The sequence below is a fragment of the Natator depressus genome, chromosome 5 (genome assembly GCF_965152275.1).
Source record: "Natator depressus isolate rNatDep1 chromosome 5, rNatDep2.hap1, whole genome shotgun sequence".
Taxonomy (NCBI): Eukaryota; Metazoa; Chordata; order Testudines; family Cheloniidae; genus Natator; species Natator depressus.
This window is the reverse complement of record NC_134238.1, coordinates 118,479,578-118,623,756: the sequence shown is the minus strand read 5'-3', so window position 1 is coordinate 118,623,756 and position 144,179 is coordinate 118,479,578. Positions and strand designations below refer to the sequence as shown.

At 41.6% G+C, this 144,179-nt stretch overlaps 1 protein-coding gene across 1 annotated transcript; it reads left to right on the top strand.

Moving 5' to 3' along the window:
- Positions 1 to 73,607: 73,607 nt before the first annotated feature.
- On the top strand, positions 73,608 to 137,561 carry SHOC1 (shortage in chiasmata 1). The gene is made up of 29 exons (XM_074953515.1): positions 73,608 to 73,752; positions 77,938 to 78,045; positions 79,137 to 79,266; positions 80,099 to 80,193; positions 81,257 to 81,499; positions 85,234 to 85,686; positions 87,888 to 88,013; positions 90,481 to 90,657; positions 95,305 to 95,412; positions 97,817 to 98,004; positions 101,091 to 101,163; positions 103,051 to 103,117; positions 103,723 to 103,907; positions 104,422 to 104,566; positions 112,395 to 112,506; positions 113,578 to 113,699; positions 115,268 to 115,361; positions 116,535 to 116,666; positions 118,021 to 118,170; positions 119,369 to 119,867; positions 121,299 to 122,137; positions 124,800 to 125,030; positions 125,117 to 125,335; positions 127,038 to 127,113; positions 129,627 to 130,001; positions 133,407 to 133,558; positions 134,473 to 134,739; position 135,823; positions 137,467 to 137,561. Exons 1-29 carry the CDS (start codon positions 73,608 to 73,610, stop codon positions 137,559 to 137,561), a joined length of 5,607 nt encoding a protein of 1,868 aa, XP_074809616.1.
- The last annotated feature ends 6,618 nt before the right edge of the window (positions 137,562 to 144,179 follow it).

Genomic DNA, 144,179 nt, shown 5'->3' with positions numbered 1-144,179 from the left:
GGATCCACAGGGGACAGATTTCATTCTGGGATTAACAGAGCTAAAACAAGGAGCTTCCCCGATGCTGATACTGGAAGTGATCACGACCTTGTGATGCAAAAAATTTTTGGCTGCGGCTAAGGAAAATTGTCAGGCCAAAGTTCACCAGAACCAAGTTTGACTTAGAAAGACTCAGAGACCAAAACACTGCAGTCATTCCAAGCAATGATCGGCGTAAAAATCTGCCCTGCTGCTTGCTCTAGAGGAAGACATCGAAACAATGACCAACAATTTCAACGCTGTAATGAATGAGGCAGCAATGCACATCTTTGGGAAACATCATAAGACAACCATGGGTCACAAATGAAATACTACAAATGTGTGACATTAGAAGAGACCTTAAGAGAGATAAGAACAGCACTGAGGGAGCTGATAAATACAGATCAAGAAAGGAATGAAGGTGGCCAAGGAGATATGGATTGAAAAACAATGCTTTAAAATTGAAGAGTGTATCAATAATAAAAATAGCAAATAAGCCTTCCAGGTTGTAAAAGATCTGACGACGGAAAGATGGACCAAAGCTAAAGCAATTCAAGACAAAGGAGGGAACTGTCTTACAAAAGAAAGGGACATCATCAATAGGTGGACAAACTACTGCTCTGATCTATACAACCACCAGACAAATGGAGATCCTAGTTTCTTAGACAGCCCAGATTCAACAGAGGAGAATGACAACTTTGCAATACTACATGAAGTGGAGACAGCTGTGAAATCACTCAAGAAGGGAAAGGCTACACATAGTGACAACATCCCAGCTGAAATGATGAAATTCGGAGGAGAAATAGTAATAGATGTAATCACCAAGATCTGCAACAAGATCTGGCAGACTGGTGAGTGACCCTCCACATGGACACAATCACTAATCATCACTCTCCCAAAGAAAGGCAACCTTCACTTGTGTCAATTACCGGACCATAAGCTTAATTAGCCATCCCAGCAAAGTGATGTTGAAAGTCTTATTGAACACATTGAAGCCACAAGCAGAGAATATCATTGCTGAAGAACAGGATGGCTTTCGTGCTGGAAAAAGTACCACAGAACAGATTTTCAACCTTTGTGTTCTATGTCAGAAGTACTTACAACACCAGCAGGACATCTACCACGCCTTTGTGGACTTCAAGAAGGCGTTTGACAGCGTATGGCATGAAGCTCCCTGGGCAACCATGAAGTATAACGTTGGTTGTAAGCTTATTCTTACCATTAAACAACTGTATGCCAAGGCCAGCAGTGCAGTTCTCGTCAATGGCACAATAGGAAAGTGGTTTTGCACCACTGTTGGAGTCCAGCAAGGCTGCCGCCTTTTGCCCACACTGTTCAACATCTACTTGGAGCACATAATGACTGATGCCCCAGAAGATCACATATGCACAGTCTGTATTCGGGGGCAAACAATCTCAAATCTTCGGTTTGCTGATGACATTGATGGCCTGGCAGGCAGCAAAGATGAACATGCCAACTTTGTGAAACAACTGGATGAAACCTCTGCAAAATATGGCATGGAAATCAGTGCAGAGAAAACCAAGCTGATGACAAACATGATGGGATCAGCTCACATATCACTGTCAGTGGACAAGAGCTGGAGACAGGGAAACAGTTCAAGTATTTGGGGGCAATCATCACTGATGAAGGATCCAAGGCAGAAATTCGGGCAAGAACTGTGGAAACAGCAGCAGTGGCAAAGCTAAAGCCAATTTGGAGGAATAAGAACATCTCCCTGGAATCCAAACTGAAACTGTTGCATGCATTGGTGTAGCCAGACAGCCAGCCCCCCCCACTCAGACCAGCATTGCTGGAAACACACGGGAGCCAAAACACCAGGGCACTCCAGCACAGCCTTTGAAGCTGTGAGAAGCACAGGTGTGCTGCGACAATGTGCCTCTGGGAACGTATACAACAATTGGGCTCACAGCAGGCAGAGGCGCTGTGACAGACATGGCTCTTAGCCCCTACTAAAACAGCATGATGCACACACACCAACATCCTAGGTGGGAAAATATTTACCCTGATAAAAGAAGTGTCCAGTAGTCGAAACTTATTGTTTCTCCCCTGCAAGTGTGAACTACTCTTGCGAGAGCTGGCGTCACCCCGACAGACCAGCCCCAATTTAGCATAGAAAGGAGAAAGAGAATAAAGGAGTACAGAGGTATAAGTAGGGGACCTACAGCACCATGATTTTTGAGTGCTTTTCACTATCTATCTGCTGGTCAGATAAGTGACAGCCTCCCAAGGCTTCTGCAGCTAAGAGGGTCCCTAAGCCTTGTCCCTTATTCGTCTTTCTGCGGAATTGAGTGACCGATCCTGGCTTGGCACCGCTGGAATCGAGAGATGCAAGGAGGGTAAGAAGCACCCACACCTGATCTCCTATCTTTAGTGTACACATATTTTGAAATAGAGCTCTATACTTTGTTTTCTTTCTTTGGGATTGTAGCTTCAGTTTTGTAACTCGTTTGTGTGTGTAACATCTCTACACTTAAATAAGTAGGCACTAGCAATTTTGTAACCACATGATCAGAATCTAGTTTAATAAATTTTGGTAACCATTTATGCATAAGCCTGACTTGTTTCTCTGGTTTACTGTAAAGCAGCCAACACAATTAAAAGAACCTCAGCCGTTTTGGCTATAAAGCCTGGCCATTAGGTGAGAGTACTAAGAGCCTAGCGTTGAGTTGTGCCGCCTCCACGGGGCAAACTCTTGGGGCACCTGTCAGTCAATCCTGACTGCCCGCTGCGAAGGAGCTCTGAGCTCTAGCAGTTAAAGTCACGGGTGTGGAGAGGCTCTTAGTGCTGCCATTGGGGCACCTGTCAGTCAGTGTTGACTGCCCGCTGCGAAGGAGCTCTGAGCTCTAGCAGGTAAAGTCACGGGTGGTTAGGACCTTGGGGCATCCGTCAGCCTAGCCCGGGCTGCCCGCCGCGAAGGGACAGTGCGTCCTAGCGGTTAAAGTCACGGATGGTATAAACGGGCATAGCTGGCACCTCACCAAACATCCCTGGCCATCGGCGAATCCAAACTGAAACTGTTGCATGCATTGGTCATCTCCATTTTTCTGTATGTGTGCGAGACATGGGCCCTTATGGCAGAACTTGAACAGAAAATACAGGTAGTAGAAATGAGATACTTATGTAAAATCCTGAGCATCTTCTACTTTGACCACATCACTAATGAAGAGGTCCACAACATCACCACCCAATGCGCTGGGTCATATGAAGATCTCCTGACGACCATGAAGAAGCGCAAGCTGAAGTGATACGGCCATGTAACAAGATCTGGCCTATCCAAGATCATCCTCCAAGGGACAGTACAGGGGAAGAGAAGAGGCAGACAGAAGAAGAGATGGATTGACAACATAAAAGAGTGGACAGAAATGGACTTCGGAGACTCAAGCACTGACACACAATCGTCAGGGGTGGAGACAATTGGTTGGTTGCTCATCAGTGATAGTGCCCCAACGACCAATGCGGTTTTGGGAGTGATGATGATGACAATGAAGCTACTGTTACTGACTCTAAAATCAACACATGAATATGTTCTAGCTATTTACTATACCCTATCTAGTATAAGACAATCATTTGCCACAACAACATTACTTGGTCTTGCTATGGGTATCTGAGACACAGAGTGCATGGAACATGTTACTTTTTAAGTTAAAAAGAAACAATACCAGTTGTCTAATAAGCTCAGCATGTACTTCCCAGGCCCACGTGCATATTTTATAACTGTTTTGGTTTGATAAAATAGATTTCCCCCCCACATACACACTTCTTCTTGCCCTAGTTTTATTTTTCAAAGTAAACACAACGAAGTTAACAGTTGGCAGCTGGGATCTTCCTTGCCACAAAGTAACAAGAAGAAAAAAGCTGCAGATGTGGGTTTGCAGTGAGAAGAGAAGCTACGGCTGTGAAGTGAAGCTGGAGAGTTACTAACTTTTTTTCTTAAATAAATTTCTTTATAGACATTCACAAAGAAAGCAAGAGACGCAATCAAAAATCAAGTCTGTTGTACAGGTCCTGACTCACAAAGCATGCCTGTGGAAGGTAAGGGGATGAGGGAAAAATGTCATTCAAATCAGTATGAGTAAGGTGGCAGTGGGGGCTGCCCTCTGTGGTAATCAGTTCCAGACTCCGACCCCGTTGTTGCCTTGATGATGCAGGAATTCACCCAGAAATCATTCCAACCCCTTCCTCACTATCAGCAAACAGTGTCGCCTGGAATCCAACAGTCACTGATCAGGGGCCGCCTCCTCTTTAGGCTTTGCTGATTCCCATATGTGGGGCAGACTCACAGGGACACACGCTCTGACTGCTCTCTGGATCTGTCTTACTGCCTGAGCACAGACCCCAAGCCCGCAGTGCCTCTGTAGCAACACATGCCCTGTCCTAAAGCCTGCAGTCCCTTTTCCAAAATGGCAATCCCATTCTCCCTAATTGGAGTGAGCAGAGCTGGCAACATGTAGTAGGGGCAAGATTTAAAGCCAGTTCCCCATCTGCTCATGCCCCAGCCAAAGCAGATCTCTGGGGGCCTGGCCAGTCTTCCTCGAGCTGCTGATCTGTGGAAGGTACACTCCACACACTTCACAACAGTAGCTACAAAAATATTATTGGCCAGTTTGGCACAGCTATTGTCCATAGTCCTAATCCTGCAAACACTTCTGCATGCTCAGTGACAGTGCTCCCTTTGCACACGTCACACCAGCCCCACACTAACCCTGGACCATTCTTATCAATCCGCTAGTGCTTTCCAGACATGAAACTGTCATTTCATAAGAAGGTCAAGTCATCCCACATACTACAGGCTTTTTGTGTGCCATTTCCCTGCAGGAATATAACAGTTGAGGTTACTACTCTTAAATGTGGTGGCATGCTAATATAACAATGTCTGTCAGTCTTCAATTGCAACTCTGGGCCCACTTAATTAAAATTAGCTGTGACGCTCTGTACCTCAGTGGAACACCCAGCACCTCCATGTTCACCCTTGTAAGTTTGTCATGACAGGTGTCTTCGGAAGGCTCATGATGCACTGAGCATTGTTGTTACATGAAATTATAACCTTACTATAACATTACTGTATGTAGTTATGAGGCTGAAAATGTATCCTCACGGCTTAAAATAAGCCCAGGCAAAAACTCTCCAAGAACAGAGGCAGTTCACACCTCATTAGGTCATGTATGGGACAAACCCAGCCCAGCCTCACAGGAACAACGGATGCTGGCCTCAACAGCAACAAAAGAATCTGTTGGACTTTCCAGGGAGTCACCCCCCTTCCTTTGGTCAGTTTGGAACTGCGATGAGGTAATGCTCACCTGACTCTGAATGCGGTGGGGGGCAAAGCCAAGAGGGAAGAAAGAACATGATAAAAGAACATGATTTGCCCTGCTCTTCCTCTCTCTTCCACCTACATCTACAGACACCACACCAAGCGACTGAAGCGCTGATCAAAGGGGAGAGCCTGGCTGAAGAGCAACCAGCCAGCCTGTGGTGAGAAGCATCTACGTTTGTAAGGGCATTGAAAGTGTTAAGATCAGCTTCGAATGCATTTTGCTTTTATTTCATTTGAACAAATCTGACTTGTTATGCTTTGACTTACAATCACTTAAAATTTATCTTCGTAGTTAATAAATCTGTCTGTTCTACCTGAAGCAGTGCGTTTGGTTTTAAGTGTGTATGAGTCTCCCCTTGGGATAACAAACCTGGTACATATCGATTTCTTAAACTGACAAACTCATATAAGCTTGCAGCATCCAGCGGGCATAATTGGACACTGCAAGACGGAGGTTCCTAGTGTTGTGTCTGGGACCGGAGATATTGGCTAGTGTTATTCAGTTGCACAATCCAAGGAGCAGCTTACATGCTAGAGGCTGTGCAAGAACAGCCCAGGAGTAGGGGTTCTCACAGCGGAGCAGGGTAAGGGTGGCTTCCAGAGTCAAGGATTGGAGTGACCTAGCAGATCACCGGTCCAGATAACACCAGAGGGGAACATCACAGTAGCCCAATGAGAGTTTTGCCCAAGAAAAGACTGCAGGACCAGAAAATTTATTCACCTTCAGAGAAACATGCAGAAATTGAAGTAAATGAAGTAGAAGGAAGAAAGGATGACGAAGTTACAAACAAGTTACAGTATGGGGACCCAGCTTCATGACCCAGATGTGATGACAGTGAGCAGCAAATTCTCGTGGAACATGGACCCGAACAAGTTCATGAATTTCCCTTCCCTAAGGATGGAAATTAAAGAAAATTCTCTGCTCAGCATTACAAGAGGAAACTCATTAATGGGGAAGAAATTCATCGAAACTGGCTACAATATTCAGTGTCGAAGGACTCTGTGTTTTGCTTTTGCTGCAAGTTGTTTAGAAATCAAGCAATTTGTACATCGCTTACTGAAAATGATTCGAAGGACTGCAAAAACATATCTTCAATTCTCTCTTCACAGGAAAGAAGTGCAGAACATTTGGAATGTTTTCAAAATTTGAAAACTTGAATTATGATTGAAAAAAGGAAAAACGATTGAAGAAAATTTACATGTGATCAAGGAAAAAAGAATATTGGCAAGAAATATTAGAGCGTCTGATTGCTTTAGTGAGAGTTCTCAGTGGGCAAAATTTAGCATTCCGCAGCCACGGTAGAAATGAAATTATACACTCCAGGTAATGGAAACTTTTTAAAATTTGTTGAATACCTCGCTTTGTTTGATCCAGTCATGAAGGAGCACCTACATAAAATTACTGATCATGAAACACAGGTTCATTACTTAGGAAAAAATATGCAGAATGAACTGATTCAAATCCTAGCAAATGCCATGAAAAAGAAAACTGTAGAAGCTGCCCATTCTGAAAAATAGTTTTCAATAATACTGGACTGTACACCAGATGTTCGTCATTGAACAAATGACGAACATTCGTTTTGTGGATATGGAAGTCCACAGATGAAGATAATGTTGAAGTGCTCATAAAAGGAACATTTTTGGGTTTTGTACCACTGAAGGAGACGACTGGAGAATTTATGACTGAAACTATTCTACAAGAGTTTGAAACAATGTCATTATCTGTTGAAATAAGGCTATGATAATGGGAGTAATATGAAGGGTAAAGACAATGGTGTGCAAAGGAGAATGATGGAATCAGTCCTAGGGCCTTTTTTGTTCCTTGAAGTGCGCATTCTCTGAATTTGGTTGTCAATGATGCTGTTTGGAGGCAAGCAGTTTCTTTGACCTGGTGCAACTTGTTTATGTGTTTTTTCTCAGGCTCAACATGCCATTGGGAGATTGACTCACCATGTGAATTCTCTAACTGTGAAACCACTTAGTCAGACAAGATGGGAGAGTCGCATTGATGCTTTGAAGCCTCTTCACTATGAACTTGGAAACATTTATGATGCCCTAATTGAAATTCCTGATGATACGACCTTTACTGGATCATCTGGCAATATGGCACATTCAGATGCAGAAGCTCTTGCAAATGGCCTTTCCAAGTTCAAATTTGTGACTTCACTCATTTTGTGGTATAATATCCTTTTCGAGATTAACCTCACTAGAAAGCAGCTTCAGGAAAAGAACTTTAACATACATTCTGCTATTCAAAAACTGCAGCAAACTAAAAATATTCTGGAGGAATTCAGAAGTGATGAAGGGTTCGAAAGAACACTGGTAGATTCTCTCGAGCTTGCTGAAGAAATAGACTTTCCGACAGAATTTGAATCAGAGCCAGTTCACATTTGGCAAAAGAAACAGCAGTTTTCGTATGAAGGACGAGACACACCCATTCAGAACCCAAAACAAAGGTTCAAAGTGAATTTCTACTTCGCAGTCCTTGATACTGCTATTCACTTGGTTGACAAAAGATTTCAACAGATGCAGCAGCTAGAGTCAGTATTTGGCTTTCTATATTATATCCACAGCTTGCAAAAGAAAACAGCAAAACAGATAAGAGGATTTTGTATAAAACTGGAGGTGGCACTGACTCATGAAAATTCAAAAAAACATTGATGCTACAGATTTGTGTAGTGAGCTTCAGGTTTTCTCAAGACGACTTAAGAAACATTCCACTCCTGAAGAAGTACTGAAGTTTGTTTGTGAAAATAAACTCAGACAGTTTTCCAAACATTTTTATAGCTCTATGCATTCTTTTAACTTTGCCAGTTTCTGTAGCGAGTGGGGAACGTAGCTTCTCAAAGTTAAAATTGATAAAAACATATCTGCGTTCAACAATGGTCCAAGAGAGACTTGTTCAACTTGCCACAATGTCAATAGAGCATGAAATAGCTGGAAAACTGGATCTAGAAGAACTAGTGACTGAATTTTCAAAACTTAAAGCAAGAAAAGTCATATTTTAAGAGTACAGAGTGTTTTTTTTAATTCGGAGTGTTTTGTAAATACAGGTTAAAGTTCATTGAAGAGTTTTCTTATTTCTTTCTATATTGGATGTGGCGGTAATGACACTTAAAGCAGGATAGCATAATGGATGATTTTGGATTTGTAATAATAAAAATTAACATTTTTAATGCATTTTTATTTGAAATCGGACTGAAATATCATCTAGCTGTCGTGTACAAATCTATTCTGAAAATGTTGTCTATTTTATCTGATCTCAGAAACATTGGTTGGACAGACAGGTGTACGGACAAACTGAATATTAAGCCTGTTTAAAAACAAAACAAAACCCCACTTAAAAAACATTAAAAGGAAAAAAGGGGCAAAATGTTTCCCAGTTTACCAAAAACCTCAGCCTAGATTTGCCCTTGGGGCTTGGGGGTGCCGATTGCATGGTTCGGCTAGGGCACCAGTTGCTGGCAGCTAGTCTAGGGCCGCCCCTGTGAGTTGGGCATTCAGCAGCTGTTTTGGTAAACTTACATCAGGCATGCGCACACGATTCCCGCTCCACCTCAGCTGTTCCTGGATAATCAGGGCCTCAGCACCAAAAATGTTGGCCTCTGTGAGGACACTAACATCAGTGCGATGATCCTCCCACTTTATGTTGAGGATCTTCTGAAGAAAGTGCTGGTGCTGGCATTTTAGGTGTTTTCTATAGGTCACTCAAGTCTCACAGCCATAGAGGAGAGTTGGGATTACGCCTGCTTTATAAACTAAAAGTCTAGTGCGTGTTCTGATGTTGTGATTGTTGAACACACACCTGGCAAGACAGTCTGCCAAAGGCAAGGCTGGAACAGCGGATTCTGTGCTGAATCTCAACGTCCATGTCTGCCCTCTGTGAGAGATGGCTGCCAAGATAGGCAAAGTATTCTACACTTTCCAGTTCTTTGTTGTCAATTGTAGATCTTCCTTGCTGGGTCTGACGATTGACTGGGGACTGGCTGGTGGAGAGATTTTGTTTTGATGACGTTCAGAGTTAGCTCTAGGCTTTTGTAAGCTTCAGAGAAGCAGTTAAGGGCTGTTCATAGATCCTCCTTTGAGTGTGCCCACTACAGCACAATCATCCGCATACTGGAGTTCAGTTATTGTTGCCGATATTACTTTAGTTATGGCACGGAGACGGGAAAGGTTGAAGAGGTTGCTGTCAATTTGATATTAGATGCCAATGTCCTGTGGTAGATGGTCTTGGGTTAATATTTTCATAGTTGCTGAGATGGAGGAAAGGGTGGGTGCCAGTACACAGCCTTGTTTTACACCAGTTCGGATGACAAAGGGCTCAGAGGTAGACCCACTGCACAGGATAGAGGCAGTCATCTGGTCGTGGAGGAGTCTTACATTGGTGATAAATTTGCTTGAGCAGCCAAACTTTGGCATGATTTTCCACAGAGCCTCATGGTTGACAAAGTCAAAGGCTTTGGTCAGATCAATAAAGGCCATATACAGCTCCTGTGGTGTTCTTGACATTTTTCCTGGATCTGGCTGGCTGTGAAAATCATGTCGGTAGTGCCTCGTGATGGTCTGAAGCCACACTGTGGCCATGGAATTACTTCCTCTGCAAGAGGCAGCAGGCAATTCAGTAAGATTCTAGCAAGAATCTTCCCAGTGATGGAGAGGAGGGCAATGCCTCAATAGTTGTCAGTCAGCCCTGTCTCCCTTTTTGAAAATGGTGATGTTACGTAATGCTAAGTCAGCAGGGATTTCTTTGGTGCACCAGGTTTGGAGGAGCTACAAGTGAAGCTTGTTAGTCAGTGTTTCTCCCCCCAATTTCAGTACTTCAGCTGGTATACCATCAGGACCTGGTGCTTTATTGTTCTTTGTTTGTTTAATTGTTTTGCAGACCTCCTCAGGTTTTGATGGGTTGGCAAGAGTTTCCCAGATTTGGTGCTGAGGGATGGAGACACTGGTGTCGTCAGTGACAGTCGATTCTCAATTTAGAAGCTTTTGGTAGTGTTCCTTCCAGCGCTCTTTGATGGATTCATTATCTTTAAGATGGGTACTACCACCTTCAGATCTCAGAGGTGTGAGGCCACACGAGCTTGGTCCATACAGTGTCTTTTTCTCTCCAAATAAACAATTTTTTTTCTTCTTATAGAGTATGAGAAGAGCAACCAATACTTAAAAGGGGCAACAGAGTATATATGTAGTGTGACAATGTTCCTCCTCTACCTTGGTGGGTCTTGCGCTTATTGGCGGATTTGCTCACCTTGGAGCTTCACAACAGCCTTCAGTTTGGCCACAGTCCAGGTCAACTCCTCCTGTGTCTGACCAGGAGTTGGGAGGTTTCGGGGGAACCCGGGCCTGCCCTCTACTCCAGGTTCCAGCCCAGCGCCCTGTGGAATGCAGCTGTTTAGAGTGCCTCCTGGAACAGCTGTGCGACAGCTACAACTCCCTGGGCTACTTCCCCATGGCCTCCTCCCAACACCTTCTTTATCCTCACCATAGGACCTTCCTCCTGGTGTCTGATAATGCTTATACTCCTCAGTCCTCCAACGGTATGTGTTCTCACTCTCAGCTCCTAGTGCCTCTTGCTCCCAGCTCCTTACACGCACACCACAAACTGAAGTGAGCTCCTTTTTAAACCCAGGTGCCCTGATTAGCCTGCCTTAATTGATTCTAGCAGCTTCTTGATTGGCTGCAGGTGTTCTAACCAGCTTGTCTGTCTTAATTGTCTCCAGAAGGTTCCTGATTGTTCTGGAACCTTCCCTGTTACCTTACCCAGGGAAAAGGGACCTACTTAACCTGGGGCTAATATATCTGCCTTCTATTACTCTTCTGTAGCCATCTGGCCCGACCCTGTCACAGTAGATTATGCCCACAATATTTGGGGTGAGGAGGGGGTAGAAGCACAGGTTGCATGCACACACACCTTTCATGAACAGGAGTGTTTTCAGGATTTTATTAAAAGCATGATTTTCAAAATTAAGTTGAATATTTGTAAGTCCCTCCTGAAAACCCACCTGATCTGCTGCCTTCAGTGAATCTACATGACCTCTTCAAGGCATTACCAAGTATTATGCTGACCATTCTACTTATATGTTCTTCTTCTGCTTAACCTGTGTCTGTCAGTCCTTCGATTTTGAGCTCCTTGGGGGAGCGACCATGCTTTCTTGTCAGCCTAGAAGACACTTAACTACTGTGAACAAATAAATGTAAGCATTTAAATGCTCCTCTGCGGAGTCCAAGGACATAACACTGTAAGTGGACCCCATGCATAAGTTCTTAGAGTCCCTTCGGACAGCTTAGAAGAGCAGCTTTTCCCATGCTCCGTTCCCCTCACATAAGCCACTCCAACTCACTGCTTTCTCTGGCGGCTGCCATCTTTCCCTTTCTCACCATGGCTCTCTTTTTCCACGCTTCTTCCACTTGAGGCTGTCCCCCTCACTCCCATGTCCTGGCACATTAAGCTAAATATGAGCCTCCCTGCTTATCCAGCTCATTGATAGCTCTGTAGAGCACAAGACAACCCCAAACAGTCCCCCAGCACAGCACACGTGAGGCAGGAGACGGTTAGCAGCTCTCTCCCCAAATGTAGGTCATAGAGCTGGCTGCATCAGGGGCCACCATGGGAGCTAGCTGGGGAGCGGATCAGAGAGCCATGCAGGGGAGCAGCAAGCCTTTAAGGAACTGCCAGCTGCTTCCCCACATCCCTAAAAGTAACAGGAATGAAATAGCATTAGAGCCTGGGATGGGCAGGACATCCTGTCCCCTCATCAACATCCCATCTTTCTATCAGTCTAGGACAGGGGTTGGCAACCTTTCAGAAGTGGTGTGCCGAGCCTTCCTTTATTCACTCTAATTTAAGATTTCGCGTGCCCGTAATACGTTAAAGTTTTTAGAAGGTCTTTCTATAAGTCTGTAATATATAACTAAACTATTTTTGTATGTAAAGTAAATAAGGTTTTTAAAAACCTGGAAAAAGGCTAATGTAGTGCCCATCTTTAAAAAAGGGAAGAAGGAGGATCCTGGAAACTACAGGCCAGTCAGCCTCACCTCAGTCCCTGGAAAAATCATGGAGCAGGTCCTCAAGAAATCAATTCTGAAGCACTTAGAGGAGAGGAAAGTGATCAGGAACAGTCAGCATGGATTCACTAAGGGCAAGTCATGCCTGACTAATCTAATTGCCTTCTATGACGAGATAACTGGTTCTGTGGATGAAGGGAAAGCAGTGGACGTGTTGTTCCTCGACTTTAGCAAAGCTTTTGACACTGTCTCCCACAGTATTCTTGCCAGCAAGTTAAAGAAGTATGGGCTGGATGAATGCACTATAAGGTGCATAGAAAGTTGGCTAGATTGTCGGGATCAACGGATAGTGATCAATGGCTTCAGGTCTAGTTGGCGGCCAGTATCAAGCGGAGTGCCCCAAGGGTCGGTCCTGGGGCCAATTTTGTTCAATATCTTCATAAATGATCTGGAAGATGGTGTGGATTGCACCCTCAGCAAGTTTGCAGACGACACTAAACTGGGAGGAGTGGTAGATACGCTGGAGGGCAGGGATAGGATACAGAGGGACCTAGACAAATTGGAGGATTGGGCAAAAAGAAATCTAATGAGGTTCAACAAGGACAAGTGCAGAGTCCTGCACTTAGGACAGAAGAATCCAATGCACCGCTACAGACTAGGGACCGAATGGCTAGGCAGCAGTTCTGCAGAAAAGGACCTATGGGTTACAGTGGACGAGAAGCTAGATATGAGTCAACAGTGTGCCCTTGTTGCCAAGAAGGCCAATGGCATTTTGGGATGTATAAGTAGGGGCATTTCCAGCAGATCGAAGGAGGTGATCGTTCCCCTCTATTCGACATTGGTGAGGTCTCATCTGGAGTACTGTGTCCAGTTTTGGGCCCCACGCTACAAGAAGGATGTGGAAAAATTGGAAAACATCCAGCGGAGGGCAACAAAAATGATTAGGGGACTGGAACACATGACTTATGAGGAGAGGCTGAGGGAACTGGGATTGTTTAGTCTACAGAAGAGAAGAATGAGGGGGATTTGATAGCTGCTTTCAACTACCTGAAAGGTGGTTCCAAAGAGGATGGATCTAGACTATTCTCAGTGGTAGTGGATGACAGGACAAGGAGTAATGGTCTCAAGTTGCAGTGAGGGAGATTTAGGTTGGATATCAGGAAAAACTTTACTAGGAGGATGGTGAAACACTGGAATGCGTTACCTAGGGAGGTGGTGGAATCTCCTTCCTTAGAAGTTTTTAAGGGCAGGCTTGACGAAGCCCTGGCTGGGATGATTTAATTGAGGATCGGTCCTGCTTTGAGCAGGGGGTTGGACTAGATGATCTCCTGAGGTCCCTTCCAACCCTGATATTCTATGATTCTAAAATGTTTAAAAAGCTTCATTTAAAATTAAATTAAAATGCAGATCTTATCAGTTTAGTGTGATCCTTGCCCTTGCTTTTCCTTGCTGAGTTTTCCAATATCTGGCACGTATTTGGATACTTTAAGCTGCACACAGGCTTCCGAGTGATCAGTTGTTAACCGGCTCCGAGAGGGACAGAAGACAGATTTCATGTGTGAAAATACCTGTTCACACAGGTATGTGGATCCAAATGCTGAAAGCACTGCAAATCCAATTTTCTTCAAACAGTTAAATGTCACTGGCAGGGACGTCCAGCAAGTCAGAATAGAGGCCCCATGATCTCTCTCAGTAGCTTCAAGTGCACTCCGCAGATCTCCAAACTTTGATGCCCACAATTCTGAGCTTTTTAACTGAATGAGCTGCATTTCGAAATCTTCCACACCCATCCACTGAAATACAGACAAATCCAAGTCGCTTTCATTGAACCTTTCAGGTTTAATTAGAAAAGAAAGCATTGGGCCAAATAGGTAGAAATCTTGAAATCTGTCAGAAAACTCTGATTCCAGTTCTTGCATGTACATTCTAATCTCAAAGTCAAATGCAGTGCGCTGTTCCATGTGGTGTGATAGTGATGTAAGCAGCAAATCAGGACTTAAAAATATCCCACTACCGTGGCGCTGGAACAACTTTTACGGTGGGGGTGCTGAGCAGCACCCCCTCTTGCCCCTGTCTGCACCCCTCACTGCCCCAGGCTGGGGCCAGTGGGCCACAGCTGGGGGCGGCTGCAGAGCCCTCGGCTGGCGGCTGGGACCCCAGGCCAGCAGCAGAGCCCCCCGGACTGGTGGCCGGGACCCAGGACCGGCAGCGGGCTGAGCGGGGCTGGCAGACAGAATCCCGGCTGGCAGGCAGCCGGTACCCCAGGCCAGCAGCGAAGCCCCCGGGACCAGTGGCTGGGACCAGCAGCGGGCTGAGCGGGGCCGGAGGACAGTACCCCAGGCCAGCAGTGGAGCCCCCGGGACTGGTGGCCAGGACCCAGGCAGTGTGAGTGCCACTAAAAATCAGCTTGCATGCTGCCTTTGGCATGAGTGCCATAGGTTGCCTACCCCTGGTCTAGGATTTCATAGGTTGCCTATCACTCTAATAGTAGCTGGGTACTTCCTGCTTCTGTCCCAACAGATCAGATAGGAGGAGTGGCAGTCTAGGATCTCATTTTGGCTCCTGTCCCCAAGTGCTGATGGTAGATCCTCAGTCTCTGGGTCCCTCAGAACGGGGCGGGGGGGGGGTGTTATATGGGGGCAATTACTCCCGTGGATCAGTGCAATGTAAAATGCAAAAAGTAAACAGCATAGATTCTAGGAAAGTACATTAGATTCTTGCAGTTTTTAATCATTTCAGTGATCTAGCAACAAGGAATAAAAAAAGATACATGGACTAGATCCTCAGGTGTATCTGTGCTCTGTCTGCTTTCTCTCTCAGTAGTAATTCCAACTTCTCCATTGTGACTACCTTCCATACTTCAATAATCTATTCCAGGATTGGTAAAGCAAAAAGGTGCATCCCCTTTTCCAGCATCCATTTCTTTTCTAAACTTAATTACAAGTTAAGCTGGAGAGTTTTATCTTCGTCTACTGATGTAAAACAGCAGTTTGCTGATTAAAAGTCACCATAGGAAGCTGTACCCACGAATTGGTGGATATAATACAGTTTGTTATTTATAAAGCATATTGGGTAGCTATTATTTTTGTTCCACTTGTCTTGCTTTTCTGCATGGCTTGGTTCAGCCTCTGCAAAGCTGTCTTAAAATTCTAGTCTACTGTATATTCAGTTTGTTCATTTAGGCTTGTTTATACATGTGCATAATGAACAACAAAATATTTACATTGCTTTATGCTTCTATGGAGATTTTGAAGAACTTGCATTAGAAAAGTACAGATTGAGTGAACAGATAACTCCATTATGTGTTGTCTAAGGAGGTAAATCCTATTCTGCTACAAAATTAATTGAAACCTCCGACAAACAAAACAACCCCTGGACTCCACAAAAGGAGAGTCTTCTTTCAACTCTAAAAGCCAATATTTGAAACAAAATATTTTGTCTTCTCACAGTGATGTGTTTGCATACATGAATGTTTGTTTTTAACTGGCCTGAAGGGTGTTTTTGAGTCAATATTTTTTGAGACACAAAACAATAATACACAGGGCCAAATCCTCAGCTGGTGTCAACTGGTATAGCTCTACTGACTTCAATAGTTATGTTGATTTACACCAGCTGAAAATCCAGTCTACAGTCAAGCCTGTTCTAGAGGATAGTCTTTGAAGACACATGACTCACTGACTGCATGCTCCCATGTGGCTAGATCTGGAAGGCTCTCCAGCTTTCAGTCTCCATGCCAACACATACTCCAGGTCAGTGGTGTTCTGTTTCCTCCCACATCAGCTGTCTGCAGACAATTCCCACAGCTCCTTCCTGGGCTCACTGTGCACCTGTGTTTTTTCCTTGGAACCCACAACCTCTCTATTGTCCCTTGCTCCACAACCTCTCAAGGTTCAAGGTTTTTTTTTTTCCAGGGTAGGGACTTGCAGCTGGGCCCTAGCATCCCCCAACAAATCCCACATGAAAATAGAAACTTAAATCACTACTGCCCTACTCCTTGAACTTTCACCTCTCTTAAGTTTCCCCTTTGCTCTCTTCCTCAGCTGAACACCCCCCAGGAGATCTAAATTATGCCCATTTATCAAGGCTCACCAGCAGACCTTGCTCCACCTCAGTGGCTTCTCTGCTGTGCTCTTGCCGGTATCCTCTGTTCAGGGCAGGGCAGGACAGGAAACCACCACAGCCCACCTCACCGCCTCCTTTAGCCCTGAAGCTCTTCCTTTATAGTAGCTGGGTCTCATCCTTAATTGGGCTTGCCATGCCCTGTAGTTGCCATCAGGTGTCCTAATTGAGTCTCTAGCTCCCCTTAACACTTTCAGGGCCAGTGCAGGATACACACTCCTTTACAATCTTGTATCATTGAATTAAATGGGAGTTTTGCTTCATTAAAAGCTGAGTAAAGTCTACAGCAATGGGCCCCATAGCACAGATATTAAGTAAAGATTAATATTTTTCTTTTCAGAATATTTAAGGCCATCAAAAAATAGCATCTCATCTTATATTTTACTACTCCTTGGGAAAAAAATGTGAATTTAGTTATTTAGTTAGTCACCAGAGTGAGAGCTCTGAATAATGGCATAATCTGTTTATCCACAGAACAGACACTGTTGCAGTGGTAGGGGGAGTACAAACTCTACCCTATCCATGTATTTCAAGCCTCACCTAAAAGGACAAGCTCTTAGAGACAGAACAGTACAGTTCCATGCTGTTAAAAATATTTAGCCTCTTTGCTGAAAATGCCAACAAAGATGCTACAGGTGGTGGATATGGGGAATGTTGGCAGTTGTCCAATGAGGAATGAAGTCTACCAATTTAATTTCACATAGTTCCCAAACAACCATTAGCGAGGAAGGATTTTCAATTGAATTTCCTCTGAAAATGCCACAGTGACTCTGGATGTCTGAGTTTTAGGAGGTTACATTAGTTTTCTCTTACAACTGGGATTAGTTTTTCAAGTATTTCAGTAATGGGGGAAGATCTGCTAATGGGGGAAATACTTCTTATGGGGGAAGATCTGCTAATGTTGCCAAATGTCTTCCAACCTATACAAGATTGAAAACACCAATATTTGTTAATGTACATAAACAAGAGATACTTACACATAGGCTGAATCTTCCCTCATGTTTTCTAGCAAATGATGGGTGAGATTTCAAGGGAAGACCTGTTTTCTTTGAGGCGATCAGCTGTCAGTATTTATTAAAGGGGCTGGAAGGTCAAGCCAGGAGCAGCACAAGTCCTCGGTGACTTCTGCTGAAATCGAAATGGACCATTTATTGAAATGCAACAATATGGAAGACAGTCATAGTCTTTCACAGACCACGGGAACCACAACACGGACTGAATCGGGGCAATTCACCTAGTGTCAGTGAATAGTTTTCTTTGTTTAATGAGTTAATACTTTTACTCAAATTAGGCTGGTATAATTTTATTTTATTCTCAGGACCAATTGGCCTTATTGGCCTAGTGACAAGAAGAGGCATTTGTCTTAGGGCTCATCCATCTATTGTTCCACTCTGGAAGACACAGATAATTTTATTTTATTCATTAGGTCTGCTACTATCGTGATTTCCTTTTTGCTGATCAAAATGGTAGCATCTGCACAACCTTTTGGGGCATGACATGATAAAGCCAAGTGCTAACAAATACTCAGAAATCTGTAGATTATACAGATAAAGGCCTTAAATAGGAAGATGCAGCTGGCTGATAAAACATGTCAAAGACACACCTTGTATTTGGCACATATACTTCATTTTAAAAAAAAATTTCTTTCAGTAACAGTTGCACACGAATGAGAAGTGGATGTTTAGCTTCATGGTGAAGTAAAAACTGTATTACGGACTACGGCTAGTCTTACTGGCCTTGGCTCCTTCTCTCATGGGTGATTCCACTGTAAAAATATTATACTTCTGTATAAGTTGTACATACTGTGATAGAGTGGGATATGTCTGCACCAAATTGTGAACTCCCTTTAGTTTTCTGATCACCATTTTGTTTCAAGACCTCCAGCAAAACATTTTATAGAATCACTTGGTTGCGTTTAAGAGATGCTGGAAGTGCATAAGTCTGATGGAAGCTAGTATGTGTCTGGCTGAAGGAAAAAAGCACTGAAGAGTGCTTACCCACTGGCTGGAGAGTAGATACCTCAAGCTGGCAAGTCAAAGAAAGGGAGACTTCAAATAAATCAAAGTGTGAATGTAAGCAATTACTGACGTGTTTTATCTTTATTTCTAGTTTAATAACTTCTGTTGAACGTGGCTCATGCCAAGTGGCAGAGTATTGCATCAGGCCCGTCCTGTGAAATGAGTTTGACACCCCTGGATTAGAGTTTCTCTGCCTAGACACATGGCAACAAGGATCAGAGACTGTTTTTAAGGAAGGGTGCACTCTGTGGAAGGGGTGGTGAGTCTAGTACTATATGCCAGAAGAAAAGGCTGGAGGGAAAGACTCTGCCTAGCCTGAACCAGACCTTGGACTCACCAAAGGAGCGAGATCAGACTAAGTGATGGCAAAGGGGGTGCATCTTAGGCCTTTTGCTGTTTTCAAAAATTTGTAACTCTCTTGTGCTTTGAAGAATAAAGTGTCTGATGGTTAAGAAATTCCTTTGCTAATCCTGTCTTGGATTGCTTTCATGGCATGTTGTCTTCAAAGGAGATAAACTAGGAAAGAGAGTACCCACATCCAGATGGAACATTAGGAAAGTGTATATATGTAACTAGGGGCTCAGGAGGTCTGAGACACTGGTTTCAGAACCTAAGCAGCCGGGCGGCAGAACCACACAACCCAAGGAAGAACTTGGACAAGAGATCTGTGCCTGGGAATGTGCCCTTGAGAGTGGACTCAGTCAGACCCAGAGGATTTAGAAGCACATAGCACCCCAGATTGGGCACACTTACAACAGACTGCTGACTATCCAAAAGAGAGGACTTGGCCAGCTTGTAACACAGACATTTATTATTTGCAGGGTATTTTGACTTTTATGTTTATTGAATGTAAAAATTAAAAACTGATCATTATAACATAGCCAAGTAAGTGCCATGGTTTGGAGAAACATTCTATGAAAATTATTTAAATAAAATATAGTGACCCCTTTCATGCCATCAATTTTTTAAGTAGAATTTCCTATTCAGGCCAATAAAGAGTTCCACTTAAAAATCAGTGGCACAGTAGGGATCAGTATGCTGATCATGGATTTATTAAAAAACAAAACAAAACCCACATACAAAAATTCCCGTGTGAATTTCTGAATGAAGACATGTTTGAGTCTATTAGTATTTTCAAAGGCAAGAAACATTTAATTTTGCTCTTCAAGGATTTGAGTTTTTCTTTTTATTTCTCTTTTTCTTAAACTGACTAAAAACCCTCCAGGGCTTTAACTTATATAATTGAATAAAATTTACATAAAATTGCTGTAATTATACTGTTATAGGAAAAAGATCCACTATCACCAGCCTTTGGTCCTGGGTCAGGCTGTAACAGCATTTGAAAACTAGCTCCACTTCTAATAGTTTCCTTATCTGAACTAACAACGGTGTCCAAAGAACACACAATATCATGACCCTGCTCTGAACTGTAATATGATGGCCCTGGAGTTTCATAAATAAAAGGTGCCTCATTAATACTTGATGTGGAGGCACTGCAATATGCTTATTCTGAATCCGCTTCATTTGGAGTTACTGTAATACCTGAGTACAGATGGCTTCTGTTTTCACTTGAAGGAAAGGCATAATCATAAGCAGCAAATCGATCATGTGATTGACCATTACAGGGAGATTGGATGACAGTGATGAATTCAGATAAAAAAACTGTCAGTGTAATGGAGCAAGGAAGATTGTGACTCTTCAGCAAAGATGTGACACTCCACGTTCTCTTCAGTCACAACACTGAAGTGTCTGTTTGGCTAATCATTGGCTCTTAGCCAATCAGCACCAGATGAGACTGTCAATTTATACTTTCACGGTGTTTCACAATTCAGGGAAGAAGTGCAGTGCTTCTGCTGAAAAATTCAGCTAAAATATCTCCATAGCTGCCAACATTTTGAACATTTCTTGCATGTGCTGCAGGGTGATTCAGAGTTTTTAGGGAGGTCATGTTGTTGATTTTGCTCCTCAGACATTTTCTGAGCATTAGGCTTTCTCCTTATCATAAGCTCTCTCGCATTGTCTCACAAATTCTTCACATTCTCAGCTGTGCTGGCTGACCTGAAAATCTGCTGTCAGACAATATCTTATTGTCTGTTGGTGAAATGGCCTTTCCAAAGGATGTATGACTCACCCAAACTCCCAGTTCTTTAAGAGTGGCAAAAAAAAAAAGTCATTCTGCGAAGGTGTAAAGAAATACTCCTTTAAAACCACAATCAGCACTTATAGTGGGAAGGGAAGAGTGAAAAGGCTGCTTGCAGAGTGCGCACTTATTTTTGTTTTCTGATCACTTCTGTACATAGGCAACATAGAATTTATGCAAACAGGGAGTTAAGACAGACATATTGTCAACATACATTTACCAGCCTCTTCTCCTGTGAATTTCTAGTGCTAGCTCTCAGTGAAGAACGTCTACCCATTGAAGACTTTTCAGCCATTGATGCCATAACCTACAAAGAGAAAAGAGAGAGAGATCAGTACTCCACAGGAATATGTGGACTTGTTTTAATAAGCTTTTCCTGATCAAAGAAATGGTGTTAATTAGTTTGGTGACAAAAAGAGGGGAAAAAAGGATAGATTTGGTTTAGAAACCTAATATAAATCTCAAAGTTGAAAATAGCCAGTTGATCAAGAGTGGTTAGAAAAGGAAACATTTTGCAAATATCAGCTTGCCAATCCTTCTGGCTAGAAGGTAGAGAAATAATTAACTCTTTCAATAAAAGACTTTCTTCTGTAACATCAACACTTCTGTACTCAAATTTTATTTCCAGGTACACGCATTTGTAAAATGTATTGAGAAATAATCATCCTTATGTTGTAAAGCCCTGATCCTGCAAAGATTAGTTATAGCGGTACAAAACCTGTGTAGAGGTAAGATGAAAGACTTATGGATTTAGAGTAGAAAAGAAACTTAAAAAAATCTAAACTGTTAGTGGAATGAAAAGATTAAAATGCTGCTGCTCCCTCGGTGAAGTATTTTCAAAAATAAAAGCAACAAACCAAAAAATACAAATAAAAATGGAACGAGCAAAATGTGTCAAAACCATAAACATTTAAATATTTCATCCTTCCCTATATCATAGAATCATAGAATATCATGGTTGGAAGGGACCTCCGGAGGTCATCTAGTCCAACCTCCTGCTCAAAGCAGGACCAATCCCCATATACATTACATACACTTTTTACATTAAATCATCCCAGCCAGGGCTTTCTCAAGCCTGACCTTAAAAACCTCTAAGGAAGGAGATTCCACCACCTCCGTAGGTAACCCATTCCAGTGCTTCACCACCCTCCTAGTGAAAAAGTTTTTCCTAATATCCAACTTAAACCTCCCCCACTGCAACTTGAGACCATTACTCCTTGTTCTGTCATCTGGTACCACTGAGAACAGACTAGATCAGTGGTTCTCAAAGCCAGTCCGCCGCTTGTTCAGGGAAAGCCCCTGCCGGGCCAGACCGGTTTGTTTACCTGCCGCGTCCACAGGTTCGGCCAATCGTGGCTTCCACTGGCCGCGGTTTGCTGCTCCAGGCCAATGGGGGCTGGAGGAAGTGGCGTGGGCCAAGGGATGTGCTGGCTGCCCTTCCCGCAGCCCCCATTGGCCTGGAGCGGCGAACCACGGCCAGTGGGAGCCATGATCGGCCGAACCTGCGGACGCGGCAGGTAAATAAACCGGTCCAGCCTGGCAGGGTCTTTCCCTGAACAAACGGCAGACCAGCTTTGAAAACCACTGGTCTAGATCCATCCTCTTTGGAAGCCCCTTTCAGGTAGTTGAAAGCAGCTATCAAATCCTCCCTCATTCTTCTTTTCTGCAGACTAAATAAACCCAGATCCCTCAGCCTCTCCTCATAAGTCATGTGCTCCAGTCCCCTAATCATTTTTGTTGCCCTCCTCTGGACTCTTTCCAATTTTTCCACACCCTTCTTGTACTGTGGGGCCCAAAACTGGACACAGTACTCCAGATGAGGCCTCAGCAATGCCGAATAGAGAGGGATGATCATGTCCTTCAGTCTGCTGGCAATGCTCCTACTTATACAGCCCAAAATGCCGTTAGCCTTCTTGACAACAAGGGCACACTGTTGACTCATATCTAGCTTCTCCTCCACTGTAACCCCCAGGTCCTTTTCTGCAGAACTGCTGCCTAGCCATTTGGTCCCTAATCTGTAGCGGTGCATGAGATTCTTCCGTCCTAAGTCCAGGACTCTGCACTTGTCCTTGTTGAACCTCATCAGATTTCTTTTGGCCCAATCCTCCAATTTATCTAGGTCCCTCTGTATCCTATCCCTGCCCTCCAGCGTATCTACCACTCCCCCCAGTTTAGTGTCATCTCAAATTTGCTGAGGGTGCAATCCACACCATCCTCCAGATCATTTATGAAGATATTGAACAAAACCGGCCCCAGGACTGACTCTTGGGGCACTCCACTTGATACCGGCTGCCAACTAGGCATTGAGCCATTGATCACTACCCGTTGAGCCTGATGATCTAGCCAGCTTCTATCCACCTGATAGTCCATTAATCCAGCCCATACTTCTTTAACTTCTTGGCAAGAATACTGTGGGAGACCGTATCAAAAGCTTTGCTAAAGTCAAGATATATCACCTCCCCATATCCACAGAGCCAGTCACCTCATCATAGAAGGCAAACAGGTTGGTCAGGCATGACTTGCCCTTGGTGAATCCATGTTGACTGTTCCTGATCACCTTCCACTTTGTTGCTGCCTAGGCCAGTGTCCTTTGTTCCTGTGAGGCTGGGCTGGGTTTGTCCCATACATGCCCTGATGAGGTGTGAACTGCCCCTCTGCTTCTGGGAGAGTTTTTGCCTGGGCTTCTTTAAGCCAGGAGGACATATTTTCAGCCTCATAACTATATACATGAAATTACAACCTATAACTATATCTTTTATTCAATATCCCCTCCCTCTCCCTGTAAAATCTGTTCTTGCAAGAGACTCACTTGTAGCTTTTATTCACTGGTTCCAACTGGAGCTGCACCACCCCAAAGTTTTGTGAGGAAGGGTGTCTCTTGGAGCTCCAGTGTACAGGGGGAACATACTTGCTGCTCCATCATCTCCTAGGCTGTTGCAGTGGGTGAATGCTTCCCTCTGCAGCTCTCCAAATCTGAAGGCCAATGAAGAAGTGGGGTTTGGTCATGCCCTTGACTCCTTTCCCTCTTGTGGTGACTTAGAATTCACTGTCTTTCTCTCCTTAGGAATCCAGTACCACTCCTTACCATAAGACAGTTACGCATATGCACAGTTAATAATTTCAAATTCCTTTTTATGACTAACACTCCAAAACAAAGTGTTACAGCACAGCAGTTACAATGCACCCTAACTAGACTAGCATCACTAATTAGAAATTTGTTGTTATCCTTTAAAATGAAGAACACAGAGTTTACCCCCCACACACCCAATATATAATCAGAGATCATCTACTATCCCGTACGCTCACCCTAGGTATTACATTGACAATTAAATAAAAACATTTAAGTGTACTACTGCCACCTTGTCTGGGAACAAGTAGAAACAGCAGCTGCAGTTACAGCAATAAGGTTTTTTCGGCTGAACACCATGAAATAAGAAAAAAGAAATGGGGGTGAAATAGCACCAACAATAAAACCAAGAGGATATTTGCAGTCTTAGATATAGATGAGTTGTGGATAAAAAGTCTTTTTATTCATGACAGGTAGCAAATCCTTCACTTTCTTCTAGGTAGTTTTAAAATATAAGAAGATAGGACAAAATGTCAGATGGATGTGTCTTGTGATGTAGGGGGGAGGGATAGCTCAGTGGTTTAAGCTTTGGCCTGCTAAACCCAGGGTTGTGAGCTCAATCCTTGAGGGGGCCATTCAGGGATATGGGGCAAAAATTGGGGATTGGTCCTGCTTTGAGCAGGGGGTTGGACTAGATGACCTCCTGAGGTCCCTTCCAACCCTGATATTCTGTGATTCATTTAATTAAATGAAAATGTCTACATACAAAAAGAAAAGGAGTACTTGTGGCACCTTAGAGACTAACCAATTTATTTGAGCATAAGCTTTCGTGAGCTACAGCTCACTTCATCGGATGCAAGTGAGCTGTAGCTCACAAAAGCTTATGCTCAAATAAATTGGTTAGTCTCTAAGGTGCCACAAGTACTCCTTTTCTTTTTGCGAATACAGACTAACACGGCTGTTACTCTGAAACCTGTCTACATACAGACACATATTATCATTATTTGTGAATGTATTTTATCATATAAAATACTTCCAGCAAACTTCCAATAAAAGAGTAAATTAACAGAATTGCCTGCCATATTTTGCTCATCTTTCCCTCTTCTTTCCTTGTCTCTTGTCTCTTTTAAACTCCAAAGGTCAGATTCTGGTTGGATGTGTACTGGCGTAAATTAGACATAACTCCATTGATTTCATTCGAGTTATTTCAGATTTACAGTTGATCTTAATCTGGCCCCAACTCTCTTGAATGTATTTTCTTTAGACTCATTTTCCTGTCATGTTTAATACTTCATAAAATGTTCCATTTATTTTTAACTTGTCTCACGTTGTGCAATCTTTGCTGCCCACTATCTTTAAGGGATTTCTTTTTTTAATTTGTCTCTTTTCTCTTTAGTTTTGAATTCTCATCCCTCTTCGCCTTCTACTCTTCCATTTATTATTTTTTTCCTAATATTTAGTATTATTTTATACAATTTTTTCCATTTATTCTAGTTTTTTCTCTGCTGCCTTTGGTTAAACCTCCTTCTCCTGATCTGTTCCTCTTACCCCCTCTCAGCCTCCTTGTCCCTGCATACAAATCTAACCCTCATTCACCTATTTCTCACTCTCTTTTAGTTCAATTTCTCCATCCTTCATTCTCCTGCTTCTTTTTCTCCCTTTTCAATCCCTGCATAGACAAGGGAGCTCACAGTGAAATAAAGATACTCTTCTTCCTTCAACGTAAGGTCACAGTGGCCTGAGAAGTCTTTCTGTTTGCCTGCATGTAATATCTAGATTTGTTATGCCTTTTCTTTGTTGTTTTTCATAGACTCATAGACATTAAGGTCAGAAGGGACCATTATGATCACCTAGTCCGACCTCCTGCACATGACACTGTCTGATTGAGAACAACCTATGGGCGTACAGGAGAAACTGGTGCTTTCTATCTGTACCTTTGAATTCCTGGGGGAGGTTGGAGAATTAATCCCCTTTCCCCCTTGCTCATGAGATTCAGATTTTAGTACCTGAATTACAAAAGAAGCCTCAAGTAGCCCAGAACAAATAACAAATACCTCCTACTGGAAATCCAGCAAGTCAAACCCTACCAATCAAGTAGAGATCCAAAGTTGCTGTCAAGATTCATGATTGCTCTCCTATTCAAGTTCCATTGATGGAGGGTACCGGAATAATTCTGGCTTCCTCCTGCCTTATGCCTGGTGTGGGTGTGTGGATGAGTTTTGTGCGGTGATGAGCTCTGTGTGCATGTGATGGTGCGTGTCTGTGGGAGGTATTTATTTGTGTGGTGATGAGTTTTTTGTGCGTGCGCATGTGGCTGTTGATGTGTGCATGTGTGATGATGTTTTTTGTGTGTGTACATATGTGATGATGAGCTGCATGTGCAATGAATTTTGTGTGCATGGGTATGAGCAATTATGAGTTTTGTGCATGCAAGCACACACGTGGGGGGGGGGCTGCAGTGACACTGACACAGGGAAGAAGAGGGGGCTGCTGACAGGGAGTTTTGTGTAAGTGTATGGGTGATTATGCGGTCGGTGTGAGTTGTGTGGTGATGAGCTGGGTAAATGTGAATGCATGCAAGTGTGTGTCGATAAGTTTCATGCTTCTTCCAGAAAAATCTGGGAAATGGAGCTGCTCTTGTCCAGTGGTGCAGTTTGCTCTGAAGGCCCAGGCACCAGCAGCTGCTTGCACGACTTGTGTGGAAAGCTAGCCACCAGGAATGGGATGGCTCCCCATTTTCTGTGTTACTCATCCAGCCACCTCACCACTATTGTGTATTTGTTAAGAGCCGCCAGTTTCCCTGGGGCAACCTGGGAAGTAGGGGTACAGATGTACAAGCAGAGGCCTGGGAGCGGGAGGGGAACGTGTGTCCCCACCATTCACCCCTCCCAGTGCTGTGCTGGTGGAGGGGGAGCTCCTGCCCTGAGTACCCCCCGCCCGGAGAGGGCAGACTGGGCACACAGTGCTGGGGGGGAGGGTGTCCCCGGCTGGCCCTTCTTAGCAGCTGCACTGCGCCAAGCTAACATGGCGGCAGGGGGGGTGGGCACCCAGCAGGTGGCCTGGTCTGAGCAGACAGGGGGCGCTGTGGCAAGGGATCAAACACCCCGCGATGGGGAGGGGTTTGTGGCAGCTCCGTGGGGCGGGGGCCCCTCCCCATTCTAGCCCGTTAGGCGGGTCTCGCGCTCATCACTTCGTCCCGTCCCGCCACTCCCCTGATCAGTTCCCCTCAACGTCACGGGCTTCGCCTGCCTCCGCGTGATCGCGAAAGGGGGTCCCACGTGACTCCGGCCAACGGCGGGCGCTGCTACCGCGAGGCTCCAAGGGACCAATCAGGGCCCAGCTCAGCTTCCCGCTCTGGGATGCGGGGGAGCGCGTGAGACCAGCAGTGGCGGGAGGAAGAGCTTGAAGGAGGCGGTGCGTGGAGAGGCAGTGACACTGACAGGGAAGGGGGGCCTGCAGTGGTAGTGACACTGACACAGGGAGTGAGGGCTGCAGTGTTGTTGAGACGGGGAAGGTGAGTGGGAGCTGCAGTGTCACTGACGGGGGGGCTGCAGTGACACTCACACAGGGAAGAATAGGGGGCTGCTGACAGGGAAGGGGGGCTGCAGTGACACTGACACAGGGAAGGGGGACTGCAGTGTTGTTGAGAAGGGGAAGGTGAGTGGGAGCTGCAGTGTCACTGACAGGGAGGGGGGCTGCCATGACACACAGAGGGGGCTGTAGTGACACTGACACAGGGAAGGAGAGGGGTGCTGCAGTGATGCTGACATGGAGCAGGGGCTACAGGGACATTGACACAGGGAGGGGACTGCAGTGAAGTTGAGAAGGGGAAGGTGAGTGGGAGTTGCAGTGACACCATCACAGGGAGAGGAGAGCTACAGTGGCACAAATAGGAGAGGAGAAAAATGAACTGCGTGACCCCTGCTGAATGTCTGTTCTGGCAGGAAGGGAAGTTGTGGGAGAGGTGGTTGGTTTTAGGGTTCCTGTTTGTATGAAAGGACACAGTAAAATTAAGACCCACACAAAAACTCTTATGCTTGGCAGACTTAAGGCAGCATTTTTCTCAGTGTATAGTTGTTTAAATTTACAATCAGATTTATTTAAAAGTGCAAACCTTTTAAGGTCAGGTTTTGATACACGCATTCCTCTTATTCATAATTACAGCATTATTTGTTTGGGGTTGAGAAAGGATGATTTGGAAATGGCATTTTAGGTAACTATATAAGATATTTAACCAAAAAGGTACACAAGTTTACAAAATGTGTATACTATCCTGCAAACACTTATTGCTTTGTGTAGTACCTAGTAGTGTTCAAAGTCACGGTGGCGTGCCCTTGTTTGGTATATTCCAAAAGGTACATTAATGCAGTATTATAGTTGTGCAGTCAGTCAAAATAAAAACTCGTGTTTAGCTTACATTTTCTTTACACCAATGGAACTTCATGAAGTCAGTCCTGGTTTCCTTGCACTAATGTAAATGAGATCAGAATCAGGCTCACTGATTCCATACAGCATTTACCTGGCTGTGTTGCTAATGTATAGTATTTAATACTTATTTTTCTTGTTAAGCATGTAATTTATTTCTGTTTAGTGTATGCCATAAAATATGCAGGATAAGGATTGTTGCCAAGTTAATCTTGATATAGACAAAACCTAAAAATCTACTTTTTTGCTTTTCCTGAAAAATTAGTTATGGCTGAAAACTAGGGCTGTCAATTAATCGCAGTTAACTCACGCCATTAACTAAAAAAAAATTGATCGCAATTAAAAAAAATATATTGCGATTAATCACACTTAACAATAGAATACCAATTGAAATTTATTAAATATTTTTGGATGTTTTTCTACATTTTCAATATTGATTTCAATTACAACACAGAATACAAAGTGCACAGTGCTCACTTTATATTATTATTTTTGATTACAAATATATGCACTGTAAAAATGATAAATAGTATTTTTCAATTCACCTCATACAAGTACTGAAGTGAAATCTCTTTATCGTGAAAGTGTAACTTACAAATGCAGATTTATTTATTTTTTTGGTTACATAACTGCATTCAAACACAAAACAATGTAAAACTTTAGAGCCTACAAGTCAACTCAGTGCCACTTCTTATTCTGCCAATCACTAAGACAAACAAAGTTTGTTTACATTGACAGGAGATTTTGCCTCCTGCTTCTTATTTACAATGTCACCTGAAAGTGAGAATAGGTGTTCGCATGGCACTTTTGTAGCTGGCATTGCAAGGTACTTCATACCAGATATGCTAAACATTCCTATGCCCCTTCATGCTTCAGCCACCATTCCAGAAGACATGCTTCCATGATGCTAGTTAAAAAAATAATACGTCAATTACATTTGTGACTGTACTCCTTGGGGGGAGAATTGTATGTCTCTTACTCTGTTTTACCCACATTCTGCCATATGTTTCATGTTATAGCAGTCTCGGATGATGACCCAGCATATGTTCGTTTTAAGAACACTTTCACAGCAGATTTGACAAAACACAAAGAAGGTACCAATGTGAGATTTCTAAAAATAGCTACAGCACTGGACCCAAGCTTTAAGAATCTGAAGTGCCGTTCAAAATCTGAGAGGGACGAGGTGTGGAACATACTTTCAGAAGTCTTAAAAGAGGAACACTCTGATGCAGAAACTACAGAATCCAAGCCACCAAAAAAGAAAATCAACCTTCTGCTGGTGGCATCTGACTCAGATGATGAAAATTAACATGTCAGTCCGCATTGCTTTGGATCGTTATCAGACAGAACCCATCATCAGCATGGAAGCATGTCCTCTGGAATGGTGGTTGAAGCATCAAGGAAAATATGAATCTTTAGCACATCTGGCACGTAAATATCTTGCAACGCCAGCTACAACTGTGCCACACAAATGCCTGTTCTCACTTTCAGGTGACGTAAACAAGAAGCAGGCAGCATTATCTCCTGCACATTGTAACCAACCTTGTTTGTCTGAGTGATTGACTGACCAAAAAGTAGGATTGAGTGGACTTGTAGACTCTTAAAGTTTTACATTTTTTTTTATTTTTGAATGCAGGTTTTTTGGACATAATACTACATTTCTAAGTTCAACTTTCATGATAAAGAGATTGCACTACAGTACCTGTATGAGGTGAACTGAAAAATACAATTTTTTTATTTTTACAGTGCAAATATTTGTAATAAAAAATAAATATAAAGTGAGCACTGTATACTTTGTATTCTGTGTTGTAACTGAAATTAATATATTTGAAAATGTGGTAAACCTCCAAAAATATTTAAAATAAATGGTATTCTATTGTTGTTTAACAGTTATTAATTGTGATTAATTTTTTAATCGTGCGATTAATCACGACTAATTTTTTTAATCACTTGACAGCCCTACTGCAAACATATTCTTGTGTTGTTGGACACAGTTGGTACTGTATATATTGATGTTTCATTCACTTGAAAGGACATTCTAAAGCAGAGTTTCCCAAACTTTTGAAACCTGATTCCCCTGCAGGTAAAACTAAACCAATCATACTCCCCTGCAATCCCATCATGTATTGTTAAAGGCCTACACATCTTAATTTCTGCACCTTCTGCTTCCTCCTCCACTCCTCTTCCCCCCACCTTGAGAAATACTATAATTGCATTTGTATTCCGCCTCTGGGATCCACTCCAGCAGTGCCCAGTCAGGTCTTAGGTCTCCAGCTGTCATCTGTTTCTGGGCAGTGACCCTTCTCCCACTTCATTCTGATTGGGGAGTTTTAAGGCTGCATAGCCTCTTACCTTACACTGTGATAACCCCAGCTTTCTCTCTGAGAGCTGTGAATAGTATATTGCCAGCAGTTACAAGTATCCACACAGCTCTTTCTAACAAAGCACATTTACTCTTAAGGTAAAAGCATTCTAGAGAAAACATAATAAAACAATAAATGGATTTAAACACACATTGAATATCCCAGGAGTCACCCATCTGTCTTATGGGGCCCTGTAGGCCAACGTTTTTCCAACTCTTCTGCAGTTTGCAGCTGCCTTTGGAGAGGAGTTATGTTAATTTGCTGGATCAGAAAGAAGGCCCTTTTTATATCAGGTTTCAGAGTAACAGCCGTGTTAGTCTGTATTCGCAAAAAGAAAAGGAGTACTTGTGGCACCTTGGAGACTAACCAATTTATTTGAGTATAAGCTTTCGTGAGCTACAGCTCACTTCATCGGATGCATACTGTGGAAAGTATAGAAGATCTTATTATATACACACAAAAAGCATGAAAAAATACCTCCACCCACCCCATTCTCCTGCTGGTAATAGCTTATCTAAAGTGTCACTCTCCTTACAATGTGTTTGATAATTAAGTTGGGCCATTTCCAGCACAAATCCAGGTTTTCTCACACTCCCCCCCCCCACACACACACACAAACTCACTCTCCTGCTGGTAATAGCTTATCTAAAGTGACCACTCTCCTTACAATGTGTATGATAATCAAGGTGGGCCATTTCCAGCACAAATCCAGGGTTTAACAAGAACGTCGGGGGGGGGGGGTAGGAAAAAACAAGGGGAAATAGGCTACCTTGCATAATGACTAAGCCACTCCCAGTCTCTATTCAAGCCTAAGTTAATTGTATCCAATTTGCAAATGAATTCCAATTCAGCAGTTTCTCGCTGGAGTCTGGATTTGAAGTTTTTTTGTTGTAAAATAGTGACTTTCATGTCTGTAATCGCGTGACCAGAGAGATTGAAGTGTTCTCCGACTGGTTTATGAATGTTATAATTCTTGACATCTGATTTGTGTCCATTTACTCTTCTACGTAGAGACTGTCCAGTTTGACCAATGTACATGGCAGAGGGGCATTGCTGGCACATGATGGCATATATCACATTGGTGGATGTGCAGGTGAACGAGCCTCTGATAGTGTGGCTGATGTTATTAGGCCCTGTGATGGTGTCCCCTGAATAGATATGTGGGCACAGTTGGCAACGGACTTTGTTGCAAGGATAGGTTCCTGGGTTAGTGGTTCTGTTGTGTGGTATGTGGTTGCTGGTGAGTATTTGCTTCAGGTTGGGGGGCTGTCTGTAGGCAAGGACTGGCCTGTCTCCCAAGATTTGTGAGAGTGTTGGGTCATCCTTCAGGATAGGTTGTAGATCCTTAATAATGCGTTGGAGGGGTTTTAGTTGGGGGCTGAAGGTGACGGCTAGTGGCGTTCTGTTATTTTCTTTGTTAGGCCTGTCCTGTAGTAGGTGACTTCTGGGAACTCTTCTGGCTCTATCAATCTGTTTCTTCACTTCCGCAGGTGGGTATTGTAGTTGTAAGAATGCTTGATAGAGATCTTGTAGGTGTCTGTCTCTGTCTGAAGGGTTGGAGCAAATGCGGTTGTATCGCAGAGCTTGGCTGTAGACGATGGATCGTGTGGTGTGGTCAGGGTGAAAGCTGGAGGCATGTAGGTAGGAATAGCGGTCAGTAGGTTTCCGGTATAAGGTGGTGTTTATGTGACCATCGTTTATTAGCACTGTAGTGTCCAGGAAGTGGATCTCTTGTGTGGACTGGACCAGGCTGAGGTTGATGGTGGGATGGAAATTGTTGAAATCATGGTGGAATTCCTCAAGGGCTTCTTTTCCATGGGTCCAGATGATGAAGATGTCATCAATATAGCGCAAGTAGAGTAGGGGCGTTAGGGAACGAGAGCTGAGGAAGCGTTGTTCTAAATCAGCCATAAAAATGTGGGGGGAGGGGGTGAGAAAACCTGGATTTGTGCTGGAAACGGCCCACCTTGATTATCAAACACATTGTAAGGAGAGTGATCACTTTAGATAAGCTATTACCAGCAGGAGAGTGGGGTGGGAGGAGGTATTTTTTCATGCTTTTTGTGTGTATATAATAAGATCTTCTATACTTTCCACAGTATGCATCCGATGAAGTGAGCTGTAGCTCACGAAAGCTTATGCTCAAATAAATTGGTTAGTCTCTAAGGTGCCACAAGTACTCCTTTTCTTTTTATATCAAAAGCCCATTCTTTGTCTGCTAGTCTTGGGAAAACCCAGCCTCAACCAGTATATGCAAGTGTCACTAAGGGGTGGTACTTAAATGATTCACCATAACTACCCCCTACTGTTTTTGGCTTCTGGAAGAGCTGGGGTAATCCTCCCTGTTCAGAGTTTCATACAATCCCTGGCCCACAGTGATTCATAAACTCTTCATGTGGTCCTCAAAGATATTGCATGGGGTTGCAGTATCTGTCACAGAGCTTCAGAATATGATAACTAGCTGTCCTTCCTTGTATGCTTTGATGATCAATGAAATATTTAACAATGTAGACATTTAAAGTATCATCATTGATAACAGAGTTAGCATCTTTTGAAATTAATGAGGCAGTTTAAACCTCAGACTTATTGTTCAGGCTCTCTATAAAGACAGGAAGACACCTCTACATTGATTACACTTGCTTCATGTTTGAAAGGTAATCTTTGAAACCATAACAGCTAGAGCTTTACTTAAAAACAAACAAACAAAAAAATGAGACTAAAAGAATTGAGTTTCCATGCCCCACCAGACTCCTTGGAACCCCCCACGGTGACTTACCCCACAGTTTGGGAAACACTAATCTAATAAAAACTTCTCTACAGCATATACATGTTTATGCAGAAGTTAAGAGGTTAATCTACTGAATCAGAGTAACAGCATTTCTGTTTTAAGATTTTGTGTTCTGCAAAAGGTTTTTGAGTAATTTATATTTTATGTATCTTTCAGACAAGTGAAGTTTTGAATACATTGCCAAACGAGGAAGATAATGTTTGCAGCTCTTAAATATCATGCAGTAGACTATTTATACGAGGTACAGTTTACTGTTGCACTTCCCTTGCTCTATAGGAAATGTGATGGGAATAATTACACACAGCCTTCGATGCATTTTTGAAACCATATAAAGCAACTAATTACTTAAGGATTCAGTTTAAATGAGCTCTTTTTACTGCACTGCTGCTGCACACAAGACCTTAATTCTCTCTCTGGCATATTATGGTGAAGTGATTGCTGGTATTTTACAATAGAGTCCAAATATAATCCTGCCAAAACTGAAGAGCATCCACCTTTTGGTGGTCTGCTGCACTTATGATATTGTTTTAGAGCTTGTTTCCTGCTCATAAATCATTTTGGAGAGCATCCTGAGTCTTTTAAAGCATAAAACTCTTAATTACTTTTTTCCTAGAAGGAAAAAAGTTTTCTAGTTTTTTTTCAACTTCAATATGCAGTAGAATAGCATTTCCACAATATATTATTCTCCCTTGATGCTTTAATAACAGGAAAGGTGTTTATTTCTGTATAATGTTTTCAGTAAAATTCAGGCTCATGGAATGTACACATTTGTTGACATAACTTTATCTACAAGGAGCATTTTAGTTTTGTAGTTGTTTATCAGAACATAGAAACATTATGAAGTCTTGAAAAAAGAAAAGGAGGACGGCTGCTACTCTGAAACCTGTCATTATGAAGTCTTGTTTTCCTTCATCTCTTCAGTTGTGCATTGTTATTGAATGTGTCAGTTGCTCATTGCTGAAGCATGTTGTCCCACTGTAATTTAGTTTTCTCTCTTTTTTGACTTTCTAAAAACTGTGGGCCAAATCACAAACCTGTCCACCCATTGAGTGCTGTATCTAAAGAGGGAGCAGTTCTAGTGTGTGAGTGGTAGGGAGAGGCCCTCAGACATAATGTCTCTAAGGGTATGTCTTCACTACCCACTGGATTGGCGAGCAGCGATCGATCCAGTGGGGATTGATGTATCGTGTCTAGCCTAGACGCGATAAATCGACCCCCGAGCGCTCTCCCGTCAACTCCTGTACTCCAGCGCCACGAGAGACACAGGCAGAATCGACAGGAGAGCTGCAGCAGTTGACTCACCGTGGTGAAGACATCACGGTAAGTCCATCTAAGTACGTCGACTTCAGCTACATTATTCACGTAGCTGAAGTTGTGTAGCTTAGATCGATTCCCCCACCCCTCGCCCGTGTAGTCTAGGGCTAAGAGTTCAGGGGGAGTACAGTATGCAGCAGCTCTTGCGACTCCTTTAAGAAGATGTAGCTTGCATTGCATCCAGTATAGTCCTGCTAGTGCTTGAAAGTACACAAAGGGCCACATTCCATGAATACTCCACCCATATTCCTTTCCCCATAGGCAGGAGTATTCCTTAGCATACCCATGCAGCAGGATACCTTCCTAGTAGTCTCTTGAGTACTAGCAGCTAACTTCTATTGCCACTCCAGAGCTCCAGCTGGCCTAGAATGTGGTTAGGTTGCTGGCCGTGCAAAACACATGCTAAAATGAAACTTATCCTGTTTCTTCTTGGAGCAGCAGTCAGGTGTGTCCACCATGTATTTCTCTCCCACCTGCCCTAAGCTGTCCTGTTGTGTGCTGTCATCACTGCAGTTTCCTCCCTATGTCAGGCAAGAAAGAACAGGATTTAGTTCTATATTTTCTTTTCCAAAATAGTCTCTTTTCTCTTTGTTTTTCTCACAGATAGCACAATCTTTCACAGGCTCCAGAGTAGTAGCAACAGAAGGTCAAACTGTCTGGGACTGTTGTAAGAATGTTTGCATGTTAGTGCTGAATATCAGCTTGTGCCTCCCAGCACCAGTTCTGGTCTGACAATACGGTGATGTTCTGCTTCAAAACTGAAATTCCATTCCTTGTTCCATTGCTGCTCTTCATTTCCATCATCCTGAAAAAGTCTGATGCACATAGACTTAAACTGATCTTTCAGGATCTCTTGATCTAATGCACTATTGAATCAAACACTGTTGCCAAAAGCATAAAGATCTCAAGAGAGGCCAAAGACAAGTTCTTGGTAAGCTTTCTCTGATTCCTATACCCTCCAGTGGTTCAATTTCAGTGAGGGTTATAGTCTTAATTTACTTATTTCTTGTTCCTTTCACTCCCTGCTATTATTTCTCAACCTATCTAGTTTGGCTGAGTTATTGGAGAAGGCTGGGTGTTCAGAACACTAGAGCTTTATATATTAGCCAGATTCCCCACATGAGCGTTAGTGTGGGGGTGGGCAAACTTTTTAGCCCGAGGGCCACATCTGGGTATAGAAATTGTAAGGCAGGCCATGAATGCTTCCAAAATTGGGGTTGGGGTGTGGGAGGTGCGGGTTCTGGGATGGGGCCAGAAATGAGGAGTTCACGGTGCAGGAGGGGGCTCAGGGCAGGGCAGGGTGGGGGACTAAAAATCTGGCTCAGTAAAATTAAGATCCTCTGTTAGGGCCAGATTGCTCCACCATTACTCACAGTAAGTATCACCTTAATCCTTGAATAGCTCATTAAAACCAATAGGACTGTTTGAGAAAGAAGGTACTATTCAGCCAGGGTAAAGGTAAAACAATCTAGCTGATAATTATATATAACTATTTTTCTTGTGCAGAATGTGGCAAGACAGAAGTTTTCTATTGATCGGTTATCATTTCGTGTTCCTCCCTGTTTACATCAAGATGAGAATTACCATCATACTGGAGTCTTTGCTGATGATAAGTACAGGAGGCCATGGACAAGAGGTGTTCTATTTATTTTTAATTTTCAATTCAGATTCATTTTGAACCTAGTGAAAAACTGGTAGCTGGGATACAAGAACTGATGATCTTGGTTGCAACAATTACTTCCAGTGTATTAACTCACACCAGCTGTGAAGATAATATGCATACACTGCTGAAGTAACAAGTAAATGAATATGTCTTATTAAATGTGTGTGTATGTGAAATATATATATAGAGAGAGAGAGAGAGCACCAAAGGTGAGCACATTGTTTTACAAACTTCTAAGAAGCTCTGAGGAACTTAAAATTTAATTAGGCAGATACAGCATAACAGAAAAGGATCAGGTACAAGTGGGACACAGACATTTCTGTAAAGGAGAGTAGTGATAGAAGATAAAGTGAAGAAAAAGTTTTGTGGAGAGATTTGAAGGGTGGTACAGAGGTTTGGTGCACAGAAAGAAGGAGAATGTTCCAAGCACAGAGTAGCGTTACAATTAATGCTGTAAGTTGATCTAAGGGTATGTCTACACTACGAAATTAGGTTGATCTTATAGAAGTCGATTTTTAGAAATCGATTTTACACAGTCAATTGCGTATGTCCACACTAAGCGCATTAAGTCGGCGGAGTGCATCCACAGTACCGTGGCTAGCGTCGACTTTTGGAGTGTTGCACTGTGGGTAGCTATCCCACAGTTCTCGCAGTCTCCACTGCCCATTGGAATTCTGGGTTGAGCTCCCAATGCCTGATGGGGCAAAAACATTGTCGCGGGTGGTTTTGGGTACACGTCGTCAGTCGTCAGTCGCCCCTCCCTCTGTGAAAGCAATGGCAGACAATCGTTTTGCAGCTTTTTTCCGTGCAGACGTCATACTGCTGTCAGCAGACGGTGCAGTAGAACTGCTAACCATCGTCGTCATCCACCGCTTCCACTGCAACTCTGCTCTGCTGCTCTTGTCTCAGTAGCAAATTTCTCCATGTTGTCTGTCATGTGTTCCCGGGTACTTGTGTTCTTCCTCAGGATATGTGCGCATTGCTAACAGTCGTCCTCCACCGCTTCCGCTGCAACTCTGCTCTCCTGGTGCTATGAATCCACCTCGCAGGTCCTCTTGTCGTTCTGTATAAACATCTATTCTCTTGGTATCATCCACCGCTTCCACTACAACTCTGCTTTCCTGCAGATGCCATACCACGGCGAGCATGGAGCCCGCTCAGCTCACCGCTGCTGTTGTGAGCATTGCAAACACCTCGCGTATTATCCTGCAGTATGTGCAGAACCTACAAAAGCAGGCAAGGAGGCGACGACAGGGCAATCACGATAATGATGAGGACATGGACACAGACTTCTCTCAAATCACGGGCCCTGGCCAACGAAATCACTGAGCTGCTGCTATCAAGGGTAGTGACTTTGGGAAATGTGCAGGTCATAGTGGATGGCTTTGCTGCAATGGGGTTCCCTCACTGTGGTGGGGTGATAGACAGAACGCATATCCCTATCTTGGGACCAGACCACCTTGGCAGCCAGTACGTAAACCGCAAGGGGTACTTTTCAATGGTGCTGCAAGCACTGGTGGATCACAAGGGACGTTTCACTGACATCAGTGTGGGATGGCCGGGAAAGGTGCATGATGCTCGCATCTTCAGGAACTCTGGTCTGTTTAAACAGCTGCAGGAAGGAACTTACTTCCCAGACCAGAAAATTACCGTTGGGGATGTTGAAATGCCTATTGTTATCTTTGGGAACCCAGCCTACCCCTTAATGTCATGGCTCATGAAGCCATACACAGGCACCCTGGACAGTAGTCAGGAGCAGTTCAACTATAGGCTGAGCAAGTGCAGAATAGAATGTGCATTTGGATGTTTAAAAGCTTGCGTTCTTGGGTGTCTGGGTGAGGAGGATATGGAACTTGGGGAGGAGGGCAGGCGGTTATACAAGGGCTGCAGCAGCAGTCTGTGCTCTTGCTGCCTTTCCTGCAGCTCCACCAGATGCCCGAGCATGTCAGTTTGCTCCCCCATTAGAATCAGCATTGCATCCTGCCTCCTCTCATCGTGCTCCTGCCTCCTTTCATTGCACTCCTCCCTCCTCGCGTTCATTTAACGCTTTCCTGGTCTCTGCCATTGTTTGCCTCCACACATTCTGCTGAGCTCTTTCAGTGCGGGAGGACTACATAAGCTCTGAGAACATTTTATCGCGAGTGCGTTTTTTTCGCCCTCTAATGCCTTCTTCTGCGTTAGCCTCTGGGACAGAGATGATAGGGGGAGTGTAGAAACAATTGCAGCTGCAGGACGAAAAAAAAAGGGAGAGTTGTATTTAAAAAGATATATTTTAGAGAACAAAGGGAAGACTATTTCACACTGAATCAAGCGTTTCACAATACATAGCACTTGTGCTTTTGGTACAAGGTCACATTTTGCCTCTTATATTGAGTGCCTGCTGGTTTGGTGTGAGACATCACATACGCTTGGCTGAGCAACAGAATTCGGCTTGCAGGCAGCCATGATAAGGCAAAGGGTTTTGGCTTCTTCAACCTTCATAACATGTGGGAGTGGTTTCAAACAGCAGCGCCCTCCTTTCCCGTACCAAGCAAAGCCCATTGGGTTGGCCATTTAAAAGGAGGGGCTGCTGTTTTAGGGTAAACGTGCAGCACAACCCAAACCCCTCCCCCCATCCAATTCTCTGGGATGAGCGCTTCACCTCTCCCCCCCACCATGTGGCTAGTATCAGGGAAGATCCCGGTCAGCCAAATGTGAACAGCTCAGCATAAACGGGCCTCCCCCCACCACGTGGCTAACAGCAGGGATGATTTCTTTTCAGCCGAAGGCAAGCAGCCCAGCAGGAATGGAAACCTCTGAATGTCCCCTTAAACAAATTTCCCGTATTTGAACCACGTGACCATGAAGGATATCACTCTCCTGAGGCTAACACAAAAAGATAAAGAACAGATGTTGCTTGAATGCCACCAAAGCCCAGGCCCATTCACTGCAATGCTTTGTTCTGCAATGATTCCAGACTACTTGCTACTGGCTTGGTGTGGTAAAAGTGTCCTACCATGGAGGATGGAATAAGGCTGACCTCCCCAGAAACCGTCTGCAAAGGCTTTTAGAGTACCTCCAGGAGAGCTTCATGGAGATGTCCCTGGAGAATTTCCGCTCCGTCCCCAGACACGTTAACAGACTTTTCCAGTAGCTATACTGGCTGCGAATACATCCCAAGTCTTCAGGGCAAATTATCATCAAACACACTTGCTTTTAAACCCTGTATTATATTTACAAAGATACACTCACCAGAGGTGCCTTCTCCGGCTTCATGGTCTGGGAGCCCGCCTTGGGATGGTTGGGAGGGTATTGGCTCCAGGGTGATGAACAATTCATGGCTGCCGGGGAGAAGGGATTCTCCGCTTGCCTGCTATGCGCTATCCTCAACTTCCTCATCATCATCCTCATCCACAAAATCCTCATCCCTGTTGCGTGAGACTCCCCCCTTGCAGGTGTCCACGGACAGTGGTGAGGTAGTGGTAGGGACGCTCCCTAGAATTGCATGCAGCTCATCATAGAAGCGGCATGTATGGGGCTCTGATCCGGAGCGACCGTTTGCATCCTTTGTTTTTTGGTAGGCTTGCCTCAGCTCCTTAACTTTCACACGGCACTGCTGTGTGTCCCTGTTGTAGCTTCTGTCCATCATGCCCTTGGAGATTTTGGCAAATATATTGGCATTTTGTCTTTTGAAACAGAGTTCTGCCTGCACAGATTCTTCTCCCCATACAGCGATCAGATCCAGTACCTCCCGTTCGGTCCATGCTGGAGCTCTTTGTGATTCTGGGACTCCATGGTCACCTGTGCTGATGAGTTTTACATGGTCACCTGTGCTGATCAGCTCGCCACGCTGGCCAAACTGGAAATTAAATTCAAAAGTTCCCGGGGCTTTTTCTGTCTACCTGGCCAGTGCATCTGAGTTGAGAGTGCTGTCCAGAGCGGTCACAATGGAGCACTCTGGGATAGCTCATGGAGGCCAATACTGTCGAATTGCATCCACACTACCCCAGATTTGACCCAGCAAGGTCCATTTTAGCGCTATTCCCCTTGCCAGGGAGTACAGAAATCGATTTTAAGAGCCCTTTAAGTCAACAAAACAGGCTTGGTCATGTGGACGGGTGCAGGGTTAAATCGACCTAATGCTGCTAAATTCGACCTAAACTCGTAATGTAGACCAGGGCTAAGTTACGATAGTTAGGTTACATAAGTAACGTAACTTAAGTTGAGGTATCTTAGATCGACTTACAGGGGTGTCCATGCTATGCTATGTTGATGGGAGACGCTCTCCTGGCGACATAGCTTCTGCCTCTCATTGAGGTGGATTACAGATATTGACAGGAGAGTGCTCTCCCATTGACTTAGCATGTCTTCACCAGGCCCGATAAATCGATGCCATGCATCGATCACAGCAGTGCCAATTTAGCTGTGTAGTGTAGACATGGCCTGAGAGCATTGTTTCTTCATTGCCTACTAGCTACAATATTGCTGGGCTCTGAAGGGGCTTGGCTTACTTGTAAAAATTAAACTAATTTTAACATGACTTTTCTCTGAACTTTTTGTATTTGTTTCTCTGTTCTAGTTTCAGTTGTTTCCACACAAAAAATGATGGATATTTCAGTCCTGGATCAATGGAAGCAAAGTTTATATGTAGAGGATTTCCTGGAGAAGTCTGTACCCTTTATTTACAATCAAAATTAATTTCTTGATGTTCATCTGAATAATGCCTGAATCATAAATTAATAATTATAATAATCGAATAGAAAGGTTTTGTTGTTAATAGTACAGAGTATGTGTGGCTTAATTAACAAACATCTTGCAGTTTACTTTTATTTACCTGAGACTTTTGGTCAACATTGCACTGCATTTACATGGAGCATTTTCTGCTTCCTACTTAACTTGAAAAAATAGTGGAATAACGAGCTCTAAAGTATACCTTCTGCCATTCAGCTAAGCCCTTGAAATCTGTTTATGACCATAAAAGGGAAGAGTCAAGGTTTGGAGTTGTTTTTTTTAAAGTCAGTTACAGCTCAGAAAACTGCCTATTCAGAAAAAGGCTTTTTGTAAATCTTTAAAAATATGTCAGGGGGTAGTGATGGAGCTCAACTTGCATTTTAGAGATATGTACAAAAATTATTCTACTAGTCAAGAAATAGCAATAAAAATGTCTGGCATAGCAAATGAGATACGAAAAACATGTTCTTTGAAAAAAAGAGTTCCTTTTTTTAGTAACGTGGCCTTTTTAGTTTGCATAGGATTTGAAAGGGAAAGTATGTTTTGTAATAAACAGATAAATGGTGTCTGGTTCTGCTCTCACAGCATTGTAAATTTGCAATAACTCCATTGAAGCCAGTGGAATTACACCAATGTAAAATGGTTTAAGGAAGAGCAGAATCAACCTGAATAGTTGAAGTGTGGCAAAGATATAAGCAACTGATAATAGGGGCATGTAATGGGAAGTGTCAAGCAACCTTAACTTTAGGTGCCACTACCCGTACCACCTGTAATAAAGGGTCCTGGTAAACTTAAAATCACAGTTCTTAGAATCATAGAATATGAGGGTTGGAAGAGACCTCAGGAGGTCATCTAGTCCAATCCCCTGCTCAAATCAGGACCAACACCAACTAAATCATCCCAGCCAAGGCTTTGTCAAGCTGGGCCTTAAAAACCTCTGAGGATGGAGATTCCACCACCTCCCTAGGTAACCCATTCCAGTGCTTCACCACCCTCCTAGTCAAATAGTGTTTCCTAATATCCAGCCTAGACCTCCCCCACTGCAACTTGAGACCATTGCTCCTTGTTCTGTCATCTGCCATCACTGAGAAGAGCCAAGCTCCATTCTCTTTGGAACCCCCCATTCAGGTAGTTGAAGGCTGCTATCAAATCCCCCCTCACTCTTCTCTTCTGCAGACTAAATAACCCCATTTCCCTCAGCTGATCCTCATAACTCATGTGCCCCAGCCCCCTAATAATTTCCGTTGACCTCTGCTGGACTCTCTCCAATTTGTCCACATCCCTTCTGTAGGTGGGGAACCAAAACTGGACACAGTACTCCAGGTGTGGCCTCACTAGTGCTGAATAGAGGGGAATAATCACTTCCCTCGATCTGCTGGAAATACTCCTACTAATACAGCCTAATATGCCATTGGCTTTCTTGGAAACGAGGGCACACTGCTGACTCATATCCAGCTTCTTGTCCACTGTAATCCTCAGGTCATTTTCTGCAGAACAGCTGCTTAGCCAGTCGGTCCCCAGCCTGTAGTGGTGCATGGGATTTCTCCTTCCTAAGTGAAAGACACTGCACTTGTCTCCTCTGTATAGCTAGTTAATCAATTTACAGTACTTTGTGCATTGTGTGCGGTCTTTTGCACAGTAACAGGAGACAGAAAAACAATTTAAAAACATAGGAAAATGTGCTTGTAAAATTGGTAGAGGAACACAGGAGCAGATGTAATACTTGAATTTACTTTAAATTAAGTCACTGGGAATTTTCCTATGTGTTGATTTCAGAGCTGGTATATAATTAGTTAGCCAGACTGTTGTTTTCAGTTGATACTTCGCATATATATGAAGGAACAAATATGGACACTGTGTAGAATCAAGCACGTGGGTTTATTACGTACAGCGCTGACGGTGTGTCACCTCGCTTATTAGGCTCAGAGACACTGCCAAACAATTGATTACAATGGATTATTTGGATTTTCCATGGGGCAGAGGGAAATGACGGGGTAGGCAGTCCCAAACCCTTGGATAGGTCTAGCAGCAAGACAGGATAAGCACAGTAGCCAATGGTCAAAAGGTTACATAATGTCTCCGCCCATGGCTTCAGGTTAACACATGACACTTAATTAGTACAAATATATGTTGAATTCAATTTGGGGTCCATAGGAATGAAGTAGCTCCTTTGATTGTCCAACAGATACATATCTAGGGGTAAAATCAAAGAAACAGTGAAAGTATGTGGCAATAAAGATTGTCTTCCAAGTTGCTTATTTGTGTTTTAAGGCAGGTGTTGGGCCCTGGGAAAGGGAGGAGGCCATATCTTATACTGACATGTTCCAACCTTTTCATAAACTCAAGGTTGGATATGTGGGAAGAACATCTCCCTACAGAAGAAACTAACACAACAGAAACAGGGCTTCTTTGTTCTATTTGCAACTTTGAATAAGACACAATTATTGCCCCCAACATTTGGCGTTTTGCTGACCAGGCATATATTTGGTTATTCTGCTTTCTCTTAGCTATCGCTAGGCCTCTGACCTCTTGACCAAACTCTGGACTTTGGGCCTGTACACAAATCCATATACCAGGTTACTACATCAGCAATGGATTTTAACCCTTCATATATATTTTAGTTAGTGTGTTTATTATTTAATAAGGACTTGATATTGCTTTTTGCAACATTTAGTGCATTTGTAGCAGTGTCTGACAGTACTTTAAAAAGGCTTATTGAATCACCTACTGTATGAATAGAGGTGGAATAAGAATGTACGCTGCTCTATAGGGTACATTCAATTAAAATGCCTTGGGGACAACAGGCATATTTTGAAGATCTGGTTGCATATGTTAATTCAGTTTCTAAATCATAATACAGGTACCTTGGACAACTGTAGGTAACTGTATTATGACAAACTGGAGAAACGGTCTGAAGAAAATAGGATGAAATTCAGTAAGAACAAATGCAAAGTACTCCCCTTAAAAAGGAACAGTTGACACATACAAAATGGGCAATGACTGTATAGGAAGGAGTACTGCAGAAAGGGATCCCCAGATCATCGTGGGTCATAAGTTATATGAGTGAACAGTGTAACATTGTTGCAAAAAAACTCAAACATCCTTCTGGGATATATTAGCAGGAGTGTGGTAAACAAGACACGAGAAGTAATTTTTCTGCTCTACTCCGCACTGATTAGGCCTCAACTGAAGTATTGTGACCAGTTCCTGGCACAACATTTCAGGAAAGATGTGGAAAAATTGGAGAAAGTCCAGAGAAGAGCAACAGAAATGATTAACTGTCTAGAAAACACGACCTATGAGGGAGGATTGAAAAAATTGGGTTTGTTTAGTTTGGAGAAGAAAAGATTGAGGGGGGATGCGATAACAGTTTCAAGTGCATAAAAGGTTGTTACAAAGAGGAGGGAGAAAAATTGGTCTCTTTAACCTCTGAGGATAGGACAAGAAGCAATGGACTTAAATTGCAGCCACAGCGATTTAGGTTGGGCATTAGGAATATAATTCCTAACTCTCAGGGGTGGTTAAGCACTGGAATAACTTGCCGAGGGAGGTTGTGGAATCTCCAGCATTGGGGATTTTTAAGAGCAGGTTAGAAAAACACCTGTCAGGGATGGCCTAGACCAGAGGTGGGCAAACTACGGCCCACGGACCACATCTAGCCCACGGGACCGTCCTGCCCAGCCCTTGAGCTCCCGGCCGGGGAGGCTAGCCTCCGGCCCCTGCCCTGCTGTCCTCCCTCCTCTGCAGCCTCAGCTCTCTGCACTGCCAGCGCTCTGGCCCGCCGCTCCTGCCGGGCAGCGCAGTGGCATGGCTATCTCCAGCCAGGCAGCAGGGCTGCGAGCTCCTGCTGCTCTGAGCTGCATGGTAAGGGGGCAGGAAGAAGGGGGGGGGGTTTGGATAAGGGGCAGTGGTTTCCTGGGGGGCAGTTGGGACAGGGAGCAAGGGGCGGTTGGATGGGGCAGAGGTTTGGGGGTGGAGGGCAGTCAGGGGACGGGGAGCAGGGGGGGTTGGATAGGGTTGGAGTCTCGGGGGGCAGTTAGGGGTGGGGGTCCCGGGAGGGGGTGGTCAGGGGACAAGGAGCAGGGAGGGTTGGATGGGTCGGGGGTTCACAGGGGGGCAGTCGGGGTGGGAAGTGGGAGGGGGCAGATAGGGGGCAGGGGCCAGGCTGTTTGGGGAGGCACGGCCTTTCCTACCCCAGCCCTCCATACAGTTTCGCAACCCCGATGTGGCCCTTGGGCCAAAAAGTTTGCCCACCCCTGGTCTAGATAATACTTAGTCCTGCCAAATGTGCAGGGGACTAGACTAGATGACCTCTCAAGGTCCCTTCCAGTCCTACTATTCTGTGTTTCTGTGATTCAGATACACCCCTTGAGAAGCCTTCTTAATCATAACCAAACAGTTAAAAATTGTTTGTAAGATCCTAGAACAATCTGTATATATTATCAGTTGTTTATTGCTATGGCATTCTCCATGGAATTGGGTGACAAGTTGATTGAGGATAACTGCATTCCTGCCTAAACTTCTGCAGTTTGATAGGTGGTTCATGTCTGCTCAAAAGTGAGCTAGGTGCAAACATAAATTAGGGAATGAATTTATTTATTGATATCCCATTTATCAGAAAGAAAATATGCCTAATCGGTATTGTTAAGATAGCTTATTGTCACCTGATTAAGAATTTTTATATAATTTTAACATCTGCATGAAGCAATGATAAAAGCTTCTCTGAGTCAACAGGTTTAAACTCTTTATCTTTTGACAGGTATATATAATGTTAGGCATCAGGATAGATACAATTGCTTTGTAGAGGTTGACCTTATTTCCTTTGCCTCCTAGTTAATTTGAGAGTGTGCTGGCTTGCTGCTGACACCACTACTGATAAGCCAACAATTTATTTAGAGATGCAAGTAAATTTAAGTTGAGACATACAATATCAAAAATGGGAAAGGGCCAGCTGAGGGCAACAAAAATAAGAGGTAGGGTGTGGGAGGAAGCTCCCTTTTAGCTAAAAAGACTAACACCCAGATTTTTAAAGATATTTGGGCATTGCTGTGCTCATCTTTACAATGCCTAACTGATTTAGGAGCCTATGTTTCATTTTCAAAAGAGATTTAGGCACTCAGGTGTCTAAATCCCATTGATTGTCAATGGCTTAGACATACTAAGACATACTAAGTGTCTAAGTCATCTTTGAAAGTGGGACTTAGCCATCTAAGTCACTTAGGTCTTGCAATGCTCAGCAGAGAAACATCTAAATATCTTCAGAAATCCAGATCTAAGGGCCTGGATCTCCCCTCACACTAGGGTAAATCAGCTGTAACTAGCCTGAAGTCAGTGGAGTTAGTCTAGTGCAGGGGTAGGCAACCTATGGCACGCGTGCCAAAGACGGCACGCGAGCTAATTTTCGGTGACACTCACACTGCCTGGGTCTGCATTTTAATTTAATTTTAAATGAAGCTTCTTAAACAATTTTTAAAACCTTATTTACTGTACATACAACAATAGCTTAGTTATAAATTATAGACTTATAGAAAGAGACCTTCTAAAAACGTTAAAATGTATTACTGGCACGCAAAACCTTAAATTAGACTGAATAAATGAAGACTCGGCACACCACTTCTGAAAGGTTGCCAACCCCTGGTCTAGTGTATAACAACTGTAAATGACATGAAAATCAGGCCCTAGAACTGTTTTGTTTGGAAAAAAAAGTAAAGCGAGAGGAGAGATGATAAATATAAGTGCTATAGAGAAGCCCAGCTGTGCACTCCTATTTACCTTTCACTGTAATATTAGAACAAGTAAAAGTCCAGCGTCCAGTCAGCAGCTACTGGATCAGGCATTTGGTACACAAAGTGAAAAAGGTACGAGGAGATATAGCTGCTGTGCTCCCACTGCGTGAGAGTTTTTGAAGTATTGTGCCTTTCTATAGGACCATGTGACTTTTAAGTCACAAACAACTCAGCCTGCAACTTCTGGTAGCAACTGACTGACATATCAAGTTACCCCAGTCTAGATAGAGTTGTCGAAAATGGACCAGTCTCAGCAGAAGCTTGAGAACCATGTGATAGAGCAAACCTTTTTGGTGATTAAGCAAACCTCTAGTCTCATGAAAGCTGAAGAGATGAAAGCCATCTTTCATGGCTTCTGGTCTGCCATATACCTTCCACCTCCTTCCCCCATAGAGGAAGCAAGTGAATAACACCTGCAAAGTATCCAGCTTTTACAGCTCAGACAATTCAGAGATCATGAGCACCACAGAGAGCAGACTATTAAAAAAAATAAGGATGGTATAGCTTGGGGAAATTGGGGAGACCCAAACTCTTCCTGGGGTGATGTGACTGTACTGCTCTCTAATCAGGGCTGCAGCTATGCAGTTACAAGGAAAGTATGGTGTTGAAGTGTCAATGCTACTAAGGTGCTGAGAACTTGCAATTCCCACTGAAGTCAATGGGAACTGCTACTGTCCAGCAGCTCTGAAAATTTGGTAGTTTAGTTAGGTTCCAAAATACAGATTTAGGTGCCTAATTTTAGACACTCCGATTTGAAAAGTTTAACCTGAAGTATTCAGTTATCCTTTTCAGTTTGGATTGTTGTATGTATTTCTAAAGAAAGTTGTATAGCATTTGAGAATGTACAGAGAAGAAAGGTAATTCTGGAATGAATAGTGATTAAAAGGTTCTGCTTTAGAAGGAATACTTTCAGTTATAAGGCTAGTTGAACACAAAAAAGCAATGCAAACTGTATCCTGCCTCTTACCAAGACAAGAGAATCAGCTATAACCCATTGCTCATCTCTACTTGCTCAGTGAGTGATAATTCTTATGAGGTTTTAGTGACCCCATGCCCCTCACTTGGTAACATGTGCTGTTACCAGCCAAACCATTGTACAGACCAATAAACACAAATTGGAAAAGAAATAATCAGAAAAGAAACCCTCAAAGCACTTTTTATACAGAGGCAGGGCAGTTGAGGTAACAGCAGTGAGTGATTTAAGAATCAATTAGATGACGTCTCAGGGGAAATTAAATACTAAGTAGGGAGATGCCTTATTAGACAAAATGGCCTTTACTTTTCACCAAAAATATTATGCATGCTTGCTGTTTATACTTTTGCATTAATTAATTATTTGTGCAGCCCTGATAAAGTTGAGGAAATCAGTCCCTGTATTGGTCTTCAATTTTGAAGTGTTTCTGACAGTTTCACTTCCTCAGATTTTTAATAAATCTTGATTTGGCCTGTATACCAATGGAAAGATTAATTGGCATCACAATGGTGAGTTATAATTAAGAACAGAGGATCAACTTGTGATATATGTGCTTTGCAATGTTGTTTAATGTAAATAACAAACAACGGTGACCTAAATCATTTTGGTATTTTAAGAGAGCACCCTGTACAGAGCAAAAGATTGCATGCAGCAGTAACACCGAACATACCCCACAGGAGGCTATTTAGGAAATTAAGTAGTCATGGTATGAGAGGTAAAGTGCTGTCGTGGATTAGAAACTGGCTAAGAGACAGAAAACAAGGACCAGGAATACATGGTGAATTTTCAACATGGCAAAGGTTAACGCTGAGTGCCTAAAGGCTGTCCTAGAATTGGTGGTGTTTAGTATGTTTGCTAATGATGTGGAGGAGTGAGTGAATAATGAGGTGAGTAGACTGGCAGATAACATCAAATTATTTCAGATTGTCAAACCTAAAGAATACTGTGAGGAAATTCCAGGGACCTCAGGAAAACTAGATGAATGGGCAGCACAATGTCAGATACAATTTAATGTTGACAAATGCAAAATAATGCACATTATAAAAAATAACTGAAAATACCCATTCACATTACTGGGGTTCTTACCTGTAGCTACTCAGGAGAGAGACTTGGGCATCAGTGTGAACAGCTCAGTGAAAATCTGTGCTCAGTGTGCTGCAGGAAGCAAATATTAGGATTAGTAAGGATTGGGATGAAAGCTAATACTCAGAAGTTCTGATGCCTTTATGTAAAATAAGTGGTAGACCTGCTCCTTCAATACAGTGTTTGATTCTGGGCTAAGCTAACATTAAAGAAGCGTAGCTCAGGGATTTAAGCAACAATATGCTTGTTTTACTGGACAGTTGTACTTGGTTTTTTTATCATAGTTCAGAACAGTAAATTGTCAAAAGTATACCACAGTATAATTATACCACAGTATAAAATACACAGTAGATATTGATATGTTCCCACCCACTCTAACCTAGAGAACAGTGACTAGATATTCAGCATCTTTACTTATAGTTGGATCACTGCCTATTATTAAGGTTGCCCATAAGGTTTCCATTATAAGACCCTGCTATCAGTTGCTTATAACTTTGCCAAACTTTGGCCACTGGAGTTGAAATTTTCCTTGCTGGAAATCTGCCTCGGGAATCTTTTTATAAAGTTTCAGTTAAAATGGTTCAGCCATTTCTGAGGACAAGGTTGGAAAAAGAAGTTGTTTTGCAGTGTTAAAAACATTCAGGTGCCCTTTTCTTTGAGAAGCTATAGTGCTTTGGCATGTGGTGGGGATATGCCTTTTACTGTTCCCAGGAATGTCTGCTTAAATTTGGAAAAGTTATAAGCATTTGAAAAAATCTGTTTGCACATGTTCAATAGTTTGAGACGACTTTTAATTTAGTAGCTAAAATCTCTGAAGAGTCCATCCTCACTGAGCATGTTCCAGTCCCTCACAGCTCCTATCTGTGACTAAGCCATGTCTACACTAGCGAGCTTACAACAGCACAGTTGCACTGGTGCAGCTGTGCTGTTGTAAGATTGTATGTGTAGCTGCTCTATGCCAATGGAAGAAAGCTCTCCTGTTGTCATACTAAAACCACCTCCACAAGCGGTGGTAGCTATGTTGGCAGGAGAAGCTCTCTCCCCAGCATAATGCTGTGCATACCATCACTTATGTGGCAAAAGTTATGTCACTCAGGGGTTTGGGGGTTTTTTTCACAGCCCTAAGCGACATAAATTTTGCCAACATAAGTGGTAGTGTAGACATGGCCTGAATCACATGCACCATTCTCACAGAATGACTGAGCATGCTACAGCCCAGCACTGCAGGGATGAAGATGGACACTCTCTATAACTGCTGCCCTCACCTGCTCTGGGCCAAGGAGGGGTTGGGCACCAGAACAGAGAGCAGGGAGTCTCTCTCGTGCAAACAGTGGGCAAGAGGAAGATACCTGATGCAAATGCAGAGGGGACAAGAAATGGACTGGGAGGGGAGGGAAATGTGTAGATTGCGTCAAGGGGGGGAAGACTGGGATTGGCTGGACAAGGATACTGGGACTGGGAAATAGTGGTGGGCAGAAGAGACAGATCTTACGAGGAACCAGAATGTGGGAGAAGAAGAGGGACTGGGTGGGCAAAGAAACTGGGACAAGGAGCCAGGGAGGGGATGGGAAAGTGACGGGTATTGGATAAGGGGCCTAGAGAGAGAGACTAGATTGAGATTGAGAACTGGTGAGGGGAGGGAAGTAACAGATCAGACAAGAAGACAAGAGGGAAGAAATGGGGCTGACTGAGCAGGGAACGGGGACTGAGAATTTGTGGGGATAGACTGGGTGGAAGGTCTGGAGGAGGAAACTAGGACTGACTGGGCTAGGGGATTGGGACGTGAAGCCTGAGAAGTAGATACTGGGACTGGATCAGCAAGGAAAATGGGACTGGGAGGAGGAACCAAGGCTGGGGAAGAGACTACTTTGACAGGGACAGATTTCAGTGGGGCAGGAGTCAAGCTTGGGGAAAACAGGCAGAAGGTCTGTGTCCACAAGAGAACAGTCCCCTCCAGAGCATGGAATGGAACTCAGGATTTCTTTTCCTCACCATTCCTTTGTTGCCAGTAAATATCTGCGAAACCCACTGTCAAACTCTATATCTCTTCATCCTCTAGTGCTGGTCTACAGAAGGATGGCAACCCACTACTGCTATGAGTTACTTTATTAGTTCAAGTGGCAGTGGTCTGTGCAGTGAATCTAAAAGTTCCAACCCTGCTGATGAACTGCAAGGGTGTCACTAGGGTGCTACATGATGGAATTTCTGTTTTTTCAGTTTGATTTTTAAAAAACCCTTGGAAATTACACACAAAACCTATATTTAAACATTAAGTTTGCAAAGTCAAGCACTCAAAAGTTAGGAAATACCAGGTTTAAGGTTGCCTATACAATCTTAATTTGGCCCCCTTGTGCAGGTGTATTGTCTTTAATTACATAATCCCATCCTATTTTTCCTCAGAACCCCTACCCCACTGAGTGCACAGGATGGATCTATTCTGGGAAGGAATCAGGATTATGTAGTGCAGGAGGATGTTGTCTATATAACCCTTGCCTAACTTGTTGCTGAAGTTGGAAGGTGTGAGTGAATGAGGGATGGGATTTCAGGAAGAGAAAGGACAGTGTCATGATTAAGGTAGTTGAATGATATCCTGAGGAAATGGATTCTATTTCTGCCTCTGGCACCGAGTTCCTGTTTGATGCTAGGCAAGTCATTAAACTACACTTTTCATAGGTAGTTAACACTTCTGTTCCTTGTTTTCTGGGTGCCCAATTTGAGACCCTTAATCTCATTTGAATTCTTTTTAATTTAAAATAAAAGATCTTAAATTACTACATCCAGAGGCGAGGTTGCAATAGTGTAAATGAAATTGAATTATTGTTTGCAATTTCAAATAGATAGTAAAATATTAAATTGTTAAGATACTTCTCTATCTTAGGAATTTCAAAGGCACCATATTTAATTGCTGCATGAATTAAAATGTATTATGGATTCTGCTGATACTATTTGGGGAAATTTGTAATTAATGATTAGTAAAGACATGCTGGAATGGGTTTAGAAGTATCAACAAATGAGACCAAAACACTTGAGTAAATATTTTTCATTTGTGACTAATTAAAAATTCTTTTTTGGGTAAAATTTTCAAAAATATCTGAGTTACTGTGGTGCCTAAGTCCCATTGATTTCCAGTGAGACTTAGGCTCCTAATATAATTTAAGGTTTCCAATTTGTTTCATATAGGATTTAATCTTGGCAAAAGCCCCTAATCATATTTGCATGTAAATTTAAGGTGAAATTGAGCACTTGGTGCAACTGTGCTGAGGTCCACGGTATTGCACCTGTTTATATTATGTCTGAACTTGGCCCTAGCATCATTGCATTGCCATTACTTGGGACACCAAATTGCCTGGTAGTGTGTTAGTAATATGTGTTATTTTCTGTAGTATAGAAAATTCAAAGATATAAAAGTATATAGTAAAGAGGTCTTCTTTCTAGCTTCTTTCTTATATTTCTAGCTAAATCTGAGGTACCATGCACTGAAATTCAGTGATATTGAGGTCTCGTGAACATTTCCATTCTTGAACCAAATTCAGACCTGTTGTAAGTACAGATAGATGTAACTCAGTTCAATGCACCGATTTATGGAATCATAGAAAATGTAGGACTGGAAGGAACCTCAAGAGGTCATCCCCTTCACTGAAGCAGGGCCAAGTAAACCTAGACTATCCCTAATGGGTATTCCTTTAACCTATTCTTAAAATCCTCCAGTGATGGGAATTTCACAACCTTCCTATTCCAGTATTTAACTACCCTTATAGTTAGAAAGCTTTTTCTACTATCTAACCTAAATCTCCCTTGCTGTTGACTAAGCTGATTATTCCTTGTTCTACTTTCAGTGGACATGGAGAACAATTGATCACCGTCCTCTTTATAACAGCCCTTAAAGTATTGGAAGACTGTTATCAGGTCCCCCCTCAGTCTGCTTTTTTCAAGACTACACATGCTCATTATTTTAATCTCACAAGTCAGGTTTTCTAATCTTATCATTTTTGTTGATGTCTTCTGGAATCCCTCGAGTTTGTCCACACCTTTCTTAAAACATGGCACTCAGAACTGGACACAGTCACCAAATCTGAATTTAGCCTTCCTGTATATTTTTGGTCACAGACCAGGCATAATTAGATTGTGTCTAATCATAATATAAGGGCACTGTATCATTGCCAGTCTTTGTCAGACAATCATTTTCAATGTTAAAAGGGGTAGGGTTATAAAAAGATAAGTTATTGATAAATGGGTTTAATAGATTGAGGAATCATGACAATATGCAATAACTTTATATTACATAGAGTGTTTTTGCAAAGAGCATCAGAATGCATTGAAAAAAACTCACTTTCTGGATTTTAGGAAACCAATTTCATGCACGGAATTCCATATTAATAATGAACTAATAGAAGTTGTTCCAAGTTCAAATCCCTACTCACAGACTGACACAGAAGAAGCCTATTTACTTACAAAGAATGACTACAAAGAAGAATTCACCCAAGTTATTTGTGTTAAGCCTGACTATGTCCCAGTACTTAAAGCACAAGATCAAGGTAACTATCAAGTTTACTATTTCCCTTACTTATAGTGATTCATTCATTCATAGTTTTTAATCTGTATGTCACTGGTTTGAAAACAGATCAAGGCCCCAATTCTGCAAACACATATGCATTTACTTAACCTTACACAAGTAGTTCCTTTCACTCAACTTTAACTCCAATATGCTTGCAGGATTAGAACCATCGTCTGCCATGACTGAAAGATAATACCACTGTTTATTGACCTGGATGGAAGGAGTTGGTAGTCACATTCTCAGCTCAATTCTTAATGAACTGGTATCCACTTAACAGAAACCACTGTAAAGTTCACATGAATTGGCAGCCTCAGCAACCCAAGAACTGAATGGCCAATGGATAACAAACTATATTACAATCTTAAGTGGTGGTCCCCAAATCAGGCAGAGACTCATGTTGGAATCAGGAAGCATGCACTGACATTGTCTATGTTGTACTTGCTTGTTGCGGGTTTGATGGTGTGCTCTGGGATAGCAGTACTCCAAAGTGTAACACCTCATGGCAAGATTCCAAGGGGCAATTTCCCTGGCAGCTACAGTTTAGGACCACTGGCGAGAGTCCAAAGGTTGCCTTGCCTATTAGCTATAATTTGGGGTAGTGTCACCCTCTGGTGGGAGTGATGGGGAGGTAGGAAACCCAGGTCCACACTAGCCCACCAGGTTCTGATCCAGGGCCCTTCAAAGCAGTAGTCCTTGTACATGGACTATGGCCTGATATGCATAAGTGTGCTCCCTGGGTCACTTCCTACCCCTTGTTCCAGTCCCTCTAATGTCCCTACTGTGTTCACCTCTGATCCATGTCTTGAATCTCCTCTGGTGGCAATGGTGAGTCCTCACCTTCAGCTACCATAGTCAACAGGCTTCCAGTGGCTTGGCTATGATGCTCAGTCCCGGTAGTAGCTTGGAGGCCAGGTGGCTTCCTGGTGGGAGGCTGCTGCACCCAACTGCTGTCCTCCACAGTCAGCTCAAACTGAGTTGCACTGCTCTCTTTTGAATGCTCCAGCCATTGGGAGCATGCCCAGCAGAGGCAATGGGGGTGGCTTCCTGTATCCAGAGAAGCTCCTTAACCCTCGCCTTGCTGAAGCGGGGTTGCCAGCCCTCCAAGATTGTCCTGGAGCCTCCAGGAATTAAAGATCAATCTTTAATTAAAAATTATGTCTCATGATGAAACCTCCAGGAATACATCCAACCAAAATTGGCAACCCTAGATTGACACGCCATGTTGCAGTGCTCTTTGAATAAAAAGAAGACTGCTATTATGGCCCTAATCCAGCAAAGCATTTAAACACATGAGTAGCCCTTTTGAGTTCAGGGACTACTCATGTGGTTAAAATTTCTCATGTAATTCAGTGCTTTGCTGATTTGGGACTCCAGGCTGTCACCTTATTATCTGCATTAAAGTTACTTTTTAAAAAATAAACAATTTAGTCCAACCAGTCATTTAAAACATATTTATAGAGCACTCAAATGCAGTATTAAAATATAACCTGCATACTAATATAATACTGTGTACACACACCTCAAACTAAGGACTATGATGTGTTTCAAGAATATGATCACTCTGTTAATACAGGAACTCATTGTGCTAGGCCAGGGGCGGGCAAACTTTTTTGCCTGAGGCCCACATTGGGTTTCCAAAATTGTATGGAGGGCTGGGTAGGGGAGGCTGTGCCTCCCCAAACAGCCAGGTGTGGCCCGGCCCCCACCCCCATCTGACCCCTCCCCCGCTTCTTGCCCCCTGATGGCCCCACTGGGACTCCTGCCCCATCCACACACCTGCCCCCTGTTCCCTGTCCTCTAAAAGCCCCCTGGGAACCCCTGCCCCATCGACCTGTCCCTGTCCCCTGACTGCCACCGGCCCCCCGCCCCTGATTGCTCCCCGCCGCTCCATCCAACTCCTCCTCTCATTCCTGACTTCCCCCCCGGGACCCCTGCCCCATTCAACCCCCCTGTTCCCCGCCCTCTGACCACCCCAACCCCTATCCGCACTCCTGTCCCCTGACCACCACCCCAAACTCCCCTGCCCTCTATCCAACCCCGCCCCACTCCCTGCCCCCTTACCGCGCTGCCTGGAGCACCGGTGGCTGGCGGTGCTACAGCCACGCCACCCAGAGCACTGAGACAGCCATGCCACTGTGCACCACAGAGCACTGGGCAGCTGCGCTGCCCAGCAAGAGCTCGCAGCCCCGTCGCCCAGAGCATTGCGCCGGCGGCACAATGAGCTGAGGCTGCGGGGGAAGGGAGAACAGCACAGGGGGGGTGTGTTGGGGGCTAGCCTCCTGGGCCAGGAGCTCAGGGACCGGCCAAGGGGGTCCCGTGGACCAGATGTGGCCCATGGGCCGTAGTTTGCCCACCTCTGTGCTAGGCATTTTACAAACTGGGCAGTTCATTTTAGAGCAAGAGAAGCTTCTCACACAGCTGCTCAGCTGTTCTAGTCTGCCACAAGTAACTTCTGCTTTGGCAGAAGATATTCTTCTGTCCCTTCAAGGTGGTCATTGACTGGGTCAGTAGTGACTAGCTGTAGAAATGGTGACCTCTTCCAACCGCCTAACAGGACCCAAAGGATTATCATCAGCTTTCATCTGCAAACTCTTCCATCAATGGGCAAAACAAGTAGGAGTTTCTCCCAATTATCTCATGCCTCTGTTTTCCTCTCTTCTCAGTAGTAATCTCCTCTTTTTACCCTGGTCCACCATCAGCCCCAAATTATCTTAACGTATGAAGCAGGAGCTCCCAATTTCTTCGGAAAAAATATTAAGATATATTTAACTACTATTGTATTCCTTCAATAAAAACAAAAAACAGCAAAAAAAATTCTTTATTCCATGGCCAAATTGGACTCAGACAACATAACTTTGACTGATACTATGCAGGCCATTACTACTTGTAGCCAAAGAGACCACCAAGAACAAAAATCTGAAATATAAGATCCTGAACTGTCACAATATCTTGATGATGGTAGTATCATGCCCTTTTTAGTCAGATTAAGTTATCTGGACAATCCCTTGAAAAAAGCTCTTAAGGATTGATTCAAATGGAACAACCTGCCTTCTCAGTCCAGTTCTTTCATAGGGGATGAAAAAAACCCTTATACCAAAAGTATAGATGGGTTCTCAGTCCAGCAATCCAATTCTTCAGGCATTTTGATGTCCTGCAGTCAGTATGTGTTTTTCTAACATTGCAGAACAGAGGACAACACATTTCCTCCTTCAACAACTTAAGCAACAGATAAAGAAAATTTGCCATTAAGCATTTCCCTTTCTCCTGCTGTATCAGACCGAAGCATTTTAAGTGTTATACAAAAAAGTGGTATCTAACAGAAAAAACAAAGATTTTCTCTTTTTTTCCTATCTTCCATGCCAGGGAATGTATATTAAAAATAAAGAAATAAATGTATTCAGACATAGGATCATAATTCCGGTATGACACTCAAAACATCATCCAGGTATTTTATTCATGTACTGCCTGCAGTGATAGGTGGTTTCAGACCTTTTTGAGTTTATATAATATAAACAAGATTATGTACAGAATATATTCCTTGACTTATTCAAGAAATGTCTCAACAGATCAAGAATACTACATTTCCTTTCCCAGCTATGTCAAATTGTTCCCATAGCTTGCAATTAAAGGGAAAACTGTATCTATTCATGTCCATGTCATTTGACATATTATCTTTTGCTACAGTGTTGTCCAAATTGATGAGGTCTTGTTAGCTCAAATGAAGAAAGAGAGCATTTAAATCTGCAATATTTGGATGACCTACTGTTGAAAATTTACTTAAAGGAACTTTCTCTCCACATAGTCCAGTAAATGTGCTAATGGGAATTCATAAACAGAAAAACCTCCTTGATATCATTTCCAGGTCTTGTCTAGCAGGGAGCTTACAGTTAAAGACATCTCAAATGATAATTCTCTAATTATTTTAATTCCTAAAAATCCAGGGCTTGATTCTCCACTCCACTTCCCCAGTTTTACACAAGTGTAACTCCACCAAAACGAATCATGTTTCAGCAATGTAAAACTGCTGTAACTGAATGGAGAATGAGGCCCTCAATTTTTAATCCCTCTAATGTTCTGTTCAGGCAGCTGCCTCCCGGTGTCTGCAGTTCAATTCTCATTGGTATTGTGCACACAGATATCCAGACAGAAATGTGGCATCCCTAAATACTTCAATTTTCTTCCTGAAATAATTGGGACTAATTTACTTAATTCTCTCATAGTGCCTGCTCCATAGCAATCAGCAATGCCATCGCAGTCCTGATTCACAAAATTCCCAGGCACGTCTCCACATTTCACAGTGTGAGCAACAGCTGGGAAATGGTGGCATATATAAAACTGCCAAAGAGGAACAAAGAGCACAAATATGAACAATAAAGCTACGAGAATCCCTTATTTCTGGAGAAGCAGAGCCTGTCTACCAGATGCATATCAAGATAAACCTGAAGGCTGACTGGCCCAGTTGTACATTGTGGAAAAAGGAATGGCAATTGATAGGTCTTGTTAGGGCCCCTTCAAAGAGCTTAGGTTCTTTTGGAGTACAGGACGAAGGGGATTCCTACTGTACATTCTTCCTCCTCCCCCACCGCCCTTCCACATTTTCTCCCTAAAGGAAGAGAAGGACCAAGCTGTTTATTTTTCTGCTTCCCTACTGGAGAGAAAGGTGGTTCACACAGTGCAATTCCTTCCCTGATAATACTGTGTCTTCTGATAAGCTTTCAGATTAGTGAGGCCTCAACATGTACAGTACAATGTGCCTAGAACACCCCAAATATTATGTATAAGGGCTTCATTAATTAATCTGAAATTATGATTCACATTATAATCATTGCTCCAGATTGCATCACAGGTTTTTGCATATGAACTCAATCCAAAGCAGTTGCTAGAAGTTTACCACTTAGGGAAAGTGAAACAATCCAATCACTTAAACAGAGTTATGTCCCAGAGCCACATAGAGGAGCCGGGTGGCTCTTGGTACAGCATTGTACAAGATATCCAGATAATGCTTACTAGTAAAGATACCATTCTTATCAATAATGCAGGCATACTGTGGTTAATAGTTGAAAGTACACTAATCTTAATTCACCTGATAACGTTAAAAGCACTTTTAAAAAAGTCCACATTAAAACAAAAAATCAGATGCCTAAAGTTATATTACATACATCAGAAAACTTTGTCAAGGATATTTATTCCCGTTAAAGGTCTAATTTACTCTTGAATATTTGTATATATTATACACATTATAGGAGTTCAAAGAGAGGCTAACTGCTTGCTCTGTAGTTTGGTCAATCTTACAAGTTTTATATTACCTAGTTGTTACTTTGACACTTTAAACAACTTTAGTAGAGCTAGATGTCCATAGATAACTGTCTCTGAAAGAGAAAAAGAAGAGTATGAAATTTGGACAATAAAAATGTTTAATGATATTTAACTGCAAATTAAAAATAATAATTTCCAATTATACTTATACAAAAATGAATTGACAAGCCAAAGAGATTAAATTGTATTTTGATATGAGAGAGAATTGTAAATTATTCTGTATGTTGTTGAATCTTATACTGAATTAACAGTTCAACATTGATTAATGTATACAAAGTAATTAAGACATGATTATGTCCAATAGCAAAACATATTGCTCAATTATTGCTGTTTGAGAAAGAAACTTAAAAAGAAAACAATTTAATTATTAAGGAAAACTTTTTTTCAGACTCATTTTAATAAACTACCTTCCTGTACCCTTTTGAAGTATTTGAAAGGCATACGAACTAATTCATCAGTGGCTTACTAGAGAGATTGCTAATGTTGGGAAGTAGTGTGCAGCGCTCAGTGTTCAGTGCAATCAATACCAGCTTGCATTCTCTGAGGCTTTAGATCTGTACAGAGAGAGCCAAAAAAAAAAAAAATAGAAAATTATGGATAAGTAGAAGTAATTAGGAATTAATATTATGCTTCTAATGACATAGTTATCCTACTCTTGGTTTTAAAAGATGCATAGTGTCAAATTAATGAAAACCTGAGATGGAATTCTGAATGGCCTCTTTGAATTTGTAATTCAGACAGAGTAAGGCCAAGATTTATTCCTCAAGAACTTGTTTTATTAATGCAGTATTCCTTCCAGGCCTGTTTGTGCATGTTAAATATTTATTATGGTTATCCTTCTGATTCTAATACTACACTTAATTTCACAGACCCACATAGGTTTTTATTAATCATTTTTTATTTTGACAAGTATAAAAAATGTAGCAATTTGCATCTGTTGAAGATACTTGTTTAAAACAAACTTTTTCAGCGTGAAGAATATAAAGCTTAGCATAGCAATGCTGAAAACCAAATTTGGGTCCGGTATTCCATTTTAGCATAACAGAATTGGCCCAATTCACCTTTCAGGACTTGTCTACACTTGCTGCGCCACTGCAGCACTTAATGAATACTACCTCTGTTCGATGGCGAGCTTATCCTATTGGTGTAGGTAATGCACCGCCCCGAGAGGGGAGAAGTCCTCCCATCAACATAGCACTGTCTACACTGAGAGTTAGGTCAGTATAACTGCGATCTTCCACACCCCTGAACGATGTAGTTATACCGACATAAGTTTGTAGAGTAAACCAGGGCTCACATATCATCTTTATGTGTAGAAAGCCAATGATTTCAGTAAAAAGAAAAGGAGGACTTGTGGCACCTTAGAGACTAACAGATTTATTTGAGCATAAGCTTTCGTGAGCTACAGTGAGCTTATGCTTATGCTCACGAAAGCTTATGCTCAAATAAATCTGTTAGTCTCTAAGGTGCCACAAGTCCTCCTTTTCTTTTTGAGGATACAGACTAACATGGCTGCTACTCTGAAACCAATGATTTCAGTGGAATTTTTCCAAATTTATCTCTGTGTGAGATTAGAATCAGGTCCTGTTCGTTTAAAATGTTCATAGCCATTCTGTTGTGTTTATAATGTCTGTTCTCGGCAAGAAGTCACGTTGGGATGACTATAAATTGTTTTGCACCCAACTCCAGCTGTGTCCAGTTCAGTGCGAATTGTACTAGCATAAAGGCTCCAGTTCAACAAAGCATTTAAATTAGGGCTGCCAAGCGATTAAAAAAATTAATTGCGCTTAATCATGCCATTAAAAAAAGTAATTGCATGATTAATCGCACTGTTAAACAATAATAGAATACCATTTATTAAATATTTTTGGACATTTTCCACATTTGCAAATATACTGATTTCAATTACAACACAATACAAAGTGTACAGTGCTCACTCTATTTTTGATTACAAATATTTGCACTGTAAAAAACAAAAGAAATAGTATTTTCAATTCACCTAAGTACTGTAGTGTTTTCTCTTTATCATGAAAATTGAACTTACAGATGTAGAATTATGTACAAAAATAACCTGCATTCAAAAATAAAACAGTGTAAACCTTTAGAGCCTACAAGTCCAATCAGTCCTACTTCTTGTTCAGCCAATTGCTCAGACAAACAAGTTGGTTTACACTTGCAAAAGATAATGCTGCCTGCTTCTTGTTTACAAGGTCACCTGAAAATGAGAACAAGCATTCGCATGCCACTGTTGTAGCTAGTGTCACAAGATATTTACATGCCAGATGCACTAAAGATTCATATGTCCCTTCATGCTTCAACCACTATTCCAGGGGACATGCTGATGACAGATTCTGCTTGATAACCGTCCAAAGCAGTGTAGACCAACACATGTTCATTTTCATCATGAGTCAGATGCCAACAGCAGAAGGTTGATTTTCTTTTTTGGTCGTTTGGGTTCTGTAGTTTCCACATCAGAGTGTTGCTCTTTTAAGACTTCTGAAAGCATGCTCCACACCTCATCACACTCAGATTTTGGAAGGCACTTCAGATTCTTAAATCTTGGGTCGAGTGCTGTAGCGATCTTTTTAGAAATTTTACATTGGTATCTTCTTTGCATTTTGTCAAATTTGCAGTGAACGTGTTCTTAAAACAAACAGCATGTGCTGGATCATCATCCGACACTGCTATAACATGAAATATGTGGCAGAATGTGGGTAAAAGAGAGCAGGAGACATACAATTCTCCCCCAAGGAGTTCAGTCACAAATTTAATTAACACATTATTTTTTTAACAAGTGTCGTCAGCATAGAAGCATGTCCTCTGGAACGATGGCCGAAGCATGAAGAGACATATGAATCTTCAGGGCATCTGGCACATAAATATCTTGCGACTCCAGCTACAGCAATGCCATGCGAATGCTTGTTCTCACTTTCAGGTGACATTGTAATTAAGAAGTGGGCAGCATTATCTCCCATAAATGTAAACAAACTTATTTCTCTTAGCAGTTGGCTGAACTAGAAGTAGGACTAAGTGGACTTGTAGCGCTAAAGTTTTACATTGTTTTGTTTTTGAGTGCAGTTATGTAACAAAAAAACCTACATTTGTAAGTTGCACTTTCATGAGAAAGAGATTGCACTACAATACTCGTATGAGGTGAATTGAAAAATACTGTTTCTTTTGTTTATCATTTTTACAGTGCAAATATTTGTAATAAAAAATAACGCTTTGTATTCTGTGTTGTAATTGAAATAGATATATTGAAAATGTAGACAAACATCCAAAATATTTAATAAATTTCAGTTGGCATTCTATTGTTTAACAGTGCGATTAATCATGATTAATTTTTTTTAATCGTCATAATTTTTTGGGTTAGTCGCGTGAGTTAACTGCAATGAATTGACAGCCCTAATTTAAATATGTGCTTAAATCTATAACTAATCAGCGAAGCATTTGAGCCCATGCTTATGTCCCAATGAAGTTAGTGGATTTACCCACACATTTTAGTATTTTGATCAATAGGAATGGAATGCTGAATCGAGACCAAAGTGTGTATGATAACACAGCAGATATATTACAGAATTACAATTCAACTACAATTAAGATTGCACAGTTACACTTTACGATTATTCATGCCATTTTTTGAAAGTTCCATGGGTAACCTTAACCATGTTCTCTTGTGCATATGCGTTATGATACAGTTTTTAGTTATACTATGTCTCAAAGAATGCAATATAAGTTGATTGCAATAATATTTTTTTTAAATGGCAAATGTATGTTTTTCCCCCCACTCTCCTAGTACTCAAAGATGGATGAAACAAATGAACTCACTAAACCGTTCTCAAAATATTCATCTTTGGTAGAGAGTAAAGCCTGAAAATTTCAACTCCCAAGATAAAAATTGAGTAGTTGTAAGCTACAATAGGAGTTTTTAACAGACATTTATGTGTCCTTAACTACAGGTTGCTCCAGCTATAAGGCCCCATCTCAATAAAGCAATTTAGAATGTGCTTATATCCACCCCTGTTCAGTAAAGTAGCTGAGCACATGCTTAATTGTTAAATGATAACAAGGTTATTGAAGCTAACAAGCAAATATGCTAATTAAAATGATTAAAATGCATTAAAGTAATTAAATATTAAGACTAATTGGAAACTAAGCCATTTCTCATACCTTTAAAGCTCTTTAGAACCATTTGATGAAAACAGACCATTGAAGAATTACTACATCAGGATTATAAATGCAGCATTGCTATGCAAATTGAGGGCTCAATTATGCCTTATTTTAGCCTTGTTTTAGGGTATGTGGTATTGAACTCATATCCTACTTGTATATTAAGCAAGGAAAAGAGTAATAGAAAATATTGCATTGGTGCAGTATAGTCACAAGGGGAACAAACAACTTTCTGAATGACTTTTGTTGTCATTGGGGAACAAACAGTTGTTGGGGAACAAACAACTTTCTGAATGACTTTTGAGTGCTTAATTTCTCAGCCTTAATTTGCATTAATGTTTGGGGGATTTTTTGAATTTAAATGCTTTGTTTGATAAATAAATAAATAAATATAGAGCCATTTGGTTGGGGATCTTACAAGCTTTACAGCAGAGATTGTAAGCTCCATGGTTGGGAGATATTGTAAACTTTGTAGGCAGCCCTAGCAGCTTTCATAGCCATTTTTAAATGAGCCATCTTTCAATGAGGTGTCTCTTAGTAAGGCATTACTTGTTGAATGGGTGGTTTCTTTATATGAAATTATTTGTTTTGTATAGCTTTCAAACTCTGCACAGTTTTGGCAACTCTCTATGGTACCCCAAAATGGAGTATCCTTGAAAGGCCTTAGGAAAAGTAGAATGTCTAGGAAAGTTCTAATGTGAAAGTGCAAAATTGATATTTTTAAATGTTCAAAACTTTAAAGTTACTGAAAGTGGCTTCCTTTTTATGTTCCACAGAGATCTAAATTTGGAGTTAAATGTTCCCCTTGTGAGTCATGCTCCAGCTGCTTTGTGCCTCTCAGCAAGTGGAAAGCAGCCCTGGACTTGTCAGATCTTTCTTTAGAAGTAGTGTTGTTATGTTGGAGGTTGTTGGCTGCCTCCCAGTGAGCTTGTCTTTGATCTGTGGGCAATCACAAATCTAATTCAAACTGTTGGACATCCTGGCCCCCTTCCTTCCATTCAGGCTATGAGGAAACAAATTAAGTGCCCCTTTGTTTAGTAATAGATGAAACAATGGAAGCCACTGCCCAAAGACTAGACAGAATGCAAAGACAGGGACTGCGGACTGATTTGATTCCAGCTATGTGTATGTGTGTGGGTATGTCTACACTATAATAAAACACCCACGGCTGGCTCAAGTCAGCTGACTGAGGCTCGTGGGGCTTGAGCTGTGGAGATATAAAATTGCAGTGTAGATACTGGGGTTGGGGCCCAAGCTCTGGGACCCTCCTCCATAGTGGGATCTCAGAGGCTGGAGCCCAAACATCTACAGTGAAGTTTTATAGCCCCACAGCCTGGCTGCGGTTATTTTATTGCAATGTAGACAAACCCTGTGTGAGTTGAAGCAGTCAGAAAGAGGCAGACAGCCAAGACTGGACACAACACTAAGAGAAAGCTGAGAGAGAGAGAGAGAGAGCTTTCTGGACAGCATGCTGGCTGGAAAGAGACTTAGAATTCTAAGCAAGGAAATTGTGTCCAATTCTTTGATTCATACTGTGGTCAGGATACAGGTAGGGTGACCAGATGTCCCTATTTTATAGAGACAGTCCTGATATTGGGGCATTTTCTTCTATAGGCGCCTATTACTCCCCACCCCCGTCCCGATTTTTCACACTTGCTGTCTGGTCACCCTAGATACAGGACTTTGTGTACATTATTTGTAAATAAACAGGATTGCATCAAAGAAATACCTGACTTCATCACCATTTTCTCCTCCTAACAGAAACAACTCATAGTGCTGAATATTGGCTAACTTCTCAGGATAAAAAGTGTAAAAGTATGAATGAAAAGGGACCTTATCCAATAGCTAAGGCCCATAATTTGAAGTATCTTAAAACGGCTATATTCTGATGTTCTGTACTTCAGCATTTTAAATGTTTTCTTGATTTTTAAATAAATCCACTGCTGTTGCCAAATTTTAAGAGTGGGAAGGGTAAATTTTATGTTGTATCTATATATACACATTATACTGTAGAGATGAAGGACATAAGAGTACTTCATTCCCAGCAAAGGGAATACAGTACCCAGACACTGGTCTCATTTATATGTGTAAATTACCCAACAAAACCCTATTTGTAAAGTTTTATCTGACAGATGCTAGTACACAAACAAGGAAGTGAATAGAAAGAAATCTTGTTAGTATATGCTTTTTTTAAAATAAGCCAGGGGGCTGGGAAATCAGTGCTTGCCAAATGAAACATAAAAAGGGTCGCTTTAAGATTCTAAAGGCTTTACAAACAATGAACATTTAAAATAAATTTAAAAATTGCAAATACTTAGCTGTCCTTTTACACAATTTTAACTGTTTAGATTTTTCTTATCCCTTTTAAATTTCTTGCTATTGTATTATTATTTTTCTTATCTCGTTCAAGATTTATATATTGCAGATGAACTTGTTTTTGTTGATAATTTGGAAGAATATCGTAAACAACTACCTACTCTGCATACCCTCTTGGCTAGACTAAAAAATTTCTTAGTGAAGGATCCCCTCTTAAATTCTAAAGGACAGATTTTGACTGAAGAAAACCTTTTCAGGTACTTGCAAAGTTGTTTTATAATTTTGAACATAAAACCTCTTCCTCTTGTATGTATGTGGATCATAAGTGTGCTTAATATTGCCACTTTAGCATCTTAACTCATGTTATTTCATTATGGATTTTGTTCAGCTGTGATTTCTTTATAATTGCAATGAAATAAGATATGTAATTGGTTTAAAAAACTTAATCTCTTTGTAATGGAAAGAAGAATGTGTAGGATGGAGGTTAAATACATTGTTAAAGAAAATAGAATAAGAGAGGTGGTATGATTTTAGGGCCCTACATGTCTGATTGTTTCTGTGGGGTTTTTTTAAATACAGCTTGCAGTGCTGAAACAATGTTCAGCTTTAAAAGAACCCAATCCTCCTTAGTCAGTCAAAACTCCCACTGAGTTAAATGGGCAGGATTTGGATTTATGCCTGCATAAAGTTCATTGCAGAATCAAGATCTTAACTTGCTGTTTAAATTAAACAAAAGAAAAAAGAAAAGTAGGGCACTATGCAAAACTTATCCGGTTGACTATTAAATATTCTTCATTTGCCCACCAAGTTATCTGAAATTGTTCATTAGCTATTTTAATGTTTTGACCTTTTTATATAATAATTTTATTTATAAAATACTCAACTTTCCTCAGAAAAAGCACAGAACAAATAATTAAAATACTCCATGATTAAGAAAATATTATAGGCCTATTATTAAGGTTTTCCAATACTCCTCATTATAAGACCTTGTTTTCAGTTGCTTGTATCTTTGTCAAACTTTAACCATTTGGGTTGAAACATTCCATACCAAGTTTCTACCTCAGGCTGTTTATTTTTGCAAATGTTTCAGCCAAAATGGTTCACCTGTTTCTGAGAACAAGGCTAGTGAAAAATATGTTTGTTTTTTTCTTTTGTTCACATTGAAAAATTCAGGGATATGAAATTTGGCAGGGGGGTTGCCTTTCTGCCAGGCATGTGTCTTTTGTCATCCCCATGAATATCTGCACAAATTTGGCCAAGTTATAAGCCTTTGAAAAATCTCAGTTCACTCATGCTAAGTAGAGCTTTGCGGCTAAATCATGCTGATATGGAAGACATCTGAGGGGTGGATCTAAAGGCTCCAACTGTGCTGATGAAACATGTGGGTGTCAATATGATATCACATGATGGATTTCCATTTTTTTCAGTTAGATTTTTTTTTTAAGCAATCAAATTACACACTCAAACAACTACAATAAAATCATTAAGATTACAAAGGCAAGCACTCAAAGGTTAGGAAATGCCAGAATTATGGTAGCCTGTGCAACTGTAATTCAACCCCCCTTTGCAGATGCATTGTCGTACAATCTTTTTCTGTAGGACCCCTGCCTCATTCAGTACACATGCTCTGGCAATAAATCAGGGTTGTGTAATGAAGGAGAATGTTGTCTGCAGGAACCCGGCCTTTTGTTGCAGAAGTTGGAAGGTATGTAGTGAATGAGGCAGGAGACTACAGGAGGAAAAAGGATGGTCTTGTGGTTAAGTCAGTTGAATGCTGCCCTAGAGACCTTGATTCTGTCCCGGTCTCTGCCAAAGAGTTCCTATGTAATGCTAGGCAAGTCTTTTAAGCCAAACTTTTCAGAAATAGTCACTAGCTGTATGTTCCTCATTTTCTTTGTGCTCAACTTGAGACCCAGGGGTCTGATTTACAGAAGTGCTGAGCATTTACAGCTGGAACTGAAGTCAATGGGAACTGTGCTTTGAGCATATAAAGTGCTATATAATGCTAAGTAATCTGAAAAGTCGCGTCCTAGGTATCTCAGATTGGGCATCCAATGTAGTAGATTCTTTTGACCTTAATCCTCTTTGGGACAGATTTTTAAGTGTATTTGTGTGCCTAAAGATGCAGACAGGTACCTATTGGGATTTCAAAAGCACCTAGGCACCGTATTCCCATTGGCCCTCGATGCCTCAGTTCTCCATTTGTAAAATGGGGATGATAATAATAATATCCCCTTATCTGACAGGGTGTTATGAAAATTAAGTCATTATTCTGATGAACAGTACAGGAAGATAAGAATGGCTATAGTGGGTCAGACCAAAAGTCCATCTAGCCCAGTATCCTGTCTTCCGACAGTAGCCAATGCCAGATGCCCCAGTGGGAATGAACAGAACAGGAAGTGATCAAGTGATTCATCCTCTGTTGCCCATTCCCAGCTTCTGGCAAACAGAGGCTAGGTACCCATGAGATGAATAGTTCTGCCTTCAGAGCAAGGTTTGAACAGGGTGCAGTAAATAAGGCCGGGGGCCACCCATTAAACAATAAGAAAACAAAATATTTAATAGCTATTAAGTGAGGACTATCCATTCCGTGCACTGAATAAGGTCGGGGGTACTGTGGAAAAAATGAGTAAAAATAGTCATTAAAGACTGTGAATGGATATGCACAAAGGGACTTAATTAAGTTTGCACATTTCTAACTTTTGAATGCTTGACTTTGCAAACTAAATAATGCAGTGTAGTTGTAGCCATGATGGTCCCAGGATATTACAGAGACAAGGTGGGTAAGGTAATATCTTTTATTGGACCAACTTCTGTTGGTGGGAGAGACAGTGTTTTGAGTCACACACAGCTCTTCAGGTCTGGGAAAGGTACTCTGACTGTCACACCTAAATGCAAGATGGAACAGATTGTTTAGCATAAGTAGTTAGCACATACAAGGATTTAGCTGTGACACTTGGAGTACCTTTCCCAGACCGAAGGACCGCTCTGTGTGGCTCAAAGCTTGTCTCCCTCACCAACAGAAGTTGGTCCATCCTAAATGTTCTTTTAACAGGTTGTGTGTATGTATAGAAGAATATAAAGTACTAAAAAGCAAAACCAACAGAATAGAGGAATTAAAAATGTAGGGGAGGTGAGTTACACAAGTTCTGACAATGTTCAAGAGAAAAAATATCTGTGGAAAAAATACTTGAGCCAATTTTTTTTAAGAAGTGAGGAGGAAGATGAAGGAACTATTTCCAGACTCTAGCAATTGCTGACACAAAAGCTAGAATGCTCTCTGACTTTAGGTGCAATGGGGAAACCCCTAAAAGGCAGGTAGTGTTATGACATAGATTTCCACCAAGCTAATGCTTAAGAAAAAGGCCTCTCAAGCAGGTGGTGTCAAGAAACATCACTCTCTCCTTTCAGTGGTATGGTAGTTGTTCTGGAATTTATACCAGTGGAGCTTAAGAATACAGTTTCAAGAAAGCAACTGCATGGATATTGGGAAAAAATAATGGCATCAGTATTTCCTGTTGCCATACTAGGCATTATGATTATGCATAACAGTTAAGAAAAAATCTTTGTTACCATGAATAAATGAAACCAGCTAGAGATGAATCAAATGGCTGTCACCAACCAGGATTCAAATCTGCCCTCCGATATGGGTACTTTGGGATACATCATTACATACCTTGTTTTTTCTTTTAATTCAGTGAAACTTTCTCAAAGGGGTCTAAGTCTGGCTTACATTTGTGCACACACAGATTTGTGCATGCACTTTTTAAATGCTAACTGTATGTGCACGTATATAGACTTACATGCACAAACTGTTTGTTGAAATTGGAGTTGCATAGGCAAATCGAATCACCTGTGTGCGCAAGTGATAGAATTTATTATTTGCATGCACAGCTGATAGTACTTGAAAAATGCACTTAAATGTGTTAGCACTTGAAAATGGTGCAAGCAGAAGTTTGTGCATACAGAATTGCTTGTACACAAATGGAGATAAAGTTTTAAAATTTGTCCCTAATTTTTTTTAATTAGGTATTCATGACTAAGGCTAAGATTTTGTCACAGATATTTTCAGTGTAAGCCATCTGCCCATCAGAGTTGGCAGCAACAAGGACCGGGTTCAGTATCTAGGGGTTCCATTTCACTAATACAATGCAAAACCGGCTTGAGTCCCCACCCAGTGACCTGGGACAATTACATACCACCCCCCGGGCACCTCTAAGAGGCAATACTTCCCCTCTCACAAGTACAGAGTCTGAGTGTAGCAAAATCCTTTTAATAAAGGAAGGAAACAATGCGGCATTACATTGCGGAAACACCACAAACAGGATTCATGACGCAAACCATGAGCAAAAGACCCACCCCCAAGTAAGTTTGGCAGTGTCCTTTTCCCCTCAGGGTCTTAAGTCCAGCAACCCAACAGTCATCCCATCCACAGTTTCTGACCTTGGTCAGTGCAGCCCCCAGAGTTCAGACATTCATCTGCAGAGTTTACCTCCCAGCCTGGGTGGAAGTGAGGGGAGGCATGGGGGGGCCTCTTATGTGCTCCGCTGCTCAGGTTGACGGCCGATTGCCACACCTCTCTGTGGGGTTCTGCTGCAGGGTTCACCGCCAGCTCCGCCTCTCCACCAGCCATCCTGCTGGCCGCTGCTCTCCGCCAGCCACCCTGCCATCTTCTCCACGCGCCTCTCCGCTAGCTGTCCTGCTAGCCACTCACCAACTTGTCTTCAGCCCCCCCCTAACTCTCAGTGAGCTCAGCTCTTAGTAACTTCAGCTCTCAGTGATTTTAGCTGGTAGTAGGGGAGCCTCAGTGCTGGTGCACCACTAGCTCAAAGTAGGTCTAATACTTAGACCTAGGTATCAGTGATCTCAGCTCTGCAGCATGTAACAAGACTCCTAATAGAGTCAAAATTAGCTCCATTATTACACAGTGTAGAGCAGAGGGGTCAAAGCACCCACACTACCAAGTACAGATACATATCCCCAACCTCTCTCAATTCACTGGGTTTTGGAACCCATGTCCCTTGCCTAGCGAGTGCTACTTAGTTGAGGGCAAGTCCCTCCATCATAAAATGCCAAGTACAGTTCTACTGTCCTTGAGTCACATAACCAGGATAACAACCTTTTATTACTCCTGCCCCAATAACAAAGAGACTGGGGATCCCACAGCAGCCAAAGTGACCATTTGGGCAAGCAGTCCATCATGCTAGGCAGGGTGGGTGTGCCCATGCAAACGAGATCAGCCCCTGAAGTCCTTTTCCACAGCTAACCACCAGAGGTCAGGGTAGAGCTCATTCTGACTCTGCTTACATCAGTAAAAGTCAGACAGGTCACAGGCAATAATGAAAAATTCACAGAAGCCTGTGACCTGTCCCTGCCTTTTACTAAAAATATCCATGATAAAATGAGAAGCCTCGGCAGCTCCAGGTAGGCTGGGAGCTCCAGGGGCCCCCACCACGCATGGGGGCTCCGAGCTCCAGGGTCCCCCTCCGCTGGCAGCTCCCAGCTGTGAGAGTCTCCTCTGCCTCACGCAGCTGCCGGAATCCATGACCTCCATGACTAAATCGCCGCCTTATTCATGACACACACACATCTCTGTTGGGCAAGAGGAATTCAATCCTTTTTTTTTAGTTCCAGATAATATAATAATATGCATATCTTAAGGTGCATATATTGGGCCCTCAGTCTTTATAAAATCTTTCCAGTAGTGTACTGAATTCCTGGATTTTAAGCATCTTATAGTAATAGTATACCACCAATATATACACAGAAGTATATGTATACCATACTAATACATATATTGTACAATTAGCTACAGTATTTTATTTTATAGAGTTAAGGACACCTGTATTTATATCTGAGAGTACAATCTCTAAAAGTATGTGCAGTTTAGTTACAATTCATCTTTCATTTGTATGGAATGTAATCCAATAGCCACCATAATTCATGTCTGATTCATAACATTTACTAATCTTATTATATAAGCAGATTCATTTATACTGGTTCACACTGACTATATGAAACATACATTTGGACATTTCTGCTGTTTATTTTTTAAATGATGCTCTGAGAAGTAAGGATTAATAAAAACCCCTCCATAAATAAAATAGAGGTTCTTCCTCTGGGGAGGAATTCATCCCCAACAGCTGGAGAGAGTGATCCTGGCCCCAGTTACTAGATGCCCTGGCCCTTAAAGTGTTTGTGTTTATATGTGTTCCTTTTTCCTTCTCCCTCCAATGCTGACTGGGAGGAGTTTTCAACATCATCCTGTCTCTTGTCCTTGGCTGAGCTCCTAAATGTGACACTCAGATTGTGTGAGAGGTCAGTTTCTTTTTCTATTGTCTCCACTGGAAATATGCTGCCAAAAATGTAGAAAGCAAAGGAGGAGGGTGGTAACTGGAGGCCAAGAACTGGTATGAAGGCATGCAGACATCATGTGGATGGTACTGGCCTCCTGCTGATCCATACCGTTTGCTGGCAGTCCGAGCAGCTTGCTCAAGCTGGGGAACAGTGCTTCCTCCGTGGAACAGTTGGGGAGAATTATCCACAAAGGAGAGCCATCCTTTACTCAGGCAAACTTCCACTGAAATTAAAACTAAATAAAGATCTCAGGATTTGGGCTTTAGTAATTTATACTCTTAAATCAAAATTATTATTTCTGAGAGGTAGTGGTGCCCCAGAGTTGGCGAGGAAGTGTACTCCCTGAACAATAGTGCATTTTACAATCATAAAGCCTTTAAAGACATGGGGGACAAGGCACTGGGAAGTGACTCTATGCACTCTCTCCTTCTTCCTGCACTCCTTCACAGAGCAAGTGTTAATCTAGTTCTTCCTTTGTATTTCTTTTGTATTTAAAAGCCTATCAGTTCGCCTTTGAAGAACATTTTTAGATTTTAATTTTATTTAATATTAAACGGACTTTGTCTTATATCATTGTATTAATACATACACAGTGATTCACAGAAAGAAAAGTAAAAGTTTATAAAAACTGAAGGATTCAAGAAATTTTGATTTGTACAAAATCATAAAAGCTCTTCATATATCAGAAAAACGTATTTTGGTAAGAAAATGAGATTCTACAATCCTGCAATGTAAAGCAATTTCAAATGACTGGGGAGTTTGAATGTTGTGACAATGATTAATTCTAAAACTGGTCTATCCTAAAAGTAGCAATTCTTGGAAAGTACGATGAACAGGTATCATGTCAGTTTAATTAATACAGCATGCCTTAGAATTGTTTTCCTAGAAAATTGTAGGTTTTTAATAATTTTAATAATTTTTCTGACATGTATTGTCATCAAGGTCACTATTAAAACTTTGCATCATGAATATAAAACAACAAATTAAAGAGAAGTCACTTGTGCTATTTTGCTGATCTTTTATAGGGAATGTTTGACTTTCCAAAGCAACGCAGAGACACACGAAAATGAAAAAGAACTACATGTAGCTAAGGAAATTTTTTGTCGAATATCTTTAAACGATGAGGAGGTATTATAAATAAGTTTCATCCCAGGATTTTAGTGACTGCTTGCCTAATACACTTATCAATATACGTAATTGTCTTCTGACTTAAAAGTGACTTGTAAGTCACTTAAACAGAATTCCCTTAATTTTTGCAAAATGTGCCAAATGCCTCCATTAGCCAAGATTTTTAAAAAAGAGTATTAGTTTAAATCAGGTTTTTTGGTTTTGTTTTCTTGGAGGCCTGTGATGGGAAGCTCCACTTTTGGTGTCTATTTCTGATATGGTCAGATGCACCAGCACATACTAGATTGGTGACATCAGATCAAAAGTGGAAACCAAGTGGAGAAGGATCTAGCCTTTGTGTGTATGTCTTGGGTGGGTGGGTGGAGGGGAAAGAGAAGGTTCAGGTAAGTGTCTTTTTTACTATTATGCTCAGTTTTGCAACACTTTAAAAATAATATTTCTTACACTTCGAGGCACATTATGTCCCTGCAGAGGCAGAATGGCACTGGGGAGGGCAGAGTAGATGCATCACTGAAGGAGTGAAGGAAGTAGTCAGGGAGCATGCTGAGTAGCAGGACTAATTAAACCTAATTCAAGTATTTATATCTGGTACTTTTTCAGCACAGCCAAACCATGGTGCAAAGGGAGAGTGAGGTATAGTCCCTCTCTGACACCATACGAACAAGAGCAGGCATCATGGCAGCACTGCCTGTAGCACTAATCAGTTCCTCCAGTTATTTTTACACCAGTACCACGCTTGACTTGGACTTTTTTTTCTGTGAATATAAGTCATTTATTTTAGTTTGATTTCTTTTTCCCATGAATTGAGCCCTCTTTCTACTCTTAAGACAGTCTTAGTCTAAATTTCTGCAAACTATTTAAAACTAAAAAAATCAAAATTAAATAGTAAAAGCAAAAAATCACAAATTTAAACCTTACCTATCTCCGTATACTGTATTTATTATTTTTTCAGTCATTAATGCTGCCTGTTGAATTAGAATCCAACAAGACAACAAACTTCAGACAGAAAGTTGAGATTCCATCGTGCTTGGAACTGAAAGAGTTGTTAAAATTAGCACCAGAAATTATAGCAGATGAAAGCAGGAGTGAAAAGCAAATCAAAGGTGAGAATTATTTTCTTGATACGTTGGGCCCAATTCTCCTCTCATTTGCACAGATTTCACACCATTATCTTTTTAACTCCATTATCTTCACTTCAATTACTACTGGTTCAGACTAATATATATCAGATGAGAATGAGGTCCATTATTTGTATGAAATTATGGAACAAGTTTGGCATGTCAAATTTCAAAGTATTAAAGTTTCCTGTAAGCAGCCAGAAGGAAGTGATCTCTTACATACTGTACACCTCAATTCAGGCCCGTGTTATTTCAGAAGGAGATATTGTTATTGAGGTGGAAGAGTGAATCTAATGACAATAACTGAATAGGTTAACCAAGCTAAGATGAATTTTTTAGACATCCCAGAGTAGTTTCCAATAATTCATGCAGTACAGTCACTCCATATAAGTTGTCCACAACATCACAGGGGGAGCTGGTAACAGCCTCTGTATTTACTTTGGCTACCATCTCTATTTCAGAATATTCTTATGACCTTTTCTTTGAGAAGTTCTCCCACCTCCATTGTTAGCAGCAGACCTTTGATATTCAGTAGCCTGAGAGTTATTCCCCTGCTGAAGTGCCTTTTCTTTATCCCATGAAACACCATTTGCATTTTTCTATTAAACTTTTAAAAATCCTTATTTTGTTCTCTTTTGTTCCTCAGGAAATTTTTGGCAGCCTGCCAAATAATCACTAAAAATACAAATATTCTGTAGGCTGCCAAAGTAGCAGTGGCAGATGATACTGTACTGTGAGTACCAAAGCAACTGTAGCGATGGAGTGGAAGTAAGAGATGGGCTGGGCTCCATATCCCTCTAGACCTGGTCCATGACCCCAGAGCTGTATGCGCCGCATGGGGCAGAAACCCACCACCTCTTGATTGGCAGGAAAGAGAGCTAGGCCAGCTTCTCCCAGAGCAACCCCCAGCACTTGACCAGTGATCCATTTTCTCCCCATCTTCCAAGAATACCATATGGGTTCAGACGTCCTAATCTCACACCATGGAGAGAAAGAGCCAGCTGGGTTCCCCCTACCACTACCCACAAAACCCAGTGGTCCATCACTTTCTTGGTTAACAGCTTTCTCCTGCTGCCAATTAACCTAGTTAGGCCTTAGTCCTTTAGCTCCAGTGGTAGTAGCTTGTGTTACAGTGCTGAAGGTCGAGGAGTCAAACCCTGCTCGTGACATGGGGATGCCTCAGTTGTACGTAATAGAATTATTTTTTCATCTTTTTCCTTTAAAAAATAACTCTAAGAAATAACCCACAAAAAAGAAAAAGAACTGCGTGAAGTTAAAAACTAATATAAATACGACATTTAAAGAAAGTTATTTAGGTTGCAAAGTCAAGAACTTGAAAGTTAGGAAATACCAAAATTAAGGTTATCTGTGCAATTTAATTTTGTGTATGTATTATAGTACAAGTACTGTCAAATTACATAATCTCATGCTGTTTTTTTCCCACAGAATCACTGCCTTATTCAGTGCACAGGGTCGATTCACAAAGGGATAGAATTATAGTTGTACAAGTAACCATAAATCTGGAATTTCCTAACTTTTCAGTCCTTGACTTGCAACCTAAACAACATTCTTTTAATGCAATTTTTTGTATGTAATAGTGCATTGTAGAATCTACCAAACACAAGTAAACTATGTTATTACTATAAACACTGGATTTTCTATGTTTGTAAACTAATTTCAGAGTAACAGCCGTGTTAGTCTGTATTCGTAAAAAGAAAAAAGAAAAGGAGTACTTGTGGCACCTTAGAGACTAACCAGTTTATTTGAGCATGAGCTTTCGTGAGCTACAGCTCACTTCATCGGATGCATAGCATATTGTGGAAACTGCAGAAGACATTATATACACACAGAGACCATGAAACAAAACTTCCTCCCACCCCACTGTCCTGCTCGTAACAGCTTATCTAAAGTGATCATCAAGGAGGGCCATTTCCAGCACAAATCCAGGTTTTCTCACCCTTCCCCCCCCCCACAGACACACATACAAACTCACTCTCCTGCTGGTAATAGCCCATCCCTCTTTGAAACCTCTCTTTATAATGCGCATGATAATCAAGGTGGGTCATTTCCAGCACTAATCCAGGTTTTCTCACCACCACCACCCCACCCCCCCACACACACCCCCCTCCAAAAACCACACGCACAAACTCACTCTCCTGCTGGCAATAGCTCATCTTACAATGTGCACAGCAATAATCCAAGTTTAACCAGAACGTCTTGGGGGGGGGGGTTTGTAGGAAAAAAACAAGGGGAGATAGGCTACCTTGCATAATGACTTAGCCACTCCCAGTCTCTATTCAAGCCCAAATTAATAGTATCCAATTTGCAAATGAATTCCAATTCAGCAGTTTCTCGCTGGAGTCTGGATTTGAAGTTTTTTTGCTTTAGATAAGCTGTTACCAGCAGGAGAGTGGGGTGGGAGGAAGTTTTGTTTCATGGTCTCTGTGTGTATATAATGTCTTCTGCAGTTTCCACGATATGCTATGCATCCGATGAAGTGAGCTGTAGCTCACGAAAGCTCATGCTCAAATAAACTGGTTAGTCTCTAAGGTGCCACAAGTACTCCTTTTCTTTTTTCTTTTTTTGTAAACTAATTGTAATTTTCACAATTGTACATACAAACGAGTAAACGAAAAATCAATATCTAAAGCATTAGACCAGGGAAACAAAATAATAAATAGTGATGGCAGCACTTTCACAGTACAAATGTATATAGCAAACTGTTGTCAATGCATGTTAAAATGTAATCTCAATTCTTATACATTTCATGAGTGCTAAGTATTGTTATTATGACTTAGTATGCATATTAGAGTTCTCCTTCAAAACATTATGGAAAGCCTGAGATTAGCATCAGAACACATCTAAGCAAAAAACAAAAATTAGTAAAATACCCTTCCGCAATGTTTGTGTTTCTGAGGCTTCTCGTGGCTCAGAAAAAACACTACAACCCTGCCAAAGACCAATATTCTTCCCACATGTCTATCAAATGTTTCTATGAACTGAATAACATGATTAACAATTTAAACACAGACCAGGGTAAACTCTTTCATGAACCTGCTATTTCCCAGGATTCCCACTGCACATCTTATATCCTTCCTCTTGTATCCAAAGCAGAGCAGCTTTTCATACATCCCTGGATGGGATGATATGTATCTGCTCTGATTTGGTAGGTCAGTACAGCTATTTTCAGCCCTGGGAACCTAGGGCAGGAGAGGGAGGGAACTCTCACTCTCTCTCTCTCTCTCTCTCAAAGAAGCCCTTTACCAGGAATCAACAACATCTGTCTAGAATTTTAAAGCATTAGCTTTTTTCTCTAAATAAAAGAACAAATGGACATTCAGTGAAATTGAAAAGTGACATACAAAGCTGATAAAATAAATCATTTTTCACACAAAATACAGTTAACCTGTGATACTTATTGTCATGGGGTATAATTTAGGCCAAGATCTTAGCAAGTTTCCAAAAAGGATTAGATATTTATATGGATAACAAGAATATTCAAAGTCAAATAGTAAATATTAAAAAAGAAGAGTTTTGGAAACATCAGAAACCCTCTAGCTTTGCAGGATTAGTGTTACACCTTCAGTGACACTGCTCAGTTTTTAAATCAGTGCTTGTGGCAGTAACTTACCTGTGCAGCCATGGAGACTGTGGCCGAGGTCTCAACTTGGCCAGAAAAAAATGACTATTTATTCATTTTGGCAAATGAGAGAATTAAAAAAGGGGTGTTTTTAGCTCAGGCAGTAGAGGCTCATGTATTTAGGTCCAGAGGTCGTCTGTTTGATCCCAGCTGCTGACAAGTCACCCATGGGAGTGGTGTTCCATAAGTTAGGAGGAAACTTTCCCTAAGGACAGGTTATTTCACGTCTAGCTAATACAGGGTTTCTTGCATCTTCTTCTGAAGCAGCTGGTACTAATCACTGTGAGAGACAGGATATTGGACTAGATGGACCACTGGCCTGATCACATATGGCAATTGTTATGGTCTTATGAACACCTTCTGCTGTTTGCATGGTAACTGATGGTAACTGCAGTACTTTGTATTGATAAATTCAAAATGATAACGGGGGATGAATAAAAACAGAAACAAAACATTGTGTGAGAAACAGCTTTGAGGAAAAAAGGAAATAAAATGGTTATCATTTGTGGCACCTTTTTATCTCTTTTCAGATCTTACTGCAAATATTACAAACGAAATAGAAATTTCAAAATACTGTCCCACAATGGAAGAGGTTTGTTTCAATCAAAACAGAAATCCACTGGAATGCAGTGAGGCAGGTAGGAAGTGCTATATAAGCAAATCCAGTGGCGGTTTTTAAGAACTATTATTCTTTGATTATCCATATGTGTTCCATTATTTGATGCACACATATCCTGTGCATCTGAGATCAGAATCTATGGCCAGAGATGTAAGGTGGGATGCACCTGTGCCCAGAGTGAGCTCGCACCCTAGCCTCTCACCCCTCCTGAGTACATAAAGGGCAGAGTGAGGCCAGTTGTTCTTCAGGTTTTTACCACCTGTGACTGCAAGACAGACCTGCATGGAACATCCTTACCGCTTGCACTTGGCTAGCTTTGTTTGTAACTAGCTTTTAGCTTAGTAAAAAAAAATTACAGTTAAAAAAATAAAGAAAAAAACCAACCAAAGAAACAAGTTCCTTGTAAGCTAGAAAAATCAGTAAGCATGTCTCAAATTCATTTTACTGTAAAAAATAGGGCAGTAAATGTGACCTACAAGAGATTGCTTTGACTCCCCAATCTTGTTTGCATAGCTGGTTAAAAATATAGGGTCTGATCTTGCAAGTGCTCTGCATATGGAACATCAATTGAAATGGAATTGATTTCAGTGGTAGTCTTCTGTGACAAGCATTTACAAGACTAGGACTGTAAGTAGCACTGAATTTTATTTGCATATGAAACAATAATTGACTCCCTCAGAGTTTGAGGTATCTGAGTTGCAGACTTGCTGGTTTCATATTGATATTAGAACTATCACAAATATAATTTGAAAGAGCCATTCCATCTATGTAAGAGCTACATAACTGGGCCACAGCTGATCAACATTTAATTTTAAAAAATGCCCCAAAATAATAGCTGGTGATTTTAAATTCTGAATGGTTGGCTAGATGTGCAGAGATTCCCAGAATCACATAGAAAAGCAGTAAAAAAGTGTGACTTATGCATTACTATTACCCCTGTTGTCTAGATATTAAAGTACCACAATTTGGTCTTTATTGCTCAAGTGATAAAACATAAAATCTTCATAATAAATTTGAAACACAAAATGTAACTGGTGTCAGTTATACATAAATATTTACATTTCTTTCACTTTTTTGTGAAATGTGGTGTCATTTTTCTGCAATTCCCAGTTAGTTACGCTTTATATCCTCAATATGAAGTAGAAATACCGCTAACTCCGCCATGCAGACCGCAAAGATCACATGTGAATTCACTTCATGCAGGACTTCAGGCAGAACCTATTTCTCCTGTTGGTAACAGGTAAGTAAAAGTTTAATGAGGATACAATGGTACAACCTCCTCCAAATTAGTGCAAAACTAGCTTCATTGGATTCTGTTAATTTATGGCCTCATTCTGTGAGATGTTCATTGCCGATGGTTTTGTCCATTGTGTACTTTGCCTTGGAGGGAAACATTACTCCAGGGAATACACCCTGTGCATGGTTTCAGTGCATGGAGCTTGAAAAGACCAAGAGAGTTGCTTTAAGGCTGTCCTCCTGTAAGGAGGCTTAATATCCTGAAGATCCAGCTTCCTCCTTGGGGAAGGTGAGGACTCATACCTCCATGGCAGTGAATCCTCCAAAGTCCTCAGCAGAGAAGCACCCAGTGAGTACCTTGGCCGAGTGCTGGGGATATCCATGTGGCGACAGAAGTATCAGCAGGGCTGTTCCTTGGCTGCTTCTCTATTATATTTGCTAGAGTACCCTTCACAATCTTAATATCCTCCCTCCACAGACATGGAAGGACTAAAGCATCCTCTTGACAGGGGACCTCTAGTCTCCCTCCCTACCACTAGCTTCCCCTTGCTTGCCTCCAGGCCATTCAAAGGGTATATATACCCCTAATCTTTTCCCCTCTTTGAGGAGTGGAACCACATTGGTCCTGCAGCCAGAAAGCCCACTGCACCCACAGATGAGGAGGAAAGATTTTCCCAAATGAGTCAATAAGAGAAAGTAGAAGATTGGAGAGAAAGTAAATACTTTTGCAAAATTACTTTCTCTAAATGTATTACCAGAAGAAAGTTGGTTTGAAAATCTAAAGCTATGATTTAAGCTTCTTACCACGTGTCTCATTTTCTGTTTCTTTGTTTTAGTATTCTGCTTACAGAGTCAACTAAGGAGAACTTAGAGTGCCTGGTGTGGCAGTCAGAAAAATACCAAAATGCTGTGAACTCTCTTTTGCTTGAAGGTAAGGAAGTATGAATTCCGATATATGGAACTGATATAGAAGAGCTGTATGTGAAATATTACAACAACATAGAAATTAATCTGGGAAGTGCTTGAAGAAATACAATGCAGATATTTGATGATACATTTTCAATGTTGATAAAATGAATGTAGAATGCAAGGAACGTGTGAATACTGCTCCTGTTTGCACACTAAAAATATATCCCAATTTATCTAAGGTGGGATGTTTGATTTTTTCCTTTATATAAATCTTCTTGTAAGGCAGATAACTAGTTTGTCTTTCCACAGTGGTAGTTTGTATATAATGACAGCTTTCCTCCAGTTTGAAAATCTTCAGTTCACCTCCTGATAATTATTTTAATGGGCATAGTAATTTCTAAAACTCAGTAACAAAAACCTAACTTTAAACAAGCTCTGTTGAAATATTAATTTTCATTATAGAGTATGTTCTTATCTTCAAATAATTTTTAAAAATCCATACTAATAAATTCCTTAGTGGAATCATATTCATGGAGAACTAAGTGATAAGTTTCCAATGCCAAACGCACACATTAGGAAGTGGAATATGGAACCAAAAACAACTAAGTCATAAATTATTTCTGACCCCAACAGTTAGTGTTAAGAAAGAACACCAAAAGACTTCTGTGAGATAAGTGAGTTACATCCTCATTTGTAAAATAGTCTATTTACTATTTAGAGTTTTCAGATAATCATTATAATAGATGTTTGCAAGCATGGAAGGTAAACTCATAGATAATGAATAAATCTCGAATCATTTGTAATCCAGGTAATGCAGGTTTATATCAACAGACTAGAGATATAATTACAGCTGGGGAATTGAACACAAAAAACAAGGAGAAAAAATTTACATCTTACTAAGCTATGTAAATATTTCTTTCTTTGCTGTTCAGGCAAGTGCTGATACTGAATTAGTAATGGAAAGATATACCAAGGGATATACATAAGTCATGAATATTTTTTTGTGGTTTTGCTGTCAAAAATGTTCTTCTCTCACGTTTCTAGTCCATTAATACTTTATACTAGTTTTTGTCTTGTTTTTGTAGAGAATCAGACTGTTGAACCTACATTTCAACATCATACAGTTACAGAACTGAAAAAGATGTTGTCCGTCCATGTGGAAGCTCCAATGTTTAGCCCATTAAAATCAGACTGGTGGATTCATTCAGGACTAAATCTGGTATTACCAGATTCTTTGGAGCAACTAAGCACTGATTTGGGTAGTGCAAATAGCCTGTTTTCTACTGAAGAGGAAGTATTCCCACAAATTACACAATTTCAGTTAGAAAGTAAGTATATTTGTTTTTGATAGAAAAGTTCAATGACAAGAATGGCAAGGAGATCTTTTTTAACAGAAGATCCGTCATGCAGTTCAGTGATGGATACTAGCATAGCACCAACTAAGAAAGGAATCAGAAAAATTCTCATTCTCAAAAAGAAAAGAACTCGGAAAAGCATAAATTAGTCAGCACTATTACTCTAAAGTCTGATTTACAAAAAGCTAAGATTGTCAGTTGCATGGATAAAAGTATGTGTGCACTTGCATATTTAATTTGTGGTTACCATGATTGCATATGCAAATTATGGTAGTTGCAAGCACAAATTAGCCACTTCAGGCCCTTAATGTTTCTAATGAAATACCTGGCAGGAGAACTTTTGAAAGGGATATAATAATTTCAAAGTATTATTAATTACTATTATTAATTAATATCACCATAATAGTGAATATGTTGATGTAGCAGACTCTTATATCGTTCCAGCTTCTTCTAGGATAGACCAGTGGCACGGGACCTGTTGTAGTTAACTCAGCTTCTATTATAGTGAAGATTCATCAGTATACAATATTATGCATGGATTCATTCACTATGCAGATTTGCAAGGCTATTTGCATGCAACTCACATGGAAGAACACTACCACCTAGCTGTGGCAGCTCTGTAGAGACAGAACATATTGCAGTGCATTTAGCTACAGTATTGTTAACATGAATATATAGAAGTAATACAAAGGGTTAGGATTTTGGGAAATTGCAGCTCTAAAATGCATCAAATCACATCCTTTTTATTTTCTTATATTACAAACGCTTGCATTAAGCACAGTTACCCACATTCCTTGCTATTTCACACACAGTTTATCATTATGGGGATTTTTAGTATGAAGCTGTCATATGCTTGTACTGAGTAGGTAGTACAGTATATTATATTTCTCATGCATTCATAACCTTATAATGTCCCTTCAACTAGAACATGTAACAGGTACAATAGAATCCATTCTGGATCATTCTTGTGTTCTCCTACACAGCACTCACTGTTCTGTGCAAAAGTCATAGCTTATGGGTATTGTTGCCCAATACAGTTGATAGGAAATGGGGGGTCAGGAATCTCACAGGAATTTTTTTCCCCTTAGGTTGATAGTTCCCCTAGTTTATGTGTGTGTTGAACTGACCATGTTATCCCCAGTATTTCTGTACCTCTGCTGGAACAGCAGCAGTTCCTTTTCTGCTCTCTCTATAAGCCTGGGTTCTTTAGTCTCTGTTTGGCTTCTTGAAATGGCCAACATCTTGCAGCAAAGATTCTCTTATATGGAGCGTGGAGCTTGCTGAGGATTCCTTTAGCAGCAGTTTTACCGAATGCCTCTGTTACAACAGCAGCTTTGGGTAGACTAAAGAACTACTCCCACTGGCTTCCCCTGTCTAGCGTCATGTCAAGCAGCAGCTTAGTAGCACCCACCTTGCTGTCTCCTCCCACCAGCTGGAGCTCTTTTTGGAGAACAGATTCAAGTTTGAACTGCCCCATCTCCTTCCTACTAAATCATTCACTCATGAAGGAAGAACTATTGGGAAGGGATTCCTCTTGCTCCGCACTCTCCCCAGCACCTCCTTGCCAACATTGGTGAGAGCATCTTACAGTCGGACTTGGAAGAGCCCACTCCTTCCACCCATTGACAGCAGCAGTGATCTGGGTCCTTATTAATCCAGAGCTGCAGAACTTTTTAGCAAGGCATAGCCAGACTACTGCACCTTGTGGAGCCTTCTAGCATGGAAATACAGTCTGTAGCAGAGGCTAAGAAGGCGTCATGAGTCACAGTAACTGGTTTCTATGGTCCTGTAGCCCCAAGGGACCCTCATCATCGGTGCTGATCCCATTTCACAATTTTCCTCATCCTCTTTACAAGAGCAGGGAATGGTTTTCTGGATCCTCTCCACTACCCACAGTTTCTAGTTTCTTTGGTCCCCAGGAGAGAGGTTTAACACCCTTTGCAAGCCCAACTCTACTACCAGTCTGCTCAGGAGACTGCAGGATTGGGGACCCAGGTTGAGCACCATTTCCCTCACCAATCCATCAGTTGTTCCCTCTCACTCAAACCTGATAAGTTAAGCCTGGTTCTCTCCACCAGGGTCCTTCTGTGTGCACAGAAGTTCAACCTAGCCCAGTGTGCCACCTTTTGAGGAACACTGCTGGTAGGCCCATAAATAATGCAACAAAGTGGTCTAGCAGTTCATACCATCAGCCTAGAAGTGTCTCTGGTCCATCCTTTTTGCAGTAATCAAAGGATTAGTAAAGGATCAGTAACAGAAGAAAATAGGAAAAATTAGGAGAAGAGAACGTAAGTGAGAGGGAAAGTCCTCTAATAGAGCATAGTTCTAATGCTAATACCAAATCAGTGGAAGTTAGGAACCTAAACACCTTTGTGGAGCAGGATCCTAGAAAAATCACAAGAACACCACAATCCCTAAAGCCTGAGTTAGGTGCCTACGGTCCCTATACAATTAATTAGGAGAGAGAGGCACCATAGATTGCAGTCCACTACGCCAGCACACAAGGCAAGGAGCCACCTAAGCTAGCCAGTGGGAGACACTGAGCAGAGAGGTATGCGCTAAGCCCTGCCCCTCTCTCAGAGATAGGCTCTTAAATCTAGGCTGCATGGAGGCACCTAACTGTGCTAGCAAGCCACGAACTGGAGGAAAATAGGCATTCAGCCACCCAAGATGCATGCAGGACCTGAAACAAAATGGAAGAGGAAGAGCAGGACCTCCCTTACAATCTTTAGCCAAGTGGATAGGATGTGGGACAACCCCAGTTTAAGTCCCCCTTCCTTCTGCCACCTCTCAGGTGATTGTCCTAACCACTAGGCTATAGAGTCAGTAACTGTTTCTCTAGCCAAATAATATTTAAGTATTGAATTGTTTAATTAAAGCGCCTAGTGAGTTTGGGCACTTACAGGGTTAGGTTATGGCCTAGTGGGAGTTTTCTTGATCGCAGTGGTGCCTAAAAATTGGACTTGGATTTCTAAGTATCTTTGTGGATCCCATCCTCACTCCTTATTCTTTATCCACAGGTACCTCTGATCTTTTGTTTTAGTGACCCGTTTTTCATTTGTTTGCTATTTTATTACCTTCCTTACTTGGTGAAGAGGATTATGGTCCCTGCTTGCTTTCCATGAGTTATGGTTTTTGTCCAGAGCAGTGGATCCAGCATAGGTAAAAAGTAAGAGTTTTCTTACCTTTAACTTTGATTTCTTCTAATATGGAGCCACTGCTCTGGGCAGACTCACCTTGTGCTTATTTAGTGTTTTATTAATTTCTGAGCTTGTCACAAGCTCGTCTTTTACATTCTTTCATGTAAGGTTGAAAGGGAAAGTCAAACAAGTTCTCAAAATGTCAGTGACACTACGGCAGACTGCATTGGTGATAGAACCATCATGCTAGGTTGCATTAAATCTATCACCATCTATAAGTTAATTGTGTATAGCTTCACTTCGGAGTTGATATAACGGCTTTGGAGCTTTCTGTTTTCTCAACTTTGGAATTTCTTATGTGGGAATAACATATCAGTTCAAACATGCCAGCAGTGGATTCTAACAACCTAAGGAAGGAAGAAGAAAAAAAATCAAAAAAGAACTCTGCAGAGTTCTATTCAATTGGATTGGACAAGAACATTCTTGGGTTATATATTCTATCCAGAACAGTAGATTCTACTAGGAGTAATCAAAATTGCAATGGAGAAAACTAATTTTATCTTTCAGGGTGGCTTGAAGAGAAGAGTTCCCTTACTAATCAAGGAGTGCTTTCTGTCAGTGCATATCACTGGGACAAAACAACAAATTCTCATTTCTCACCTGAAAAGAAGAGCCCATTCTCTTCATTACATTTGGGAGCTGCACCTCATGTCAACATACGTGATGCAAATACATCTGTTGAATGGCTAACAAGACAGGAAAATCAGCACAGTGAGACAGAAGGACCAATGCATTTCTTATATCAAGAAAAGAAAAGAAAAGATTTGTCTGACTCGCTTAACTATAAAGAAGGATCTTTTGAACCAAACAGCTCAACAAAAAGCCAGAAGACTCTACCATTCGAAGAGTCTAGACAATGTGACGATGATTCTGACCTTCTGAACAGTTTTATCATGCTAAGATCTAAACACGTGTTCATCCAAAATGAGGAAAAAAATAATTTGGATAGGCAGAAAGAGGGTAGGTGAACCATTCTGTCCTGTAATTTTAGGTCTAATTCTGCTCTCTTACACTGCTGTAAATCAAGTATAACTCCATTCAAGTCAATAGAATTAATTACATGGGATGAAATCCTGGTCCCATTGACTTCAGTGGATCCAGTATTTCATCCATGGTACTTATTTTGTATTTTTCTTTTTAGTTGTTTTTTTAGACAGTGTGCATTAAAGTTTGGTTCCACTCTGAAAAGAAAATGGTATCCTCTTACTCAGACTGTCTGCTCCCCCGGCATGTTCTGAGTCAAGTCTGGTGATTTTTGTGACAAAAGTAAGTTTCTATTGCTTACTACTCTTGTTAGTCCTGCAGAGCTAGCACAGTTAAGAGGGAGCTATATTCTGTTTCTTCTTATCCCAGCAGAACTATTCCAGTTAGTTACACCTGTGCAAACCCAGTGATGCAATGAGGCTGAACAGTTGTCTGTGAAGACAGAATATGGTTTGAAGATCTGTTATCACTGCTGATGATGTGCGAAAAGAAAACTTAACTTATAGACTGAGTATGCAGGACTGGCACTTAGAAAAAACTTTTACTTATAAATTGACCACCTTTGCTACAGAAGTCATTGAGAGACAATGAAATGTTAGGTCAGTCACTTTTCAGAGTAGAATCACACTAAAAAATAAAATACTGCAGGACCCAAACCCTGGTTAGCAGAGCTTCAACACAGATTATGCTTGAGTTATATATCCCTTGGAAAATAAGTTTGTAACATAAACACTGTTGCAGCACTAATTATAATAGCATGAAGTGGTGCTATGTAACAGATTAATATGGATTTTAATTGTATCCTTACATAATTAAAAAAAACAATATGCAAGACATTTTAATAAAATTTTAAAAATAAAACCATTTATTATTGTTTTATGTTGATACATATGCAGATCTTGAGAAATTGATAACCCCAGTTCTAAAAGTACAAACTCAAGACACATGAACTAAGGTCTTATGTTACCATCTAGTGAACTCTAACTAGAACTGCATCTCTGAGTAGTACTATGGATAGAGGCTTAGTTCAATATAGTGTAAACAAGTAAATGTAGACAGTGATCCTCAAGTGTTGTATGTTAGTGATGATTGATAAATGTTTAGCCTATCCAAACATATGTAGATTTTATGTCAATTCCTTCGAAAATATGGTTCCAATTTTAGTGGAAGGCCTACTGTCTCCCAATAAATTACAAGTGCTGTTGTGGGTTATTTTTATAGACACCAGTTATATGTACTATTTAACCCAATTAGTATTTAGGAGAGAACTAGTAGAAGTAATTGGTTAGCATAATTTTGAACCCTAATAAACTTTTCTAATTCAGTAGGCTCCTTGACAGTAGAATATGAACTTTGGCTTTTAACTTTGCGGGATGGAAAGTTTTTTACTTTTCCCTCTTTATTTTGCCCAAGTGTCTCATTTTCACAGCTGCAGCCATATGACATAGGGATCGATCCAGTTTGCCAAGAAGTAGGGGCTGCTAGCTCCAAATCTGCCACTTGCTCCCCCTTTTGCCAGGAAGAGGGGAACAGAGATGCTGGGGGACCCTTAGGATAGCTTGTGACTTCTTATTTGTATTGGAGAAAGAGAAAAAAAAACACAGAAGGGATCGATGCTGAGGTGCAGCTACAAGTAAAGATGAAGGGAGTGAGAACGACCTCTTTTAAGTAAACTGTTTCCAGCCCTTCTCCTACTTACCCTATTTCCAGTGTTCCTGATCTTTCCTGTCCAGTTGAATTCCTGCTCTCAGATGCTCTTCCACTCAGCAGTTTCCCTGCCTTAGTGCTCATGTAGGAATCTTCCTTTATACAAACAATAGGCTATAGAAGCAGCTTCGAGCAGTTTCTCAACTTTGCTAGGATATGGATAGGGTATGGATAGGGGAGGTGTCTGATTCCATTCAGACCTGACAGCACCCACTTTTTGGCAAACATAATCTGACCAATGTATCATGTGGCTGCAGCGAGGAAATGTGGGAACTTGGAGGAAATAAAGAAAATATAAAATATTTTCACTTTCTTTTTCCAAAGTAAAATATACAATTATTGTTCTGTGGCACAGGAGCCTCCTGAATTTGAAATGTTTAATTAGCAAGTGGAGGAACGTGTTAGAGAATTTACTTATTCTGTGGATTTGTCTTGTGATAATTTTACATAATCTACGTCCAATGTTTTAGCACTGGAAATTAAAGAGTGTCCAGAAGTTCTTAAGCAAGACAGTTCTGCTGTTTGTAAGGCTACATTGACAGAGAAAACAGAACAGGAGAATCAAGGCAGCATCTCAGTCAAAATTCAAGCATCAGGTATAGAATTTTGTTTTGAATGGTCTGTTTATTTTTTTGTAATATTGCAATTTTACATTAAATAATATGCATATATACAAAACCAATATCCATTTTATTCACTGCTCTCTACGGCTCTTATCCTGCAAAAATTCAATATGGGAACCTTTATGCTCATGCAGACTGTTGTATAACAATCCCTATATTTCACCATGGTAGCATCATACGTGAAAGAATTAAAAGAGTTTCTCCGTCAGATATAAGCTATATCCAATATTGAGAACTTAAAGACAAACACAAACATTTTAACAACAATGAAATATTAACAATACATTATGATACCTTACTGGAAATATTAAGCACTTTAAAAAGAAAATGATTCATCAATGAATGAATGAATGAAATTACACCAAGTAGCAAAAACAATATAGCATCTGATCTATCCTGACAAAGCATGAAGAACTGGAGATGATGAGAATGAGCACTTACATAGTGCTCCACATCTTCAAAGTACTTTACAAATATTAACTAATTAGTTAATAATTATGAGGGCATAAATGACCAAATGTAGTGAGACCTGCAACTGAAATGCAGCCCAGTCTGGCAACCTTACCTGTCAGCTTGAGATATTTTCAAAATGAAAGGATAAACCCTTGAACATGGGAGATAATAGAGTTTTAACCTTGATGATGTGATTAACTCAACTATAAATGTTAAGCACATAAAAGAAAAAATTGATACTCAAGAGATTTAGGTATCCCATTGAGAAACAGGTCGTGCCTTCCAGTTAATTCAATACCAGCAGTTTATTTGAGTTCTTCAGACTACTGTGTTGCTGTCACCCACTTGGATGTCATGAAAACTCAGTTATATCTGAAGGTATGTCTACGTTATGGAGATTGTGCTGGCACAGCAATGCCACCGCAGCCATGTAATGTAGATACAGCCTACACCAACAAAAGGGGCAAAGAGTCCTGTGGCACTAACTATAGACTAACAGACGTATTGGAGCATAAGCTTTTGTGGGTGAGTACCCAACAAAAGGGTTTTTTCTATTCAGATAGGAATACCACCACCCCCAAATGATGGTATCTACATTGACTGACGTATTCTTTCATCAATATAGCTGCATCTACCCTGGCAGTGGAATTGATATAGCTACATTGGTCAAGGGGTGGATTTTTTACACTGACATAGCTATGTTGACTTAACTTTTACGTGTAGAAAGAGCCTTCGGTCTGGTCTACTCCAGACTTACATCAGTATAACTATGTTGCTCAGGGGTGTGAAATATCCACACTCCTGCGCAACATAGTGTGACAAAGTTCCTCCTCTGTCTTGGTGGGTCCTGCACTTATTGGCGGATTCACTAGCCTCAGAGATTCACGGCAGCCCTCAGTTTGGACACTTTTGCTAGTGGCTCAAAAGTGCCATTCACTCAGCTAACCTCATCACTGGCCAGCATGGGGAAAAGGAAGGAGAACAATCCCTGCAGTCTCTGCTGGTCCACCTAGTGCATCGGGGGACAGGCCAGGGATCTTTCCCTCTAGTGGGACCCACAGTCCAGGTCAACTCCTCCGGTATCCAATAGGTGGTTGGGGGGAACCCGGGCCCGCCCTCTACTCTGGGTTCCAGCCCAGGGCCCTGTGGATCACAGCTGTCTACAGTGTTTTGTGTAACACCTGTGTGACAGCTACAACTCCCTGGGCTACTTCCCCATGGCCTCCTCCCAACACCTTCTGTAGCCTCACCACAGGACCTTCCTCCTGATGCCAGATAGCGTTTGTACTCCTCAGTCCTCCAGTAGCACACCCTCTTGCTCTCAGCTCCTTGCACGCCCCTCACTGACTGAAGAGGTCCTTTTTAAACCAGGTGCCCTGATTAGCCTGCCTGTCTTAATTGATTCTAGCAGTTTCTTAATATGCTCCAGGTGTCCTAATTAGCCTGTCTGCCTTAATTGGTTCCAGCAAGTTCCTGATTGTTCTGGAACCACCCTGTTACCTTACCCAGGGAAAAGGGACCTGCTTAACCTGGGGCTAATATGTCTGTCTTCTATCACTCTCCTATAGCCATCTGGCCCGACCCTGTCACAACAGTTATACCAACCTAACCCCCGGTGTAGACAGTGCTATGTCAGCGGGAGAGCTTGTCCCGTCAGACATCGCTACCGCCTCTCGGGGAGGTGGATTAATTGCACAGATGGGAGAGTGGTCTCATGTCGGCATAGAGCATCTTCATTTAAGTGCTACAGTGGCACAGCTGCATCACTGGAGAGTTTTAAGTGTAGGCCTTCCCTTATAAGGGGTTACAAAACAGCCATCCAGAAGTTATTTATAATTACTAATGTGAAGAGAATGAAGTTCATGTTGCAGATCTCTTGAAGAAAATAATGCCTTTTTGTTTTGCAAGACACTTGAGTACTTTTATCCAACAGTGGCATATTTAACCAAATTGTGTTATCTTGTGTATGTTTGTTTGTATTAACCAGAAAGCCAGTGCCAGGCATACCATCTGTTAGAAGCAACAGCCACTCCTGTTCTAAAAGAGTTGATGCATCTTGGCATACTTGCCGCAGTGAATTGGAGGTTTGCCACAGTTAAATTTGATCACACTAGATTTTTCTTAAAACAGCAGGAGAAAGTCATCTGTGATATTTTTAAACAAGGTAAAATGCATTGTATTTTTCATCTATAAAATTGATTTGATTTCATATGTAACGTGGTTCAATAAGTCTGGCAAATTATTCACAAACTTTCAAGCATTTCCCATCTTAAGGGCTGATGGTAACAGACCTGCTTTTTTGTTTCCAAAAGGTCTCCATTAATACAGTCCTAGTTGGGCATGTTATTTTTAATAACTTGAATATCAGAATACTAAACAGTATTCCAATCCAAATCTAAATTTCACATGCTTCAGAAATGTTGGTCATGATTAATCATACATTGTAGGCAATGTTTAAATGACATTCCCACATGTGTAATTTACAGAGAAAAACACCAGTATGTTTTTGTTGTCCTTTTCTTTGTGGTCGGTGGCTATTTTTGTCATGTCCGTGTCATGGAGTTCATGGTATACTCCAAGCCAGGAAGCGGTTGTCAACTCTTAACCCAGTAACCCTGAGTGCCTGAGTGCCTCACAATACTTTGCTACAGTAGCTCCCAGTCTGGAACACTCACAGTCTGCAACAAACATGCAGGCACCCTCTACAGCCAACCCTGGTTCAGAAACTCTAACCCCAGCAGTCTGTCTACAGCCTTACAGCCCCACTCTGGCTTCCACCAGCCTGGGTTACAACCAGCAAGGTGACCCCAACACACTCCCAGGCCCAAATTTTCCCAAGACCTTGTGTTCTGCAATGTTCAGCCCTCTCCTGGACATTTCAGAGAAATAAGAAATTTAGTTGCATGTCTTAACACTACATAAGGAATTATGAATACTTGTTTGGGTCACAGACTGTACAGCATAATATTAATAAGTATTCATAATTCCTTATAAGGTGTTAATACATACAATTCACAATGATATTAATAAAAAATCTCATGCAATAGCCTGCTATAATGCAATAATATTGTATACAATCTGGTCTACATTTCAGACCTATATTGATATAACTATTATCACTCGGGTTTGAAAAATCCACAACCCTGAACAATGTAGTTATACTGACTGTGTGCACAGCGCTATGTCTGCGGGAGAGTTTCTCCCACCGACATAGCTACCACCCCTCGGGGAGGTGGATTAATTACACCTACGCGACAGCTGTCTCCTGTCTGCTTAGAGCATCTTCATTAAAGCGCTACCTCAGCATAGCTGCATGGATGCAGTTGCACCCATGCAGCATTTTAAGTGTATACTTGCCCTCAGTTGATTTAATTGCTTATCACTTGAAGTTTAGCCCCCTCCCCTCATAATGATAGACCAATAGGTCTACACTACACACTTATTTCGGTGGTGAAAAATCCACACCCCTGAGCGATATAGTTATACCGACCTTAACCCCCTGTGTAGACAGCGCTATGTCAGTGGGAGAGCTTCTCCTGTCAGACATCGCTACCGCTTCTGGCAGAGGTAGAGTAACCAAGCCAGTGGGAGAACTTTCTCCCATCAGCTTAAAGCATCCTCATCACAGGGCTGCAGCAGCCCAGCTTCATCTGTAGGTTGTCATGGTTTTGTCGTGTAGATTGTCCCTAAATCTTTGCAGTGTATTCTTTAAAAAGTAAAACCCAGACCCAAGCTTCTCTCTCCCGCTGGGTGTAGTCACCATACTGTCTCCTCCCCACTTGTTAGCTTTGTTTACCTAATACGTAAAAATGGATCGTCATTGTCTTTGCCAGATGACTGGGCTGGCCAGGGAAGCAAACACATTCATTTGTTTCAGGCAGACCTGTTTATCAGCACCGCCTGACATGCCTCATTTAAACACACTTCAGCCATAATTTCAGCATAGATGCATAACTCTTAATACACACTGTGTACATTCATGGCACAAAAATATTAATGAGCAGTGAGTTATTAGTTTTCAAATGATACCTCACAAAGCATATTCCGTACAAAGATTATTACAATGTGAATACAGGGGTGCTTAGGGTCACAGTCCCTGTAGCCAAAGGGACCTAAATGATGAATGACTAAGCATTTTTTTCTAATTCTAATCTACTTATTCTCCTGTCTGGCATTTGTAAATGTACTCATCACTGTAGCAGTAAAGAGATCCCTTAAATTTTCTTTTTTTTAAACTGCCAAAATAAGCTATGAACATTCATGTTACTAAAACTATGTAGGCTAAGGCAGGACCACATGGTTTGGCTGATCTGGGATTCGAAAAAATACCCACTGTGCTTCAATAAGGATTCTTAGGCTGTAAACTCTGGAGATTCATGTATAAATGAAATGACCCCCAGAAGAATACAAGCATCCTCTCAGGAAACCATAAACTGCTTTAGGGCTCTGTAGTTTGGATGGATTTTGGAGGCTTAATCCACCGCGATTACGAATTAGCTCTGATGGATAACTACATATATCTTTAGTTTCTGTATTATCTCACAGTACAGTTTATGTGATAAACTTCAGTTTTCTAAAGTTTACTTCTTTTTGTGCTTAATATGTTTTTCAAAATTTAAAACCAAAATATAGTGACAAAATGTTAGTAAGGAACATTTATGGGGAGGCCGCAGACTGGTACAAGAAAAGCAAGCTATAATACTAATCTCTCTGTTTGTGGGATGCAGAAAGCTCAGGGAGAACCTAAGGATAATATATTGCCATCGAGGGAATCACAAAAAGGACAACAATCTCAAGATGAGTAGGTGTAGCATTACAGGATCATCCTAACAGAAGGAGTGAGGGATGCTTAAGAGTCTTCAGTTTAATTCAAGATTAATTCAAAAGTGTTTATATATTATGAAAGACAGATGATTTCAGAAATTTAGCAGGTACCAGGAAATCAGATACTATGGTCCAACCTAGCCATGGTGCTCCCACTTATGGTCTTTGCTCTCTCACTGGTCTGCAATGATATGCTACAATCCACATCACAGCTAGAAACATGGCCTTATCTGTGTCAGTAAAGAGGTTCCTGTGGCTAAAATAGTGGGCAGTGGAACAATCCTTCAGGGCCAGGCTGCTGGTCCTTCCCTTTAAAGACAGGCTATTCTTGCGGGAAGAGTTGGAGAAGATTCAGCAGTCCCCGTCTGCTCCAAAGAACTAGAATCTGCCCCAAGACTGGCCCCTGAAATAGCTCGTCTTGCCCACACTGAAGAGGCAACAAGTGGCAGAGTGCCCCTTCAAGTTTTAAGAAGGGAGCCTGATGCTGTGAGAGCCCAGGCCCAGAACCTGTCATGAGGGGAAGGCTGAGAAATAACAGTTGTGACTGGGCCCAGACAGGGCCCAAGGAATGGGCACTTACAGAAGTATGTTTGGCTAGAATGGTGGGAAAGCTGCAAGTGCTTTCTTGAAAAGAGCTGTATTTGATTTTTCACAAGAGCTCTGCCTAAATTCAAGCCTAAGATTCCTCAGGCATTTTTTCTGCATAGCAGATTCTACCTTATTCACAATCTTCCTCAATCCAAAGTATCTGAATGAAGGAAGACTTCATTACCAGGACATTCAAAGGTCTCTGCAAATTTACATAGAGCGGCTCGCAGAGGTCAATGGATCACAGAGACTATTTATTTTGAACCAAGGGCCAAATTAGAAAACAACCAGACTCCAAATCTACCGCCTGAAAGTGGACTAAGGTACTAAGCAGGAAAACTTACTTTATTATAGGGAAGATGTTATCAGAAACATTTAAGGCACACTTAGTACGATTGTTATGGACAGAAAGTGAGGAATCTGTTTTTAATAGAGATCTGTAAGGCAGACAGATACCTGGGCACCAGCTTACACCTTTGCCAAGCATTATAGGATAGATGTACAGGCTTCCATAGAGGCAGTCTTTGACAGGAGAGTGTGGTAAGTGACTGTCAAATCCTCATCCCTCCTGTAGCTCTATGTGAGCTGCTTTGGGAGGTTTCAAGTATCCGGCATAGTACAGAAGACTAAAGAGGACATTTTTCCTCTCTGTTAATTTTCTTCCTTTAAAGTATTATATACTAGCCCAGATAATCTCCAGTGAAAAACAATGTCTTTTTTATGTTTCAAGGCAAGGGTAGTCAATAGGTGGGCCGCAGGCCAAATCCAGACCACCAGATGCTTTTGAACAAACCCTGAAATCTTTTATGTTTACTTATTATCATTATTTTTTTTTCTGGAGTCTGGAGCTTGACTATACCTTGACCAAGAAATTTGGACCTTGACAAAAAAATAATTGAATACCCCTGGTTCAAAGTTTAATGCAAAGTTTCTTTGGAAAATTCAAGTTCATGTTATCACTGTATTAAAGTTATTTACTGATTATCAGAGGATGGAGTCAATTTGATTTCTTGGGAACTGCTTTGAAATAGTCAGTTGCAGAAAGATTGTTAGACCTTTCTATATAGAGGCATGATGTCATCAGAAGATTTAGTAATCTGTCTCCATCTGCTGTATGAGAGGATACATAACCCAAGTAACTTAGACTAGTATAGAAGAGCTCAAAGAAAGAAAAGGTAGGCAAAATTTCTGCTTTCCTTCATGTACAGTCAGTGTTTGCCTTGCTGAGATCCACAGCAATGACATGTTTATATTTATATATATATTTCATTGTGGGAGACTAATGTTCTGAGATGCCAGGACCCTTTATATGAATTCATGTATCCAGTATAGCTTCTGATGTTGCTATGCAAACCATATATATATATATATATATAAAACTTTTTTTTCCTTTGTATAGGTAAAAATAGTGAGAAAGAGATAATGTTGTTCAAACATGCTGCTCTGGTGCATCTGTTGGTAACAGTTCGAGACCTCCTATTAATGTGTAGCTTGGACACAGCATTAGGTTAGTTTTAACAATAAAAATGTTTTCTCTCTTTATTGTCATTGCAACATGGAATGCAATATCCAAAAGGCCACTGAATGACAATTAATATACCATGAAATTCTACAATCCCTCTCTCATATTTTGTCATTTTTGATTGTGTGGTGTAACTAAACACTTATCACGCCTTAACTTACAGCTTCTTGAGAGTTCCCCCCTGTCTGCCTGCCTATTTCTACATACTCATTTAGGGTTGCCAACCCTCCTGGATTGGACGGGAGTCTACCGAAATCGGCCTCAATCTCCTGGTGACTATTAAAAGCAATCGGGGAGATTTTAATAGGTCAAAAGTCCAGTCGGCGATGCAGCAGGGGTAGGGCAGGCTCCCTACCTCCCTGGCTCCGTGTGGCTCCTGGAAGCGGCTGGCATGTCCGGCTCCTAGGCACAGGAGCGGCCAGGGGTCTCCGCGCACTGCCCCTGTGCCCTGCTCCGAGCGCCGACTCCACAGCACCCATTGGCTGGGTACCGCAGCCAATGGGAGCTGCAGGGGCAGTGCCTGCAGGCAGGGGCAGCACGCAGTGCCATGTGGCTGCCCCTGAGCCTAGGAGCCAGACATGCCAGCCAGTTCCAGGAGCTTCCCGAGGTAAGTGCCACCTGGCCGGAGCCAGCACCCCTCACTGCCTCCCACACCCCAGCCCTGAGCCCCCTCCTGCACCCAAATTCTCTCCCTGAGCTCGCACCCCTCACCCCCTCCTGCATCCCAACCCCCTGCCCCAGCCCTGAGCCACCTCCTGCGCTTCAAACCCCTTGGCCTCAGCCTGGATCCCCTTCCTGCACCCCAAACCCCTCATTCCCAGCCCAACCCAAGAGCCTGCACCCCAGCCAGAGCCCTCACCCCCTCCCACACTGCAACCCCCTGCCCCAGCCTGGTGAAAGTGAGTGAGGGTGGGGGAGAGGAAGCAACAGAGGGAGGGGGCATGGAGTAAGTGGGGGCGAGGCCTCGGAGAAGGGACAGGGCAAGGGTGTTCAGGTTTGTGCAATTAGAAAGTTTGGCCAATAAACTTTCATGGGAGTTGCACCCACTTACATCACGTCTGGATTTTGCTCAGTCTCCCTGAACACGGAATTTTGCATGTGAATCTTCAAGTTAGCTGGCAAACGTATAAAAAAGGATATATAGGCAGACAACTCCCTGCTGACATTCTGAGACTTTGTGCATTGTTTATTATGCTGTGCATTTGGAATAATTTATACCTAAGAAATTAGTTTCCCGTCTACTCCTTTGAGTCTAAGATGAAGAGTGGGGCAGGTTCAAGCACAAATGTGGAATATTATTTAATACATTTGGACCTGTGTAAAGCTATACCAAAGGCTAAAGGCTGAACTATAGCCCTTAACCTCAGAGATTATTCCATTTTTTAGTAATATGCAGATAAGGATCAGGACATAACAGTTCATCTGCTCCTAATTTCACCCCTGAAGTCATAATCCCATTTGTCACGCATTCATTTCCACATCTACCTATTGTAATTTCACGCACAGGTTTATCAGAATTTAGAGCATCTATGATCTCTATTATGAAAAATTTACACTCTACAAAGTTATGACTTCATGTAGAGCACAACAACAGGATCAGATTAACTCTTAAAAAAGCGATTATGTCTTCATTGAAATGCCTCTAGTAATAAATGATGGGGAAGAGGAATGCAGAAAATAGAATATGTAAACAGAACTATCTCTACCCATAATGTTTTTCTAAGAGTTCTATGAGGCGTCAGCATATTTGAAGGTGAACTGCAAAAGAAATTTGAAAATCGAGCCAAGCACAGAAATACTATATGTCCCCACCAGTCAGGCTGTGGTATCATTCAGCACATAAATAAGTGGAAACTAGTCATATACACATACATATTTTATTTATAACTCTCAATTTCTTGGCCTGCTTTAGGTTCACTGTTGATCCACAGTATGCATCACACAGGGATGTTACAGATAGCAGAAATATTTGAAATAATATGAGCCAACTAGTAGGGACTCAGATATGTCACATTTATCTTGTAAGCGCACTTTTCAAAAAATAATTAAAAGATTAAACTTTGGAAAATGTGTCATATAAGAAAAAGCCTGATTTAGCTGGTAGCTTCTCGGCTGGCTAAGTGTAACAGCTCAATTTTCTGGTATCTCAGGTTCCAGTATGCTACTTACGATTTTAGATTTATTTACATGACAACTGGTTCCAAAGTCTGGTTAGTGGGGGCATTCTGCACATATTTCTGTCTTTGGCTAAATTTTCAGCTTTCCTTTGTGAGTTGCCTTCACATGTAGCTAAAATGTGTGTGCAGATCAAATAGAATTCTCTTTTTGCCAATGCAGTTTTTGGAATGTCAAATTTAAGTAATTGTTCCTTGCTTTGGTTTTTAAACAGGATATTTGTCCAAGGCAAAAGATAGCTATACAAGCATCTTAGGTTCCTGTTTGGATAATATTTGGAGGCAGCTGGAGATTATACAGTACAGCAGGCAGAAGAAGAATGAAATCAGTCCCAAAATAACAGAGCTTCAGTGTCAGATGTTAAAGTGGGTGCAGAGTAATACAGATGAACAGAATCATAAGGTTAACAATTTAAGCAAGTTCTTTAAACAATCAAAACTACTTTAGAGCAATAATTATAAAACTACCTTACTTAAGCAAGAGTTGGCTTACGACAGGAAATTTTGTATTTGACTCTCCACTTGAGAATACTTATGAGTAAAGGATTGTGTGAAGCTGCACCACCTCAGGAATAGCCCTGGGATTCTCTGCTGGCTCCCCACTTGCTCCAAGGGTGAAGTAATCTACACAAGCTTGTTACTAGGCACAGATTTCTTCTATGCCAACCCAGCTGGGCTGGCAGGTACCTTTGAGGTGTGGGGGGCAGAGCCAAGGTGCTACTCACTCTGCACATCTACCTGTGTACAGATACATCAATTAAATATGGACATACAGTTGTATTGAAACAGCAGTCATCCAATTATATTGAAACAGCAGTTGCACAAATAGGAAACAAGGACCCCATATGAACCCAAATGGTTTTGCTCTTGAATTAAGCACACATTGTTCCTTTGCTATGTTGCATCATTTGTTGAAAATTACAATATGACTTTATTTCAGAGTAGCAGCTGTGTTAGTCTGTATCCACAAAAAGAAAAGGAGTACTTGTGGCACCTCAGAGACTAACAAATTTATTTGAGCATAAGCTTTCGTGAGCTACAGCTCACTTCATCGGATGCTGAGCTGTAGCTCACGAAAGCTTATCCTCAAATAAATTTGTTAGTCTCTAAGGTGCCACAAGTACGCCTTTTCTTTTTAATATGACTTTAGCCACTAAAGTCCCAATCCCAATCTCTGGCTAAAGAACACACAAGGGTGTGGGTTGAAGTACAACTTTGGTTTTAATCCGCCATTGCATTTCTCTGCTCCTTGGTCACCTGTGCAGAAGGCCAATTGCCCGACAGAAGTGAGAGCAGCCTTCAGGCTACTCTAATTTACACCAGTTACAAATGGCCATAAAACAGCTGGGGATCACTGTGGGATAGGTTTGTGGGGAGTAAACAGAGGAATTGGACATAAATATCCAAAATGTATTCTTCCTGGCAGTATGGATATTTTTGGTGATATAGAATCATAGAATATCAGGGTTGGAAGGGACCTCAGGAGGTCATCTAGTCCAACCCCCTGCTCAAAGCAGGACCAATCCCTAATTTTTGCCCTGATCCCTAAATGGCCCCCTCAGGGATTGAACTCACAACCCTGGGTTTAGCAGGCCAGTGCTCAAACCACTGAGCTATCCCTCCCCCTGTGTTTAAATCCCCCACAAAAAACAGAAGCAAAAATCAGGTTTATCACCCGATCATTTTATTTACATAATGCATAAGCAGCATAATACATAATAAAAGTAGGAAGGCAAAAAAGATAGTGAAAAAATATTTTAGAATATTTTGAGTGGAATTTAAACTTGTAAAGACTCTAGTTCACTTACATTCAGAGGCAGTTTTTAGAGTGACCCAGAACAGACAGAAGTATTCCTGTATTAATAAGATGTATAAGTTCTATTGCATAAGCCATTTGCTGTTGTATCATATTAGCATTCGCTAATATGATGTGAAGTATGATAATCTGGTTATACTTTTATATCATATTAGTGAATTGCTATTGATGCAAGATATAATGGAAAATTTCCTTTATAAGCAAAAAGTTACAAATAGAATATGATGGACCTCATAGAAAAAAAAAATCTTATGAACTCTACCATTCTTATTCCATCATCATTTGCATCCATGATTACACAGGAACAGCAGAATATTAGTACAACATGTAGGTCAGCAATTGATGTAGTAATGAGCGAGACAACATTGGAAAACTAGGAAGAAAACAGATGAAAATTTTTAAAAATGTGTGCCCAGAGTTAGGCCCCTTGACTTTAATTGGAACTATTGGGTGCTCAGCTTTTCAGAATTAGGCCATTTATTTAGTCCTCTAAATACAAATTTAAGTAACCTGCAACAACAATATTGAACATCTAGATGCTCCCATTACAGTCAGTGGAAGATGTGCGGGGTTTGGAAACCAGGCCACTATTTTAAGCACCTAACTTTAAACATTCATTTTTAAAAATTTTATCCAAAGGGACAAATATTCAGAAACTATTTCTGCTATGACAGCATTTAGCACAATGATAACATTTACACATGCAGCTACCTCATTGGACCCATAAATCATGAAGTTGGACTTGTAAATATTACCACTTGCTCCCACATTTAATTTTGGGTGCAGAATTGGGCCCACAAAAATGAAGGCAGTTGACGATCTCTTAAACATCAGGTCCATAAAGTGTACCCAGACAGTGCCGGTAAAATGGCATTAATCTACTAGGATAATCCTGTGTAGAGCTGACTGTATAGTGTTTCCACTGGTTGTGTACTTGTCAAGTTTTTTTAGCTTATTCCTGAAAATTATACTGAGCATATTGATCGTATAGCACATGGTTCACTTTGTTTCATTTGGGTTGGGAGACAAGGTTGAATATCTCCTCCCATGGGAGAATCTTTTAAAAATACCTGCCCTTTGCTGCAATCTGATCCATTTGAAAGTAAAAGACTTTAGTCATCAACAGTGTTTAATGAGCCTCACACATAAGTTATTTAGTGAGCTCCGTTATGGAAATCTTTCCAAACAGCTCTTCAGTTTGGAGGTGCTATAATTTTAACAAGGAGCTCTCAGGAGTCCCTAAAAGCCCAATCAGCACATTGTTGTAGCACAAGCAAAACTCCAAATACCTTCAGTGTGAGTTTTACCTGTGAATGGAGCATGGGATTGGCTTGAAAAATCTCCTCCCCATGATGGTCTATCTGGTGCTGCAGTAGGAATTCAGTTCCGTGACAGCAATTTAAATACTGCCTTTAAATAGTTTATTTTCTTTTTGTGTGTTAATACTCAGGTGTGAGATTTTTTTTCTAGAATATCTTTATTCCTGACACTGCATCTCCTTTCATAGTAACACTCTTCTAATATCTTTTAGTAGTAAGCACACAATTATCCTTTAGGAAACAGATTCAGCAGACAGCAAAAAATTAATACTATCTTTCATGTATTGTTCCAGGAAAAGTTGTGTAGACAGAAAAAAATTAAAATGTTAATTTCTTTTACTTGTCTTACATCAGGTACTAATCATAACAAGAATGGACTCTGATCATGAAAAAGCTGCCATCACTAAAACCCTTAGTACAGTAGAAGGTAAATGCTGCTCTTTTGTGCAAATCTTTAGAAGATGAGAAAGGTAACATCAAGACTGTGCTCCACTCCGCTTGCTTATATCTTTGTGTGTATCTGTCACAGATCCCACTCAAGTTCTCCCTCATGGTCACTCACTAGATTGCTGTGAAAGGACCTAGCTGTTAGGTCCCTGGATCTTTTAAGCCTCCCAGAGCCTGAATGGAGTCCAGCCACTACCCCAATCTTTGGGGTCCCTAAGCTTATTTCAGAGCACAGACCCTTTATCTACCATCTTCTCCTGAGACGTGGAACCCAGCTGCTTAATCCCTAAGCTCACTGCTGAGTTCAGCTGAAACACACCCTCTTCCAGAATCCCACCCGAAGGTGTAGCCTTCTGGTTTACCTTTGAACTCTCTCAGGAGGCCTGGGGTAAGTATGAAGCATATTACACACAGAGACACTTTGCCCAGAGTCTCACGCAATATTGTTTACTAGCTCACCCATCCCTTGGGCGACCAGGTGGGCTCAGAAATCAGGTAGGTGCTCCTGCCTCATGCAGGCCCTTACATGTTGGGCTGCTTCTCCTCTTGAGCTGGAAAATAATGGCTAAAAACCCAGACAGCTCAGTACCTCCCTTTTTACAACTTTTAGCCCCTTTATCAGGTGACCTCTACCTTGCCAACTTCAACAGGTGATCACAAACTTGTTCCAGGTAAATGCATTGCTCAGGGAACCTCTCCCCTGCTAAACCAGTTCATCTGGTTGGAAGCCAGTCTCTTCTTAGAGCTATTCCATTTTGATGCTATTCCTATTCCATGTAACATCAATTCTCCTTTGCTAATCTTTTGCCCCCAACCTTAGAATTTCAGCCCAATATGGAAGCAAACAGACAATGGAGAAAGCAAAAGGCTGTACCTTCAAACTGGAGTTTGCCACTTGGTAAAGATACCTACAGAAATGCAGTTTTCATAGTAACACTTCATACCATCAGCCAGAATTCATAAGTTTGTACACAGAGATTCCCAAATTATCACAGCATCTCATCTTATACTGCCCCTTTTTCTGCACTTCTGTATAAAGTCCCCTTTTTGCTCCCATTGTCTCCTGCCATTCCTGTCTCCAGGCTTTCATTCCTGATACTTTTTATGATCGGATCAGCCTATCAAGCACACCCCTCTCTTCCTTCAAATCCCTCCTTAAATCCCTGATTTTCACTCGGTTGATTGCCTCACCAACAACATATCTGTGCCACCTTGTGTTGAATTATTCTTTTGTGTTTTGTATTAAGATTAGATTGCTTACTCTTTAGAACCAGGGACCCTGTGTCTAAAGTGTTTTATAAATGATGGGTGTATTTGCAACACTATAAATAATGAAAATAAGCATTTGCTCTTTTATATCTATTTATTAAATGGCTTAGAAACATAGATCAATCTGATTGTCTCATCGACCTTCTGAGGACATTTATATTATACAAAATACATATTGTTCTTCATCCTCTGCAACCTGTTAGCTACATCTCTTTCTGACATATTTTCTGTCATATATAAAATTTTAAAATGCCAGGGGAAAAAAAACCCACTGTTCTCCCATTTTAAGTTAATTAGAAACATTATTTAGCTAAGCAACATGACTGCTTTTGACTTATCAACAGGAGTCCATAATTTACCCCATCCTGGGCCTAAATATACAAGGCTTTCAGTATGGGCAGGGTCACAACTTGTCTTCCTAGTGAAACGCGAGATTATTGATGACTACCTCAGGTACAGCACTGTCATCAAGGCTGCACCCCTCAGGTTATAATTTCCTGATTCAGCCCATGTTTGCTGTTTATCACTATATGTCAATTTACACCTGCAGAAGATCTGGTCCAGTCTCTTTAATTGATGTTTAATTCTTTTTAAACAGGTTTAAAAGCCATGGTTTTGAATCCTGAGAAAAGGGGAGTTTTGTTAGAGCACAATGTTGTAAGCAGGTGAGTATAATTCATAATTTTTGTGGCCCAAATCTTACAATCCTTAATCAAAATTAACTTCAGAGAAACTCCTGTTAATTTCAAAGTGAGTTTTGCTGAAGGCTTGGGTAAGTATTTCATGATTTGGGCCTATGTGTTTCATTCTGTAAGGTGATGAACATTCTGGCCCAATCCAAATCAGTAGTTAAGTAGTAACTTTAAGTATGAGTAGTCCTACTGAAATCAGTGATGTGAAGAATCCCCAGGGAAAAAAAGAGATATAGATGGGCACTGTAATAATACTGATGATGCAACATGAAAAGCTAATTTACAAGATCCCCTACCCCTTTCCAGTTGAGGTTGTAGAAACTCTCCTAACTTGTTAGCTCATGCCTGAAATGAAAGGTGATAGCAGATAATATGAAGACCTAATGCAGATAACTGGAGTTAGTGAAGTATTTAATAAAAATAATTAAAATTTTCTAATACAGAAAGGATAAACTCAGTTTTTAAATTATCCTTTAAACAACTGACACTGTCTATTCAAGTTTACACATTTACGAGTTTTTATTTTGTACTGGGAGTAATCAGGCTGAAAGATAATTTTCTGGATATTTCTCTTTCAGTCTGAGTAGATGTTCCTGTGTTATTGTACATAATCAGCACATTGGAGCTGACTTTCCTTGGACACTTTTCTCATTAGTGGTGGAGTATGATTATACAGAGAACTCCTGCTGGAATGAGCCGTGCAAAAATTTGAATATTACTTACGTAACTTTTAAAACCACTCTTCCAGAAACACTTGTAGTGAGTAAGTAAATGCCTCCTAGAATTCAAATGAAAGGTTGGTCTTGCACCTGAAAAAGGGATTTGTATTCTCTAAAATGTTTATAAGTATGTGCCCATAAAAGAGAGAGAGAATAATAATAATAATAATGGCTAAAGCTAAGCATATTGAGCTAGATCGTCTCTTGAATTATGTACATAACAAGAGTAAGATAGGAAGAAGTTTTGGATTTGAGCCCAATCCTGGCAAAGATAAGGAGTGAATCACATTGAGCTCCTGAGAGAACCTCTTTGAATATCTGGTAGTTCAACATTGATAGAGGCTGTATCCAGTGTTCATGCAGTGGGAGCCTTGCTTCAATTCTGGGGGAATACAAGACAAAACTAGGAAGGGCCTTCTAGAATCTGAAACTACTCGCACAAGAAGAAAATTAAACAGAAATATTTTTAATGAAGATATATATAGTCTACATTTTCAAAAAGATATGTCCATTTGAATACCTAAAAGTATCACCTCTTATATTCCCTGTTTTGTGAAGCTGTTACATTATTTATCTTTAAATCTGAAAATGTTTCAGGTGAAAATTTTGGCCGCTTCCTTCTGGAGGTGCAAATTCCGTATGTGTTTCTGACATCTGAAGGACTTCTTAACGCACCGGAAATCCTTCAGCTTCTAGAATCCAAGTAAGTGAAATTGACGTGATTACTGATGCATCCATCTGTCAATTTAATTAGGGGCCTCATTTGCTATGGGACAACGTGGGCAGTTGCCCTTCCACCAGTCTGGTGTTTGCCTCCTGATTTTTCATAGGTCTGTATGCTCCCCTTTGGCCCTCCCCACTGACTTTTCAGGATATAATATAATCACATATAATGTTCTATATGCTGACACAACTTTTCTTCCCCTAGAATTTTTCTGAAATGAGGCCCCTGAATTTAATCAATTCTATTTATTTTAGGTATTTCCAATGCACTTTTCATATCGTTGATTGATGAGGCTATCTCTCCACTGAGCAATTACCGTGTTAGCATTATAGTGAAGACGACAAGACAAATTTGACAATCACATTCATGGCTCATTGAAGTCAGTGGTGTTACATGGGTGTGAATCAGAGCAGAATGTGGCCTACTGATATTGATATAAGAGATGTTAATAGTGAAATAGCACTTTTATTCCAAATTCTTATTTCAGTCCCACAACGTTCTCCGAAAATCACCTTTGAGCTGAAATATGTTATGCTTGAGTGCTGCCTAGGACTAATATTTTTTTAAAAAGTTTTCATAAAAGTATTTTGCTTGTCTTTTTTTTTGTTGTTGTTGTTAATTACCAGGACTACCCTCAGGGTATGTCTACACTATGGAATAAGGTCGAATTTATAGAAGTCGGTTTTTTAGAAATCGGTTTTATATATTCGAGTGTGTGTGTCCCCACAGAAAATGCTCTAAGTGCATTAAGTGCATTAACTCGGCGGAGTGCTTCCACAGTACCGAGGCTAGAGTCGACTTCCGGAGCGTTGCACTGTGGATAGCTATCCCACAGTTCCCGCAGTCTCCGCTGCCCATTGGAATTCTGGGTTGAGATCCCAATGCCTGATGGGGCTAAAACATTGTCACGGGTGGTTCTGGGTACATATCGTCAGGCCCCCCTTCCCTCCCTCCCTCCATGAAAGCAAGGGCAGACAATCGTTTCACGCCTTTTTTCCTGAGTTACCTGTGCAGACGCCATACCACGGCAAGCATGGAGCCCACTCAGGTAACCGTCACCGTATGTCTCCTGGGTGCTGGCAGACGCGGTACGGCATTGCAACACAGTAGCAGCAACCCATTGCCTTCTGGCAGCAGACGGTACAGTACGACTGGTAGCCGTCCTCGTCATGTCTGAGGTGCTCCTGGCCACGTCGGCTGGGAGCGCCTGGGCAGACATGGGCGCAGGGACTAAATTTGGAGTGACTTGACCAGGTCATTCTCTTTAGTCCTGCAGTCAGTCCTATTGAACCGTCTTATGGTGAGCAGGCAGGCGATATGGATTGCTAGCAGTCCTATTGCATCATCTTCTGCTGGGCAGGCAAGAGATGAGGATGGCTAGCAGTCCTACTGCACCATCTTCTGCTGAGCAGCCATGAGATGTGGATGGCATGCAGTCCTTCTGCACCGTCTGCTGCCAGCCAAAGATGTAAAAGCCAGTGTATTCCTTTTATCTGTTGGAGAATGTAATGCGCGGGGGGAGAGAGAGAATAAAGGGGAAGGTGGAAAGCTGACAGGGAGAAGCCCGTTAGCAGAGACCAGCCTGCTTGCTTGCTAAAAGCTGTGTTCTGTCTTGTCATTGAACCGCCACAGTTTTGTACTCATTTGCCTCCTCCCCCGTCTAGGGGACTCATTCCTCTAGGTCACACTGCAGTCACTCACAGAGAAGGTGCAGCGAGGTAAATCTAGCCATGTATCAATCAGAGGCCAGGCTAACCTCCTTGTTCCAATAAGAACAAGAACTTAGGTGCACCATTTCTTATTGGAACCCTCCGTGAAGTCCTGCCTGAAATACTCCTTGATGTAAAGCCACCCCCTTTGTTGATTTTAGCTCCCTGAAGCCAACCCTGTAAGCCGTGTCGTCAGTCGCCCCTCCCTCCGTCAGAGCAATGGCAGACAATCGTTCCGCGCCTTTTTTCTGTGCGGACGCCATCCCAAGGCAAGCATGGAGGCCGCTCAGCTCACTTTGGCAATTAGGAGCACATTAAACACCACATGCATTATCCAGCAGTATATGCAGCACCAGAACCTGGCAAAGCGATACCGGGCGAGGAGGCGACGTCAGCGCGGTCACGTGAGTGATCAGGACATGGACACAGATTTCTCTGAAAGCATGGGCCCTGCCAATGCATGCATCATGGTGCTAATGGGGCAGGTTCAGGCTGTGGAACGCCGATTCTGGGCTCGGGAAACAAGCACAGACTGGTGGGACCGCATAGTGTTGCAGGTCTGGGACGATTCCCAGTGGCTGCGAAACTTTCGTATGCGTAAGGGCACTTTCATGGAACTTTGTGACTTGCTTTCCCCTGCCCTGAAGCGCATGAATACCAAGATGAGAGCAGCCCTCACAGTTGAGAAGCGAGTGGCGATAGCCCTGTGGAAGCTTGCAACACCAGACAGCTACCGGTCAGTTGGGAATCAATTTGGAGTGGGCAAATCTACTGTTGGGGCTGCTGTGATGCAAGTAGCCCACGCAATCAAAGATCTGCTGATATCAAGGGTAGTGACCCTGGGAAATGTGCAGGTCATAGTGGATGGCTTTGCTGCAATGGGATTCCCTAACTGTGGTGGGGCCATAGACGGAACCCATATCCCTATCTTGGCACCGGAGCACCAAGCCGCCGAGTACATAAACCGCAAGGGGTACTTTTCAGTAGTGCTGCAAGCTCTGGTGGATCACAAGGGACGTTTCACCAACATCAACGTGGGATGGCCGGGAAAGGTACATGACGCTCGCATCTTCAGGAACTCTGGTCTGTTTCAAAAGCTGCAGGAAGGGACTTTATTCCCAGACCAGAAAATAACTGTTGGGGATGTTGAAATGCCTATATGTATCCTTGGGGACCCAGCCTACCCCTTAATGCCATGGCTCATGAAGCCGTACACAGGCAGCCTGGACAGTAGTCAGGAGCTGTTCAACTACAGGCTGAGCAAGTGCAGAATGGTGGTAGAATGTGCATTTGGACGTTTAAAGGCGCGCTGGCGCAGTTTACTGACTCGCTTAGACCTCAGCTAAACCAATATTCCCACTGTTATTACTGCTTGCTCTGTGCTCCACAATATCTGTGAGAGTAAGGGGGAGACGTTTATGGAGGGGTGGGAGGTTGAGGCAAATCGCCTGGCTGCTGGTTACGCGCAGTCAGACACCAGGGCGGTTAGAAGAGCACAGGAGGGCGCGGTACGCATCAGAGAAGCTTTGAAAACCAGTTTCATGACTGGCCAGGCTACGGTGTGAAAGTTCTCTTTGTTTCTCCTTGATGAAACCCCCCGCCCCTTGGTTCACTCTACTTCCCTGTAAGCTAACCACCCTCCCCTCCTCCCTTCGATCACCGCTTGCAGAGGCAATAAAGTCATTGTTGCTTCACATTCATGCATTCTTTATTCATTCATAACACAAATAGGGGGATGACTACCAAGGTAGCCCAGGAGGGGTGGTGGAGGAGGGAAGGAAAATGCCACACAGCACTTTAAAAGTTTTACAACTTTAAAATTTATTGAATGCCAGCCTTCTTTTTTTTGGGCAATCCTCTGTGGCGGAGTGGCTGGTTGGCCGGTGGCCCCCCCACCGCGTTCTTGGGCGTCTGGGTGTGGAGGCTGTGGAACTTGGGGAGGAGGGCGGTTGGTTACACAGGGGCTGTAGTGGCAGTCTGTGCTCCAGCTGCCTTTGCTGCAGCTCAACCATACACTGGAGCATACTGGTTTGGTCCTCCAGCAGCCTCAGCATTGAATCCTGCCTCCTCATCACGCTGCCGCCACATTTGAGCTTCAGCCCTGTCTTCAGCCCACCACTTACTCTCTTCAGCCCGCCACTTACTCTCTTCAGCCCGCCACCTCTCCTCCCGGTCATTTTGTGCTTTCCTGCACTCTGACATTATTTGCCTCCACGCATTCGTCTGTGCTCTGTCAGTGTGGGAGGACAGCATGAGCTCGGAGAACGTTTCATCTCGAGTGCGTTTTTTTTTTCTTTCTAATCTTCACTAGTCTCTGGGAAGGAGAAGATCCTGTGATCATTGAAACACATGCAGCTGGTGGAGAAAAAAAAAGGGACAGCGGTATTTAAAAAGACACATTTTATAAAACAGTGGCTACACTCTTTCAGGGTAAACCTTGCTGTTAACATTACATACATAGCACATGTGCTTTCGTTACAAGGTTGCATTTTGCCTCCCCCCACCGCGTGGCTACCCCCTCAAACCTCCCCCCTCCCTGTGGCTAACAGCGGGGAACATTTCTGTTTAGCCACAGGCAAACGGCCCAGCAGGAATGGGCTCCTCTGAGTGTCCCCTGAAGAAAAGCACTCTATTTCAACAGGTGACCATGAATTATATCTCACTCTCCTGAGGATAACACAGAGAGATAAAGAACGGATGTTGTTTGAACGCCAGCAAACATACACTGCAATGCTTTGTTGTACAATGATTCCCGAGTACGTATTACTGGCCTGGAGTGGTAAAGTGTCCTACCATGAAGGACGCAATAAGGCTGCCCTCCCCAGAAACCTTTTGCAAAGGCTTTGGGAGTACATCCAGGAGAGCCGCGAATGCCAGGGCAAAGTAATCCTTTGACATGCTTGCTTTTAAACCATGTATAGTGTTTTAAAAGGTACACTCACCGGAGGTCCCTTCTCCTCCTGCTGGGTCCAGGAGGCAGCCTTGGGTGGGTTCGGGGGGTACTGGCTCCAGGTCCAGGGTGAGAAACAGTTCCTGGCTGTCGGGAAAACCGGTTTCTCCGCTTGCTTGCTGTGAGCTATCTACAACCTCATCATCATCATCATCTTCTTCGTCCCCAAAACCTGCTTCTGTATTGCCTCCATCTCCATTGCCTCCATCTCCAAACAACACGGCTGGGGTAGTGGTGGCTGAACCCCCTAAAATGGCATGCAGCTCATCATAGAAGCGGCATGTTTGGGGCTCTGACCCGGAGCGGCCGTTTGCCTCTCTGGTTTTCTGGTAGGCTTGCCTCAGCTCCTTCAGTTTCACGCGGCACTGCTTCGGGTCCCTGTTATGGCCTCTGTCCTTCATGCCCTGGGAGATTTTGACACAGGTTTTGGCATTTCGAAAACTGGAACGGAGTTCTGATAGCACGGATTCCTCTCCCCATACAGCGATCAGATCCCGTACCTCCCGTTCGGTCCATGCTGGAGCTCTTTTGCGATTCTGGGACTCCATCATGGTCACCTCTGCTGATGAGCTCTGCATGGTCACCTGCAGCTTGCCATGCTGGCCAAACAGGAAATGAGATTCAAAAGTTCACGGTTCTTTTCCTGTCTACCTGGCCAGTGCATCTGAGTTGAGAGTGCTGTCCAGAGCGGTCACAATGGAGCATTCTGGGATAGCTCCCGGAGGCCAATACCGTCAAATTGTGTCCACAGTACCCCAAATTCGAGCCGGCAAAGCGGATTTAAGCGCTAATCCACTTGTCAGGGGTGGAGTAAGGAAATCGATTTTAAGAGCCCTTTAAGTCGAAATAAAGGGCTTCATCGTGTGGACGGGTGCAGGTTTACATCGATTTAATGCTGCTAAATTCAACCTAAAGTCCTAGTGTAGACTGGGGCTAAATATGAGAAGACAAAAATGTTCCATTTTTCTGATGCTACCAATTTTTCTAATGCTATTTTAAAAGTTAGCAAAGTCAAAAACTGTTTTGGATGTTCAAACTTTGTATTCTCGCCCTGTGGCATGCAAAGAGTTTAGTCTCCTGAGGGCTGTTATAATTTGGTCTAATTCTGGTTGTTGTCTTGGTGGGTGATTAGTGGGGAGGTGTTTAGTGGCCTGTGATATACAGGAGGTCAGACTGTATCATCTGGTGGTCCCTTCTACTTTAAATTAAAAAAAGAACTAGATAAATTCATGGAGGATTGGTCCATCAATTGCTATTAGCCAGGATGAGCAGGGATGGCGTCCCTAGCCTCTGTTTGCCAGAAGCTGGGAATGAGCGACAGGGAATGGATCACTTGATGATTACCTGCTCTGTTCATTCCCTCTGGGGCACCTGGCATTGGCCACTGTCAGAAGACAGGATACTGGGCTAGATGGACCTTTGGTCTGACCCAGTATAGCCATTCTTATGTTCCTAAACTCTGTGACTCAACTTGGTATTTACATAATCTTGAATGAGTACTAGCGCCTTCAATTTCTTTAAATACCTTTATAACAATAACAAAATTCTGAAGGTTTGAAAATAGTGCACTGCACAGGTGTGTTGTTATTCTCCTTAACAGAAACAGTATCCATTTTAAAAAGAAAAGGAGTACTTGTGGCACCTTAGAGACTAACAAATTTATTAGAGCATAAGCTGTCGTGAGATACACTGCATGCATCCAATGAAGTGAGCTGTAGCTCACGAAAGCTTATGCTCTAATAAATTTGTTAAGTCTCTAAGGTGCCACAAGTACTCCTTTTCTTTTTGTGGATACAGACTAACACGGCTGTTACTCTGAAACCTGTCTGTATCCATTTTGTTTTCCCCAACAATCTAAAAGTTCACAGAGTAAACAGCACTTTTCATTATGGAAAAAAATTGTGAAGTGTGTTTCTGTGAAGTGTTTAATTACAATTTGCCCTTTTAAGCCTAGTGCTAGTGGTGGCATCTTGCTGAAGAGCATTGCCGGGTTTGATACTAACCGTGAGGCACAATGAAGAAGAATGACAAAACAGTTTCTAGCTTGTTCTTAATAACAATGTAACAGTCCAAACCCAACATTTTTAATTTCAGTATTTAAAAATTTAATAATTTACTTAATGAGTTCTTCTTAGCACTGAGCTCTGCCTGCCCATCTCCCGGATCCCAACAGACTGACTGTGGGCAGAGTAGCCAGAGACCCAGTCAGTGCTTTTTACCTAAATTTTCCTGGAATTGGGGAACCATTGAATGGATCAGCAAAGAATTCTGGAATTTCACAGCAGGTCACCAGTCACAATGCCTCTGAGTGTACAGATAATATCTGGACACATACATTTTTTCCACTGGATATCAGAAAAGGTGCAAGTTTCTTGTGTGACTTAATGCTGGCAGGGTCAGTTTTAGCTCCCTTGTGTTTGCTGAGGATGATGCCCCATAGAGTGGCTCCCCCTCTAATCAACTGACTCTCTCAGAGCCCTGAGCAGGTGGTGTGCATTCAAAGGGTCTTTCACTAACACAAGGAGTGTGGATGCTATTTTGGTTCACTTCCCTCACTCTGGCAATTTGAGGGCCACTAGAGGGGAATTTCACTCCTTTCAGACTCTCTGTGCTGCACAGTGGTAGAGAGGAGGGATATGGCCCTAAATGAGGAAGGAATGGCTAATAATCAGGGTAGCAGGTTGCTAAAATCTTTTTTAGTTGTCAGAGGTAATGTAATACAGCTATAGCTTCTCAACAAGAAGTTAAAAGGATTGACTTTGCTACACTGCAAATCTCAACATCAGAATGTTTTGCTGACTTATAAACATCAGTCTCTGCATTACATAATGTTGTTTCATGAAACTGCAACCTCCTGTGCAGACTGTGGCAGTACATCAAGGTAATATTAAATGAATGTGGAATTAAACCTAACAGAATAAATATTGAAATATTTAAGTCTCACTATATTGATTTTTGACCTTTGAATATATATGTCTTAATTGAAGTATAGTTGGGGGGTTCAGGAGATAGATCAAGAAATTAAAAATCCATATAATTGGAGTTGGAGAATTAAATAAAAGGACTTCACAACAACATTCCTCTCCTTTTAGGAAGATTTCATCATTTCACTTAAATGAAATTTACTGACAGTTTGTGAATTCTGTAGGTACAATATTACTTTTGTTGAGAGAAGTTGCAGTGAATCATTACAGCTCTTTGGAGGTACAGATCGATACATCGTGATAACAATAGATGAACGCACTGCCATAATTATTGAGGTACAAAATTAGACCAACATGGTCAAATTCCACACTCAGTTACCTCCCTTAATCTTTCCTTGTAAGCCAGTCTCTTCAGTCATCTAGCCATTTTTGTTGTTCCTCTTAACCCGCTCCTTGAGATGACAGTTTCAGATCCTAATAGCTTCTCATCCCAGAAGTTATTCCATAGTTGAATGAATCCAAAATTCTGTTTACGTCATTGAGGTATTTACTGATTGATCTTGTATTACATCTTTCTACACTTATGCTTGATAACAGAATACCTGCAAAGTTGACCTGCATTATCCCTGTCATCAGTTCTGTTCTAAAATCCCTGAAGTGATTTTGAGAATATTTATTATTAAAGACCCCACACTTGAAAAAGGGGTTGTATAACTGAAAATATGTAGTGAACAATTCAAGTTATACATGACTATATCCTCTCATTGATATGCATGTTAATTCCTTTCATGTAAACAAGATATACATACTTATTTAGAGAAAACTTTGCCCTGCACTACGGTCTGAACAACTGAACATGATCATATGCACTTTGTTATTAAAATTCCTTATGTCTGTTCATGTAGTCAGTGTACGACTGAAACTCTACAGCTAGAAAAACTGATATTGCAAGATAAATTGAGTATAAAATCATATATTAATATTGAAAACAGAACACATCTTCACCCTCCTACAGCGTAGTATTTAGCCACATTGTACTTTATAAATCCAGTACATCCATAGTGTAATACGTATAGGTTGATAAAGGTAAAGATTAATAATAATAATTTGCACTTTTATAGTTCTCTGTAAGCCTAAGAACAAACCTGTGCGGTACATAAATATCCCCATTTTACAAAAGGGGAAACTGAGGCATGGTGAGGTCAATTGACTTGCCAAAATTCACACAGAATAAAAGTCCGAACAGAATCTAGATTTCCTGGCTTCCAGTCCAGTGAGCTTTATCCACTTAATAAGGCTCCTTCTCAACTGTAAAGTTTACATTATAGCGATGCACATTTTAAATCTTACAGCAGCCTTGTAAATATATTCAATTTTTTTACCTTTTTTGTGCTAATTTTGCTGTAGACTTTGGAAGAACTGAATTATGAGAAATCCTCTGATAATATCATATTAAGACTGATGGCACTATCACTCCAATACAGTTGCTGTTGGATCATTTTGTATTCCAGAGAGAGACTGAATTCAGAGTAAGTTAAACATTCATTCTACTAGCATGGTATTATAAAGCAGAGTTGTCACTATGCAAAATGATTTACTAGAACTAAGTAAGTTAACAAAATGTTAAAATTTAATTGCAAATCATGCACTGCTTTTACAACAATATAAATAGCGACATATTCAACTTCCAGTGTGTTTCTAGTTTGCATTGGACTTGTCACTCAATTTCTGTGTTGCCATACTTTTATCTTGGGACTCAGTAGACTGATTTACATGGCAATTAATTTCTTGGTACCCTAAAGGGTCAAAACAGGGTATTTTGAGTTTTTAAATTATTTTTGGTCATGTTCAAGAGATAAACCATTCAGTTTTAAAAAGAAATTTACTTTTCTAAGCAGTTAATACTTAGATCAGCATCCTTTGATATTAAAAAAGGGAAAATCAACATATCTGGAGACAATACTGGCTTGACAACAGTAACCATTGGAACCGCACATTGTAATGCACTACAATAAACTAATGTCCTACCAGTACATGTCCGTTAATCATGGCATCAGCATTATATCCTGCCTGGCAGCTATGCATGTATTCTCCAAATCTGTCAATCATTTCCAGTGACCCTTCTGCTTTTGCTCCAGAAGCTCTGCCTCGTTCATAAGTAGTTCCTGAATCTCTGATTCTGCTGTCTCATGTAATCACCGTTTTCTTCCCATAAGCCTTCTCCTGTAAGCTAGTGGTAAGCAGTACATTCTCCCTGCACTGGCTACCTTCTCTTTGGGCTCTTTCTCTTATTAACTGGGTTCCCTTCCAGTGCTGTTGCCTCATAGCACTGACTGTGCACTGAAGACTGACATCATTTTTCTCCCTCACAATGCAGCCTCTCCTATCGAGTGATTCAGCTGCATTCTGGTTGCTCCTTGCAGAGCTATTTATTAATTAATGTTCACAGAGCTGTAGTTAATATTCAGAATTCTGGCTGGCAAACTACATAGTCTCAGAAGAATTTGTCTGTCATTTTGAAAATATTATATGCAGCTATCAAATATCTGTAATGTATAGTGCAGGGGCGGATGCAACCTCCTGCATCCAATGAAGTGAGGTGTAGCTCACGAAAGCTTATGCTCAAATAAATTGGTTAGTCTCTAAAGTGCCACAAGTACTCCTTTTCTTTTTGCGAATAACTCTAGTGTAATTGCAGTATGAAACAAAACAAAAAATAAATACAAAAGAGAGCATGATCTATTATTTATGTATTATTTCAACAATACTGGTAAGAACAAAATTAGGAAGCATAATATTGGATAATAAACCAATAAATACCCACAGCCTGGTGCAGAGGTGAGAACCCCGGAGGTAGGGGTGATGGCCTGGCGAGCAAGCCTGCCCCTCACTCACCCCACAGCAACAACCCAGTCCTGTAGGTCTGGGCCTGGGCCTGGTGCCCCACTCCAGGTGTTATGACATGGCACACAGGGTCACAGTGCCACTCAGGTTCGGCACCCTTAGTTTCATGATTTCTGTAGGTGCAATTGAACCTAAGCTAAAGCTGCCCCTTGTATAGTGTATTTATAGTGAGTATAATGCAACTCTGTTTCAGGTACAGCCTCACAGGAAAGACTCTGCATCATCTATCCTTAATTTATGCTGCTTTGGTTCCATTTTCACAGAAATCAGAAGACTTTGAAGTGAAGGTAATTTCTTTAGTAAAGATGTCTATAAGTCTACTTTTACCTTCAGTATCATAAAACCACCTCTATGCCATTACCAAAACATTTGATAAAGCATGTACTCAAAATGAAACTTATGAAATATTTTAAATTTAAATACCTGATTAAAATGAGATGTAGGAGCGTGATCACTGCTATTGGATGAGGCTCGGATTGACTTCAATGGACATTGAATAGGGCTCATACTAAGAATCAGAAATAGCTGTGTTTTACCACTAGAGGTCATAATACTCAGAAAACATAATTCTATCAATCCATTATTGTGTATCTGAACCCAGCTGTATTATCTTAGTTTTTGTAGTGTGGTGTGGCTTACATTTTGACTCACAAGTCAAAGTTAATGTCACTGTTTGTAAAAAGATACTAAAGAAGGTGATTTACAAGATTCTTCAGAGACAAATCTATTGTTTTAAAAGAGAAAAAAAAGCTTTCTCTACAGGTGTCATTACACCAGCAAACTTTATAATTGGGGCAGAGGGATGTACTAAGTGTACTCAGAAGAAATTTTATCCATTAAAAATAGTAGTAGAAATTAGTAGTAGAAATTAAAAAAAGAGGGGAAAGTTTTTGTGATTCATCAGGTTGGTATGTGTGACTAGCTGATATAAATGCATAAAATAAATTGCAAAGATAAGGTGATTTACTGTCACATATACATTAAAATCTGCTGCAAAGTTATCCTAGTCAAATTAGCTATAGGGAAATGACATATCTGAAAGTCTGTCCTTGTACAATTCAATGTGTATGTTCAGTAATTCACTAGAAAATTACTTAGGCATTCAAAATGCTAAATATCCTGAATTCCTGGAACTTATTACAACTTTACTATAACATATCAAATTTAGGCTCACAAGAATTACCTTTTTTGAAAGGGAGTATTGTTATAGCTACATACTTGATCATATCTAAAAGGTGTTGTAGTGAAATTAATTTTACCTACATAGAGTTTGAGTAATCCAGAGCCAGTGTGTAGGGCTGAAGATGGAGGCTACAGCCCTTCATATCACTTGCATGGCGCAATTTTAATGACTATGGGCCTTTGGTTTCAGGATCATCTTTAAGTTTTCTAGTTTCTTGCCTGCTGCAGACCAATGTATAAGTATAACCTTTGAGCTAAAGTATTTTAAATTATTTTAGGTAGCTCTTGTGCCAGGGGTTGAAGAGACAGCATTGTTAATTCGTCAGATTTCTGACAACACTTTGATGTCTTCTAAGACAAATCCTCATGAATGGTTGGACAAATCCTGGCTTTCTATCTTGCCATCTGAGGTTTGTTTGTCTTTGTGCTAAGTGTAGCAGTTCTTTTACTGTTTGTAAGCAATTTAAAATGCTAGGTTGTTTTCATTATTCCAGTTTTCTATTGTTTTGTTGTCAAATATAAACACAATGGGCCTGAATCATCCATACAGGCACAAGTAGATGCAATTTTCATTCCCCAGTGCTTTCAGGGGCAGCTGTGCTGGAAGAGGGATTCACCCTCGGTGTTAAGAGGCAGTAAAATATCCCAGGGAGCAAATCAATCTGAATATCTCGGCTGGAAAAGACTCATCCTGTTTATTGTGACACTGTAATCCTGTGCACCAAATTCTAAAAGCTAACTAAACTGGGCCAGATTACAGAACAATGGCTGAATCCTGCAGGGTTCTGAACACTTAGATTCCAAGCCAACATAGCAGTTAAGCACATGCTTAACTATAAGCATGTATTTTATCCCATTAAAGTCAATGGGACTAGTCCCGTGCTTGCAGTATGGAGCCCAAGATAGTAAAAGTTTGTTTATTTACTCATCAGATAATTGATGAATAGATATTTACATGCTGGATCAGCCTATCTGCATGGGGAAGTGAGATGACAAGATGGGAAAGGAGCTGAGCCCCTGCAGCCGAGGAAGGGGCTCCCCTATCAGGTGGCTCCCTGCCAGGTAGCCCAGTGTGTAGTGGGGGAGCATGATTGGCAGGGGAGCTGGGTGATAGTCCCCATTTGCTTTCCCTGCCAGGCAGAGCCACCTCCTGATTCCAGGCCTTCAGCGCGGCCCATCTACTTCTGTTTAGTTGGGGAGCAAGATGGGCAGGCAGCTGGATCTTGGCAGCCCAGACCTCCCAACTGCTGCCGCCCATGCGTACTGGGCACCCCTCGCTTCCCCCTAAATTCCCAGAACTTTTTAAGCCAAATAAAACCTGAAAACGAAGGGCCTTATGTAGAGTACAACACACAGCTTGGGCAGTTTCCCTTGAACTTGGGGCGAAAAAAATCTATTCTAACCTGAGAGTAAACATGTGACTTTTTGGGTCCAAAGTAAGTAAATTTGGAGTGTGTGTTGAAAATCCAGATTAAATGGATCATTGTTGTCAACCTTAGGTATAGAGCTGTTACTTTCATCTTCCTGTACACCTTTCTTACCATACAGTTGTGCATAATTTGTTCCCCACTAGAAAGATATTCTATTTATAGATGTTTAGGTGGTGTATACAAGGCCTGCCTGCTCAGAATTGTGGTTCTGTGACAGATTCTATGTCCAGAGATTATATAAAGATGATATTCTCTTTGCCTTCTAACGACAGAGCAAGCTGAATGTCCCAAATGGATCATTTTGGAAGCTGACAGTGACTTTTTTCCCCCCCAGGCAGAGAAGTACTTGCTTACTTTTCCATGTATAAACCCTCTAGTAGCTCAGCTCCTGCTAAAGAAGGGGTCTTCACTGAAGTGGCTGTTGTTGGCAACTTTTGACCAACTTCAGGAACTCCTGCCTGAGGTTCCAGAAAAAGTTTTAAAGGTTGGACATAGTGAATTTATATATTTTACTAGCAGTCCAGCTGTCTGTTTAATAAATAAGGGTTTCTGAGGTTATATGTTTATATTTTCTAATATTTTAAAAACTAATCAGATAACCAAGTTATTATATTTTTTTCATTGCTTGCCAGCTGCATTAGTCCTTATTGCTTTAGAGTATTTTTTATTCATATCTGAATTGACATATATACTAATATTTAACCATTGAGTTGGGTCCCCTTTACAGCAGTGTTGGAGGCTTCTAAAAGTGTTACTCAAGAGGGGCAGTGTATACCCCAGCCATCAACGTTTTCTCTGGAGTGTTCAGAACAAGGTGTCTTTTATTACCTAGAGCAGGGATGGGCAAACTATGGCCCGGGGGCCGCATCTGGCCCTCCAGAAGTTTTAATTCGGCCCTCTAGCTCCCGCTGCGGAGCGGAGTCCAGGGCTTGCCCTGCTCCGGCGCTCCCTCCGGGGAGAGGGGTCAGGACCTTGCCCCACTCCATGCAGCTCCTGGAAGCAGCAGCATGTCTCCTCTCTGGCTCCTATGCGTAGGGGCAGCCAGGGGGCTCCGCTCGCTGCCCCCATCCCAAGCACCACCCCCACAGCTCCCATTGTGGGCCAATGGGAGCTGCAGGGATGGCACCTGAGGACAAGGAGCGCATAGAGCTGCCTGGCTGCGCCTCCGTGTAGGCCTGCACCCCTGACACCCTCCCACGCCCCAACCCCTGATCCCTCTCCCACCCTCCGAACCCCTTGGTCCCAGCCCAGAGTATCCTCCCGCACCCCAACCCCCAATTTTGTGAGCATTCATGGCCTGCCATACAATTTCCATACCCAGATGTGACCTTCGGGCCAAAAAGTTTGCCCACTCCTGACCTAGAGCCTATGTTTACTTTAATGTTAATCTTAATTTTGGGGCTTTTTACAATGAAATGTTTCCTCACCTTTTTCCTTTTACACTTTCTTCTTTTCATCTGGTTCTCCCCTGTCCATTAAATCTTCTCACAGCATGAAATACTCCATGCCCCCGTTAGCGCAGAAAGGCCACCAGAGAAATGGTAACTTTTTCTTTTTGGCAGACAGATAAATATATCTATATCTTAAGATCTTGAAAACTAATTTAACTTTTTTTCATATTTGGATTGTATAGTGTTGAATTGTACCATAAACATTCCTTAAGTCTGTTCCTTTCATTTCAGCATTTTTGTGACATCACTTCTTTGTACAACCTAAATTCTTCCATTCCTCCAAAATCACCCAAGAAAACCATATCACCCCAAGAACAATGGAGCTGCTTCAACATGACCTTTCCTCAGGCTTCATTTTCCAAGTCTTTGCTTTCCAATATTCAAGGAGATTATCAGTATTCAGAATTGCTTGACAACATACAGAACAGCCCAAGTCAGTCCTTAAATTATTACAAAAATGAGCCTTGTTCTCCTTTGAGATCAAGTGAGAGGCAAAGCATGTTAACATCTTTGCTGTCTTACTGTGGACAGGTCAGTTGCTTTGAGACAGACCATAATATAAGTGGTCAGCAGTACCTTCCTTTTCTGAAAAATGTGGGAACAGAGAGAGAAGCTAGTTCCTCACTCTTAAAACAGAGTGATTCAGATGTATTTTCTTTGGAATCAAGCCATGTGAATTATGAAGCCAGACTCTCACCACCAGAGACCACTAAGGAGGATTACGATTCAGGTAAGCTTTCTTTTCACTTTATGGAGCAAATTAGAATTTATGAATTTATTCCCTTCTTCTTTGAACTGAAATTTCACTGCAGCTAAAATAAGTACACTTGAAAGCATGCACATGGTTTAGTTAAAAGCAAACCAAAATGTACAACCTGGACGAGGATGTCAATTTTATGCTTAATTAGTTTTACATGATTTCCCCACACCTGAAAAAGTACAGTACAGGTATGCTAAAGAAAAAATGCCTGGATGAAAAACAGCTTAAATTCAATGCACCTGAGTGACAATGAGATGCACAACAGTCTATTTTTAGACTATAACTGAGAGGGGAACTAGATACTGTAGCTCAGCTGAAAAGTATGGTAAACTCATGCAAATTGTAAGGATTTACACAAACAAGTTAACAAGAGATCTCCTGTGTGTAGTTCTATAGAAATCTACTAATACAGAGGATTATGTAACTCAGGGGATTTGTAATGGTATAAAGACCTTTGCAGTTCTACGTTGCTAGTTGAGATTCACTCCCAGTGGGTTGTGATTAAAAAAAAATGTTGATCTGAAAGCTGTTTGGTGGCTTATGTGAAACGGTGAGATGGTGGCCCATTTTCTTCTCCTGCAGCGCTACTTAAAGTTAAAACTTGTAGGGAGAATGTGGACTCTCTGCTGTGGGCAAAAAGGAAGGGCCTCTGAGAAGCTGCAGAACTAAAGAGTGAGCTTATTGGGTCAGAACATGGGACTGGAAAACGAAGTGTTCACAGGTTTGTAGGATGAGGTGAATATCTGGCAGCTCCAGAATATTGATGCTTAGCCTTTTCTGTTCTTCACAATCAAAATGGGCTTCCCACGTCTCTGAAATTCACATCAGTGGTGATTTGGATAGGATTGGAAGGAGGGAGGGAAAGAGAAAAGGCCTGGAAGGATGGGATAATGGGTTCATCCCAGAGTCCAGACAGGAAGTCCACATGGACAGAGGAAGGAACAAGAGTTTCTCCTGGGAAGTCAGAGAATGGCATCTGATTGGAACAAAGGTGAGGGTGTAAGTTGTAAACTGGCCCATACAACAGAGTCCTCATAGGCTGCACTTTGATGTAGGAGACAAAGAATTGGCCTGGCTGGGTTAAGAGGAGAGTTAGTCATGGCAGCTGACATGGGCAAGAATGGGGCCAGACTGGGGCTTCTATAAGGAAGCTCTCACTCGTAAGGCCTTTGCCTCCTTGCTTTACTGGTAAAGGGAGCCAAAAACTGTCTGTCCTTGCTGTGTCTCTAAGGTAGAATAGGAGAAGAGAAGACTATGACAAAAGGAATGATCAGTAAGTAATTTTCCTTTATCATCCCAACTCAATTTAAAAAATGATCGAAAGCTTTAAAATATAGTCTGTATTAAAAATGTTTTTTCATTGGATTACTACATTTCTCTTCAAATTGTTTTATTATCTAGTGTCCAGCAAGGATACAGAGGAGAATTTAACAATTCCCATCAGTAAAGATGTTTATGAAATCCTTATGAGAAGAGAGAGCTGTCTACGTGACCTCATTGAAAAGAAGTTTGGTTGCATGTCTCTCTTTAAGACTATAAGATGTCCCCTTGAAGTATACAGGAAAAGCCTGAAGGAAGGAATTGAGATATCTGTTTGGATGGATGATATGACAAGACATAATGCTGATGCTTTGGTGAATGTAGCCCATGAACATCTGCACCATATTGGTGGCCTTGCTCTTGCCCTGGTGAAAGCTGGTGGGCCAGAAATTAAGCAAAGGAGTAAACGTTACATTGAGCGCCATGGAACTCTCACCATTGGCCAGATAGCAGTGACAGGCGGAGGCAGGCTTTCTTGTAAGAAAGTTATCCACACAGTAGGTCCAAGATGGTCTGCAAATGAAAGTGAGAGATGTTGTCACTTGCTTGAGACAGCCATTATAAATGTCCTGAAATATGTTAATACTCCAGAGAATAATATAAAGTCTGTTGCAATCCCTGCAGTGAGCTCAGGAATTTTTGGCTTCCCACTAGATTTATGTGCTCATGTGATGATACGGACTATAAAGAATTTTGTTGAGCTGGCTCCATTATTTGGCTGGTTCAAAGAAATCCACTTGGTGAACATTGCTGAATCCACAGCTACAGCAATGAGAAAGGCCTGTGAAGAGTTGCTGGGCAGGAGTGACATCAACGCACTTCAGGAGACTCCACCAGCTTCAGCGAACCAGCTTCCAGATTCCATCACAATCAATGGTCTCTGCCTACACATCATAAGAGGACACATTGAAGATCAGCAAGTAAGTCTTTCCAATGGCACATGAAGGCCCTGATCTTGTGAAGTGCTGACTATGGCGTTGCATCCCTGCACCTTGCAGGATTGGACACAAGGAGATTAGAAGGCATGTTGTATTGATCCAGTAAACGTGCATCTTGTCCTTTTGCCTTTAGCCACCCAACATTAGAATCAGTGGACCAATACATTATATACCCAGATCTCTTCTTATAATAATACTACTGAGTTATGAAAAGTGTGAGTGAGCCCTGTTATGAGAGAATAGGAGAAAACAACAGATAGGACAGTCAATACAATAAAGTTATGTTAACATTTACTTTTTTAATATAATATTTTAATAGTTAACTTTTTTTTCATGTATCCCCTAGAAGTTTACTCTCCTAGCTCCTATCACATCATGCAGGAATGTTGTAAGCAAGACACGAGATGTAATTCTTCCGCTCTACTCTGCACTGATTAGGCCTCAACTGGAATATTGTGTCCTGTTCTGGACGCCACATTTCAGGAAAGATGTGGACAAATTGGAGAAAGTCCAGAGAAGAGCAACAAAAATGATTAAAGGTCTAGAAAACATGACCTATGAGGGAAGATTGAAAAAACTGGGTTTGTTTAGTCTGGAAAAGAGAAGAATGAGAGGGGATATGATAACAGTTTTCAAGTACATAAAAGGTTGTTTCAAGGAGGAGGGAGAAAATTGTTCTTCTTAACCTCTGAGGATAGGACAAGCAGCAATGGGCTTAAATTGCAGAAAAGGGGGTTTAGGTTGGGCATTAGGAAAAAATTCCTAACTGTCAGGGTGGTTAAGCACTGGAATAAATTGCCGAGGGAGGTTGTGGAATCTCCATCATTGGAGATTTTTAAGAGCAGGTTAGACAAACACCTGTCAGGGATGGTCTAGATCAGGGGTGGCCAACCTGTGGCTCCGGAGCCACATGCGGCTCTTAAGAAGTTAATATGCAGCTCCTTGTATAGGCACCGACTCCAGGGCTGGAGCTACAGGCACCAATTTTCCAATGTGCCAGGGGGTGCTCACTGCTCAACCCCTGGCTCTGCCACAGGCCTTGCCCCCACTCCACCCCTTCCCGTCCCCTCCCCTGAGCCTGCCATGCCCTCACTCCTCCTTCCGCCTCCCGAGCCTCCTGCATGCCACAAAACAGGTGATGGGGAGGTGTGGGAGGGAGTAGGAGGCACTGATCAGTGGAGCTGCCGGTGGGCGGGAGGCGCGGGGAGCTGATGCAGGGCTGCTGATGTATTACTGTGGCTCTTTGGCAATGTACATTGGTATATTCTGGCTCCTTCTCAGGCTCAGGTCGGCCTTCCCTGGTCTAGATAATACTTAATTCTGCCATGAGTGCAGGGGACTGAACTAGATGACCTCTCGAGGTCCCTTTCAGTCCTATGATTCTATGATCCTGCTTTTTTTTCAGGAATGGGACGAATGCTCCTCTCTCACTATTGAGGCATTCAGCTTATACTGCAACAGTTGAAGATATTTTCTAAAAACAATGTAAATATCATCTTTAACCAGCATGTGATTTAAATAGACTTATTTCACTTATTATAACTGGAAAATCTGGTAAAAAATATGGCAATCCTAGTTGTGGGCAAACCAGAAAGGGTGATTAGACTGGAAGCTGCATCAAAGCTTTAATGATAGTTTGTTTCTAACAAATACTGTATTTTACAAAATGTTCCATACCTTGTGTGTTAAAGAAACATCTTGACTCCTTATGAAGTTTGTTTTTATAGATGTGGAAATAAAGGGCAGCAATTATGATCTTTGGTCGATGGGGGAGAAATTCTACCAACTGACTATAAAAAGTTACATTCCTTCCGAGCAACTGAATGTGTGTAGCCCAGAGCCTTGTATTTTTAATTACTCTTAAACAATCAAGCTAAGGTTCAACTCATTATTTCTGTGGTCAAAATACTATAAGCAAAAGTTTTGCATTTCTCAAATTCAGTTCCAAATTATACCAGCCCTAGGGAGTACGTGATGGGCAGAAGGAGAAAGCTCAGGGATTTCCATCCTCCCACAGTGCTCCTGCACAGAAGGCAGCCATAATTTTGCAATTCCTCCTGAGTACACAAGATGGCGAGGACTATTAGTGTGGCTGGCAGAGCTTACTACTCTAAGGCTACATCTATATTATGCACCATTGTCAGTGGCATGTAGGCTACGTGTAGCTGTGCGCCACACCAAAAAGCCTGTTGTTTCCACCGCCTGCTGCGGTGTGTAGCTACTCCTGTCAATGAAAGTCTCTGGCAGGGGGAGACAGAGGGGGAAAGTTTCAGCAGATAAAAATACCAGTGTAGACAGGGAGGCACAGCTTGGGTGAGTAGAAAGCATGTAAGGGATATACTTGTGTACATATCCACAGGCTTCAACTATGTTTTTTACTCTACATGCCTCACCAGCAACACTGCTAGTTATACCCAGGTGGGGCAGGGGGTATGCTGGTGTGTGTTCTACACACTGCCGAAAGAAGCATGTAGTGAAGATGTACCTTAAAAGGGGGAGTGTCTGGATGGGATGGTGTTTTTAATAAGGAAAAACTTCACCAGCTGCACAGGTACATTTGAAGTGGGGATCTAACTGCAGTGCAGGTAAAATATGCATTTAGCTGAAGTGAAATATACTGAGATCTTGTGTTCTTTTCTTCCAGACTGCAGTTATTGTTAATTCTGTGGTCATGAATGATGATCTCTCAAGAGGAAACATTTCAAGATCAATTCTGGAAAAAGCAGGCCTATCTCTTCAGAAGGAATTTCTGTTTGAGTTACAAAAACTTCCTCCATATTGTGAGAAATTCATATTGACAAAAGGATACAATCTTGCCTGCAAGTCTGTGCTCCACATAGTATGGTCCTCACAAAGCAGCAGTGATTCACGCAAGGTAATGTTCAGTTACAGTGGATTTTCACTTCTCTTTTTCAGGTCAAAAAGTAAAGTGAGGTCTAAAAACTCTTTTTTTTTCTGCAGGGACTAAAAACTGCAATGTCAAGATGTTTGCTTAAGATTCAGGAGTATCAGCTTCCCTCAATTTCCTTCCCTGCAATTGGGACTGGAGTGTTAAATTTGCCAAATGATGAAGTGGCAGATATTATGATTGACAAAGTTTTAAGCTTTGCAAAGGAACATCCTTGGAAGAAGACAGATGTGTATTTTGTGATCCATCCAAATGACAGTTATGTCTATAAGGTAAAACATTTAGCATTAACTATAAATTAGTAGAAGAAGCCACAATAGCCATGAAGAAAGTTTCTGTGTATTGCTACAAGCTAAAGTACTTCATATACCAAACTAGACATAACATTTGTAAAAATGGATAGCAAGCCTCTGGTGTATGTCCTGGGGCTGGTAGGGAGCATACAGTGAAGGTGCTGCTCCCCACTTAGTGGGGACTTTCTACTGAAGTTAAGCCACAGGAAATGCATTTAGCAAATTCTGTCACATCATCTCCCGTGGCAATGTCTTGTCACAAAGGGCTTGGCCTTCCATGGTAGAAAAGGCTGTAGACAGGAGGCCAAATTCTCTGTTGGTGATTTCAATGGAACAGTACCAGTTTATGCCAGCAGAGAATTTGGCCCACGTGATTTATATATGGCTGTGTTAGGTATCCATTTAGTATAAAAACATAAGGTTTGATCGTTTTCTCTCTGAACCCAAAACTCCCACTGACTTCAGCAGGTGAGGAGTGAGCCTGTATACTGCAGCAAAAGTAACATACAGAGCAATAGAGTGTGGACTGGCAAAAAGGTAACATTATGCTCTTGCTTCTGCTCTGAAAGGCTATCAAATTCAGATGTGAAATGTAATGTGGTATCAGTAACTGGGTGTAAGGGAGTGTGAGTATAACTTACATGATGAAGGACAGAAAAAAGGTGTAGCCACTCCTGCCTCCTTCCTCCTCCGAGTTAGTTGCTTTTCCTGATACACCAGCTCTTCCATGCCATTGATGTGTAGGTTACATCCATTTTGACTCCTAGGTTCAAATAAACCAACTTACGCCCTCTCGTTGACATGTAGCTGACAGCACCTTGCATGTAAACTCTGACGTTGCCCCTCCGTTTTAGAAGTATTTACAATAAGAATTTCCAATTTTAATTAATTGACTTTTGTTCATCTATGCTGTGGACCTGCTGTGCAGTTTCTTCACCTTTTTGTCAGTATAGTTCAGTGTAAAATCTTATTTTCTAGTGTAGTATTAATTTACAATGTACTTTTTTCAGTATTTGTCTGAAGATTATTTTTATCATTTTTCCATATGCCAGAACTCTGACAAATTATATTTGGTTGTAATTTGTCTCTGTTTCCTTGGACCACATGCTCACACTGCCAGTTGTTTCACTAACGTGCCAAAGCCTGTCCTCTCCCCGCCACAGGCCTTCAAGGCTAAAAAACAACATGAGTGTTGTATTTTCATTGCTCAGGGGACACCAATCTGCAGGAAGCCCAAACCCACTGCACAGCACAGAGCAGTGCACCTCAGTGGCTTTCCACATGAGGCTATGGAGAGGAGCTTTGTGACTGTGAGTTAGGTAGCGGGATAGTCAGTGCATCAATGCACAGCATGGATCCATCAGCATAAATCCGCAAGCAGAAGAGAGCAGCTTATGGGCAGCTTCTACTCCTGCCCATAAGCTGTAATAGCTGCCATAGCCTGGCTGCCTGAGTTCCCCACATACTACCTGCAGATGGAATTGGAGAGGATGCCATCCATGTCCCTGTACAAAACCCTGGAACCAGGCTTGGCACAGGAAACCACCATTAGGCCCTGTATGAAAAAAGACTGACTAAAATTGCTTACCTAACAGAAATCTGGAGAGACAGACTCTGTTCACTTGTTAGTGGTTTGATACATAGCTGGCTGTGAACTGATTCTAAATCTTTCTTTTTCAAGGCTTTCCAAACCAAGTTAGATTCAGCAAAAAACAAACTGATAGAAGACACGGAATGCAACAAAAGGGATTATTTGGGTAAGTAAGAAGCACAAAGGATGAATAAGGTTCTGAAAATTATATTCTCCTAATAAACATCTATTATCTGGGGATGAAACCATCACACAGGAGCTCTGCATTTAATTTTTTTATTCTGTTTCATTGCCTGTCAAACTGGGTGATAAGAGGGAGAAAAAGACAAGACTGGTTTGGGTATAATGGGGAAAATGTGTTACCTCTTCTAAAGTTGTGTTTTGCAAAACTTGTTTTAGTGTTATGATACTATTTAATTAGATTGCTTTTGACTTTTATCAGATTCTCATTCATGTAAACAAAAATGTAACTGTTGAGCTAACTATTCAACTCTTCAGACACTTTGCAGTCTTTTGCCCCTTGAAAGACCCACGGCATTCACATTGATGTTATCAGGAGTTATGTGTGAATGCTGAGAATAGAACTGATCTTAGGGTTTGGTAGCTCAAAAGGAGGATTTCTTAACTGTGAATACAGACTGGAGGAAGCTAAACTATGACAGTTATCAATTATTTTCTCTAATCAATCATCTGCATCCCAGTTTCTTCTATTTAAGGAGCTAATGGGTATGATAAAGAAGGTTCTAACTGTTGTGCTTTGGCACCTTTTTTCCAGCTTATGCAAACAGGATTTGTCACACCAGGCTCAGGTCCTTGCTTCCCCTAGCAATCTTTGGGTAGTTGATGCTTCAGAGGAAGATGACCCTTCTGAGCTCCAATAATTGTGCAGTGCCTTTTCTGGGGCAAGAGGAGTTCCTTTCTGACCCTGAAGCACAAGTTTTAATCACCCTTGTGTATATTGTGGCTACAAGTCTAGTTAGTGGCCATGAAATTATCTAACCAGTTCCCTCCTCAGCCTAGTTAATTGTCACTGATCCAGTGAACAAAAATAAACTTTCACCAGTTCAAATCAAGAGAGAGACCAACAAAACCCTTTTTTAGGTACGGTGGGGCTTGATTCACCCACTGCAACACCCCACCTCTGAGGGAAGGAGGGAGGGAAGGTGTCCCCTGCTGCACATATCTCTGGGTTATGCTATTGGAAGCAGACGTAATCCAGGGCTGAATCGTCCCCTGTGTTGTAGTTTCTAATTAATCTGAAAGGGGTCCTTGTGAAAATCATCATAATTAGTTGATTTGAGAGAAAACCCGGCTAGGTTATAATAGACAGCTTTATCAGATGCCAGCTGCTGAGAGGACATGAACACAGCTGTCCCTATTCAACCTGGTGGCGATAAAAGTTGTTGGGGGGGTTTTCTCAGAGTTTTCCTAGAACCAGGCCCAGAAGTTTAGTGCACCTGACTCTAACTTTAAAAAAAATAAATTAAACTTGGGGGGGACCCTGGCTGAGTGCATTGTAGCTACTACAGAGTTCCAGAGCTTATCGTATAAGGTTAATTAACACAGTAAAAACCTCACCCACAATAGGCAGTGCCCTGTCTTTAGTTACCACTTTAAATTTGCAGCACAGTTTTGTTCAACTTTTGGTTAGGGCCATCACTACCAACTGCAATCAGTGGGAGTTGACGGCACAAAGTACTTCATGTGACTGGGCCCCTGGCGCGAAAGGGTAAAATTTCAGTTCAAGGAAGGTGAGGATGGTGTGATGGGTAACATTCCTTCCCTCCTTGCAGACGTGGGAGTTGTGTTTGCATTGTGTCTCCAGTGTTCAAATTATTGCGGGCAGCACTCCAGCCCCTTACCATTTCCATCAGTGGACTCTTTATATCAAGCTGAGTTTGTTGTCATTTAAAACATATTCTAGTTAGCCAATGCAAAGCCAGTGTGAGTGAAACACATTGATTTTACATCCTACTTCAAAAAAAAAAACACAGGGAGAACACAGATGTACTTAAAATGCAAAAGGTACTCATTTATCCAGAGCCAAACACCATCAGGGATTTTAAAAAAGGGCTTCTTTGTAAATAGGACAATGTCCTCTCCTTCATTTTCCCCCGAGAACTACAATGTATTCTCTTAACACAAAAACGGTCCTAACTAGAGACTTAAAAGCAACATTAACATTTTCAGTCTGTGTAAATATTTAATTTCATTATCTCCAGTATCTCCTGAAATAGCAACTTCTGCTTAAACCACCCATTAGAAGAATGTGGGAAAACATGAAAATTAAGAACAAGTTTCTAAATGGTTCACAGAAGAACAACTACCATTTAATTTGACTTCAAAATATAATGATGTTTATACATCTGGATTGGAACTGTATTTATTATTACTAGGGGCAAATCCTGGTCCCACTTAAATCAATGAGAATTAGGCCCTTATGGGGAGATTTTCAAAGGCAAAATTGAAAGTTAATGGGAGTTAGATGCCCAACTGCCATTTGTATCTTTAAAAATCTACCCCTTAGTGCCTGTCATAATATCCCCATTCTGAACGTACCAGAAGGACAGTAAGGTTCCTTGTGCTGCAGAGTCTGAAGGTTGCATATAGAGATTTGTGACAGCACTTGTGAACTTTTCAGTCTACCGACTGTACTTGTATAAACTGTACTTCTTACAGGGTCACGCTCCGACAGACAAGCTGAAATAGAGAATCGAAAAACTGGACCAGCCATTGAACTTATTGGGAACTGCTATGAAAAACTGGAAGCAGCAAAAATATGGATTGAAGACATAATGCAAGTCCAGGAAAGTCACCTTATTGTTATAGAAAACAGTCACATTTTTAACCTTAGCAAAAGAGAGCATGCAGAACTTTCTCATCTGCAGCGTTTCGGTATATCCATATTGGAAGAAGTGGTTGATGGAAAAGCAAGATTAGAGATTAAAGGTCCCCCTGGTGCCATAATTGATGCAGTGTTTGTGATCGAAAACTTACTGTGTTATGTGCAAGAGAATAATAGAGTCAAACAAGAGGAACTGCTGCAGTCAGAGGGTCAGTGAAGTTAAGAGAATAAAAACAAATATGAAGCAGGGAATATAGTGCCAATCTATAAAAAGGGAAATAAGGACAACCCAGGGAATTACAGACCAGTCATCTTAACTTCTGTACCCGGAAAGATAATGGAGCAAATAATTAAGCAATCAATTTGCAAACATCTAGAAGATAATGTGATAAGTAACAGTCAGCATGGATTTGTCAAGAACAAATTGTGTCATATCAACCTGTTAGCTTTCTTTGACAGGGTAACAAGCCCTGTAGATAGGGGGGAAGCAGTAGACGCGGTATATCTTTACTTTAGTAAAACTTTTGATACTGTCTTGCATGACCTTCTCATTATCAAACTAGGGAAATGCAACCTAGATGGAGCTACTATAAGGTGGATGCATAACTGGCTGGAAAGTCATTCCCAGAGAGTAGTTATCAGTCGTTCACAGTCATGCTGGAAGGGCATAACGAGTGGAGTCCCTCAGGGATTGGTTCTGGGTCCGGTTCTGTTCAATCTCTTCATCAATGATTTAGATAATGGCATAGAGAGTACACTTATAAAGTTTGCAGACAATACCAACCTGGGAGGGGTTGCAAGTGCTTTGGAGGATAGAATTAAAATTCAAAATGATCTGGACAAACTGGAGAAATGGTATGAAGTTAGCAGGATTAAATTCAATAAGGACAAATGCAAAGTACTCCACTGAGGAAGGAACAATCAGTTGCACATACAAAATGGGAAATGATTGCCTAGGAAGGCGTACTGCGGAAAGGGATTTGGGGATCATAGTGGACCATAAGCTAAATATGAATCAACAGTGTAACACTGTTGCAAAAAAAAGCAAACATCATTCTGGGATGTATTAGCAGGAGTGTTGTAAGCAAGACATGAGAAGTAATTTTTCACTCTAGTCCATGCTGATTAGGCCTCAACTGGAGTATTGTGTCCAGTTCTAGGCACCACATTTCAGAAAAGTTGTGGACAAATTGGAAAAAGTCCAGAGAAGAGCAACAAAAATGATTAAAGGTCTAGAAAACATGACCTATGAGGGAAGATTGACTAAACTTCAATCTTTGTTTAGTCGGTTTGTTTAGTCTGGAAAAGAGAAGACAGAGGGGACAAGATAACCATTTTCAAATACATAAAAGATTGTTACAAGGAGGAGAGAGACAAATTGTTCTCCTTAACCTATGAGGATAGGAGAAGAAGCAATGGGCTTAAATTGCAGCAAGGGAGGTTTAGGTTGGACATTAGGAAAAACTTCCTAACTGTCAGTGTGATTAAGAACTGGAATAAATTGCCTAGGGAGGTTGTGGAACCTCCATCATTGGAGATTTTTAAGAGCAGGTTAGACAAACATCTGTCGAGGTGGTCTTGATAATACTTAATCTTGCCATGAGTGGAGGGGACTGGACTAAATGACCTCCTGAGGTCCCTTCCAGTCCTATGATTCTACGTATGAGTGTTATCCATATTTAGATGAGCTCGTATTTCAGTGTATATGTATGAAGAATATACAATAGGGTCAGATTAATCCATGTGCTTAGATACTATGGTAATGGGCACTATGGAAAGCCTTGAAAGACTGTGTGTTAGTTTGTTGACTTCAGTTGATTTACTGTGCAAGATTCCAGGGGGTTGCAGTTTACCCTACTGGGCTAGCCATGCTGTTGGAGGCAGACGTGATTGTGCTGCCAGCCCTCACTCTGGGGGTTCCACTAGGAAAGGCAGCCTGAAGGCTCAGACAGCTGTGGCTACCTAGAAAATGTGTGGAATCAGTGCATATCCTTTCTGAGCTGGTCCTGCATACTTTATAAGTAGCTTGTTGCAACTCCCCTCCTGGCATACCTACTGCTATCAGGGTTCCACAGAGAGACTTGCTCTGGTGGGAGTGAATCAAGCCCTGTGACGTCAATATAAAAATTACTGAAGTCAATTAAGTCAATTAATTGATTTCAGTGGAGTTACAATAATTAATTTGAAACCAGTACCAAAGACCACCTCAATGGGCAACTTCCTGTCTTTGAAAGATCCCTGTTTTCCAGGTCAGTTTTATTTGGCTTGTAGTTAAAAGCCACCCTTATTAGGCAACCATTTTTCCTGGTCATTTGGATGGTCATTTAAAATGGGCTCCATGGTATGAAAGATAGATACACAGTGAAGATGATACATCCTGTGTCTCTTCTGTTTCTGACTTTTTTCATTAGTTCCTTTGGTAGAATTTAATTTAACAGACATAATATATTCAGCAAATGTAAATGTAAGCTGTAAAGTCCTTAGCAAATTTGAATCAGTTAAAGAATTTCTAGATCTGGGCAGATAGTTACTTTATTTAAATGTACAAGAGTGCAGAAAGGTGCTGTAGTGCAATGGTTCTCAACCATGGGTCTAGGGTCCCCTAGGGGGCCACGAGCTGGTTTCAGGGGGTCCGCCAAGCAGGGCCAGCGTTAGACTCGCTGGGGACCCAGGGCAGAAAGCCGAAGCCCCACCACATGGGGGTTGAAGCCCAGGGCCCTGAGCCCTGCCACCCAGAGCTGAAGCCTGAGCAATGTAGCTTTGCAGGTGCGCCTGCGGCAGGGGCCCCAGGCAATTGCCCTGCTTGCTGCCCCCTATCGCCAGCCCTGGCTTTTATATGCAGAAAAACCAGTTATAATTGTGGCACAGGTGGGCTGTGGAGTTTTTGTAGCCTGTTGCGGGTGGGTTGGGCCTCAGAAGGAAAAAGGTTGAGAACCCCTCCTGTAGTGTCCATATCCAAAGTTCACTGAACTCAGCGGAAGCCTTTCCAATTACTTCTGCGAGCTCTGTATCAGGCCCCAAATGTCCTTGATGGTTTTTTAAAACAGAAATCTTAAAAGTAAATCTAATTTAACAGTAAACTCACTACTTACTGGCAAAAAGAAAAGGAGTACTTGTGGCACCTTAGAGACTAACCAATTTATTTGAGCATAAGCTTTCGTGAGCTACAGCTCATTTCATCGGATGCAGTATCCGATGAAGTGAGCTGTAGCTCACGAAAGCTTATGCTCAAATAAATTGGTTAGTCTCTAAGGTGCCACAAGTACTCCTTTTCTTTTTGCGAATACAGACTAACACGGCTGTTACTCTGATACTTACTGGCAATAAGCAGTTAATCCTTACAGCACAAAAGAAAAAAAGAGTATCCCAACCTCCCTCAGTAGAATTCTTAAGTCATCACTGCCCTCATCAAAAGACCCTGTAAAGGAGGAGCCTGGACCGAGATGACCCAAACAACTTGCTTTGGAGAATATGTAACACTCCTCTCTCTTAACTAAGCAACTAAAATAAAATATTAACTTCCTCCTCCACTGACTTTGCTGCACTTGGGGTGAGTTTAACAATCTGAAAATCTTATATTATTATTATTATTATATCCTGTTACTTGTGTCTAGGCCGACTGGAAACTAATTATCCTCCAGAAAAACTCCGAGACAAGACAAGGGATACCAAAATGCATTACCAGATCTCAGAAGCAGACTTATACTGTCAGGAATTCAAGGACCGAGAAAAACAGTTTGAAAAAGCTGGGCTTTGTGTTCTCAAGGTAAAGAGAGTGTCCTTGGTAAAAAGAATCTGAAGAAATCTTAAGGTATTAGACATTTACAAGAACCTGGATGGAATTAAGAAGGATACATTTTCAAAAAAGAAAAAGATCAAAATCAATCAGTTCCTTATAATACTTGAATGATCTTAAGTGAAATTGCAAATGAAACCTAGCTTTATTGCTCAATTAAGATGACTGTTCAGAAAATGTTACAGCTGATCATTCAGAAAGATGCAGTTAAATCCTTATTTACCATTTTAGAAGGCACCATATGTTTGTTTTATATTTTGAAGCCTCAAGTGCTCAGTTATAGTGAATTCTCAGGGATCAAGGGGCTGATTCTGCTCCTGATGTAGTCAATAGTAGGTTCTAGGCTCTACTTTAATGCATGAAGGGAACACAAAGATGTACAGCATATACATAGAGAAATATAATCCTCTCTAGTAGATACATTCTCTGTGGGAAGGCGGGAGTATTGTCTAATGAAGCATTTCTCAAACTGGGGGTCCTGACCCAAAAGGGTGTCGCAAGCCTATTGTAGGGGGGGCGGGTCACAGTATTGCCACCCTTACTTCTGTGCTGCCTTCAGAGCTGAGCAACTGGAGAGTGACAGTTCCTGACCAGGTGCCCAGCTCTGAAGGCAGTGCTACCGCCAGCAGGAGTGCAGAAGTAAGTGTGGCATGGTATTGGGGCGGAGGGTGTCAGGTCAGCACTTTATTAGAGGGGGTCGTCACAGCCTGAAATACTTTCAAAGGGGGTCCCAGCAAAAAATGTTTGAGAACCCCTGCATCAAGAAGAATTTACTTGATGTACAAAGACCACCTCTCATGCTGCATTAGAACTCTGATTAGGCTTCCAAACATGCACAGTATCTTGTCTCTAAAAAAGATTTATTTAATGACTTTCCATTCCAGCAAAGCTCTAAGAATTTTCAAGGAGAATTTGGAGGCTTGGCATATAGCTGTCCAGAAGCTCAGGTTGAGGAGACACTTTGGAGTGAATATCCATCCAGCCATGCATTGGATTCATTTGCACCTGACCTCCGGCTCTGTGATTCAGTTGCAAACCCAGATGAATACCGTAGTCTGAATTTTCACCAAATAGCTGGAGAGTTTTCAGGAAAGAGAAGGCCCAGTGCATCATTATCAAACTTAACAGAAAAGGATGTTTTAACAGGTATGGTAAAATCACACACAAGTGCTGAGATTAATCTCTAATTAAACTAAAAATCAGACTATCTGGAAGACTAGGTCACAGATTTTTCTTTAAAATAGTTTTCAAATCAACAGATCAGTTGGTCTTTCATTTTAATTAGCTAATTAGTAGAAAATTCTAAATATTATTTGTATTTTTAATGCAAGCAGGAGTTCCTAGCATTTTAAATATGTGCATTTTTGACTCTAATGGGGAATAGTTTTTTTTTAAATTATCATGACTTTTTTTTTCTTTTGACAAAATATTGAAAAAGCACTAGTGCTCAGATTTCACAAAACTTCTACTTATTCCCATGACCTGTGTTTGAAATTCATTTAATAAACTTACTCAAATTATTTTTAGAAATGTTGACAATTTTTTTTAATAAACATAGACCTAGGACAAAGACAACCACAGGGCTGAAATTGTTTTCACCCGTAGTGTTAAATTTAGCAGCCACAGAAGGCAAAATCCTGAGCACATTAAAGTGAATGGGAGTTTTGCCACTGACTTCAGTGGGGTCAGGATTTCACCCAGACACTTTGTGTTCTCTGACATATATTTGTTATGACATCTATTTTTTGCAGCATCCTGTGCTTGAAGCCCCCTTCTTAGCTTTGCCTCCTGCACCTACCCCTTCTCTGTTCTTGAGTGCTTTTGAAAACCCACTTCTTCAATGAAATTTAATGTATGTATTAATATTAAAATACCCTGTTAACCCTGAAGACATACATTACTCACAGAAGAGACTTCATATCCTTATTGTCTTCACTCTGTTCTTCTTCCCATCCCCTCCTTGGGTGTGCCATCTTCTCCTGTTTATTTTCTCATTTTAGATGGTAAGTTCTTTAAGGCATGGTCTCTCTCTTTTGTAAAGTGTAATGCATATCCATGGCATTTTAAAAGTAATAATTAATAGTAATTACTGATCTCTATCAGTAACTCTCATTGTACCATGCGCCACAGAACCTTTTAAAAATTATGCCTCTCCTCTTCAGTTATTCTCTCTGCCACCCTTACTCAGAGTGAAATCAATAAGACAACTTGCAAAATAAATCCCAAGTAGGAAGGGTGGCAAAATCTGGCCCATTAATGATAATTACAATCTAATTTTGATATTATGGGCCAAATTTAAAAAAAAACACCAAAGCTGAGATTCTTGGACGAACCTGGTTAAGTCCTCATGCAAACTAATGACTAGCTAAATCAGTTTTGTTATATGTGAATTGGCAGCTTTGTGTGCACAAATGAGACCATTGTGTGTTTAAATATGGATGCACGCATGCATGTGACTTTCTTTATTAACCCCTAATTTTTGAAAATTTAGTCCCAGACATATTCCTAATACATTCAGGGGCAAGGAGAGGTCCTGCAGTATTCATAAATGTAATAACTGATTACAATTATTTTACATTTTGATCTCTTCATTGTCCAGTGAAGCTGATGAGATACCTAAGTAATTACACCGAAATCATCTATGAAAACCTGAGTAACTAATTGATATCTTGTTCATGGGGTGGTTAAGGCAAGCTGGCAGTGAACAGGGGAAAAGTTATTTGAAATGTGGTACACTGCTTTTATTTCTCAATCTTTGGGAATTAAGGTGATTATAAGGAAGTTGTAAACAAATCTGCTGCTACTCCTCTCTCCCTGGGTAAGTCTGATGTACAGCGTGGTGGTTAGCAGTACTTCAGTAACTGTAAAAGAAATTGTCTAGTCAGAAGAGAAAGTTTTAACTCCAGTAAACCAGTTCTGTAGGAACCAATGACGTGCCTCCAGGTATCCCACTGTCCTGAAAAGCACTGATCTCCAGTTGAACAGATTTGTGTAATACCAAGAACTGTCATATCAAATCCATACATAAAATAATGAAACTTGATTAAAGCAAGAGGGGGAGATGAGCCGTGGTTTTGTCTTGGCTCTTGGCAGAAAAAGTTATTTTTAATTCACTGTTCATGAGCAAAAATAAAACAAAGACTAGCTCACAAAGCATTGCCCCATTAAAGAAAAATGTCATGCAACTTCCATATTTCAGAAGCTCCTACAAAGTCAAAATAGGCCTTAAAAAATCAGTGTGGGAAGATAAAGTTTTATTAAATCTAAAAACACTTAGGGTCAATGCACCAAGTTTTTTTCTTCTGTAACAGATGAAGTTCCTAGTTAAGTTTTTTTTTTTGTTTGTTTTTCCATATTATGTATTGCTAGGGACAAACAGAATCCTGTACAAAAGACTTACGCAAGATTAAGGAACAAATTTTCAAATATTTTGCTTTTAAAATTATTTGTAATTTTTAAGTGTAGACATTTTTAACTTGAGAACATTAACAGTGTGTCCCTGATGAAAAATTTCTAATTACACATTTATTGAAGAGTCTCAAATGTACTACTCATCTAATATAAAGAAACATTGAAAGCATGCCAAAGTGTTGCAGTCCTTAAGTATATCACAGATTGCTTTTGTAAATTAATTCCCAGTTTAAAGTCACAAGATGTTTGTGCATATACTTCAGTTAATGGAATTTATTCTAAAAATAGTAATCTGTACAGATCTCAGGCTGGTTACAATCTTGTCATTCTTTGTACAGTAGCACGCTATGAAAAGCTACAGCCTGCTATTACTACTGAGAAAAGCATCGCCAAGTCTACACAACTAGGACATTGTTTTGTAGTTATTCACTCCTTTCTTATTTCCCCGCTTTCTTTCATACGTTTAGGCTTTGCACAAGTACCACAGCTCAAAAAAAGGCGACTAACATTTGAAAAAGCCCCTGGAAGAAGTGATGGGCAAACTCGTCTTAAATTCTTTTGAATTAAATGGAGAGTCTTACTACAGATATTTTTTTAAATTAGTGAAAAGTTTCAAGGGAGCCATTTTAAATTTTATAAGTATTTCTGACCCAATTCTCTGGTCATTTTCATATATTGAGAAGTTATTAGGTTAAAGTTTTTGCATGTTTATTAAAAGGGTTTTTTTTAAACATTTTACCAAACAAGTTAGTTACTTAATCTGGAGAATTACAAGGAAAAATGTCTATTCTTAGATGTAAATTAAGATAAATAAAAACTTTTCCACTTTCACATACTGCCTTTCTATAATTTGTTTCCATATCTCATGAATTAATTAAAAAGAACTACATTGTTCTTTACACACACACAAAGGCAAATAAGGGCCTAGAAGCTATACATTTAAACTCTTGAGTTTCCTTGATCATTTCAGTGGGGGGCCTGGGTTTGCTCCTGAGAGTAAGGTGCTGGGCTTCTGAACTTGCAGGAAAAAAGATCCAGAGGCGATTCTGGCAATTATGGGCCAATAAGCCTAACTTCAGTACCTGGTAAATTGGTTGAAACTATAGTAAAGAACAGAATTGTCAGACCGATAAACATGCTATATTGGGGAAGAGTCAACTTTTGTAAAATGCCTCAGCCCCTTCTCCCCACTTCCCCTGGCTCTTTAAGACAACGTGTGGAGAGTGATGCAGTGCAAGAGACTGCTGACAGGTCATCTATCTCACAGAACTGAGCAGGGAGAATGCTGATGAAGCCAACCATGCCCTGGTCCTGCCTCCTTCCAAACTAGTCCCACGCCTGCTTCACCCCTACAGTGAGCTTGTCTAGGCATTTTTGCATCATCTTAAAGCAGGGCTTGAAACCAAGGTAATTAACACCAGTATCCTCCCCCACCCCCTTAACACCAGTGCAGAACATCCATACCTGGGAACTAACCCCAGTGTGTAGCTACAATGCAGTGCAAAAAATCCCTCATGTTGACAAGCCTGGAGTCCCAGTCCCACATTTTACTTACAATGCGGTTTCCATGGAATTATAAGGGAGAAGCTCTTCTCATGGCTGTTTGTTACTCTAAGCAGAGATACTTCCCAATTAGTGCCTCTGTTCCAGAATCACTGGAATAGAGCATCTGGCCATATATTTGTGTTTTAAAAGTAAGCAAGCTGCAACCAGGTTTGGAATGATGTACCCCGCTCCAAGGAAATTTCCCACAAGGTCCCTGAGGCCTCTCAGCACTTCAAAGGCAGCCAGTCCAAGGCCTATACAACCCTTTGAGCAGAGGCTGCTGCTGGCAGCGCTTACCCCAGATATTGGATGGCAACAAAAATTGCTGCTGTAATCTTTAGGTTGAAATATGCCCACTTAATATTAAGTTGTTAAAGATGAGGGTGCAATAAAACCCAACTTAGTTTTCAGGGTCGAGCCTCTAGGTTGGTCACAGGAAATTTATTTAGTAGAGGACAACTCGGCAACACTATAAATGACACAACCAAACTTTATTTAAAATTATGATTAGTTAAACAAACAGGCATACAATTACTACTCACTGTGACAGACCCGGACGAGTGGGGTGCAAGGAGCAGGGAGTGAGAAGGCGTGCTGCTGGAGGACTGAGGAGTACAAGCATGATCAGGCTTCAGGAGGAAGGTCTTGTGGTGAGGATAAAGAAGGTGCTGGGGGGAAGGCAATGGGAAAGTAGCCCAGGGAGTTGTAGATGTCACGCAGCTGATACAGGAGACATTGTAGACAGCTGCTATCCACAGGGCCCTGGGCTGGAACCCTGTGTGGAGGGCGGGCCCGGGTTCCCCCCATCTCCTGATTGGACACAGGAGGAATTGACCTGGTCTGTGAGAAACACCAGAAGGGAAGGTCTATTTTGGAAAGGGATCTGGCCTGTCCCCGACCCACTAGGTGGGACAACAGAGACTGCGGAGCTTGTTCTCTGTTTCCCCCATGCTGGCCAGTGATGAGGTTAGCTGAGTGAATGGCAGGTTTGAGCCTCTAGCAAATGTGGCCAAACTGAGGGCTGCCGTGAACCTCTGAGGTGAGCAAATCTGCCAAAAAGCGCAGGACCCACCAAGGCAGAGGAGGAACTTTGTCACATTACACAATAGTGCAATTACACTGACACTAGATGATGAAATGATGTATCAATGCGTGATCTGTCCACTGACAACAGAGTAAAGTACAGCCTGGGATCTAACTATACCCTTTGGATGTTAATTGAAGTTTTCTCCAGTTTAACAAAACTATTCTTTTTATACCCCATCATAATACTAATTAATATTAAACTGTCCTTTACCACAATTACGTTTCCACCATTTCTTATTGGCTTTTTACATTACACATTATTTAAATTAACATCTGCACCAAAGTCTTTCCCATTCCATCAATATAGACAGCATTTTAATAAAACATTTACAGTTCTTAAAAACACTTTTAAAACCTTGCTCAAAATAGTTGTAACAAAAACATCACCATACCATAACCTTGGCTCATGTCCTTGCTGATTCTTACTTTCCCATAACACTCTGTCTCCAACTTATCTTTGACTTTTTTCACACTAGCTACTTCGATTTCCCAGACTCCGCTACACTTAGGCCCAAAAATAGGCTAATTTAGGTAAAAGTAATTTCTTAACCCAAACAACACTATAGGCTACACTGCTCCGCCCACTCCACCAGTTTCCTCTAGTTCTTCAGTGTCCTCCTGATCCAGCGAAGCAACTTAAACATGTCTGTAACTCTAAGTATGTGCCTAAATCCTTTTCTGGAGCAGGGTCCTTGTGAGTAGTGAGTACTAACAACCGCCCGCGCTTCCTTGGAGGTGGGGGAGGACAGGAGGAAAGAGGCAGACTCTAGAGCTTATTGAATAGGGAACTCAGTTGAGTTTTTAATGGACCAAGCAATGGGACTTTCATCTTTTCTTCCTGCCCTGCCTAAAACACATTCAGCTTAACTGCCCCCTTTCTCAAGTTCATATCACTGCTCCTAGCAATGACCACTTACATCATATAGGATAGTGTATCTCCTTAGTGTTTACACCCTTTAGGTATTTGTAGGCTGTCATGATCACTCGGACCTCCTGCATCTTTCTTTTCCCAACTTCCCCCAATTTGTCTCTAATAAGCACCCCAGCATGAACGCGGTATTCCAGGGGCCGGTGGCCAAGAGCCATAGAAAGGGGCACTATTATGACTGCCTCTACACAGTTGCACTGGCCATTCTTTTGCTATATCACATTACAAATTAATGTATTTGTATTACAGTCGTGCCTCTTAACCAACTGAGAACAGGGTCTCATTGTGCTAGGCACTGCACAGGGTCGAGTCCCTGTCCCTAGGAGCTTATCATCTAAGCAGGCAAGTCAGCCAAAGGATAAGGTAAAGGGATATACAAGCAGATGGCCTGATCCAAAGTCCATTGTAGTCAAACGGGGATTTCCAGGCCCAGACTGCAATTGTCTGTAAACATATTAGTGCCATGATTATTTTTAGAGGGGGAACATGTGCCTGTTTAATATTAGTACCACAAATTATTTCTTGCATTACTTGTGTTCCAAGGTTCTCCATCATAAATTCTCTTCCCCAGCCTAATATATTAACTTACAATTTTCTCTACTTTTGTACTGTTCTGTTTTTTTCTGTCAAGGTTTCTAATAGCTTTAGATCACAGTCTATTGTTTCCGTTAGTATTTCCAGTAAGTCCCATTTTCATATTACCAACTAGTTAGATTTACATTTTTACTCCCTTTTCTAGATATTAATGAAGAGGTCAAAGCAGACCTGGCTCAGTACAGATGCCTGTGGGTAAAACATTAGACACCTTTTCCTGATCCAGTACATCTTATTTTGTTTTTAGTCCCTCAGCCATTTCACAACAAGGTTGAAATGTTCTACCTGTCAACATGGGGTGGCACAATTCTCCAAAAGTCTAGGTTCAGAAGTCTGGGATAGGCTCATACTAGAGCAGGGGTGGGCAAACTATGGCCCGTGGGCCACATCTGGCCCGCAGGACCATCCTGCCCGGCCCCTGAGCTCCCGGCTGGGGAGGCTCACCCCCGACCCCTCCCCCGCTGTCCTCCCTCCCCTGCAGCAACGCCGGCTCGCGGGCAGCGCGGCTTGAGCCCACCCACCTCCCAGGCTTTCAAATAAGCCTGTCCTGCCGCTCTAAGTGGCATGGTAAGGGGGCAGGGGGTGGGGGTTGGTTAAGGGGCAGGAGGCCCCAGGGGACAGACAGGGGGCAGTTGGATGGGGCAGAGGTTCGGGGGGCGGGGCGGTCAGGAGACAGGGAGGGTTGGATAGGGGGTGGGAGGTCGGGGGGGACAGGGAGCAGGGGGTGTTGGATAGGGGGTGGGGTCCCGGGGGGCCTGTCGGGGGTGAGGGTGTGGATAGGGGTCGGGGCAGTCAGGGGACAGGGAGCAGGGTGGGTTGGATAGGGTGTGGGGTTCTTAGGGGGGCAGATAGGGGGCGGGGGCCAGGCTGTTTGGGGAGGCACAGCCTTCCCTACCCGGCCCTCCATACCGTTTTGCAACCCTGATGTGGCCCTTGGGCCAAAAAGTTTGCCCACCCCTGTACTAGAGACTTGAAACTCAAGAGTCAGAATCCTGCAAGACATCCAGCGCAGAATTATAAGGTAAGTAATTTTCCCTTTTTCCTAGTGCTGTATGTCCCACTGTGCCAGGTCTTCCACTTGTCAGTCTTTTACACTAAAGATATTCTGGACCAAGGACTGCCTTTATTTTTGTGGACTCTTAAGCGCTCAGCCTAATGTCACTGCTAAACAAATAGTAAAAAAATTATATCAAATGTACCCTCAAGTGCTATATAAGTAAGACGGAAGACAGAAGTCCCTGTCCTAAGGAATTACAAATCTAAGTGGATGATTAACAAATTATGAAAGGAAGATAGACAAAAAGCAAGTGATTAAGCTGTGAAATTTAACGGACATCTTATTACTTTTCTTGTCAAGGCTAATCCCAGTTTTCATTTTGGAAAGAATCATCAAAATGTAAAGCAACTGACAGCAATGAAAGCTTTTGCCTTAAAAAAGTTATCCTTAGTCCTTGACAGCCACTGAGACCCTTCAGCACCTTCCGGTATCACTCTCCTAATATTTTGAGTGGCTCCTGGTGGATTCTCCAGCACTGGCCATTTTTAAATGAAGACTGGTTGTTTCTCTAAAAAGATCTGTTCCAGTTCAAACAGGAATTAGCGGGGGGGGGGGGGAGAAATCTGCTTTGCATTCTACAGGAAGCCTGTAGAATACAGACCTTTCTGACCTCAGAATATATTTGTGGGTGAGGAGAGAGGCACTATCTGCCATTGTTGGCTCCAGTAGAAGACGACGAAGAGACCTGGCCCCCATTCTTCATCTGAAAAGTTGACCTCTGTGAACACTTGGTGGTTAAAACTGCTGTCATGTTGGAGAGACATATGGATCAGGCTGTGGGATGTAATTCCCTTCTGCAGGAATGGGTGTAGCAATATATGGTTTGCAGAGGAATGTGTGTCAGCTCCAGAACATCAGTATTTGTTCTGTAGCATCTGGTTTAGATGATTTAATTTTTCAGACCCTAAAATATTTAAAGTTTAATGTAATACCTGGGGGTGAGGAACAGATGTAGCAGGATGCTTATACTTGCAGCTTAAAGTCACCTTGACCTTAAGCTTTCACCGAGTACATATTCTGTATCTGAGCAAAATAAATAGATCACCAGAGACAGCAGTTTTGTTTTCAAAAGGAAAATGAGATCCTGGCTCTAAAGCGAGAATTCCTAGAAGTAAATATGCTGAACGATTTCCTCTTGCAAAAGTCCTGCCTCAACAGTGACAATGCTACCAGCAGCTTTTAACTTAAAGTGGGATCCGAAATTGTTGTTATGCAAGTTGCCGGGGAAGGAGGGTTTAGACAAGATCTTTCATATGCAATATTCAGAATCATTATCTTCTGTAGAACTGCAAAACAAACTACCTCCCCCCCACTTTACCCAGAATAGGAGGTGGATTTAAATAGACATTGCAGTCCATTTGCTATTTCTAGCCCATTTTTGTGGTCGCTTGACCAAACCACTTTCTTTCTATTTGCATCATAGATTTGGTAGTGTTTTTGAAAACTCTCCCCCAAACTGCTAAACTCAGGATTCTGTTGCTTCAGTGTAAGACTACAGTTCTGCAAAAACTGTCGTAGATAACCACAGGGACGGGAAAAATACAGCTTCTACTCCCTAGCCTGTATTTGTTCTTTCACACATACAAAACTTTAATGTGAACATACAAGAAAAGTTAGTACAGAACATTGACGGAGAACCTACAGTGGATAACTTTAAAAACAGATACAAGCATACAGTGCCTTCAGTAGCCTAGTTGCGAAGGGAGTGTAACTTGCTGTCTGTATTCATTTTATGCTGGTCCAGAAAAAAGGGAATTACAAAGCTAGCTGCTGCAACATCTTAAATAAAAAGGAAAAACCCCAACACCCAGTGTTAAACTATTTGTCTTTGGCTCTCTCTCTCCCCCACACACAAATGCCCACACAGAGGCAGTATTACTCAAAAAAGACGACTTTCCCCATGCATTTAATATTAAGAAATATTAAATGCTTTTAGCTTCTAAAAGAGATGCATTTTTAAAAAAAAATCC

Bases quoted from the DNA above. Each gene is read 5' to 3' on its own strand.
- SHOC1 (XM_074953515.1), top strand. From the start codon at position 73,608: ATGCTGCCTGTTGAATTAGAATCCAACAAGACAACAAACTTCAGACAG. The intron at 85,687-87,887 runs GTAGGTGAACCA...CCAATGTTTTAG, and splicing joins TTTGGATAGGCAGAAAGAGG to CACTGGAAATTAAAGAGTGT. The intron at 116,667-118,020 runs GTTTGTTTGTCT...TTTCCCCCCCAG, and splicing joins TTTCTATCTTGCCATCTGAG to GCAGAGAAGTACTTGCTTAC.